Below are 144,179 nucleotides of genomic sequence, written 5' to 3'. Positions count from 1 at the left end.
TTTCCTTCAGTTTTTGTGCTAACATTCCTATCTCTAATACTGGCATTTACTATATACGAAAGCATTACCGAGAGTATAGCAGCTAACTCTTTATTCCTAAATGAAACAACATGGCACATATGATTTACTTCTAACAACTATGCACTGAGTGCAGAGATTTTGCACCTATCTCCTTAATTTCAGGTTTTGTGTTTATATTCGTATCTCTAAAACTAGCATTTAATATATAGGAAAACATAACCGAGGGTATAGCAGCTATCTCTTTAAAACTACTTGAAAGAGGATATCACATGTGCTTTACCTTAGGGAACTAAGAATTGAGTGCAGACATTTTGTGGCTATCTCCTTTACTGCAGTTTTTGTGCTAATATGCCTATCTCTAAACTACCTGTTACACTACAGGAAAGAAAAACAGGGCATATAGCAGCTAACTCTTTAAAGCTAAATGAAACAACATGGCACATATGATTTACTTCTAAGAACTAAACATTGTGTGGAGATAATTTCCAGCTATCTCCTTTCCTTAAGTTTTTGTACTAGCATTCCCATCTCTAAAACTAGCATTTACTATATAGGAAAGCATAACCGAGGTTATTGCAGGTAACTATTTAAACCTAATTGAAAAAACTAGGCATATATGATTTACTTCTGAGAACTAAGCATTGTGTGCAGAGATTTTGTAGCTATCTCCTTTCCGTCAGTTTTTGTGCTAACATTCCTATCCATAAAACTAGCATTTACTATATAGGAAAGGATAACAGAGGGTATGGCAGCTAACTCTTTAAACCTAAATGAAACAACATGGCACATATAATTTACTTCTGAGAAATAAGCATTGCGTGCAGAGATTTTGTAGCTATCTCCTTTCCTTCAGGTTTTGTGCTAACATTGCTATCTCTAAAACTAGCATTTACTATGAAAAAAAGCATAAACGAAGGTAAAGCAGCTAACTCTTTAAACCTAAATGAAACAACATGGCACATATAATCTACTTCTGAGAACTAAGCAGTTTGTGCAGATATTTTGCAGGTATCTCCTTTCCTTCAGTTTTTGTGCTAACATTCCTAACTCTAAAACTAGCATTTACTATATAGGATAGCATATCCGTGGGAAAAGCTGCTAACTATTTAAACCTACTTGCAAGAGGATGTCACATGTGCTTTACTTTAGGGAACTAAGCATTGTGTGCAGAGATTTTGCAGCTTTCCCTTTCTGTCATTTTTTGTGCTAACATTCCTATCTCTAATACTAGCATTTAGTATATTGAAAGCCATAACCGAGGGTATAGCAGGTAACTCTTTAAACCTAAATGAAACAATATCGCACATATGGTTTACTTCTGAAAACTAAGCATGGTGTGCAGAGATTTTGCAGCTATCTCCTTTCCTTCAGTTTTTGTGCTAACATTCCTACCTCAAAAACTAGCATTTACTATATAGGAAAGTATAACCGATGGTATAGCAATTAACTCTTTAAACCTACTTGAAAGAGAATGTCACATGTGCTTTTTTTCAGAGAACTAAACAATGAGTGCTGAGATTTTGCGGCTATCTCCTTTACTTCATATTTTGTGCTAATATGCCTATCTCTAAAAGTCGCATTTACCCTATAGGAAAGCATAACCGGGGGTATAGCAGGTAAAGCTTTAAACCTAAATGAAACAACATGGCACATATGATTTACTTCTGAGAACTAGGCATTGTGTGAAGAGATTTTGCAGCTATCTCCTTTCCTTCATTTTTTGTGCTATCATTCCTATCCCTAAAACTAGCATTAACTATATAGGAGAGAATTACCCAGGGTATAGCAGCGAACTGTTTGAAACTGAATGAAACAACATGGCACATATGACCTACTTCTGACAACTAAGCATTGTGTGCAGACATTTTGCAGCTATCTCCTTTCCTTCAGTTTTCGTGCTAACATTCCTATCTCTAAAATTAACATTTACTGTAAAGGAAAGCGTAACAGAGTGTAAAGCAGCAAACTCTTTAAGCCTACTTGAATGACGATGTCACATGTAATTTACTTTAGGGAAGTAAGCATTGAGTGCAGAGATTTCGTGGCTATGTCCTTTCCTTCAGTTTTTGTGCTAGTATGCATATTTCTAAAACTAGCTTTTACACAGTAGGAAAGCATAACAGCGGATATAGCAGCTAACTCTTTAAACCTGCCTCAAAAAGGATGGTACATATGATTTTCTTGTGAGAACTAAGCATTGTGTGCAGAGATTTTGCACCTATTTCCTTTCCTTCATTTTTTGTGCTAACATTAGTATCTTTAAAACCAGCGTTTCCTATATAGGAAAGCATAAGCGAGGGTATAGCAGCTAACTCTTTAAACCTACTTGTAGGAGGATGTCACATATGCTTTATTTAGGAACTAAGCATTGAGTGCAGAGATTTTGTGACTATCTCCTTTCCTTCAGTTTTTGTGCTAGCATTCCCATCTCTAAAACTAGCATTTACTATATAGGGCTGCATAAACGAGGGTATAGCAGCTAACAATTTAAATCCAATTGAAACCACATGGCACATATGATTTCCATCTGAGAACTAAGCACTCTGTGCAGAGATTTTGCAGATTTCTCCTTTCCGTCAGTTTTTGTGCTAACATTCCTATCTCTAAAGCTAGCATTTACTTTATAGGAATGCATAACCGAGGGTATAGCAGGTAACTTTTTAAACCTAAATGAAACCACATGACACATATGATTTACTCCTGAGAACGAAGCATTGTGTGCAGAGATGTTGTAGCTATCTCCTTTCCTTAATTTTTTGTGCTAATATGCCTAACTCTAAAACTAGCATTTACAGTATAGGAAAGCATAACCGGGGGTATAGCAGCTAACTTTTTACCTAAATGAAACAACATGGCAGATATGATTTACTTCTAAGAACTATGCATTGAGTGCAGAGATTTTGCACCTATCTCTTCAAATTCAGTATTTGTGCTTATATTCGTATCTCTAAAACTAGCATTTACTATATAGGAAAATGTAACTGAGGGTACAACAGCTAACTCTTTAAACCTACTTCAAAGAGGATGTCACATGTACTTTACCTTAGGGAACTAAGCATTTAGTGCAGAGATTTTGTGGCTATCTCCATTCCTTCAGTTTTTGTGCTAATATGCCTATCTCTAAAACTACCTGTTACACTATAGGAAAGCAAAACAGGGGGTATAGCAGCTAACTCTTTAAAGCTAAATGAAACAACATGGCACATATGATTTACTTCTGAGATCTAAACATTGTGTGCAGATATTTTGCAGCTATCTCCTATCCTTCAGTTTTTGTACTAGCATTCCCATCTCTAAAACTAGCATTTACTATATAGGAAAGCATAACCGAGGTTATAGCAGGTAACTATTTAAACCTAATTGAAACAACATGGGACATATGATTTACTTCTGAGAACTAAGCATTGTGTGCAGAGATTTTGCAGCTATCACCTTTCCTTCAGGTTTTGTGCTAACATTGCTATCTCTAAAACTAGCATTTACTATGCAAAAAAGCATAAACCAAGGTAAAGCAGCTAACTCTTTAAACCTAAATGAAACAACATGGCATATATGATCTACTTCTGAGAACTAAGCACTGTGTGCATATATTTTGCAGGTATCTCCTTTCCTTCAGTTTTTGTGCTAACATTCCTAACTCTAAAACTAGCATTTACTATATAGGATAGCATATCCGTGGGAAAAGCTGCTAACTATTTAAACGTACTTGCAAGAGGATGTCACATGTGCTTTACTTTAGGGAACTAAGCATTGTGTGCAGAGATTTTCCAGCTTTCCCTTTCCGTTATTTTTTGTGCTAACATTCCTATCTCTAATACGAGCATTTACTATATTGAAAGCCAAAACCGTGGGTATAGCAGGTAACTCTTTAAACCTACATGAAACAATATGGCAAATATGGTTTACTTTGAAAACTAAGCATGGTGTGCAGAGATTTTTCAGCTCTCTACTTTCCTTCAGTTTTTGTGCTAACATTCCTACCTCAAAAACTAGCATTTACTATATAGGAAAGTATAACCGAGGGTACAGCAGTGCAGCTATCTGCTTTCCTTCAGTATTTGTGCTAACATTCCTATCTCTCTAACTAGCAGTTTCTATATAGGAAAGCATAACCGAGGCTATAGCAGCTAACTGTTTAAACCTACTTGAAAGAGGATGTTACATGTACTTTACTTTAGGGAACTAAGCATTGTGTGTAGAGATTTTATGGCTATCTCCTTTCTTTAAGTTTTTGTGCTAATGTTGCTATCTCTAAAACTAGCATTTACTATATACGAAAGTATAACCGAGGGTATAGCAGCTAACTCTTTAAACCTAAATGAAACAACATGACACATATGATTCACTTCTGAGAACTAAGCATTGTGTGCAAAGATTTTGCAGCTATCTCCTTTCCTTCAGGTTTTTGTGGTAACATACCTATCTCTAAAACTAGCGTTTACTGAAAAGGAAAGCATAACCGAGGGTATAGCAGCTAACTCTTTAAACCAAATGAAACAACATGGCACATATGATTTACTTCTGAGAACTAAGCATTGTGTGCAGAGATCTTGCAGCTATCTCCTTTCCTTCAGTTTTTGTGCTAACATTCCTATCCCTAAAACTAGCATTTACTATATAGGAAAGCATAACTGAGGGTATAGCAGCTAACTCTTTAAACCTAAATGAAACAACACGGCACATATGATTTACTTCTGAGAACTAAGCATTGTGTGCAGAGATTTTGCGGCTATATCCTTTCATTCTGTTTTTGTGCTAACATTTCTTTCTCTGAAACTGGCATTTACTATATACGAAAGCATAACGGAGGGTATAGCAGCTAACTCTTTTAACCTAATATAACAACATGGCGCATATGATTCACTTCTGAGAACTAAGCATTGTGGGCAAAGATTTAGCAGCTATCTCCTTTCCTTCAGTTTTTGTGGTAACATTCCTATCTCTAAAACTAGCGTTTACTAAATCGGAAAGAATAACCGAGGGTGTAGCAGCTAACTCTTTAAACATAAATGAAATAACATGGCACATATGATTTACTCCTGAAAACTAAGCATTGTGGGCAGAGATTTCACAGATATCTCCTTTCCTTCAGTTTTTGTTCTAACATTCCTATCTCTAAAACAAGCAGTTACTATATAGTAAAGCATAACCGATCGTATAGCAGCTAAGTTTTTAAACCTACTTGAAAGAGGATGTCACATGTGCTTTCCTTCACGGAACTAAGCATTGTGTGCAGAGATTTCACAGATATCTCCTTTCCTTCAGTTTTTGTGCTAATATTCCTATTTATAAAACTAGCATTTACTATATACGGAAGCATAACCGAGGGTATATCAGCTAACTCTTTAAACCTAAATGAAACAACATGGCAAATATTATCTACTTCTGAGAACTAAGTATTGTGTGCAGAGATTTTGCAGCTATCTCCTTTCTTCAGTTTTTGTGCTTACATTCCTATCTCTAAAATTAGCAGGTACTATAAAGGAAAGCATACCCAAGGGTATAGCAGCTAACGCTTTAAACGTACTTGAAAGAGGATGTCACATGTGCTTTACTTTAGGGAACTAAGCACTGAGTGCAGATCTTTTGTGGCTATCTCCTTTCCTTCAGTTTTTGTGCTAACATTCCTATCTCAAAAACTAGCTTTTAGTATATAGGAAAGTATAACCGAGGGTATAGCAGCTAACTCTTTAAACCTACGTGAAATAGGATGTCACATATGGTTTACTTTAGGGAAATAAACCTTGAGTGCAGAGATTTTGCACATATCTCCTTTCCTTCAGTTTTTGTGCTAAGATTCCTATCTCTAAAACTAGCATTTACTATATAGGAAAGCATTACAGAGGCTTTAGCAGCTAACACTTTAAACCTAAATGAAACAACATGGCACATAGGATGTACTTCTGAGAAATAAGCATTGTGTGCAGAGATTTTACAGCTATCTCCTTTCCTTCATTTTTAGTACTAACATTGCTATCTCTAAAACTAGCATTTAATATATACTAAAGCATAACTGAGGTTATAGCAGCTAACTCTTTAAACCTAAATGAAACAACATGGCACTTATGATTTATTTATGAGAACTAAGCATTGTGTGCAAAGATTTTGCAGCTACTTCCTTTCCTTCAGTTTCTGTGTTAAAATTCCTATCTCTTCACCTAACATTTAGTGTATAGGAAAGCATAACTGAGGGTATAGCAGCTAACTCTTCAAACCTAAATGAAAGAACATGGCACATATGATTTACATCTAATAACTAAGCATTGTGTGCAGAGATTTTGCAGCGATCTCCTTTCCTTCAGTTTCAGTGCTAACATACCTATCTCTAAACCTAGCATTTACACTATAGGAAAGCATAACTCTGGGTATAGCAGCTAACTCTTTAAACCTACCGGAAAAAGCATGGTACATATGATTTACTTCTGAGAACTACGCATTGTGTGCAGAGATTTTGCAGCTATCTCATTTCCTTCAGTTTTTGTGCTAATATTCCTATCTCTAAAACTAGCATGTACTATATAGGAAAGCATAACAGAGGGTACACCAGCTAACTCTTTAAACCTCAATGAAACAACATGACACATATGATTTCCTACTTACAACTAAGCATTAAGTGCAGAGATTTTGCAGTTACCTCCTTTACTTCAATTTTTTGTGGTTCCATTCCTATCTTTAAAACTATCATTTCCTATATAGAAAGCATAACCGAGGGTATAGCATCTAACTCTTTAAACCTAAGTGAAACAACATGGCACTTATGATTTCTTCCTGAGAACTAAGCATTGTGTGCAGAGATTTTGCAGCTATCTCCTTTCCTTCATTTTTAGTGCTCACATTCCTATCTCTAAACCAGCATTTACTATATACGAAAGCATAACTGAGGGTATAGCAGCTAACTCTTTTACCCTACTTGAAAGAGGATGTCACATGTGGTTTACTCTTGGGAATTAATCATTGAGTGCACAGATTTTGCAGCTATCCCCTATCCTTCAGTTTTTGTGCTAACAATCCTATCTCAAAAACGAGCATTTTCACCATACGAAAGCATAACAGGAGGTATAGCAGCTAACTCTTTAAACATACCTGAAAAAGCATGGTACATATGATTTACTTCTGAGAACTAAGCATTGTGTGCAGAGATTTCGCAGCTATCTCCTTTCCTTCAGTTTTTGTGCTAACATTCCTATCTCTTAAAACTAGCATTTCCTAAATACAATAGCGTAACAGAGGTATAGCAGCTAACTCTTTAAACCAAAATGAAACAACATGGCACATATGATTTACTTCTCAGAACTAAGCATTGTGTGCAGAGATTTTCTGCTATCTACTTTCCTTCCTTTTTTAGTACTAACATTCCTATCTGTATAGCTAGCATTTACTATACACAAAAGCATAACCGAGGGTATACCAGCTAACTCTTAAAACTTAAATGAAACAATATAGCACATTTGATTTACTTCCTAGAACTAAGCAGTCTTTGCAGAGATTTTGCAGCTATCTCCTTTCCTTCCGTTCTTGTGTTAACATTCCTAACCCTAAAGCTAGCTTTTACTATATAGGAAAGGATAACCGAGGGTATAGCAGTAACTCCTTAAGCCTAAATGAAACAACATGGCACATATGATTTGCTCCTGAGAAGTAAGCCTAGTGTGCAGAGATTTTGCAGCTATCTCTTTTCCTTCCGTTTTTATGCAAACATTCCCATCGCTAAAACTAGCATTAACTACATAGGAAAGCATAACAGGGCTATAGCAGCTAACTCTTTAAACCTACTTGAAAGAGGATGTCACATGTGCTTGACTTTAGGGAACTAAGCATTGAGTGCAGAGATTTTGTGGCTATCTCCTTTCCTTCAGTTTTTGTGCTAACATTCCTATCTCTAAACCTAGCATTTACACTCTAGGAAAGCATAACCGTGGGTATAGCAGCTAACTCTTTAAAGCTACCTGAAAAAGTATGGTACGTATGATTTACTTCTGAGAACTAAGCATTGTGTGCAGAGATTTTTCAGCTATGTACTTTACTGCAGCTTTTGTGCTAACACTCCTATATCTAAACCTAGCATTTACACTAAAGGAAAGCATAACCGGGGGTATAGCAGCTCACTCTTTAAACCTACCTGAAAAAGTATGGAACATATGATTTACTTCTGAGAACTAAGCATTGTGTGCAGAGATTATTGTAGCTATCTCCTTTCCTTCAAATTTTGTGCTAACATTCCTATCTCTAAAACTGGAATTTCCTATATAGGAAAGCATAACCGAAGGTATAGCAGCTAACGTTTTAAACCGAAATGAAACAACATGGCACATATGATTTACTTCTGAGAACTAAGCATTTTGAGCAGAGAATTTGCAGCTATCTCCTTTCCTTCAGTTTTTGGGCTAACATTCCTAACTCTAAAGCTGGCATTTACACTATAGGAAAGCATAACAGGGGGTATAGCAGCTAACTGTTTAACCCTACCTGAAAAAGCATGGTACATACGATTTACTTCTGGAACTAAGCATTGTGTGCAGAGATTTTGCAGCTATCTCCTTTCATTCAATTTTTGTGCTAATATTCCTATCTATAAAACTAGCATTTCCTACATACGAAAGCATAACCGGGTGTATAGCCGGTAACTCTTTAAATTTAAATGAAACAATATGGCACATATGATTTACTTCTGAGAAATAAGCATTCTTTGCAGAGATTTTGCAGCTATCTCCTTTCCTTCCGTTTTTGTGCTAACATTCCTAACCCTAAAACTTGCTTTTACTATATGGGAAAGGATAAGCGAGGGTATAGCAGTATCTCCTTAAACCTAAATGAAACAACATGGCACATATGATTTGCTTTTGAGAAGTAAGCCTAGTGTGCAGAGATTTTGCAGCTATCTCTTTTCCTTCCATTTCTATGCCAACATTCCCTTCTCTAAAACTACCATTAACTATATAGGAAAGCATAACAGGGGTTATAGCAGCTAACTCTTTAAACCTACTTGAAAGAGGATGTCAAATGTGCTTGACTTTAGGGAACTAAGCATTGAGTGCAGAGATTTTGTGGCTATCTCCTTTCTTTCAGTATTTTGCTAACATTCCTATCTCTAAAACTAGCTTTTCCTATATAGGAAAGCATAACCGAGGGTATAGCAACTAACTCTTTAAACCTAAATGAAGCAACATGGCACATATGATTTACTTCTGAGAACTAAGCTTTGTGTCCAGACATTTTCCAGCTATCTCCTTCCTTCAGTTTTTTGCTAACATTCCTATCTCTAAAACTAGCATTGACACTATAGGAAAGCATAAACGAGGGTATAGCAGCTAACTCTTTAAACATAAATGAAGCAACATGGCACATATGATTTCCTTCTGAGAACTAAGCTTTGTGTCCAGACATTTTCCAGCTATCTCCTTTCCTTCAGTTTTTGTGCTAACATTCCTATCTCTAATACTAGCATTTCCTATATTGGAAAGTATAACCGAGGTTATAGCAGCTAACTCTTTCAATCTACTTCAAAGAAGATGTCACATGTGCTTTACTTTAGGGAACTAAGTAAAGAGTGCAGAGATTTTGCGGCTATCTCCTTTCCTTCAGTTTTTGTTCTAACATTCCTATCTCTAACACTAGCATTTACACTCTAGGAAAGCATAACCGGAGGTATAGCAGCTAACTCTTTAAACCTACCTGAAAAACCATGGTACATATGATTTACTTCTGAGAACTAAGCATTGTGTGCAGAGATTTTGCAGCTATCTCCTTTCCTTCAGTTTTTGTGCTAACATTCCTATCTCGAAACCTAGTATTTACAATATAGGAAAGCATAACCGGGGTTATAGCAGCACACTCTTTAAACCTATGTGTAAAAGCATGGAACGTATGATTTACTTCTGAGAACTAAGCATTGTGTGCAGAGATTTTGCAGCTACATAGCTACATCCTTTACTTCAGTTTTTGTGCTAACATTCCTATCTCTTAAAACTAGCATTTCCTAAATACGAAAGCGTAACCGAGGGTATAGCAGCTAACACTTTAAATCTAAATGAAACAACATGGCTCATATGATTTACTTCTGAAAACTAAGCCTTGTGTACAGAAATTTTGCATCTATCTTCTTTCCTTCAGTTTAGGCGCTGACATTCCTATCTCTAAAACTAGCATTTCCAAAATAGGAAAGTATAACCATAGTTATAGCAGCTAACAATTTAAACCTAAATGATACATCATGGCACATATGATTTACTTCTGAGAACTAAGCATTGTGTGCAGACATTTTCCAGCTATCTCCTTTCCTTCAGTTTTTGTGCTAACATTCCTATCTCTAAAATTAGCATTAACACTATAGGAAAGCCTAACCGGAGTTATAGCAGCTAACTCTTTAAACCTCAATGAAACAACATGGCACATATGATTTCCTACTGACAACTAAACATTAAGTGCAGAGATATTGCAGTTACCTCCTTTCCTTCAATTTTTTGTGCTACCATTCCTATCTTTAAAACAATCATTTCCTATATAGGAAAGCATAACCCAGGGTATAGCATCTAACTCTTTAAACCTAAGTGAAACAACATGGCACTTATGATTTCTTCCTGAGAACTAAGCACTGTGTGCAGAGATTTTGCAGCTATCTCCTTTCCTTCATTTTTAGTGCTCACATTCCTATCTCTAAAACCAGCATTTACTGTATACGAAAGCATAACTGAGGGTACAGCAGCTAACTCTTTTAATCTACTTGAAAGAGGATGTCACATGTGGTTTACTTTAGGGAATTAATCATTGAGTGCACAGATTTTGCAGCTATCCCCTTTCCTTCAGTTTTTGTGCTAACAATCCTATCTCAAAAACGAGCATTTACACCTTACGAAAGCATAACAGGAGGTATAGCAGCTAACTCTTTAAACATACCTGAAAAAGCATGGTACATATGATTTACTTCTGAGAACTAAGCATTGGTGCAGAGATTTTGCAGCTATCTCCTTTCCTTCAGTTTTTGTGGTAACATTCCTATCTCTAAAACTGGCATTTCCTATATAGGAAAGCATAACCGAATGTATAGCAGCTAACTTTTTAAACCTAAATAAAACAACATGGCACATATGCTTGACTTCTGAGAACTAAGCATTTTGAGCAGAGATTTTACAGCTATCTCCTTTCCTTCAGTTTTTGTGCTAACATTCCTATCTCTAAACCTGGCATTTACACTATAGGAAAGCATAACAGGGCGTATAGCAGCTAACTCTTTAAACCTACCTGAAAAAGCATGGTACTTATGATTTACTTCTGAGAACTAAGCATTGTGTGCAGAGATTTTGCAGCTATCTACTTTCCTTCAATTTTTGTGCTAACATTCCTATCTATAAAACTAGGATTTCCTACATATTAAAGCACAACCGAGGGTATAGCAGCTAACTCTTTCAACTTAAATGAAACAATATCGCACATATGATTTACTTCTGAGAACTAAGCATTCTTTGTAGAGATTTTGCAGCTATCTCCTTTCCTTCCGTTCTTGTGTTAACATTCCTAACCCTAAAACTAGCTTTTACTATATAGGAAAGGATAACAGAGGGGATAGCAGTAACTCCTTAAACCTAAATGAAACAACATGGCACATATGAATTGCTCCTGAGAAGTAAGCCTAGTGTGCAGAGATTTTGCAGCTATCTCTTTCCTTCCGTTTTTATGCCAACATTCCCATCGCTAAAACTAGCATTAACTTTATAGGAAAGCATAACGGGGGTATAGCAACTAAATCTTTAAACCTACTTGAAAGAGAATGTCACATATGCTTGACTTCACGGAACTAAGCATTGAGTGCAGAGATTTTGTAGCTATCTCCTTTCCTTCAGTTTTTGTGCTAACATTCCTATCTCTAAACCTAGCATTTACACAATATGATAGCATAACCGTGGGTATAGCAGCTAACTCTTTAAACCTACCTGAAAAAGTATGGTACATATTGTTGACTTCTGAGAACTAAACATTGTGTGCAGAGATTTTTCAGCTATGTCCTTTTCTTCAGTTTTTTTGCTAACATTCCTATATCTAAACCTAGCATTTACACTGTAGGAAAGCATATCAGGGGGTATAGCAGCTAACTCTTTAAACCTACCTGAAAAAGTATGGAACATATGATTTACTTCTGAGAACTAAGCATTGTGTGCAGAGATTATTGCAGCTATCTCCTTTCCTTCAGCTTTTGTGCTAACATTCCTATCTCTTAAACTGGCATTTCCTATATAGGAAAGCATAATCGAAGGTATAGCAGCTATCGTTTTAAACCTAAATGAAACAACATGGCACATATGATTTACTTCTGAGAACTAAACATTGTGGAGAGAGATTTTGCCGCTATCTCCTTTCCTTCCGTTTTTGTGCTAACATTCATATCTCTAAAACTACCATTTCCTATATAGGAAAGCATAACCGACGGTATAGCAGCTAACTCTTTTAATCTAAATGAAACAACATGGCACATGTGATTTACTTCTCAGAACTAAACATTGTGTTTAGAGATTTTGCTGCTATCTCCTTTCCTTCAGTTTTTGTGCTAACATTCATATCACTAAAACTAGTATTTATTCTAAGGGAAAGCATAACCGAGGGTAAAGCCGCTAACTCTTTAAACCTAAATGAAACAACATGGCACATATGATTTACTTCTGAGAACTAAGCATTGTGTGCAGAGATTTTGCAGGTATCTCCTTTCCTTCAGTTTTTGTGCTAACATTCCTATCTCTAAAACCAACATTTCCTATATAGGAAAGGATAACCGAGGGTATAGGAGGTAATTCTTTAAACCTACTTGAAAGAGGATGTCACATGTGCTTTACTTTAGGGAACTAAGCATTGAATGCAGAGACTTTGTGGCTATCTCTTTTCCTTCAGTTTTTGTGCTAACATTCCTATCTCTAAAACTAACTTTTACACTATAGGAAAGCATTACCGGGGGTATAGCAACTAACTCTTTAAACCTACCTGAAAAAGCATGGTACATACGATTTACTTCTGAGATATAAGCATTGTGTGCAGAGATTTTGGAATTATCCCCTTTTCTTCAGTTTTTGGGCTAACATTCCTATCTCTAATGCTAGCATTTCCTATATAGGAAAGCATAACTGAGGTATAGCAGTTAACTCTTTAATCCTAAATGAAACAACATGGCACATATGATTTACTTCTGAGACGTACGCATTGTGTGCTGAGATTTTGAAGCTATCTCCTTTCCTTCAGTTTTTGTGCTAACATTCCTTTCTCTAAAACTAACATTTCATATACAGGAAAGCATAACGGAGGGTATAGCAGCTAACTCTTTAAACCTACTTGAAACAGGATGTCACACGTGCTTTACATTAGGCAACTAAGCATTGAGTGCAGAGATTTTGTGGCTTTCTCCTTTCCTTCAGGGTTTATGCTAACATTCCTATCTCTAAAGCTAGCATTTACACTTTAGGAAAGCATAACAGGGGTTATAGCACCTAACTCTTTAAACCTACCTGGAAATGCACTGTACATATGATTAACTTCTGGGAAATTAGCATTGTGTGCAGAGATTTTGCAGCTATCTCCTTTCCTTCCGTTTTTGGTCTAACATTCCTATCCCTAAAACTAGCATTTCCCATATAGGAAAGCATAACCGAGGGTATCGCAGCTAACTCTTTAAACATAAATGAAACAACATGGCACATATGATTTCCTTCTGAGAACTAAGCATCGTGTGCAGACATTTTGCAGCTATCTCCTTTCCTTCAGTTTTTCTGTTAACATCACTATCTCTAAAACAATCATTTATTCTATAGGAAAGCATAACCGAAGGTATAGCAGCTAACTCTTTAAACCTAAGTGAAACAATATGGCACATATGATTTACTTCTGAGGACTAAGCACTGAAGGCAGAGATTTTGCAACTGTCTCCTTTCCTTCAGGCTTCTGCTAACATTCCTATCTGTAAAACTAGCATTTCCTATATAGGAAAGCATAACCGTGGGTATAGCAGCTAACTCTTTAAACCTAAATGAAACAACATGGCCCATATGATTTACTTCTGAGAACTAAGCATTGTGTGCAGAGATTTTCCAGCTATCTCCTTTCCTTCAATTTTTTTGCTAACATTCCCATCTCTAAAACAAGCATGTACACTATAGGAAATCATAACCCGGGGTATAGCAGCTAACTCTTTAAACCTAAATGAAACAACATGGCACATATGATTTACTTCCGAGAACGAAGCATTGTGTGCAGAGATTTTGCAGCTATTTCCTTTCCTTCAGTTTTTGTGCTAACATTCCAATTGCTAAAACCAGCATTTCCTATATAAGTAAGCATAACCGAGGGTATAGCAACTAACACTTTAAACTTAAATGAAACAACATGACACATATGATTTACTTCTGAGAACTATGCATTGTGTGCAGAGGTTTTGCAGCTTTCTCCTTGCCTTCAGTTTTTCTGCTAACATTCCTATCTCTAAAACAAGTATTTCCTATATAGGAAAGCATAACAGAGGGTATAGCAGCTAACTCTTTAAACCTACTTGAAAGAGGATGTCACATGTGCTTTGCTTTAAGTAACTAAGCATTGAGTGCAGAGGTTTTACGGCTCTCTCCTTTCCTTCAGTTTTTGTGCTAACATTCCTATCTCTAAAACTAGCATTTATAATATAGGAAAGCATAACCGGGGTATAGCAGCTAACTCTTTAAACATACCTGAAAAAGCATGGTACATATGATTTACCTCTGAGAACTAAGCATTGTGTGGAGAGATTTTGCAGCTATCTCCGTTTCTTCAGTTTTTGTGAAAACATTCATATCTCTAAAACTAGCATTTATGATATACGAAAGCAAAACCGAGGGTATAGAAGCTAACTCTTTAAACCTAAATGAAAGAACATCGCAGATATGATTTACTTCTGAGAACCAAGCAGTGTGTGCAGAGATTTTGCAGAAATTTCCTTTCCTTCAGTTTTTGTGCTAACATTCCTATCTCTAAAACCAGAATTTAATATATAGGAAAGCATAACCGAAGGTATAGCAGCCAACTCTTTAAACCTAAATGAAAGAACATTGCCCATATGATTTACTTCTGAGATGTAAGCATATTGTGCAGAGATTTTGCAGCTATCTCCTTTCCTTCACTTTTGTGCTAACATTCCTATCTCTAAAACTAGCATTTCCTATAGAGGAAAGCATAACCGAGGGTGTAACAGCTCATTCTTTAAACCTACTTGAATAAGGATGTCACATGTGCTTTACTTTAGGGAACTAAGCTTTGAGTGCTGAAATTTTGAGGCTATCTCCTTTCCTTCAGTTTTTGTGCTAACATTCCTATTTATAAAACTACCATTTACACTATAGGAAAGTAAAACCGGGATTATAGCAGCTAACTCTTTAAACCTACCTGAAAAAGCATGGTAAATGTGATTTACTTCTGAGATCTAAGAATTGTGTGCAGAAATTTGGCAGCTATCTCCTTTCCTTCAGTTTTTGTGCTATGATTCCCATCTCTAAACCTAGCATTTACTATATAGGAAAGCATAACCTAGAGTATAGCAGCTAACTCTTTAAAGCTACTTGAAAGTGGTTTTCACATGTGCTGTACTTTAGGGAACTAAGCATTGAGTGCAGAGATTTTGGGGCCATCTCCTCTCCATCAGTCTAAGTGCTAACATTCCTATCTCTAAAACTAGCATTTACAGCATAGGAAAGCATAACCGAGGGTATAGCAGCTAACTCTTTAAACCTAAATGAAACAACATGGCACATATGATTTACTTCTAAGAACTAAGCATTGTGTGAAGAGATTTTGTAGCTATCTCCTTTCCTTCTATTTTTGTTCTAACTTTCCTATCTCTAAAACTAACATTTACTATATATGAAAGCATAACAGAGGGTATAGCAGCTAACTCTTTAAACCTAAATGAAAGAGCATGGCACATATGATTTACTTCTGAGAACTAAGGATTGTTTCCATAGATTTTGCAGCTATCTCCTTTTCTTCAGTTCTTGTGCTAACTTTCCTATCTCGAAAACTTGCATTTCCTATATAGGAAAGCAATACCGAGGGTTTTGCAGTTAACTCTTTAAACCTATTTGAAAGAGGATGTCACATGTGCTTTTCTTTAGGGAACTAAGCACTGAGTGCAGAGATTTTGTGGCTATCTGCTTTCCTACAGTTTTTGTGCTAACCTTCCTATCTCTAAAACTCCCATTTACTATATTAGAAAGCATAACCGAGGGTATAGCAGCTAACTCTTTAAACCTAAATGAAACATTATGGCACTTATGATTATATCTGAGAACTAAGCATTGTGTGCAGATATTTTGCAGCTATCTCCTTTCCTTCAGTTTTTGTGCTAACATTCATATCTCTAAATCTAGCATTTACTATATACGAAAGCATAACCGAGGGTGTAGTCGCTAACTCTTTAAACCTAAATGAAACAACATGCCACATATGATTTTCTTCTGAGGAGTACGCATTGTGTGCAAAGATTTTGCAGCTATCTCCTTTCCTTCAGTTTTTCTGCTAACATTCCTATGTCTAAAACTAGCATTTCCTCGTCGAATAGAGAGAACTGTATCTCTCGTGAGAAAGGACGGCTCCCAGGGTGTAAGATTGGCAGGCGTTGTGGGCCCTAAGGGGAGGGGAAAATGGATGTGGAATGGATGGAACAAAGGTAAATAAGGGGGCAAAAGAGAAGTTATTTGAGAGTACACGAGGATGAATATAAAACAGCTATTATTACACCAAAACATATAGGGGACGACAGACTAATAGTGGAAACCATAAGACAAAAATAGGATAACTAAAAAAATTTATGAAACTGTACAGCCTAAAATGTGGACCACATAGTAAGCACAAATGTCACCTTGTTTGAAAACTATAGTTTTGGAATCTGTCCATCAGTTTCAGGAAATATGATATGAATAAGTTAAAAGATTATTGCTGTGCAAGGGAAAAGGTTTTATGGTGGATCTGGGGAAATACTGTATATTGTACACATGAATTTCGGTGATCTAAGACACTTCTGAAGCTGACATTATGTTGGGATTCACTTTACGGGAAGTTTTGGATCACAGAGTGGTTCAACAATGGCAGCGGAGGAATACTGATATGGGATGTTATTGACAGGATATATATGGTTGACAGGGAGTTATACAGGGCATATGCACAGGGTATATGGTAATGTCTATATATACTCATAGTGGAAACAAAAACAACAGCTGGGGGGGTACTGGGCTCCTGGCCGGGGGGTCGCTGTTGTGGGCCCTGAGAGAGCAGCGGCAATCCTCCAAGTGCAACGGCAAGAACCAGGAAGGAAGGAGGGCCCAACAGTGGGCTCGTGATACTAACGGTTACACTTTTGAGTCTATACACCTGCAATAAGAACAAGGCCTAGAGTAGCATTGTGCCTGGGGGTTTCCTCCTGACAGCCTTCATGTTACTCAAATGTGGCCACTCTCACAGCCAAACTCAGCGTGTAGATGCGATGCATTCCCCCCAGCGTGGGACACGACACCCGGGGATGAGCCTCCCTGGCACCGAGGGATCACTACCACATACCAGCTGAAGAAGCAACTAGAAAATGACCTTGAATTAAAGATTCAATGCGGAACAGCAGAATATACCTGCCTACATATAATAACATGACTTCGGGAAGGTGTTTGACCTAATGTAAGGGGGAAATGGAAAGGAGAAATGAGATTATAAGGCTGTGAGTCTCTAAAAAAGAGTCTGGAGGTTTTCAGAAGGAATACCCCTATGTACAACTGAACAGAGTCTAAGAGACAGATAAGGTAGATACAACCCCAGCTATTGGTTCTTTTGAGGGATAAAGAGACCCACAGGTTCTATGGTCATGGCAGAAGGGGTTCACTGCCATGACAGATAGCCCTTCTTTGGAGCTGGTGTTTCTGCGTGATGGAATTGGACTCAGAGGGGATTTCTTTTCACAAGACTTGCATGCTACATTATTGGAATTGTAGTTGGTGCTGGGTTTAAGATATATGTAGGGGATTTGAATCTCTGGACTGATAATATGACACCCAGGCCCAGAGCCTCAACAGACTTCAGCTCCTACACTTTGATTTATTGGACTTCCTCCACTCAGCTAACATGGAGTTGAAGAAGGTCAACCACCACAACATGGAGCCTAGAGTGTCTACAACTGGAAGCGGGAGGAGTGCATCTAGTACCCATGTGGAATCTAAGCCATCACTTGACATAGATGTGCAATGGACACAACCAATCCATTGTCCACAGAGAAAATGTGGAATGGGTGTGGGAACGGTAGCCATGGTGGCTGCTGGATGTGGGGAACGGGAGGAAGAGATGAGATGTGGAGGCGTTTTCGGGACGTGGAGTTGTCCTGGATAGTGCTTCACAGACAATTACGGGACATTATAGACCCCCCCAGGGCCCACTGGATGGAACGTGAGAGAGTCTGGGCTATGATGGGGACCACTGACTATGGGGTGCAGTGATGCTCAGAGATGAACTTACCAGGAGCAATGGATGTGTCATGATGATGGGAGACAGTGTTCCTGTGGGGGGAGTGGGGGGCGGGGGCGGTCGGGTTGAATGGGACCTTATATTTTTCATAATGTAACTTAAAAAAATAATAAATAATTTTAAAAAAATAAAACTAGCATTTCCTATATAGGAAAGCATAACCGAGGGTATAGCAGCTAACACTTTTAACGTACTTGAAAGAGGATGTCACATGTGCTTTACTTTAGGGAACTAAGCATTCAGTGCACAGATTTTGTGGCTATCTACTTTCTTTCAGTTTTTGTGCTAACATTCCTATCTCTAAAACTACCTTTTACACTACAGGAAAGCATAAACGGGGTATAGCAGCTAACTCTTGAAAGCTAAATGAAACAGCATAGCACATATGATTTACTTCTGAGAACTAAACATTTTGAGCAGAGATTTTGCAGCTATCTCCTTTCCATCAGTTTTTGGGCTAACATTCCTACCTCTAAAACTAGCATTTAGTATATAGGAAAGCATAACCGAGGGTTTCGCAGCTAACTCTTTAAACCTACTTGAAAGAGGATGGCACATGTACTTTACTTTTGGAAACTAAGCATTGAGTACAGAGATTTTGTGGCTAACTCATTTCCTTCACTTTTTTTGCTAATATGCCTATGTCTAAAACTACCTTTTGCACTATATGAAAGCAAAACTGGTGTATAGTAGCTAACTATTTAAACCTCAATGAAACAACATGGCACATATGATTTACTTCTGAGAACTAACCATTGTGTGCATAGATTTTGCAGTTATCTCCTTTCCTTCAGTTTTTGTGCAAACATTCCTATCTCTAAAACAAGCAGTTACTACATAGGAAAACATAAACGAGGGTAAAGCAGCTAACTCTGTAAACCTAAATGAAAGAACATGACACAAATGATCTAGTTCTAAGAACTAAGCGTTGTGTGCAGAGATTTTGCAGCTATCTACTTTCGTTCAGTTTTTGTGCTAACCATCCTATCTCTGAAACTAGCATTTACTAAAAAGGAAAGCATAACCGATGGAATAGCCTGTAACTCTTTAAACCTACTGGAAAGAGGATATCACATGTGCTTTACTTTAGGGAACTAAGCATTGATTGCAGAGATTTTGTGGCTATCTCCTTTCCTTCAGTTTTTGTGCTAATATGCCTATATCTACAACTAGCTTTTACACTATAGGAAAGCAAAACCGGGGGTATGGCAGGTAGCTCTTTAAAACAACCTGAAAAAGCATCGTATATATGATTTACTTCTGAGAACTAAGCATTGTGTGCAGAGATTTTGCACCTATTTCCTTTCCTTCAGTTTTTGTGCTAACATTCCTATCTATAAACAAGCATTTACTCTATATGAAAGCATAACCGAGGGTATAGCAGCTAACTCTTTAAACCTAAATGAAACAACATGGCACATATGATCTACTTCTGAGAACTAAGCATTGTATGCAGAGATTTTGCAGCTATCTCCTTTCCTTCAGGTTTTGTGCCAACATTCCTATCTCTAAAACTAGCATTTACTATATAGGAAAGCATAACCGATGGTATAGCAGCTTTACTCCAGGGAACTAATCATTGAGTGCAGAGATTTTCTGGTTATGTCCTTTCCTTCTGTTTTTTGTGCTAATATGCCTATCTCTAAAATTAGCTTTTACACTATAGGTTAGCATAGCAGCTAACTTTTTAACCCTACCTGAAAAGCATGGTTTATGTGATATACTTCTGAGAACGAAGCATTGTGTCGAGAAATTTTGCATCTATCTCCTTTCCTTCAGTTTTTATGCTAAGATTCCTATCTCTAACACTACCATTTAATATATAGGAAAGAATAACCAAGGGTATAGCAGCTAACTCTTTAAACCTAAATGAAACAATATTTTGCATATGATTCACTTCTGAGAATTAAGCATTGTGTGCAGAGATTTTGCAGCTATCTCCTCTCCTTCAGTTTTTGTGCTAACATTCCTTTCTCTAAAACAGGCATTTACTATGCAGGAAAGCATAACCGACGGTATAGCAGCTAACTCTTTAAACCTACTTGGAAGAGCATGTCACTTGTACTTTACTTAGGGAACGAAGAATTTAGAGCAGAGATTTTGTGGCTATCTCCTTTCCTTCAGTTTTTGTGCTAATATGCCTATCTCTAAAACTAGCATTTACACTATAGGAAATCATAACCGGGGTATAAGAGCTAATTCTTTAAACCTGAATGAAACAATTTGGCACATATGATTTACTCCTGAGAACTAAGCATTGTGTGCAGAGATTTTGCAGCTATCTCCTTTCCTTCAGATTTTGTGCTACCATTCCTATCTCTAAAACTAGCTTTTACTATATACGAAAGCATAACGGAGGGTATAGCAGGAAACTCTTTAAACCTAAATGAAACCACATGGCACATATGATTTACTTCTGAGAACTAAGCATTGTGTGCAGAGATTTTGCAGCTATCTCCTTTCCATCAGTTTTTGTGCTAACATTGCTATCTCTAAAACTCTCATTTACTCTATAGGGAAGAATAACCGAGGATACAGCAGCTAACTCTTTAAACCTTCTTGAAAGAGTATGTCACATGTGCTTTCCTTAGGGAACTAAACATTGAGTGCTGAGATTTTGTGGCTATCTCCTTTCCTTCATTTTTTGTGCTAATATACCTAACTCTAAAATTAGCATTTACAGTGTAGGAAAGCATAACCGGGGGTATAGAAGCTAACTCTTTACTTAATGAAACAACATGGCTCATATGATTTACTTCTGAGATCTAAGCATTGTGTGCAGAGATTTTGCAGCTATCGCCTTTCCTTCAGCTTTTGTGCTAACATTAGTATCTATAAAACTAGCACTTACTATATAGGAAAGCATAACCGAGGGAATTGCAGCTAACTCTTTAAACTAACTTGAAAGAGGATGTCACATGTGCTTTACTTTAGGGAACTAAACATTGAGCGCGTAGATTTTGTGGCTATCTCCTTTCCTTCAGTTTTTCTGCTAATAGGCCTATCTCTAAAACTAGCACTTACACTATGGGAAAGCATACCCCAGGGTATAGCAGGTAACTTTTTAAACCTACTTGAAAGAGGATGTCACATGTGCTTTCCTTTAAGGAACTAAGCGTTGTGTGCTGACAGTTTGCAGATATCTCCTTTCCTTCTGTTTTTGTGCTAATTTCCTATCTCTAAACCTAGCATTTACTGTATAGGAAAGCATAAGCAAGGGTATAGCAGCTAACTCTTTAAACCTAAATGAAACAAAATGGCAATATGATTTACTTCTGAGAACTAAGCATTGTGTACAGAGATTTTGCAGCTATCTCTTTACTTCTGTTTTTATGCTAACATTCATATCTCTGAAACTAGCTTTTACTGTTTCGGAATGCATAACCAAGGATATAGCAGCTAACTCTTTAAACATAAATGAAACAAAATGGCAATATGATTTACTTCTGAGAACTAAGCATTGTGTACAGAGATTTTGCATCTATCTCCTTTACTTCTGTTTTTGTGCTAACATTCCTATCTCTGAACCTTGCATTTACTATATAGGAAAGCATAACCGAGGGTATAGCAGCTAACTCTTTAAACCTATTCGAAAGAGGATGTCACATGTGCTTTACTGTAGATAACTAAGCACTGAGTGCAGAGATTTTGTGGCTATCTCGTTTCCTTCAGTATTTGTGCTAACATTCCTAGCTCTAAACCAAGCTTTACACTATAGGAAAGCATAACCGGGGGTATAGCAGCTACCTCTTTAAACCTGCCAGAAAAACCATGGTACATATGATTTACTTATGAGAACTAAGCATTGTGTGCAAAGATTTTGCAGCTATCTCCTTTCCCTCAGTTTTTGTGCTAACATTCCTATCTCTAAAAATAGCATTTCGTATATATGAAACATCACCAAGGATATAGAAGCTAACTCTTTAACCCTAAATGAAACAACATTGCACATATGATTTACTGCTGAGAACTAAGCATTGTGTGTCGAGATTTTGCAGTTATCTCCTTTCCTTCAGTTTTTGATCTAACATTCCTATCTCTAAAAATAGCATTTCCAATATAGGAAAGCATAACCGAAGGTATAGCAGCTAACAATTTAAACCTAAATGAAACAACATGGCACATATGATTTACTTCTGAGAACTAAGCATTGTGTGCAGAGATTTTGCAGCGATCTCCTTTCTTTCAATTTTTTTGCTAACATTCCTATCTCTAAACCTAGCATTTATTATATAGGAAAGCATAACAATGTGTATAGCAGCTAACTCTTTAAACCTACTTGAAAGTGGATGTCACATTTGCTTCACTTTAGGGAATTAAGCATTGAGTGCAGAGATTTTGTAGCTATCTCATTGCCTTCAGTTTTTGTGCTAACATTCCTGTCTGTAAAACTACCATTTACTCTATAGGAAAGCATAACAGGGGATACAGCAGCTAACTCTATAAACCTACCTGAAAAAGCATGGTACATATACTTTACTTCTGATAACTAAGCATTGGTGCAGAGATTTTTCAGCTATCTCCTTTCCTGCATTTTTTGTGCTAACATTCCTTTCTCTAAAACTAGCATTTCCTATGTACGAAATCATAACTGAGGGTATAGCAGTTAACTCTTTAAACCTAAACGAAGCAACATGGCACATATGATATACTTCTGAGAACTAAGCATTGTGTGCAGAGATTTTGCAGCTATCACCTTTCCATCAGTTTTTGTGCTCACATTCCTATCTCTAAACCCATCATTTACTATATACAAAAGCATAACTGAGGGTATAGCAGCTAACTCTTTAAACCTACTTGAAAGAGGATGTTGCATGTGCTTTCCATTAGGGAATTAAGCATTGAGTGCAGAGATTTTGTAGCTATCTCCTTTCTTCAATATTAGTGCTAACATTCCAATCTCTAAAACTAGCATTTTCATTATAGGAAAGACTAATAGGGGCTATAGCAGAAGTTCATTAAATCTACCTAGAAAAGCATGGTACATATGATTTACTGATGAGAAATAACCATTGTGTGCGGAGATTTTGCAGCCATCTCCTTTCGTTCAGTTTTTGTTCTAACATTCCTATCTCTAAATCTAGCATTCTATATACGAAAGCATTACCGAGGATATAGCAGCTAACTCTTTAAACCTAAATGAAACCTCCTGGCACATATGATTTACTTCTGAGAAGTAAGCATTGTGTGCAGTGATTTTGCAGCTATCTCCTTTCCTTCAGTTTTTGTGCTAACATCACTATCTCTAAAACAATCATTTACTCTATAGGAAAGCATGAGCGAAGGTATAGCTGCTAACTCTTTAAAACTAAATGAAACAACATGGCACATATGATTTACTTCTGAGAACTAAGCATTGCATGCAGAGATTTTGCACCTATTTCCTTTCCTTCAGTTTTTGTGCTAACATTCCTATATCTAAAACTAGCATTTCCTATATAGGAAAGCATAACAGAGGGTATAGCAGCGAACTCTTTAAACCTACTTGAAAGAGTATTTCACATATGCTTTTCTTTAGGGAAATAAGCATGAAGTGCAGTGATTTTTTGGCTATGTCCTTTCCTTCAGTTTTTGTGCTAATATTCCTATTTCTAAAACTAGCTTTTACATGATACGAAAGATTAACAGGGTGTGTAGCAGCTAACTCTTTAAACCTACCCGAAAAAACATGGCACATATGATTTACTTCTTTGAACTAAGCATTGTGTGCAGAGATTTTGCAGGTACCACTATTCCTTCAATATTTGTGCTAACATTCCTTTATCTAAACCTAGCATTTACACTATAGGAAAGCATATCCGGGGGTATAGCAGCTAACTCTTTAAACCTACCTGAAAAAGTATGGAACATATGATTTACTTCTGAGAACTAAGCATTGTGTGCAGAGATTATTGCAGCTATCTCCTTTCCTTCAGTTTTTGTGCTAACATTCCTATCTCTAAAACTGGCATTTCCTATATAGGAAAGCATAACCGAAGGTATAGCAGCTATCGTTTTAAACCTAAATGAAACAACATGGCACATATGATTTACTGCTGAGAACTAAACATTGTGGACAGAGATTTTGCAGCTATCTCCTTTCCTTCAGTTTTTGGGCTAACATTCCTAACTCTAAAGCTGGCATTTAAACTATAGGAAAGCATATCCGGGGGTATAGCAGCTAACTCTTTAAACCTACCTGAAAAAGTATGGAACATATGATTTACTTCTGAGAAGTAAGCATTGTGTGCAGAGATTTTGCAGCCATCTACTTTCCTTCAATATTTGTGCTAATATTCCTATCTATAAAACTAGCATTAACTACATACGAAAGCATAACCGAGTGTATAGCAGCTAACTCTTTAAACTTAAATGAAACAATATGGCACATATTGTTTACGTCTGAGAAATAAGCATTCTTTGCAGAGATTTTGCCTCTATCTCCTTTCCTTCAGTTTTTGTGCTAACATTCATATCTCTAAAACTACCATTTCCTATATAGGAAAGCATAACCGACAGTATAGCAGCTAACTCTTTAAACCTAAATGAAACAACATGGCACATGTGATTTACTTCTCAGAACGAAACATTGTGTGCAGAGATTTTGCCGCTATCTCCTTTCGTTCAGTTTTTGTGCTAACATTCATATCACTAAAACAAGAATTTATTCTAAAGGAAAGAATAACCGAGGGTAAAGCCGCTAACTCTTTAAACCTAAATGAAACAACATGGCACATATGATTTACTTCTGAAAACTAAGCATTGTGTGCAGAGGTTTTGCAGCTATCTCCTTTCCTTCAGTTTTTGTGCTAACAATCCTATCTCTAAAACCAGCATATCCTATATAGGAAAGGATAACCGAGGGTATAGCTGCTAATTCTTTAAACCTACTTGAAAGAGGATGTCACATGTGCTTTACTTTAGGGAGCTAAGCATTGAATGCAGAGATTTTGTGGCTATCTCTTTTCCTTCAGTTTTTGTGCTAACATTCCTATCTCTAAAACTAGCGTTTACACTATAGGAAAGCATAACCGGGGTATAGCAGCTAACTCTTTAAACCTACCTGAAAAAGCATGGTACATATGATTTACTTCTGAGATCTAAGCATTGTGTGCAGAGATTTTGCAATTCTCCCCTTTTCTTCAGTTTTTGGGCTAACATTCCTCTCTCTAAAGCTAGCCTTTCCTATATAGGAAAGCATAACTGAGGTATAGCAGTTAACTCTTTAAACCTAAATGAAACAACATGGCACATATGATTTACTTCTGAGAAGTAAGTATTGTGTGCTGAGATTTTGAAGCTATCTCCTTTTCTTCAGTTTTGGTGCTAACATTCCTTTCTCTAAAACTAACATTTCATATACAGGAAAGCATAACGAATGGTATAGCAGCTAACTTTTTAAACCTACTTGAAACAGTATGTCACACGTCCTTTACTTTAGGGGACTAAGCATTGAGTGCAGAGATTTTGTGGCTTTCTCATTTCCTTCAGGTTTTGTGCTAACATTCCTAACTCTAAAGCTAGCATTTACACTTAAGGAAAGCATAACAGGGGTTTATAGCACCTAACTCTGTAAACTTACCTAGAAATGCACTGTACATATGATTAACTTCTGGGAAATTAGAATTGTGTGCAGAGATTTTGCAGCTATCTCGTTTCCTTCAGTTTTTGGTCTAACATTCCTGTCCCTAAAACTAGCATTTCCCATATAGGAAAGCATAACAGAGGGTATACCAGCTAACTCTTTTAACATAAATGAAACAACATGGCACATATGATTTCCTTCTGAGAACTAAGCATCGAGTGCAGACATTTTGCAGCTATCTCCTTTCCTTCAGTTTTTGTGTTAACATCACTATCTCTAAAACAAGCATTTATTCTATAGGAAAGCATAACCGAAGGTATAGCAGCTAACTCTTTAACCTAAGTGAAACAATATGGCACATATAATTTACTTCTGACGACTAAGCATTGAAGGAAGAGATTTTGAAACTATCTCCTTTCCTTCAAGCTTCTGCTAACATTCCTATCTGTAAAACGAACATTTCCTATATAGGAAAGCATAACCGAGGGTATAGCAGCTAACACTTTAAACCTAAATGAAAGAACATGGCCCATATGAGCAGAGATTTTGCAGCTATCTCCTTTCCTTCAGTTTTTGTGCTAACATTCCTATCTCTAAAACTAGCATGTACACTATAGGAAAGCATAACCCAGGGAATAGCAGCTAACTCTTTAAATCTAAATGAAACATCATGTCACATATGATTTACTTCCGAGAACGAAGCATTGTGTGCAGATTTTCCAGTTACCTCCTTTCCTTCAGATTTTGTGCTAACATTCCTATCTCTAAAAATAGCATTTCCTATATAGAAAAGCATAACCGAGGGTATGGCAGCTAACTCTTTAAACCTAAATGAAACAACATGGCACATATGATCTACTTCTGAGAACTAAGCATTGTGTGCAGAGGTTTTGCACCTATCTCCTTTCCTTCAGGTTTTGTGCTAACATTCGTATCTCTAAAACTAGCACTTACTACAGGGAAAATCATAACCGAGGGTATAGCAGCTAAAGCACATGTAAAAACATGTGCTTTACTTTAGGGAACTAAGCATTGAGCGCAGAGATTTTGTGGCTATCTCCTTTCCTTCAGTTTTTCTGCTAATATGCCTATCTCTAAAACTACCTTTTACACTTCAGGAAAGCATAAACTGGGTATAGCAGCTAACTCTTTAAAGCTAAATGAAACAGCATAGCACATATGATTTACTTCTGAGAACTAAACATTTTGAGCAGAGATTTTGCAGCTATCTCCTTTCCTTCAGTTTTTGGGCTAACATTCCTATCTGTAAAACTAGCATTTAGTATATAGGAAAGCATAACCGAGGGTATCGCAGCTAACTCTTTAAACCTACTTGAAAGAGGATGGCACATGTGCTTTACTTTTGGAAACTAAGCATTGAGTACAGAGATTTTGTGGCTAACTCTTTTCCTTCACTTTTTGTGCTAATATGCCTATGTCTAAAACTACCATTTACACTATATAAAAGCAGAAACGGTGTATAGTAGCTAACTATTTAAACCTCAATGAAACAACAAGGCACATATGATTTCCTTCTGAGAACTAACCATTGTGTGCATAGATTTTGCAGGTATCTCCTTTCCTTCAGTTTTTGTGCAAACATTCCTATCTCTAAAACTAGCAGTTACTACATAGGAAAGCATAAACGAGGGTATAGCAGCTAACTCTTTAAACCTACCTGAAAAAGCATGGCAAATATGATTAACTTCTGAGATCTAAGCATTGTGTGCAGAGATTTGGCAGCTATATCCTTTCCTTCAGTTTTTGTGCTAATATTCCTATCTCTAAAACTAGCTTTTACTATATAGGAAAGCATAACAGAGGGTATAGCAGCTAACTCTTTAAACCTAAATGAAACAACATGGCACATATGATATACATCTGAGAACTAAGCATTGTGTGCAGAGATTTTGCAGCTATCTCCTTTCCTTCAGTTTTTGTGCTAACATTCCTATCTCTAAAACTAGCATTTCCAATATAGGAAAGAATAACCAAAGTTATAGCAGCTATTCTTTAAAGCTAAAGGAAACAACATCGCACATATGATTTACTTCTGAGAACTAAGCTTGTGTGCAGAGATTTTGCAGCTATCTCCTTTCCTTCAGTTTTTGTGATAATATACCTATCTCTAAAACTAACATTTACACTGCAGGAAAGCATAACCTGCAGTATAGCAGCTAACTCTTTAAACCTAAATGAAACAGCATGGCACATATGATTTCCTTCTGAGAACTAAGCATTGTGTGCAGAGATTTTGCAGCTATCTCCTTTCCTTCAGGTTTCTGCTAACATTCCTATCTGTAAAACTAGAATTTCCTATATAGGAAAGCATAACTGAGGGTATAGCATCTAACTCTTTAAACCTAAATGAAACAACATGGCACATATGATTTAATTCTGAGAACTAAGCATTGTGTTCAGAGATTTTGCAGCTATCTCTTTTCCTTGAATTTTTGTGCTAACATTCCTATCTCTAAAACTAGCATGTACACTATAGAAATGCATAACCCGGGGTATTGCAGCTAACTCTTTAAACCTAAATGAAACAACATGGCACATATGATTTACTTCCGAGAACTAAGCATTGTGTGCAGAGATTTTGCAGCTCCCTCCTTTCCTTCAGTTTTTGTGCTATCATTCCCATCTGTAAACCTAGTATTTACTATATAGGAAAGCATAACCGAGGGTGTAGCAGCTAACTCTTTAAACCTACTTGAAAGAGAATGTCACATGTGCTGTACCTTTGGGAACTAAGCTTTGAGTGCCGGAATTTTGTGGCTATCTCCTTTCCTTCAGGTTTTGTGCTAACATTCCAATCTCTAAAACTAGCATTTGCACGATAGGAAAGCATAACCGAGGGTATAGCAGCTAACTCTTTAAACCTAGCAGAATAAGCATGGAACATATCATTTACTTCTGAGAACTAAGCATTGTGTGCAGAGATTTTACAGCTATCTCCTTTCCTTCAGTTTTTGTGCTCACATTCCTATCTCTAAAACTAGCATTACCTTATAGGAAACCATAACCGAGGGTATAGCAGCTTACTTTTTAAACCTACTTGTAACAGGATGTCTGATGTGCTTTACTTTAGGGAACTAAGCATGGTGTGCAGAGATTTTGCAGCCATATCCCTTCATTCTGTTTTTGTGCTAACATTCTTATCTCTAAAACTAGCATTTACTATGTACAAAACCATAACCGAGGGTATAGCAGCTAACACTTTAAACCTAAATGAAACAACATTTCGCATATGATACACTTCTGAGAACTAAGCATTGTGTGCAAAGATTTCGCAGCTCTCTGCTTTTCCTCAGGTTTTGTCGCAACATACCTATCTCTAAACGTGGCGTTTACCAAATAGGGAAGCATAAACGAGGGTGTAGCAGCGAATTCTTTAAACGTAAATGAAACAACATGGCACATATGATTTACTTCTGAGATCTAAACATTGTGTGCAGAGATTTTACACTTATCTCCTTTCCTTCAGCTTTTGTGCTAACATTCGTATCTCTAAAACTAGCACTTACTATATAGGAAAGCATAACCGAGGAAATAGCACCTATTTCTTTAAACCTACTTGAAAGAGGATGTCACATGTGCTTTACTTTAGGGAACTAAGCATTGAGCACAGAGATTTTGTGGCTATCTCCTTTCCTTCAGTTTTTCTGCTAATATGCCTATCTCTAAAAGTACCTTTTACACTATAGTAAAGCATAAACGGGGTATAGCAGCTAACTCTTTAAAACTAAATGAAACAACTTGGCACATATGATTTACTTCTGAGAATTAAGCATTGTGTGCAGAGATTTTGCACTTTTTTCCTTTCCTTCAGTTTCTGTGCTAACATTCCTATCTCTAAATCTAGCATTTACTATATACGAAAGCATAACTGACAGTATAGCAGCTAACTCTTTAAACCTAAATGAAACTACAAGGCACATATGATTTTCTTCTGAGAACTAAGCATTGTGTGCAGAGATTTTGCAGCTATCTCCTTTCCTTCAGTTGTTGTGCTAACATTCCTATCTCTAAAACCAGCCCTTACACTATAGGAAAGCATAACAGGGTATAGCAGTGTAACTCTTTAAACATAAATGAAACAACATGGTACATATGATTTAATTCTCAGAACTAAGCATTGTGTGCAGAGAGTTTGCAGCTATCTCGGTTCATTCAGTTTTTGGGCTAACATTCCTATCTCTAAAACTAGCATTTACTATATAGGAATGCATAACAGAGGGTATAGCGGCTAACTCTTTAAACCTACTTGAAAGAGTTTGTCACATATGCTTCATTTTAGGGAACTAAGCATTGAGTGCAGAGATTTTGTGGCTATCTCCTTTCCTTCAGTTTTTGTTCTAATATGACTATCTCTAAAGGAGCATTTACAGTATAGGAAAGCATTACCGGGGGTATGGCATCTAACTCTTTAAACCTTTCTGAAAATGTATGGTACATATGAGTTACTTCTGAGAACCAAGCATTGTGTGCAGAGATTTTGCAGCTATCTCCTTTCCTTCAGTTTTTGTGCTAACATTCCTATCTCTAAAACTAGCGTTTATTATCTAGGAAAGCTTAACCGAGGGTATAGCAGTTAACTCTTTAAACCTAAATGAAACTACAAGGCACATATGATTTTCTTCTGAGAACTAAGCATTGTGTGCAGAGATTTTGCAGCTATCTCCTTTCCTTCAGTTTTTGTGCTAAAGTTTCTATCCCTAAAACTTGCATTTACTATATAGAAAAGCATAACCGAGGGTATTGCAGATAACTCTTTAAACCTACTTGAAAGAGGATGTAACATGTGCTTTAATTTAGGAAACGTATAATTGTGTGCAGACATTTTGCAGCTATCTCCTTTCCTTCTTTTTTTGTGCTAACATTTCTATCTCTAAAACTTGCGTTTAGTAAAGAGGAAAGCATTACCGAGGGTATAGCCGCTAATTCGTTAAACATACTTGAAAGACGATGTCACATGTGTTTTAATTTAGGGAACTAAGCAATGAGTGCTGAGATTTTGTTCCTATCTCCTTTCCTTCAGTTGTTGTGCTAACATTCCTATCTCTAAAACCAGCCCTTACACTATAGGAAAGCATAACAGGATAGAGCAGTGTAACTCTTTAAACATAAATGAAACAACATGGTACATATGATTTAATTCTCAGAACTAAGCATTGTGTGCAGAGAGTTTGCAGCTATCTCGGTTCATTCAGTTTTTGTGCTAACATTCCTATTTCTAAAACTACCACTTACTATATAGGAAAGCATAACGGAGGGTATAGCGGCTAACTATTTAAACCTACTTGAAAGAGTTTGTCACATATGCTTCATTTTAGGGAACTAAGCATTGAGTGCAGAGATTTTGTGGCTATCTCCTTTCCTTCAGTTTTTGTGGTAATAAGCCTATCTCTAAAACTAGCATTTACAGTATAGGAAAGCATAACCGGGGGTATAGCAGCTAGAGCTTACAACCTAAAAGAAACAACATGGCACATATGATTTACTTCTAAGAACTAAGCATTGTGTGCAGGGATTTTGCAGCTATCTCCTTTCCTTCAGTTTTTGTGTTAACATTCCTATCTCTAAAAGTAGCATTTACTGTGTACGAAAGCATACCCGAGGGTATAGCAGCTAACTCTTTAAACCTACTTGAAAGAGGATGTCACATGTGCTTTACTTTAGGGAACTAATCATTGAGTGCAGATATTTTGTGGTTATGTCCTTTCCTTCTGTTTTTTTTGCTAATATGCCTATCTCTAAAAGTAGCTTTTACACTATAGGTTAGCATAGCAGGGGGTATATCAGCTAACTTTTTAACCCTTCCTGAAAAGCATGATATATATGATATATTTCTGAGAACTAAGCATTGTGTGGAGAAATTTTGCACCTATCTCCTTTCCTTCAGTTTTTATGCTAAGATTCCTCTCTCTAAAACTAGCATTTAATATATAGGAAAGAATAACGGAGGGAATAGCAGCTAACTCTTTAAACCTAAATGACACAACATGGCACATATGATTTACTTCTGAGAACTAAGCATTGAGTGTAGAGATTTTGCAGCTATCTCCTTTCCTTCAGTTTTTGTGCTAACATTCCTTTCTCTAAAATATGCATTTACTATACAGGAAAGCATAACCGATTGTATAGCAGCTAACTGTTTAAACCTATTTGGAAGAGGATGTCACATGTACTTTACTTTAGGGAACTAGGAATTTAGAGCAGAGATTGTTTGGCTTTCAGCTTTCCTTCAGTTTTTGTGCTAATATGCCTATCTCTAAAACTAGCATTTACCCTATAGGAAATCATAACTGGGGTATAGGAGCTAACTCTTTAAACCTGAATGAAACAATTTGGCACATATGATTTACTTCTGAGAACTAAGAATTGTGTGCAGAGATTTGGAAGCTATCTCCTTTCCTTCAGTTTTTGTGGTAACATTCCTATGTCTAAAACTAGCATTTCCTACATAGGAATGGATAACGGAGGGTATAGCAGTTAACTCTTTAAACCTACTTGAAAGAGGATGTCACATGTGCTTCATTTTAGGGAACTAAGCATTGAGTGCAGAGATTTTGTGGCTATCTCCTTTCCTTCAGTTTTTTTTCTAATATGACTATCTATAAAGGAGCATTTACAGTATAGGAAAGCATTACCAGTGGTATAGCAGCTAACTCTTTAAATCTACCTGAAAAAGTATGGTACATATGATTTACTTTTGAGAACCAAGCATTGTGTGCAGAGATTTTGCAGATATCTCCTTTCCTTCCGTTTTTGTGCTAACATTCCTATCTCTAAAACTAGCGTTTACTATCTAGGAAAGCTTAACCGAGGATATAGCAGCTAACTCTTTAAACATAAACGAAATTACAAGGCACATATGATTTTCTTCTGGGAACTAAGCATTGTGTGCAGAGATTTCACAGCTATCTCCTTTCCTTCAGGTTTTCTGCTAACATTCCTATCTCTAAAACTAGCACTTAATATATAGGAAAGCATAACCGAGGGTATAGCAGCTAACTATTTAAACCTACTTGAAAGAGGATGTCACACATGCTTTACTTTAGAGAACGAAACATTGCGTGGTGAGATTTTGCGGCTATCTCCTTTCCTTCAATTTTTGTGGTAATTAGTCTATCTCTAATACTAGCATTTACAGTATAGGAAAGCATAACCGGGGATATAGCAGCTAAAGCTTACAACCTAAAAGAAACAACATGGCATATATGATTTACTTCTGAGAACTAAGCATTTTGTGCAAAGATTTTGCAGTTATCTCCTTTCCTTCAGTTTTTGTGCTAACATTCCTATCTCTAAAACTAGCATTTACTATATACGAAAGCATAACCGAGGGTATAGCAGCTAACTCTTTAAACCTAAATGAAACAACATGGCACATATGATGTACTTCTGAGAACTAAGCATTGTGTGCAGAGATTTTGCACCTATTTCCTTTCCTTCAGTTTTTGTGCTAACATTCGTATCTCTAAAACTAGCACTTACTATAGGGGAAAGCATAACCGAGAGTATAGCAGCTAACTCTTTAAACCTACTTGAAAGAGGATGTCACATGTGCTTTACTTTAGGGAACTAAGCATTGAGCACAGAGATTTTGTGGCTATCTCCTTCCCTTCAGTTTTTCTTTTAATATGCCTATCTCTAAAACTACGTTTTACAATATAGGAAAGCATAAACGGGTTATAGCAGCTAACTCTTTAAAGCTAAATAAAACAACACAGCACATATGATTTACTTCTGAGAACTAAACATTTTGAGCAGAGATTTTGATGGCACATGTGATTTACTTTTGGAAACTAAGCATTGAGTAAAGACATTTTGTGGCTAACTCATTTCCTTCACTTTTTGTGCTAATATGCCTATGTCTAAAACTGCCATTTACACTATATGAAAGCAGAACCGGTGTATAGCAGCTATTTAAACCTCAATGAAACAACATGGCACATATGATACTTCTGAGAACTAACCATTGTGTGCATACATTTTGCAGGTATCTCCTTTCCTTCAGTTTTTGTGCTAACATTCCTATCTCTAATACTGGCTTTTACTATATACAAAAGCATTACCGAGGGTATAGCAGCTAACTCTTTAATCCTAAATGAAACAACATGGCACATATGATTTACTTCTAACAACTATGCATTGAGTGCAGAGATTTTGCACCTATCTCCTTAATTTCATAATATTCGTATGTCTAAAACTAGCATTAACTATATAGGAAAACATAACCGAGGGTATAGCAGCTATCTCTTTAAAACTGCTTGAAAGAGGATGTCACATGTGCTTTACCTTAGGGAACTAATAATTGAGTGCAGAGATTTTGTGGCTATCTCCTTTCCTGCAGTTTTTGTGCTAATATGCCTATCTCTAAAACTACCTGTTACACTATAGGAAAGCAAAACAGGGCATATAGCAGCTAACTCTTTAAAGCTAAATGAAACAACATGGCACATATGATTTACTTCTAAGAACTAAACATTGTGTGGAGATCATTTGCAGCTATCTCCTTTCCTTAAGTTTTTGTACTAGCATTCCCATCTCTAAAACTAGCATTTACAATATAGGAAAGCATAACCGAGGTGTTTGCAGGTAACTATTTAAACATAATTGAAAAAACTAGGCACATATGATTTCCTATTGAGAAGTAAACATTGTGTGCAGAGATTTTGCTGCTATCACTTTTTCTTCAGTTTTTGTGCTAACATTCCTATCTATAAAACTAGCATTTTCACTATAGGAAAGCATAACCGGGGATATAGCAGCTGACTCTTTAAATCTACCTGAAAAACCATGGTAAATATGATTTACTACTGAGAACTAAGAGATTTTGTGCAGAGATTTTGCAGCTATCTCCTTTCCTTCAGTTTGTGGTAAAATTCCTATCTCTAAAACTAGCATTTACACTATAGGAAAGCATAACCATGGGTATAGCAGCTAAGTCTTTAAACCTACGTGATAAACCAAGGTACATATGATTTACTTCTGACAACTAAGCATTGTGTGAAAAGATTTTGCAGCTATCTTCATTCCATCAGTTTTTGTGCTAACTTTCCTATCTTTAACAATAGCATTTCCTATATAGGAAAGGTAATCGAAGGTATGGCCGCTAACTCTTTGAACGTAAATGAAACAACATAGCACATATGATTTACTTCTCAGAACTAAGCATTGTGTGCAGAGATATTGCAGGTATCTTCTTTCCTTCAGTATTTGTGCTAACATTCATATCTATAAAACTAGCATTTCCTATATAGGAAAGCATAACAAAGGATATAGCAGATAACTCTTTAAACCAAAATGAAACAACTTGGCACATATGATTTACTTCTGAGAACTAAACATTGTGTGCAGAGATTTTGCAGCTATCTCCTTTCCTTCAGTTTTTGTGCTAACATTCCTATCTCTAAAACTAGCATTTACACTATAGGAAAGCATAACCGAGGGTATAGCAGCTAACTCTTAAAGTTACCTGATAAACCATGGTACATATGATTTACTTCTGAGAACTAAGAGATTTTGTGCAGAGATTTTGCATCTATCCTTTTTCCTTCAGTTTTGTGCTAACATTCCTATCTCTAAAACCAGCATATACACTACAGGAAAGCATAAACGGGGGTATAGCAGCTACTCTTTAAACCTTCCTGAGAAACCATGGTACATATGATTTACTTCTGAGAACTAAGCATTGTGTGCAGAGATTTTGCAGCTATCTTCTTTCCTTCAGTTTTTGTGCTAACATTCCTATCTGTAAAACTAGCATTTCCTATATAGCAAAGTATAATCGGGGGTATAGCAGGTAACTCTTTAAACCTACCTGAAAAAGTATGGTACATATGATTTCCTTCTGAGAACTAAGCATTGTGTGCAGAGATTTGGCAGCTATCTTCTTTCCTTCAGTTTCTGTGCTAACATTCCAATCTCTAAAACTATCATTTACACTACAGGAAAGCATAACCGGGGGTATAGCAGCTAACTCTTTAAACCTACCTGAAAAAGCATGGTACATAAGATTTACTTCTGAGAACTTAGCATTGTTTGCAGAGATTTTGCAGCTATCATCTTTCCTTCAGTTTTTGTGCTAACATTCCTATCTGTAAAACTAGCATTTCCTACATAGGAAAGCATAACTGAGGGTATGGCCGCTAATTATTTAAACCAAAATGAAACAACATGGAACTTGTGATTTACTTCTGAGAACTAAGCATTGTGTGCAGAGATTTTGCAGCTATCTCCTTTCCTTCAGTTTTTGTGCTAACATTCCTATCTCTAAAACTAGCATTTACACTATAGGAAAGCACAACAGGGCGTAAAGCAGCTAACTCTTTAAACATCAATGAAACAACAATGCACATATGATTTACTTCTGAGAACTAAGCATTGTGTGCAGAGATTTTGCAGCTATCTCCTTTACTTCAGTTTTTGTGCTAACATTCATATTTCTTAAACAAGCATTTCCTATGTAGGAAAGCATATCTGAGGGCATAACCGCTAACTCTTTAAACCTAAATGAAACAAAATGGCACATATGATATACTTCTGAGAACTAAGCATTGTGTGCAGAGATTTTCTAGCTAATTCCTTTCCTTCAGTTTTTATGCTAACATTCATATCTCTAAAACTAGCATTTCCTATATAGGAAAGCATAAGCGAGGGTATAGCACTTAACTCCTTAAAACTAACTGAAACAACATGGCAGATATGATTTACTTTTGAGAACTAAGCATTTTGTGCAGAGATTTTGCAGCTATCTCCTTTCCTTCAGTTTTTGTGCTAACATTCCTATCTCTAATAATAGCATTTCCTATATAGGAAATAATAACCGAGGGTATAGCAGCTAATTCTTTAAACCTGCATGAAAGAGTATGTCACCTGTGCTTTACTTTAGGGAATAAACCGTTTTAGTCCCGAAATTTTGTGGCTATCTCCTTTCCTTCAGTTTTTTTGCTAACATTCCTATCTCTTAAACTGGCGTTTACACTATAGGAAAGCATAACCGGGGGTATAGCAGCTATCTCTTTAAACCTACCTGAAAGCATAGTGCATATGATTTTCTTCTAAAAACTAAGCATTGTGTTCAGAGATTTTGCAGGTATCTCCTTTCCTTCAGATTTTGTCCTTACATTCCTATCTCTACAACTTGCATTTCCTATATAAGAAAGCATAAACGAGGGAATAGCAGCTAAAACTTTAAATCTACTTGAAAGAGGATGTCACATGTGCTTTACTTCAGGGAATTAAGCATTGAGTGCAGAGATTTTGTGGCTATCTCCTTCCTTTCAGTTTTTGTGCTAACATTCCTATCTCTAAAACTAGGATTTCCTAAGTAGGAAAGCATACCCGAGGGTATAGCAGCTAACTCTTTAAACCTACCTGAAAATGCATGGCAAATATGATTTACTTCTCAGAAGTAAGCACGTTGGGCAGAGATTTTGCAGCTATCTCCTTTCCTTCAGTTTTTGTGCTTACATTCCTATCTCTAAAACTATCATTTACACTATAGGGAAGCATAACCGTGGGTATAGCAGCTAACTCTTTAAACCTAAATGAAAAAACATGGCTCATATAATTTACTTCTGAGAACTTTTGAGATGAAAACATTGTGTGCAGAGATTTTGCAGCTATATCCCTTCCTTCATTTTTAGTGATAACATTCCGATCTCTAAAACTTGCATTTACTGCATACGAAACCATAACTGAGGGTATAACAGTTAACCCTATAAACCTAAATGAAACAACATAGCACATATGATTTACATCTGAGAACTAAGCATTGTGTGCAGAGATTTTGCAGCTCTATCCTTTCCTTCAGTTTTCATGCTCACCGTCATATCTTAAAACTAGCATTTACTATATACGAAAGCATAACCGAAGGTATAGCAGCTAACTCTTTCAACCTAAATGAAAGAATATGGCACATATGATTTAATTCTGAGAACTAAGCATTGTGTGCAGAGATTTTGCAGCTATCTCCTTTCCTTCATTTTTCTTGCTAACATTCCTATCTCTAAAACTAGCATTTCCTATATAGGAAAGCATAACCGAGGGTATATCAGCTAACTCTTTAAAGCTAAATGAAACAACATGGCACATATGATTTTATTCTGAGAACTAAGCATTCTGCGCAGAGAGTTTGCAGCTATCTCCTTTCCTTAATTTTTAGTGCTAACATTCCTATCTCTAAAACTAGCATTTGCTATATATGAAAGCATAACTGAGGTTATAGCAGTTAACTCTTTAAACCTAAATTAAACAACATGGCACATATGATATACTTCTGAGAACTAAGCATTGTGTCCACAGATTTTTCAGCTATCACCTTTCCTTCAGTTTTTGTGCTAACATTCCTATCTCTAAAACTAGCATTTCCTATATAGGAGAGCATAAACGAGGGTATAGCAGGTAACTTTTTTTTAATTGACTTTGTAATAATATTATATTAAAAAATATATATATATGAGGTCTCATTGAACCCTATCACCCCCATCCCAACTCTCCACCCTCAGCAACACTCCCTCCCATCATCATGACACATCCATTGCATTTGGCAAGTACATCTCTGGCAACCCCGCCCACCATGGTCAACGGTAAACACCATGGCCCACACTCTCCCCCATTCCATCCAGTGGGACCTGTGAGATTTACAATGTCCGGTGATTGCCCCTGAAGCACCATCCAGGGCAGCTCCATGTCCCAAAGACCCCTCCACCTCTCATCTCTTCCTGCCTTTCCCCATACCCATCAGCCATCATGTTCACGTTTCTCAATCCAATGCCACCTTTTCTATGTGGACATTGGATTCGTTGTGTCTATTGCACCTCTATGTCAAGAGGAGGCTCAGATTCCACATGGATGCTGGATGCAATCCTCCCACTTTCAGTTGTAATCACTCTAGGCTCCATGGTGTGGTGGTTGTCCTTCTTCAACTCCATCTTAGCTGAGTGTGGTGAGCCCAATAAGTCAGATTGTAGGTGCTGGAGTCTGTTGAGGCTCAGGACCTGGCTATCACATTGTCAGTCCAGAGATTCAAATCCCCTAAATATATCTTAAGCCCCGACACTAACTGCACCTCCAGCACATTAGCATGAAAGTCTTATGAAGAGACATCCCATCTGAGTCCAGATTCGTCACACATAAACACCAGTTCCAAAGAGGGGCCATCTGACCTGGTAGTTAACTCCATCGGCCATTACCATAACTCCCATGGGTCTCTTTAACCCTCGAAGGAACCGATATCTGGGGGTTGTATCTGCATTATCTGACTCTCAGACTCTGCTCAGTTGTGCATAAGGTCAATCCTTCTGACAGCCTCCAGACTCTTCTTTAGAGACTCGTAGTCATATAAACTCATTTCTCCTTTCCATTTCCCCCTTACATGAGGTCAAACAGCATTTTAAAGTCATGTTATTTTATGTAGACAGGGATATTCCGATGATCCGCGTTGAACCTTCCGTATGAGGTCATTTTCCAGTTGCATAATCAGTTGGGTCTTTAAACCTTAATAAAACAACATGGCACATATGATTTCCTTCTGAGAACTATGAATTGTGTGCAGAGATTTTGCAGCTATCTCCTTTCCTTCAGTTTTTGTGCTAACATTCCTATCTCTAAAACTAGTATTTCCTATTTAGGAAAGCATAACCGAGGGTATAGCAGCTACCTCCTTAAACCTAAATGAAACAACATGGCACATATGATTTCCTTCTGAGACCTAAGAATTGTGTGCAGAGATTTTGCAGCTATCTCCTTTCCTTCAGTTTTTCTGCTAAAATTTCTATCGCTAAAACTAGCATTTACACTATAGGAAAGCATAACCGGGGTTATAGCAGCTAACTCTTTAAACCTACCTGTAAAAACATGGTACATATGATTTATTTCAGAGAACTAAGCATTGTGTGCAGAGATTTTGTAGCTATCTCCATTCCTTCAGTTTTTGGGCTAACATTCCTATCTCTAAAGCTAGCATTTCCTATATAGGAAAGCATAACTGAGGTATAGCAGTTAACTCTTTAAATCTAAATCAAACAACATGGCACATATGATTTACTTCTGAGAAGTAAGCATTGCGTGCAGAGATTTTGGATGTATCTCCTTTCCTTCAGTTTTTGTGCTACCCTTCCTATCTCTAATACAAGCATTTCGTATATAGGAAAGCATAGCGGAGGGTATAGCAGCTAACTCTTTAAAACTTCTTGAAACAGGATGTCACACGTGCTTTACTTTAGGGAACTAAGCATTGAGTGCAGAGATTTTGTGGCTTTCTCCTTTCCTTCATGTTTTGTGTTAACATTCCTATCTCTAAAGCTAGCATTTACACTTTAGGAAAGCATAACAGGGGGTATATCAGCTAACTCTTTAAACCTGCCTGGAGATGCACTGTACATATGATTTACTTCTGAGAAATAAGCATTTTGTGCAGAGATTTTGCAGCTATCTCCTTTCCTTTAGTTTTTGGTCTAACATTCCTATCCCTAAAACTAGCATTTCCCAGATAGGAAAGCATAACCTAGGGTATAGCAGCTAACTCTTTAAACATAAATGAAACAACATGGCACATATGATTTCCTTCTGAGAACTAAGCATTTTGTGCAGACATTTTGCAGCTATCTCCTTTCCTTCAGTTTTCGTGTTAACATCACTATCTCTAAAACAAGCATTTATTCTATAGGAAAGCATAACCGAGGGTATAGCAGCTAACTCTTTAAACCTAAATGAAACACGGTGGCACATATGATTTACTTCTGAGAACTGAGCATTGTGTGCAGAGATTTTGCAGGTATCTCCTTTCCTGCAGTTTACGTGGTAACATTAATATCGCTAAAACTAGCATTTACTATATATGAAAGCATAACCGAGGGTATAGCAGCCAACTCTTTAAACCTACTTGAAAGAGGATGTCACATGTACATTACTTTATGGAATTAAGCATTGAGTGCAGAGATTTTGTGACTATCTCCATTCATTCAGTTTTTGTGCTAACATTCCAATCTATAAAACTAGCATTTACACTATAGGAAAGCATAACCGGGGGTATAGCAGCTAACTCTTTAAAACTACCTGAAACAGCATGGTACATATGAATTACTTCTGAGAACTAATCATTGTGTGCTGGGAATTTTCAGCTATCTCCTTTCCTTCAGATTTTCTGATAAAATTCCTATCTCTAAAACTAGCTTTTCCTATATAGGAAAGCATGACCGAGTATATAGCAGCTTACTCTTTAAACCTAAATGAAACAACATGGCACATATGATTTACTTTTGAGAACTAAGCATTGTGTTTAGGGATTTTGCAGCTATCTCCTTTCCTTCAGTTTTAGTGCTAAAATTCTTATCTGTAAAACATGCTTTTATTATATAGGAGAACATAACTGAGGGTATAGCAGGTAACTCTTTAAACCTAATTGAAATAACATGGCACATATGATTTACTTCTGAGAACTAAGCATTGTGTGCAGGGATTTTGCAGCTATCTCCATTCCTTCAGTTTTTGTGCTATCATTCCCATCTGTAAACCTAGTATTTACTATATAGGAAAGCATAACCGAGGGTGTAGCAGCTAACTGTTTAAACCTACTTGAAAGAGGATGTCACATGTGCTGTACCTTTGGGATCTAAGCTTTGAGTGCGGGCATTTTGTGGCTATCTCCTTTCCTTCAGGTTTTGTGCTAACATTTCTATCTCTAAAACTAGCACTTACACTATAGGAAAGCATAACCGGGTGTATAGCAGGTAACTCTTTAAACCTACCTGTAAAAGCATGGTACATATGATTTACTTCTGAGATCTAAGCATTGTGTGCAGAGATTTTGCAATTATCCCCTTTTCTTCAGTTTTTGGGCTAACATTCCTATCTCTAAAGCTAGCATTTCCTATATAGGAAAGCAAAACTGGGTATAGGAGTTAACTCTTTAAACTTAAATGAAACAACACGGCACATATGATTTACTTCTGAGAAGTAAGCATTGTGTGCTGAGATTTTGATGCTATCTCCTTTCCTTCCGTTTTTGTGCTAACATTCCTTTCTCTAAAACTAACATTTCGTATACAGGAAAGCATAACGGAGGGTATAGCAGCTAACTTTTTAAACCTACTTGAAACAGGATGTCACACGTGCTTTACTTTAGGGAACTAAGCATAGAGTGCAGAGATTTTGTGGCTTTCTGCTTTCCTTCAGGTATTGTGCTAACATTTCTGTCTCTAAAGCTAGCATTTACACTTTAGGAAAGCATAACAGGGTTTATAGCACCGAACTCTTTAAACCTACCTGGAAATGCACTGTATATATGATTTACGTCTGTGAAATAAGCATTGTGTGCAGAGATTTTGCAGCTATCTCCTTTCCTTCAGTTTTTGGTCTAACAATCCTATCCCTAAAACTAGCCTTTCCCATATAGGAAAGCATAACCGAGGGTATACCAGCTAACTCTTTAAACATAAATGAAACAACATGTCACATATGATTTCCTTCTGAGAACTAAGCGTTGTGTGCAGACAGTTTGCAGCTATCTCCTTTCCTTCAGTTTTTGTGTTAACATCACTATCTCTAAAACAAGCATTTATTCTATAGGAAAGCATAACCGAAGGTAAAGCAGCTAACTCTTTAAACCTAAGTGAAACAATATGGCACTTATGATTTACTTCTGAGAACTAAGCATTGAAGGCAGATATTGCAACTATCTCCTTTCCTTCAGTTTTTGTGGTAAAATTCCTATCTCTAAAATTGGGGTTTACGAAATAGGAAAGCATAACTGAAGGTGTAGCACCTAACTCTTTAAACCTAAATGAAACAACATGGCACATATGATTTATTTCTGAGAACTAAGCATTCAGTGCAGAGATTTTTCAGCTATCTCCTTTCCTTCAGTGTTTGTGCTCACATTCTTATCTCTAAAACTAGCATTTTCTATATAGGAAAACATAACCGAGGGTATAGCAGCTAACTCTTTAAACCTAAATGAAACATCATGGCACTTATGATTTACTCTTGAGAATTAAGCACTGTGTGCAGAGATTTTACAGCTATCCCTTTCCTTCAGTTTTTGTGCTCACATTCCTATCTCTAAAACTAGCATTACATTATAGGAAACCATAACCGAGGTTATAGCAGCTTACTTTTTAACCTGCTTGGAAGAGGATGTCTCCTGTGCTTTACTTTAGGGAACTAAGCATTGTGTTCAGAGATTTTGCAGCTATATCCCTTCATTCTGTTTTTGTGCTAACATTCTTATCTATAAAACTAGCATTTACTATGTATGAAAGCATACCGAGGGTATAGCAGCTAACTCTTTAAACCTAAATGAAAGAACATTTCACATATGATACACTTCTGAGAACTAAGCGTTGTGTGCAAAGATTTTGCAGCTATCTGCTTTCCCTCAGGTTTTGTGGCAACATTCCTATCTCTAAACCGGGCGTTTACTAAATAGGAAAGCATAAACGAGGGTGTAGCAGCTAATTCTTTAAACGTAAATGAAACAACATGGCACATATGATTTACTTCTGAGATCTAAGCATTGTATGCAGAGATTTTACACCTATCTCCTTTCCTTCAGCTTTTGTGCTAACATTCGTATCTCTAAAACTAGCACTTACTATATAGGAAAGCATATCTGAGGGAATAGCACCTAAGCCTTTAAACCTACTTGAAAGAGGATGTCACATGTGCTTTATTTTAGGGAAGTAAGCATTGAGCCCGGAGATTTTGTGGCTATCTCCTTTCCTTCAGTTTTGCTGCTAATATGCCTATCTCTAAAACTACCTTTTACACTATAGTAAAGCATAAACGGGGTATAGCAGCTAACTCTTTAAAACTAAATGAAACAACTTCGCACATATGATTTACTTCTGAGAATTAAGCATTGTGTGCAGAGATTTTGCACCTATTTCCTTTCCTTCAGTTTTTGTGCTAACATTCCTATCTCTAAAACTAGCATTTACTATGTACGAAAGCATAACCGACGGTATAGCAGCTAACTCTTTAAACCTAAATGAAACAACATGGAACATATGATCTACTTCTGAGAACTAAGCATTTTGTGAAGAGATTTTGCAGCTATCTCCTTTCCTTCAGTTTTTATGGTAACATTCTTATTTCTAAAACTAGCATTTACTATATAGGATATCATAACCCAGGCTATAGCAGCTAACTCTTTAAACCTAAATGAAACAACATGGCCCATATGATGTACTTCTGAGAACTAAACATTGTGTGCAGAGATTTTGCAGTTATCTCCTTTCCTTCATTTTTTGTGCTAAATTTCCTATCACTAAAACTTGCATTTACTATATAGGAAAGCATAACCGAGGTTATAGCAGATAACTCTTTAAACCTACTTGAAAGAGGATGTCACATGTGCTTTAATTTAGGGAACTTATAATTGTGTGCAGATATTTTGCAGCTATCTCCTTTCCTTCTGTTTTTGTGCTAACATTCCTATCTCTAAAACTAGCGTTTAGTAAAGAGGAAAGCATTACCGAGGGTATAGCAGGTAACTCGTTAAACATACTTGAAAGAGGATGTCACATGTGCTTTAATTTAGGGAACTAAGCAATGAGTGCTGAGATTTTGTGCCTATCTCCTTTCCTTCAGTTTTTGTGCTTATATGCCTATCTCTAAAACTAGCCCTAACACTATTGGAAAGCATAACCGAGGGTATAGCAGCTAACTCTATAAATCTAAAAATAAACAACATTTCGCATATGATACACTTCTGAGAACTAAGCATTGTGTGCAAAGAATTGCAGCTATCTGCTTTCCCTCAGTTTTTGTGGAAACATTCCTATCTCTAAACCGGGCGTTTACTAAATAGGAAAGCATAAACGAGGGTGTAGCAGCTAATTCTTTAAACGTAAATGAAACAACATGGCACATATGATTTACTTCTGAGATCTAAGCATTGTGTGCAGAGATTTTACACCTATCTCCTTTCCTTCAGATTTTGTGCTAACATTCGTATCTCTAAAACTAGCACTTACTATATAGAAAAGCATATCTGAGGGAATAGCACCTAACTCTTTAAACCTACTTGAAAGAGGATGTCACATGTGCTTTACTTTAGGGAACTAAGCATTGTGCCCGGAGATTTTGTGGCTATCTCCTTTCCTTCAGTTTTGCTGCTAATATGCCTATCTCTAAAACTACCTTTTACACTATAGTAAAGCATAAACGGGGTATAGCAGCTAACTCTTTAAAACTAAATGAAACAACTTGGCACATATGATTTACTTCTGAGAATTAAGCATTGTGTGCAGAGATTTTGCACCTATTTCCTTTCCTTCAGTTTTTGTGCTAACATTCCTATTTCTAAAACTAGCATTTACTATGTACGAAAGCATAACCGACGGTATAGCAGCTAACTCTTTAAACCTAAATGAAACAACATGGAACATATGATCTACTTCTGAGAACTAAGCATTGTGTGCAGAGATTTTGCAGCTATCTCTTTTCCTTCAGTTTTTGTGCTAAATTTCCTATCACTAAAACTTGCATTTACTATATAGGAAAGCATAACCGAGGGTATAGCAGATAACTCTTTAAACCTACTTGAAAGAGGATGTCACATGTGCTTTAATTTAGGGAACTTATAATTGTGTGCAGGGATTTTGCAGCTATCTCCTTTCCTTCTGTTTATGTGCTAACATTCCTATCTCTAAAACTAGCGTTTAGTAAAGAGGAAAGCATTACCGAGGGTATAGCAGCTAACTCGTTAAACATACTTGAAAGAGGATGCCACATGTGCATTAATTTAGGGAACTAAGCAATGAGTGCTGAGATTTTGTGCCTATCTCCTTTCCTTCAGTTGTTGTGCTTATATGCCTATCTCTAAACCTAGCCCTTACACTATAGGAAAGCATAACCAAGGGTATAGCAGGTAACTCTTTAAACATAAATGAAACAACATGACACATATGATTTGCTCCTGAGCATTAAGGATTGCGTGCAGAGAGTTTGCAGCTATCTCCTTTATTCAGTTTTTGTGCTCACATTCATATCTCTAAAACTAGCATTTACTGTATAGGAATTCATAACCGAGGGTATAGCAACTAACCCTTTAAACCTACTTGAAAGAGGATGTCATATGTGCTTTCATTTAGGGAACTAAGCATTGTGTGCAGAGATTATGCAGCTATCTCCTTTCCATCAGTTTTTGTGCTAACATTCCTATCTCTAAATCTAGTGTTTCCTAAATAGGAAAGCATAACCGAGGGTATAGAAGCTAACTCTATAAACCTAAATGAAACACCATGGCACATATGATTTACGTCTGAGAAAAAAGCATTGTGTGCAGAAATTTTGCAGCTTTCAACTTTCCTTCAGTTCTTGTGCTAACATTCCTATCCGTAAAACTAGCATTTACTATATAGGAAAGCATTACTGAGGGTAAAGCAGCTAACTCCTTAAACCTACTTGAAAGAGGATGTCACATGTGTTTTACTTTAGGGAACTAAGCATTGAGTGCAGAGATTTTGTGCCTATCGCCGTTCCTTCAGTTTTTGTGCTAATATGCCTATCTGTAAAACTAGTATTTACACTATAGGAAAGCATAACTAGGGGTATTGCAGCTAACTCTTCAAACTTAAATGAAACAAAATGGCACATATGATTTATTTCTGAGAAATAAGCATTGTGTGCAGAGATTTGGAGCTATCTCCTTTACTTCAGTTTCTGTGCTAACATTCCTATCTCTAAAACTAGAATTTACTATATAGCAAGCATAACCGAGTGTAGATCAGCTAAGTTTTTAAAACTAAATGAAACAACATGGCACATTTGATTTACTTCTGACAACAATGCATTGTGTTCAGAGATTTTGCAGTTATCTCCTTTCCTTCAGTTTTTGTGCTAACATTCCTAAATCCAAAACTAGCATTTACTCGATTGGAAAGCATAACCGAGTGTATAGCAGCTAACTCTTTAAACCTAAATGAAACAACATGGCACATATGATGTAGTTCTGAGAACTAAGCATTGTGTTCAGAGATTTTGCAGCTATCTCCTTTAGTTCAGTTTTTGTGCTAACATACCTATCTCTAAAACTAGCATTTACTACATAGGAAAACATAACCGAGGGTATAGCAGCTAACTTTTTAAACCTAAATGAAACAACATGGCGCATATGATTTACTTCTGAGAAGTAAGCATTGTGGGCAGAGATTTTGCAGCTATCTCATTTCCTTCAGTTTTGTGCTAACATTCCTATCTCTTAAAATAGCATTTACTTTATAGTAAGCATAACCGAGAGTATAGCATCTAACTCTTTAAACCTACTTGAAAGAGGATGTCACATGTGCTTTACTTATGGAACTAAGCATTGAGTGCAGAGATTTTGAGGCTATCTCCTTTCCTTCAGTTTTTGTGCTAATATGCATATCTCTAAAACTAGCATTTACACTATAGGAAAGCATAACAGGGGTTATAGCAGCTCACTCTTTAAACCTTCCACAAAAAGCATGGTATATATGATTTACTTCTGAGAACTATGCATTGTGTGCAGAGATTTTGCAGTTATCTCCTTTCCTTCAGTTTTTGTGCTAACATTACTATCCCTAAAAGAACATTTACTATATAGGAAAGCATAACAGAGGGTATAGCAGCTAACTCTTTAAACCTAAATGAAACAACATGGCACATATGATCTATTTCTGAGAACTATGCATTGTGTGCAGAGATTTTGCAGGTATCTCCATTCCTTCAGTTCTTGTGCTAACATTCCTATCTCTAAAACTAGAATTTACTATATAGGAATGCATAACCGAGGGTATAGCAGCTACCTCCTTAAACCTTCTTAAAAGAGGAGGTCACATGTACTTTACTTTGGGAAACTAAGCATTGTGTGCAGAGATTTTGCAGCTATCTCCTTCCCTTCTGTTTTGTACCAACATTCCTATCTAAAACTAGCATTTACATTATAGAAAACCACAACCGAGTGTATAGGACCTAACTCTTTAAACCTAAATGAAACAACATGGCACATATGATGCAATTCTGAGAACTAAGCATTGTGTGCAGAGATTTTGCAGCTATCTCCTTTCCTTCATTTTTTGTGCTAACATTCCTATCTCTAAAACTAGCATGTACTATATAGGAAAGCATAACCGAGGGTATAGCGGCTAACTCTTTAAACCTACTTGAAAGAGGATGTCACATATGCTTTACTGTAGGGAATTAAGCATTGAGTGCAGAGATTTTGTACCTATATCCTTTCCTTCAGTATTTCTCCTTTCTTTCAGTTTTCTGCTAATATGCCTATCTCTAAAACTAGCTCTTACACTATAGGAAAGCATAACCGAGGATATAAGGGTAACTCTTTAAACCTATTTGAAAGAGGATGTCACCTATGCTTTACTTTAGGGTGCTAAGCATTGTGTCCAAAGATTTTCGCGCTATCTCCATTCCTTCAGTTTTTGTGCTAACATTCCTATCCCTAAAACTAGCATTTACTATATAGGAAAGCATAAACGAGGTATAGCAGCTAACTCTTTATACCTACTTGAAAGAGGGTGTCACATGTCCTTTACTTAGGTAACTAAACATTGTGTGGAGAGATTTTGCGCCTATCTCCTTTCCTTCAGTTTTTGTGCTAATAATCCTATCTCTAAAACATGATTTACACTATAGGAAAACATAACTGCGGTTATAGCAGGTAACTCTTTAAACAAAAATGAAACAACATGGCACATATGACTTCCTTCTGATAAATAAACATTGTGTGCAGAGATTTTGCACCTATCTCCTTTCCTTCATTTTTGTGCTAGCATTCCTCTCTCTAAAACTAGCATTTACTATGTACGAAAGCATAACTGAGGGTATAGCAGCTAACTCCTTAAACCTCAATGAAACAACATGGCATATATGATCTACTTCTGAGAACTAAGCATTGTGTGCAGAGATTTTGCAGCTATTTCCTTTTCTTCTGTTTTTATGGTAACATTCCTCTCTCTGAAACTAGCATTTACTATATAGGAAAACATAACCGAGGGTATAGCAGATAACTCTTTAAAACTACTTGAAAGAGGATTTCACATGTGCTTTACTTTAGGGAACTAAGCATTGAGTGCAGAGATTTTACGGCTATCCCCTTTCCTTCAGTTTTTGTGCTAATAGGCCTATCTCTAAAACTAACACTTACACTATGGGAAAGCATACCGCAGGGTACAGCAGGTAACTTTTTAAATCTACTTGAAAGAGGATGTCACATGTGCTTCCCTTTAAGGAACTAAGCATTGTGTGCAGACATTTTACAGATAACTCCTTTCCTTCTATTTTTGTGCTAACATTCCTATCTCTAAAATTAGCATTTACTGCATAGGAAAGCATAACCAAGGGTATAGCAGCTAACTCTTTAAACCTAAATGAAACAAAATGGCATATATGATTTACTTCTGAGAACTAAGCATTGTGTGCAGAGATTTTGCAGCTATCTCCTTTACTTCAGTTTTTGTGCTAACATTCCTATCTCTGAACCTTGCATTTACTATATAGGAAAGCATAACCGAGTGTATAGCAGCGAACTCTTTATACCTACTTGAAAGAGGGTGTCACATGTCCTTTACTTAGGGAACTAAACATTGTGTGGAGAGATTTTGTCGCTATCTCCTTTCCTTCATTTTTTGTGCTAACATTCCTATCTCTAAAACTAGCATTTATTCTATATGAAAACATAAACGAGTGTATAGCAGCTAACTCTTTAAACCAAAATGAATCAACATGGCACATATGATTTAGTTCTGAGAACAAAGCTTGTGTGCACAGATTTTGCAGCTCTCTCCTTTCTTTCAGTTTTTCTTCTAACATTCCTATACCTAAAGCTAGCATTTAATTTATAGGAAAGCATAACCGAGGGTATAGCAGCTAACTCTTTAAACATACTTGAAAGAGGATGTCACATGTGCTTTACTTTAGGGAACAAGGCTTTGAGATCAGAGATTTTGTGGCTATCTCCTTTCATCCAGTTTTTGTGCTAATATGCCTATCTCTAAAACGAGCATTTACACTATAGGAAAGCATAACAGGGTTTATCGCAGCTAACTCTTTAAACTTTACTGAAAAGCATACTTCACATGATTTACTTCTGAGAAATAAGCATTGTGTGTAGAGATTTTGCTGCTCTCTCCTTTCCTTCAGTTTTTGTGCTAAAATTCCTATCTCTAAAAAAGCTTTTACTATTTTTGAAACCATAACGGAGGATATAGCAGCTAACTCTTTAAACCTAAATGAAACAACATGGCACATATGATTTACTTCTGAGAAGTAAGCATTGTGTCCAGAGATTTTGCAGCTATCTCCTTTCTTTCAGTTTTTGTGCTAACATTCCTATCTCTAATACTAGCCTTTACTATATACCGGAAAGCATAACTGAGGGTATAGCAGCTAACTCTTTAAACCTCTTGAAAGAGGTTTTCACATATGCTTTTCTTTAGGGAACTATGCATTTAGCTCAGAGATTTTGTGGCTATCTCCTTTAATTCAGTTTTTGTGCTAATATAGCTATCTATAAAAGTATCATTTACACTATAGGAAAGCATAACCGGGGGTATGGCAGCTAACTCTTTAAATCTACCTGAAAAAGCATGGTACATATGATTTCCTTCTGAGAACTAAGCATAGTGTGCTGAGATTTTGCAGCTATCTCCTTTCCTTCAGTTTTTGTGCTAACATTCCTATCTCTGAAACTAGCATTTCCTATATAGGAAACCATAACCGAGGATATAGCAGCTAACTCTTTAAACCTAAATGAAACAACATGGCACATATGATTTACTGCTGGGAACTAAGCATTGTGTGCAGAGATTTTGCACCTATCTCCTTTTCTTCAGTATTTCTGCTAACATTCCTATCTCTAAAACTAGCTTTTCCTATATAGGAAAGCATAACCGAAGGTACTGCAGGTAACTCTTTAAACCTAAATGAAACAACATGGCAGATATGATTTACTTCTGAGAACTAAGCATTGTGTGTGGAGATTTTTCAGGTATCTCCTTTCCTACAGTTTTTGTGCTAACATTCCTAGCTATAAACCAAGCATTTACACTCTAAGAAAGCATAACAGGGGGTATAGCAGCTAACTCTTTAAACCTACCTGAAAAAGCATGGTACATATGATTTACTAAAGAGAACTAAGCATTGTGTGCAAAGATTTTGCAGCGCTCTCATTTCCTTCCGTTTTGGTGCTAACATTCCTATTTCTACAACTAGAATTTCGTATATACGAAACATAACCGAGGGTATAGCAGCTAACTCTTTCCACCTAAATGAAGCAACATCGCACACATGATTTACTGCTGAGAAATAAGCATTCTGTACAGAGATTTTGCATCTATCTCCTTTCCTTCAGTTTCTGTGCTAACATACCTATCTCCAAACCTAGCATTTACACTATAGGAAAGCATAACCGCGGGTATAGCAGCTATCTCTTAAAACCTAATTGAAAGAGGATGTCAGATGTGCTTTACTTTAGGGAATTAAACATTGAGTGCAGAGATTTTGCAGCTATTTCCTTTACTTAAGTTTTTGTGATAACATACCTATCTCTGAAATTAGCGTTTCCTATATAGGAAAGCATAACCGAGCGTATAGCAGCCAAGTATTTAAACTTCAATGAAACAACATGGCACATATGATTTCCTTCTGAGAACTAAGTATTTTGTGCAGAGATTTTGCTGCTATCACCTTTCTTTCAGTTTTTGTGCTAACAATCCTATTTCTAAAACTAGCATTTCCTATATAGTAAAGCATAACCGAGGGTATAGCAGCTAACACTTTAAACTTAAATGAAACAGCATAGCACATATGATTTACTTCTGAGAACTATGCATTGTGTGCAGAGGTTTTGCAGCTATCTCCTTGCCTTCAGTTTTTCTGCTAACATTCCTATCTCTAAAGCAAGTATTTCCTATATAGGAAAGAATAACAGAGGGTATAGCAGCTAACTCTTTAAACCTACTTGAATGGGATGTCACATGTGCTTTGCTTTAGGTAACTAAGCATTGAGTGCAGATGTTTTACTCTCTCCTTTCCTTCAGTTTTTGTGCTAACATTCCTATCTCTAAAACTAGCATTTACAACATAGGAAAGCATAACCGGGGTATAGCAGCTAACTCTTTAAACATACCTGAAAAAGCATGGTACATATGATTTACTTCTGAGAACTAAGCATTGTGTAAAGAGATTTTGCAGCTATCTCCGTTTCTTCAGTTTTTGTGAAAACATTCATATCTCTAAAACTAGCATTTTCTATATACGAAAGGAAAACCGAGGGTATAGAAGCTAACTCTTTAAACCTAAATGAAAGAACATCGCAGATATGATTTACTTCTGAGAACAAAGCACTGTTTGCAGAGATTTTGTAGCTATTTCCTTTCCTTCAGTTTTTGTGCTAACATTCCTATCTCTAACACCAGAATTTAATATATAGGGAAGCATAACCGAAGGTATAGCAGCAAACTCTTTAAACCAAAATGAAAGAACATGGCAGATATGATTTACTTCTGAGATCTAAGCATATTGTGCAGAGATTTTGCAGCTATCTCCTTTACGTCACTTTTGTGCTAACATTCCTATCTCTAAAACTAGCATTTCCTATAGAGGAAAGCATAACCGAGGGTGTAATAGCTAATTCTTTAAACCTACTTGAATAAGGATGTCACATGTGCTTTACTTTAGGGAACTAAGCTTTGAGTGCTGAAATTTTGAGGTTATCTCCTTTCCTTCAGTTTTTGTGCTAACATTCCTATTTATAAAACTACCGTTTACACTATAGGAAAGCAAAACCGGGAATATAGCAGCTAACTATTTAAACCTACCTGAAAAAGCATGGTACATATGATTTACTTCGGAGAACTAAGCATTGTGTGCAGAGATTTTGCAGCTGTCTCCTTTCCTTCAGTTTATGTGGTAACATTCCTAACTCCAAAACTAATATTTACACTATAGGAAAGCATAACCGGGGGTTTAGCAGCTAACTCTTTAAACCTACCTGAAAAAGCATGGCAAATGTGATTTACTTCTGAGATCTAAGCATTGTGTGCAGAGATTTGGCAGCTATCTCCTTTTCTTCAGTATTTGTGCTTAAATTCCTATCTCTAAATCTAGACTTTACCCTATAGGAAAGCATAACCGGTGGTAGAGCAGCTAAGTCTTTAAACCTACCTGAAAAAGAATGGTACATATGAATTACTTGTGAGAAATAAGCATTGTGTGCACAGATAGTGCAGCTATCTCCTTTCCTTCATTTTTAGTGCTAACATTCCTATCTCTGAAACTAGTATTTACTATATACGAAAGCATAACTGAGGGTATAGCAGTTAACTCTTTAAAACTAAATGAAACAACATGGCACATATGATTTACTTCTGAGAACTAAGCATTGTGTGCAGAGATTTTGCAGCGATCTCCTTTCCTTCAGTTTCTGTGCTAACATACCTATCTCTAAACCTACCATTTACACTATAAGAAAGCATAACCCTGGGTATAGCAGCTCACTCTTTAAACCTACCGGAAAAAGCATGGTACATATGATTTACTTCTGAGAACTACGCATTGTGTGCAGAGATTTTGCAGCTATCTCCTGTCCTTCAGTTTTTGTGCTAAGATTCCTATCTCTAACACTGGCATTTACTATATAGGAAAGCATAACCGAAGGTATAGCAGCTAACTTTTTAAACCTAAATGAAAGAACATGGCACATATGATTTAGATCTGAGAACTAAGCATTGTGTGCAGAGATTTTGCAGCTATCTCCTTTCCTTCAGTTTTTGTGCTAGCATTCCTATCTCTAAACCTAGCATTTACACTATAGGAAAGTATAACAGAGGATATAGCAGCTAACTCTTTAAACCTACCTTAAAAAGCATCTTACATATGATTTACTTCTGAGAACTAAGCATTGTGTGCAGAGATTTTGCAGCTATCTCCTTTCCTTCAGTTTTTGTGGTAACATTCCTATCTCTAAAACTGGTATTTCCTATATAGGAAAGCATAACCGAATGTATAGCAGCTAACTTTTTAAACCTAAATAAAACAACATGGCACATATGATTGACTTCTGAGAACTAAGCATTTTGAGCAGAGATTTTGCAGGTATCTCCTTTCCTTCAGTTTTTATGCTAACATTCCTTTCTCTAAACCTGGCTTTTACACTATAGGAAAGCATAAGAGTGCGTATAGCAGGTAACTCTTTAAACCTACCTGAAAAATCATGTTATTTATGATTTACTTCTGAGAACTAAGCAGTCTTTGCAGAGATTTTGCAGCTATCTACTTTCCTTCCGTTCTTGTGTTAACATTCCTAACCGTAAAATTAGCTTTTACTATATAGGAAAGGATAACCGAGGGTATAGCAGTAAATCCTTAAACCTAAATGAAACAACATGGCACATATGATTTGCTCCTGAGAAGTAAGCCTAGTGTGCAGAGATTTTGCAGCTATTTCTTTTCCTTCCGTTTTTATGCCAATATTCCCATCGCTAAAACTGGCATTAACTATATAGGAAAGCTTAACAGGGGGTAAAGCAGCTAACTCTTTAAACCTACTTGAAAGAGGATGTCACATGTGCTTGACTTTATGGAACTAAGCATTGAGTGCAGAGATTTTGTGGCTATCTCCTTTGATTCATTTTTTGTGCTAACATTCCTATATCTAAACCTAGCATTTACACTATAGGAAAGCATATCCGGGGGTATAGCAGGTAACTCTTTAAACCTACCTGAAAAAGTATGGAACATATGATTCACTTCTCAGAACTAAGCATTCTGTGCAGAGATTATTGAAGCTATCTCCTTTCCTTCAGTTTTTGTGCTAACATTCCTATCCTTAAAACTGGCATTTCCTATATAGGAAAGCATAACCGAAGGTATAGCAGCTATCGTTTTAAACCTAAATGAAACAACATGGCACATATGATTTAGTTCTGAGAACTAAGCATTGAGTGCAGAGATTTTGCAGCTATCTGCTTTCCTTCAGGTTTTGTGCTAACATTCATATCTCTAAAGCTATTATTTCCTATATAGGAAAGCGTAACCGGGGGTATAGGAGCTAACTCTTTAAACCTACCTGAAAAAGCATGGTAAATACGATTTACATCTGAGAACTAAGGATTGCCTGCTAGATTTTGCAGCTATCTTATTTCCTTTAGTTTTTGTGCTAACGTTCCTATCTGTAAAACTAGCCTTTCTTATATGGGAAAGCCTAACCGGGGTATCGTCGCTAACTCTTTAAACCTAAATGAAACAACAATGCACATATGATTTACTTCTGAGAACTAAGCATTGTGTGCAGAGATTTTGCAGCTATCTGCTTTCCTTCAGTTTTTATGCTAACATTCATATCCCTAAAACTAGCATTTCCTATATAGGAAAGTGTAACCGAGGGTATAGCAGCTAACTCTTTAAACCTAAATGAAACAACATGGCAAATATGATTTACTCCTGAGAACTAAACATTGTGTGCAGAGATTTTGCAGCTATCTCTTTTCCTTCAGTTTTTGTGTTAAAATTCCTATCTCTAAAACTAGCATTTACACTATAGGAAATCATAAGAGGGGGTATAGCAGCTAACTCTTTAAACCTACCTGAAAAAGCATGGTACATATGATTTACTTCTGAGAACTAAGCATTGTGTGCAGAGATTTTCCAGCTATCTTCTTTCGTTCAGTTTTTGTTATAATATTCCTATCTGTAAAATTAGCATTTCCTATATAGGAAAGCATAACTGATGGTATAGCCGCTAACTCTTTAAACCTAAATGAAACAACATGGTACATATATGATTTAGTTCTGAGAGCTAAGCATTGTGTGCAGAGATTTTGCAGCTATCTCCTTTACTTCAGGTTTTATGCAAACATTCATATCTCTAAAACTAACATTTACTATAAGGGAAGCATAACCGACGGTATAGCAGCTAACTATTTAAACCTAAATGAAATAACATGGCACATATCATTTACTTCTGAGAACTAAACATCGTGTGCAGAGATTTTGCAGCTATCTCTATTCCTTCAGTTTTTGTGCTAACATTCCTATCTCTAAAACTAGCATTTATGCTATAGGAAAGCTTAACAGGGGGTATAACAGCTAACTTGTTAAACCAACCTGAAAAAGCAGGGTACATATGATTTACTTCTGAGAACTAAGCATTTTGTGCAGAGATTTTGCAGCTATCTTCTTTCCTTCAGTTTTTGTGCTAACATACCTATCTGTAAAACTAGCATTTCCTATATAGGAAAGCATAACCGGGGGTATAGCAGCTAACTCTTTAAATGTATCTGAAAAACCATGGTACAAATGATAGACTTCTGAGAACTAAACCTTGAGTGCAGAGATTTTGCAGCTATCTCTTTTTCTACAGTTTTTGTGCTAACATTCCTCTCTCTAAAACTAGCATTTATACTATAGGAAAGCCTACCCGGTGGTATAGCAGCTAACTCTTTAAACCTACCTGAAAAAGCATGGTATATATGATTTACTTCTGAGAACTAAGCATTGTGTGCTGAGATTTTGCAGCTATCTTCTTTCCTTCACTTTTTGTGCTAACATTCCTATTTGTAAAACAAGCATTTCCTATGTAGGATAGCATATCCGACGGTATATCCACTAACACTTTAAACCTAAATGAAACAACATGGCACATATGATTTACTTCTGAGGACTAAGCATTGTGTGCAGAGATTTTGCAGCTATCTCCTTTCCTTTACTTTTTGTGTTAACATTAATATCACTAAAACTAGCATTTCATATATAGGAAAGAATATCCGAGGGTATAGCAGCTAACTCTTTAAACCTAAATGAAACTATTTGGCACATATGACTTACTTCTGAGAACTAAGCATTGTGTGCCTACATTTTGCAGCTATCTCCTTTCCTTAAGTTTTGTGCTAACATTCATACCTCTAAAACTAGAATTTCCTATATAGGAATGCATAACCGAGAGTATAGCAGCTAACTGTTTAAACCTACCTGAAAAAGCATTGTACATATGATTGACTTAAGAGAACTAAGCATTGTGTGCAGAGATTTTGCAGTTATCTTCTTTCCTTCAGTTTTTGTGCTAAAATTCCTATCTGTAAAACTGGCATTTCCTATATAGGAAAGCATAACCGAGGGTATAGAAGCTACCTCTTTACACCTCAATGAAACAACTTGGCACATATGATTTACTTCTGAGAACTAATCATTGTGTGCAGAGATTTTGCAGCTCTCTCCTTTCCTTCAGTTTTTGTGCTAGCATTCCTATCTCTAAAACAAGCATTTACAGTATAGGAAAGTATAACCGAGGTTAAAGCAGCTAACTCTTTAAACCTAAATGAAACAACATGGCACAGTATGATTTACTTCTGAGAACTAAGCATTGTGTGCAGAGATTTTACACCTACTCCTTTCCTTCAGTTTTTTTTGCTAACATACATAGCTCTAAGTCTAGCATTTCCTATATAGGAAAACATAATCCGGGTTATAGCAGGTAACTCTTTATTTTATTTTATTTTTTTTTAAAGATTTATTTATTTATTTAATTCCCCCCCTCCCCTGGTTGTCTGTTCTTGGTGTCTATTTGCTGCGTCTTGTTTCTTTGTCCGCTTCTGTTGTCGCCAGCGGCACGGGAAGTGTGGGCGGTGCCATTCCTGGGCAGGCTGCTCTTTCTTTTCACGCTGGGCGGCTTTCCTCACGGGCGCACTCCTTGCGCGTGGGGCTCCCCCACGCGGGGGACACCCTTGCGTGGCACGGCACTCCTTTGCGCGCATCAGCACTGCGCATGGCCAGCTCCACACGGGTCAAGGAGGCCCGGGGTTTGAACCGCGGACCTCCCATATGGTAGACGGACGCCCTAACCACTGGGCCAAAGTCCGTTTCCCTAGCAGCTAACTCTTTAAACCCACCTTAAAAGCATGGTACATATGATTTACTTCTGAAAACTAAACATTGTGTGCAGAGATTTTGCAGCTATCCCCTTTCCTTCAGTTTTGGTGCTAGCATTCCTATCTCTAAACCTAGCATTTCCTATATAGGAAAGCATAACCAGGGGTATAGTAGCTAACTCTTTTATCCTACCTGAGAGAGCATGGTACATATGATTTACTTTTGAGAACTAAGCATTTTCTGTAGAGATTTTGCAGCTAACTTCTTTCCTACAGTTTTTGTACTAACATTCCAATCTGTAAAAGAAGCATTTCCTATGTAGGAGAGCATAACCGAGGGTATAGCCGCTAACTCTTCAAACCTAAGTGAAATAACATGGCACATATGATTTACTTCAGAGAACTAAACATTATGTGCAGAGATTTTGCAGCTATCTCTTTTCCTTCAGTTTTTGTGTTAACATTCCTATCTCTAAAACTAGCATTTCTTATATAGGAAAGCATAACCGAGGGTATAGCCGCTAACTCTTTAAACCTAAATGAAACAACATGGCACATATGATTTACGTCTGAGAACTAAGCATTGGGGACAGAGATTTTGCAGCTATCTTCTTTCCTTCAGTTTTTGTGCTAACATTCCTATCTGTAAAACTAGCATTTCCTATGTAGGAAAACATAACTGAAGGTATCACCGCTAACTCTTTAAACCAAAATGATACAACAGGGCACATATGATTTACTTCTGAGAACTAAGCATTGTGTACAGAGATTTTGCAGCTATCTTCTTTTCTTCAGTTTTTGTGCTAACATTCGTATCTGTAAAACTAGCCTTTCCTATATAGGAAAGCATAACCGGGGTAGAGCAGAAAACTCTTTAAACATACATGAAACAACATGGCACATATGATTTACTTCTGATAATTAAACACGGTGTGCAGAGATTTTGAAGCTATCTCTTTTACTTCAGTTTCTGTGCAAACATTCCTATCGGTAAAACTAGCATTTCCTATATAGGAAAGCTTAAGCGGGGGTATAGCAGGTAACTCTTTAAACCTAAATAGGAATGTTAGCAGAAAAACTGAAGGAAATAAGATAGCTGCAAAATCTCAGTACACAATGTTTAGTTCTCAGAAGTAAATCATATGTACCATGCTTTTCCAGGTAGGTTTAAAGAGTTAGCTGCTTTACCCCCTGTTTTGCTTTCCTATATAGGAAAAGATAGTTTTAGAGATAGAATTGTTAGAACAAAAGTGAAGGAAAGGAGATAGCTGCAAAATCTCTGCACTCATTGCTTACTTCTCAGAAGTAAATCATATGTACCATGGTTTTACAGGTCTATTTAAAGAGCTCGCTGCTATACCCCTGGTTATGATTTCCTATACTGTAAATGCAAGATTTAGAGATAGGAATGTTAGCACAAAAACTGAAGGAAAGAAGATAGCTGCAAAATCTCTGCACACATTGCTTAGTTCTCAGAAGTAAATCATATGCACCATGCTTTTTCGGGTAGGTTTAAAGAGTTAGATTCTATACCCTCGGTTGTGTTTCCTATATAGGAAATGCTAGTTTTACAGATAGGAATGTTACCACAAAAAGTGAAAGAAGAAGATAGCTGCAAAATCTCTGCACACAATGCTTAGTTCTCAGAAGAAAATCATATGTACCATGCTTTTTCAGGTAGGTTTAAAGAGTTAGCTGCCATACCCCCTGTTATGCTTTCCTATATAGGAAATGCTAGTTTTAGAGATAGGAATGTTAGCACAAAAATTGAAGGAAAAGAGATAGCTGCAAAATTTCTGCACACAATGTTTAGTTCTCAGAAGTAAATCATATGTGCCATGTTTTTTCATTTAGGTTTAAAGCATTAGCTACTATAACCTCGGTTATGCTTTCCTATATAGGAAATGCTAGCTTTAGAGATATGATTCTTAGCACAAAAACTGAAGGAAAGGAGAGAGCTGCAAAATCTCTGCACACAATGCTTAGTTCTCAAACGTAAATCACATGTGCCATTTTGTTTCATTTAGGTTTAAAGAGTTAGCGGCGATACCCTCGGTTATGCTTTCCAATATAGGAAATGCTAGTTTTACAGATAGGAATGTTAGCAAAAAAACTGAAGGAAAGAAGATAGCTGCAAAATGTCTGCACACAATGCTTAGTTCTCAGAAGTAAATCATATTTACCATGCTTTTTCAGGTAGGTTTAAAGAGTTACCTGCTATACCCTCGGTTATGCTTTCCTATATAGGAAATGCTAGTTTTAGAGATATGAATGTTAACACAAAAACTGAAGGAAAGGAGATAGCTGCAAAATCTCTGTACACAATGTTTATTTCTCTGAAGTAAATCATATGTGCCACGTTGTTTCATTTAAGTTTAAAGACTTAGCTGGTATACCCTCGATTATGCTTTCCTATATATGAAAAGCTAGTTTTACAGATATGAATGTTAGCACAAAAACTCAAGGGAAGAAGATAGCTGCAAAATCTCAGCACACAATGCTTAGTTCTCATAAGTAAATCATATGTACCATGCTTTATCAGGTAGGTTTAAAGAGTTAGCGTCTATACCCCCGGTTATGCTTTCCTAGAGTGTAAATGCTACTTTTAGAGATAGGAATGTTAGCACAAAAACTGAAGTAAAGGAGATAGCTGCAAAATCTCTGCACGCAATGTTTAGTTCTCAGAAGTAAATCATATATGCCATGTTGTTTCATTTAGGTTTAAAGAGTTAGCTGCTATACCTTCGGTTATGCTTTCCTATATAAGAAATGCTAGTTTTAGAGATATGAATGTTAGCATAAAAACTGAAATAATGGAGATAGCTGCAAAATCTCTGCACACAATGCTTAGTTCTCAGAAGTAAATCATATGTGCCATGTTGTTTCATATAGGTTTAAAGAGTTAGCTGCTATACCCTCGGTTATGCTTTCCTATGTAGGATAAGCTAGTTTTAGAGATATGAATGTTAGCATAAAAACTGAAATAATGGAGATAGCTGCAAAATCTCTGCACAAAATGTTTAGTTCTCAGAAGTAAATCATACGTGCCATGTTGTTTCATTTAGGTTTAAAGAGTTAGCTGCTTTACCCTTGGTTATGCTTTCCTATATAGGAAATGCTAGATTTAGAGATATGGATGTTAGCATAAAAACTGAAGGAAAGGTGTTAGCTGCAACATCTCTGCAAACAATGCTTAGTTCTCAGAAGTAAATCATATGTGCCTTGTTGTTTCATTTAGGTTTAAAGAGTTAGCGGCTATACCCTCGGTTATGCTTTCCTATATAGGAAAAGCTTGTTTTACAAATAGGATTGTTAGCACAAAAACTGAAGGATAGAATCTAGCTGCAAAATCTCTGCACACAATGCTTAATTCTCCGAAGTAAATCATATATGCCATGTAGTTTAATTTAGGTTTAAAGAGTTAGCTGCTATAACCTCGGTTATCCTTTCCTATATAGGAAATGGTAGTTTTAGAGATATGAATGTTAGCATAAAAACGGAAGGAATGTAGATAGCTGCAAAATCTCTGCACACAGTGCTTAGTTCTCAGAAGTAAATCATATGTGCCATATTGTTTCATTTAGGTTTAAAGAGTGAGCGGCTATACCCTCGGTTATGCTTCCCTATATAGGAAATGCTAGTTTTACAGATCGGAATGTTAGGACATAAACTGAAGGAAAGAAGATAGCTGCAAAATCTCTGCACACAATGCTTAGTTTTCAGAAGTACATCATATGGACCATGCTTTTTCAGGTAGGTTTAAAGAGTTAGCTGCTATAGGCTGGTTATGCTTTCCTGTAGTGTAAATGCTAGTGTTAGAGATAGGAATCTTAGCACAAAAACTGAAGGAAAGGAGATAGCTGCAAAATCTCTGCACACAATGCTTAGTTCTCAGATGTAAATCACATGTGCCATGTTGTTTCATTTTGGTTTAAATAGTAAGCGGCGATATCCTGTGTTATGCTTTCCTATATAGGAAATGCTAGTTTTAAAGATAGGAATGTTAGCAGAAAAACAGAAGGAAAGAAGATAGCTGCAAAATCTCTGCACACATTGCTTAGTTCTCAGAAGTGAATCATATGTACTATGCTTTTTCAGGTAGGTTTAACGAGTTAGGTGCTATACCCCCTGTTATGCTTTCATATAGCATAAATGCTAGTTTTAGAGATAGAAATGTTAGCACAAAAACTGAAGGAAAAGAGATAGCTGCAAAATCTCTGCACACAATGTTTAGGTCTCAGAAGTAAATCATATGTGCCATGTTGTTTCATTTAGGTTTAAAAAGTTAGCTGCTATAACTTCGGTTATGCTTTCTTATATAGGAAATGCTAGTTTTGGGAATATGAATGTTAGCATAAAAACTGAAGGAAAGGAGATAGCTGCAAAATCTTTGCACACAATACTTAGTTCTCAGAAGTAAAACCTATGTGCTGTGTTGTTTCATTTAGGTTTAAAGAATTAGCTGCTATACACTCTGTTATGCTTTCCTATATAGGATGTGCTAGTTTTACAGATAGGAATGTTAGCACAAAAACTGAAGGAAAGAAGATAGCTGCAAAATCTCGGCACACAATGCTTAGTGCTCAGAATTAAATCATATGTACCATGCTTTCAGAGGTAGGTTTAAAGAGTTAGCTGCAATACCCCCGGGTATGGTTTCCTATATAGGAAATGCTAGTTTTAGAGATATGAATGATAGCACAAAAACTGAAGGAAAGGAGACAGCTGCAAAATTTCTGCACACAACGTTCAGTTCTCAGATGTAAATCATATGTGCCATGTTGTTTCATTTAGGTATAGAGTTACGGGCTAAACTCTCGGTCATGCTTTCCTATATAAGAAAAGCTTGTTTTACACATAGGAATGTTAGCACAAAAACTGAAGGAAAGAAGATAGCTGCAAAATCTCGGCACACAATGCTTAGTGCTCAGAATTAAATCATATGTACCATGCTTTCAGAGGTAGGTTTAAAGAGTTAGCTGCAATACCCCCGGGTATGGTTTCCTATATAGGAAATGCTAGTTTTAGAGATATGAATGATAGCACAAAAACTGAAGGAAAGGAGACAGCTGCAAAATTTCTGCACACAACATTCAGTTCTCAGATGTAAATCATATGTGCCATGTTGTTTCATTTAGGTATAGAGTTACGGGCTAAACTCTCGGTCATGCTTTCCTATATAAGAAAAGCTTGTTTTACACATAGGAATGTTAGCACAAAAACTGAAGGAAAGAAGATAGCTGCAAAATCTCTGCACACAATGCTTAGTTCTCAGAAGTAAAAAATATGTACCATGTTTCTTCATTTAGGTTTAAAGAGTTAGCTGCTATACCCTTGGTTATGATTTCCTATATAGGAAATGCTTGTTTTACAGGTAAGAATGTAAGCACAAAAACTGAAGGAAAGAAGATAGCTGCAAAATGTCTGCACACAATGCTTAGTTCTCAGAAGTAAATCATACGTACCATGCTTTTTCAGGTAGGTGTAACGAATTAGCTGCTATACCCCCGGTTATGCTTTCCTATAGTGTAAATGCTAGTTTTAGAGATAGGAATGTTAGCACAAAAACTGAAGGAAAGGAGATAGCTGCAAAATCTCTGTTCACAATGCCTATTTCTCAGAAGTAAATCATATGTGCCATGTTGTTTCATTTAGGTGTAAATAGTTAGCTGCTATACCCTTGGTTATGCTTTCCTATATAGGAAATGCTAGTTTTCGAGATATGAATGTTAGTACAAAAACTGAGGGAAAGGAGATAGCTGCAAAATCTCTGCACACAGTGCTTAGTTCTCAGAAGTAAATCATATGTGCCATGTTGTTTCATTTAGTTTTAAAGAGTTAGCGACTATTCCCTCGGTTATGCTTTCCTATATAGGAAATGCTAGTTTTACAGATAGGAGTGTTAGCACAAAAACTGAAGGAAAGAAGATAGCTGCAAAATCTCTGCACACAATGCTTAATTCTCAGAAATAAATCATATGTACCATGCTTTTTCAGGTAGGTTTAAAGAGTTAGCTGCTATATCCCCGGTTATGCTTTCGTATATAGTAAATGCTAGTTTTAGAGATATGAATGTTAGCACAAATCTGAAGGAGGAGAAGGAGGGAAGATGGTCGCTGAGTGAACTTGCCTTTGCGGTAGGTCCCGGGAGAGACAGTTGGGCGTGGCTACAGGCTCTCCAAGGCCGGGCTTTTTTGGGATTTTTGCAGGGCAGAAGTAGCTGGACATCGATTGGGTGGAAAGGTAACGGAGAGGATTGATCTAGTAGATATAATTTGGGTTCTATTGCCTGTAGGTGAGACCCATGCACGGGCTCCTCCCTATTGGGGGTGGGGTGAACCACGGTCCAGCCTGGCGGCACCGCTTTTAGACGGCTCTGAGCTGTTAAGGTGTTCTCGAATTCTGGGCGAGCTGTGCATGGGTTGATGTGATGGGTAGCCTTTGCACAGCGATTTGGGAAGATAGACGGTGTTTTGTTGTGAAGCGGGAGAAACTTGTGATTGAGAACATAAACAATAGCACTTCCGCCTGAAGCCCCACCCCCAAAAGCCCGGCAGCCGGTCTCTGACCCAAATAGGCTGTAGGCAATAAAGAGACGTAATCAGAAATTTGTTTTAGGCTGCAGCAAGGGAGGGGGACACGTCTGGAAGCCGATTAGGGAATATTTTGCGAAGCTTGGGAAATCTGGTTTACGAATCTGTTTTCAGCATCACAGGCCGGGCTTCAGATCTGTACTAGCAAAGTTCCTGCGGTGTAGAGGCGCCCTCTAGTGGCAGTGGTTTGGAATCACAGGACGGGAGCTGTCCAAATGCTGAAGTGAGACATACTAATGAGCCCAGCTAAGTAAATGAATTGCAGGGTTCAGTCATAATATAGAGTTTGCGGATCTGACTTCCCCCTTAAGGCTGGCACCCAGCTGTGGGGATCCCTGAGGTCTGTGTTACACTGTGGGGATCCCAGGCTTCCTGTAGACCAGATTGGAGGTTGCCAGGTCTGAATTCCCTAAAATCTGGTTGCCCACACCACAGAGACTCACATCTCTTGAGACCTCAATATCTCAGACTTTCCATCCCTGAATCCATCACGCGCTGAGGTCCATCTGAGGTCCTTAAATGCCCCAGCCTTCAACGTTTGTGTTCTTTCTTTATCGTTTCATTTTGCTTTGTTTTTATTTTCATTTTGACTTATTCTTTACTTTTTTCAATTTCCTGATTGCTAACACCGCATTATCCCCTCGTCTTCTCTCACAGCGTATCCCCCAAAGTCTTTCTTTTACTCAGTTATTTAAGGCTTTTTTTTGTGGTAGGTGCTGTGTAGTGGGTGTTTTAATTCTGGGTCATGTATATCTGTTTTTTTTTCTTTCCCCTACCAGTTCCCTACCCTTTGCCCATCCCCTTCTACTTTCTTCCTCTCGTCCCTTCCCCCACTTTCTTCTTTTTTCTTTCTTTCTTTTTTTCTGTTGTCTCTCTTCCTCTTGTCCCTCATATTCTAAGTTTATTTTAATTCAATTATACAATAGCTGCGGCAGGAAACACCTCACATTCGCTGGGTTTTCTCATCCTCCACTGCCTCATTTCTGTGTGAACTGATTTAGGCTACCTCCCTATCCTCTTTCCTCTACATCTTGATATCCGCCACCATCTACTGGCTCTCCTATATTCCATCTCCCACCTCCCTTTCTTCGATCCACGAAGGGTCTAAATCTTAATTTCTAATACCTATGTTTTGTTTTCTGTCTGCTATCCACTCTTGAAACTATAACCTTTTTTTTTCTCTTTTCCTCTCTCACGGAATCAATAGCTTTTTAGCTCATACCATATTCTTCCCATATTCAATCATCTACCTCATAATAGGTACTCTACCTACTGCCATAACTCTACACAATTTACATGAATCTAACCTCCATTCTCCCAGATCTCATATTCTTGCTTTGTTAACATATATCACCAATACTACTTTACACTTTTCCATTGCTTACACAATTGCCTTTCCCCAACACTAATACTTTCCTTTAAAGTGAACTTAACCAACAACAAGAAACTAGAATAAGAGGAAAAAAGTGACAAAGAGAAGATATAACACCTATGCAAAAATAACAGCTAATTAACCTCCAAGAGCAGACAGAGAAGCTAAGGAACTGATTAAATCCGTCAAGATAAAGAGATGACCAGAAAGCAACAAAAATCTACAAACCAAACCAGTAATCAGGAAAACATGGCTGAATCCAATCAACAAACCAATAATCACGAAGGGGAGCAAAACTTGGCACAAGCAATGAAAGATCTCAGAATATTTATCACCGACAAATTTGACGAAGTAATGAGAGAGGTTAACAACATGAAGGCATCACTTGGAGGGGAAATTGCAGACATACGAAAAAACATAACAGATATGATGGGAATGAACACCACAGTTCAAGAAATCAAAAATACACTTGCAGCAAATATCAGCAGACTAGAAGAGACAGAGCAGAGAATTAGTGATGTGGAAGACAGTACATCAGAAATCAAACAGATAGTAGAAGGGGTCAATAAGAAGAGAGAAAAAATCCAATTAGGACTTAGGGACCTGAATGACAATGCAAAACGCTCAAACATACGTATTATAGGCATTCCAGAAGGTGAAGAGAAGGGAAAGGGGTCAGAAGGAGTGTTGCAGGAAATAATGGCTGAAAACTTCCCAAATCTACTGAAAGAGACAGATGTACATATCCAGGAAGCACAGTGCAATCCGCTAGTCATAAAACCCAACAGGCCCACCCCAAGATATATACTTGTCAAATTATCCAATGCTCAAGACAAAGAGAAAATCCTAAAAGCAGCAAGAGAAAAGAAAACCATCACATACAAGGGAAGCTCAATTAGATTAAGTGCTGATTTCTCATCTGAAACCATGGAGGCAAGAAGGCAGGGGTATGATATAGTCAAGGTACTAAAGGAAAAAAATTTCCAACCAAGAATACTCTATGCAGCTAAACTAGCATTCAAACATGATGGAGAGTTCAAAATATTCGCAGACAAACAGAAACTGAAAGAGTATACCAAGAAGAAACCTCCCCTTCAAGAAATTCTAAAGGGAGTTCTGCAGGAAGAAAGGAAAAAGCAGGAAAGGCAGAGTTGGAGGAGAGTATAAGACCACCACCAACAACAAAAAAGACAAAAAAATATATGTATAAACAAAATATGACAAACACAAATCCAATCAAAATATGGCTAACACAAATAATTCCTTGATAGTAATAACACTGAATGTCAACGGATAAAACTCACCTATCAAAAGATTCAGACTGGGACATTGGATAAGGAAATATGACCCATCCGTATGCTGTCTACAAGAGACACATCTTAGACCCAGAGACGCATGGAGATTGAAAGTGAATGGCTGGAAAACAATCATACAAGCTAACAATAACCAAAAAAAGGCAGGACTACCTATATTAATATCAGACAAAATAGACTTTAAATGTGAAACAATTGTGAGAGACAAAGAAGGATACTACATTTTAGTGAAAGGGAAAATCTGTCAAGAAGATTGAACAATCATAAATATTTATGCCCCTAACAAGGGTGCCTCTAAATATGTCAGGCAAACTCTGGAAAAACTAAGTGAAACAATAGATACATCTACAATTATAGTGGGGGATTTTAATACACCACTATCAACTCTGGACAGAACATCTCAAAAGAGAATCACTAAAGAAACAAAATATCTGAACAGTATATTAGAGGAGCTGGATCTAATAGACATATATAGATCGCTACATCCAAACACAGCAGGATATACATTTTTCTCAAGCGCACATGGATCATTCTCCAAGATAGATGATATGCTAGGCCACAAAGAAAGGCTGAACGAATTCAGAAAGATTGAAATCATACAAAACATTATATCTGACCACAGTGGAGTCAAGCTGGAGATTTGCAAGGGACAGAAGCCCAGATTTCACACCATGATTTGGAAATTAAACAGCACACTCTTAGAAAAACAGTGGGTTAAAGAGGAAATCTCAAAAGAAATCAATGACTACCTTGAAACAAATGATAATGATAACACAACATACCAAATTTTATGGAATGCAGCAAAAGCAGTATTGAGAGGGAAGTTTATAGCCATAAATTCATATATCAAAAAAGAAGAAAGAGCAAAAATTGAAGAACTAACTGCACATTTGAAGGAATTAGAAAAACAACAACAAAGTAACCCAACAGGAAGAAGAAGGAAGGAAATAACAAATATAAGAGCAGAACTAAATGAAATAGAAAATAAGAAAGCACTTGAACAGATAAACAAGACCAAGAACTGGTTTTTTGAGAAGATTAACAAAATGGACAAACCTTTAGCGATACTAACAAAGAAAAAAAGAGAGAAGATGCAAATACACAAAATAAGAAATGAGAAAGGCGATATCACCACTGACCCCACAGAAATAAAGACTATCATAAGAGGATATTTTGAAAAACTCTATTCCAACAAAAATGACAATCTAGAGGAAATGGATAAATTCCTAGAAACACATAAGCAGCCCATATTGACAAAAGAAGAAATTGATGATCTTAACAAACCAATCCCAAGCAGAGAGATAGAATCAGTTATTAAAAATCTCCCAACTAAGAAGAGCCCAGGGCCAGATGGCTTCACAGGTGAATTCTACAAAACATTCCGGAAAGAACTGACAGCAATCCTGCTGAAACTATTCCAAAAAATCGAAACAGAAAGAACATTACCCAACTCCTTCTATGATGCCACATTACCCTAGTACCAAAGCCAAACAAAGACATCACAAGAAAGGAAAATTACAGACCAATTTCTCTAATGAACCTAGACGCAAAAATACTTAACAAAATACTTGCTAATCGTATTCAACAACACATTAAACGAATTATACACCACGACCAAGTGGGATTCATCCCAGGTATGCAAGGATGGTTCAACATAAGAAAATCAATCAACGTAATACACCATATAAAATACAGATGAAGGAAAAAAATCACATGATTATACCTATTGATGCAGAAAAAGCATTTGACAAAATACAGCACCCTTTCTTGATAAAAACACTCCAAAAGATTGGAATACAAGGAAATTTTTTGAACATGATAAAGAGTATATATGAAAAACCTAAAGCCAATATTGTGTACAATGGAGAAATTCTAGACTCCTTCCCTCTAAACTCAGGAACAAGACAAGGATGCCCACTGTCTCCACTCCTATTTAACATTGTCTTAGAAGTACTTGCTCGAGCACTGAGGCAAGAGCCAGAAATAAAAGGCATTCAAATTGGAAAGGAAGAAGTCAAAATGTCATTATTTGCAGATGACATGATCCTATACATAGAAAACCCTGAGAGATCTACAACAAATATTCTAGAACTCACAAATGAGTTTAGTAAAGTTGCAGGTTATAAGATCAATGCGCAAAAATCAGTAGCATTTCTGTACACCAATAATGAGCAAGATCAGGAGGAAATCAAGAAACAAATACCATTCACAATAGTAAATAAAAAAATCAAATACTTAGGAATAAATTTAACTAAAGAAGTAAAGAACTTATACACCGAGAACTATACAAGATTGTTCAAGGAAATCAAAGAAGACCTAAATAAATGGAAGACTATTCCTTGTTCATGGATAGGAAGACTGAACATTATTAAGATGTCTATCCTACCAAAACTGATCTACACATTCAATGCAATCGCAATAAAAATCAACAAGCCTTCTTTAAGGAACTAGAAAAACTAACTATGAAATTTATTTGGAAAGGAAAGAGACCCCGAATAGCAAAAGACATACTGAAAAAGAAAAACGAAATTGGAGGAATCACACTACCTGACTTCAAAACATACTACAAAGCTACGGTGGTGAAAACAGCATGGTATTGGCATAAGGAGAGACACATAGACCAATGGAATCGAGTTGAAAGCTCTGATATAGAACTTCACATATATAGCTACATAATATTCGATAAAGCCACCAAACCCTCTCAACTGGGAGAGAGTGGCCTATTCAACAAATGGTGTCTGGAGAACTGGATAGCCATATGTAGAAGAGTGAAAGAGGATTACCATCTCACACCTTATACAAAGATCAACTCAAGATGGATCAAAGACCTAAATATAAGAGCCAATACCATAAAAACCTTAGAAAGCAGTGTAAGGAAACATCTACAGGACCTTGTAATAGGTAATGGATTTATGAATATCTCACCAAAAGCACGAGCAGCAAAAGAACTAATAGATAATGGGACTTCCTCAAAATTAAAGCCTTTTGCACCTCAAAGGAGCTTGTCAAGAAAGTAAAAAGGGAGCCCACACAGTGGGAGAAAATATTTGGCAACCATATATCTGATAAGAAACTTATAACTTGCATATATAAAGAACTCCTATATCTTGAAAATAAAAAGATAAACAACCCATTTAAGAAATGGGAAAAAGACTTAAACAGACACTTCTCCAAAGAAGAAGTACAAATGGCAAAAAAGCACATGAAAAAATGTTCCAAATCTCTAGCTATCAGGGAAATGCAAATCAAAACCACAATGAGATACCATCTTACACCCATAAGATTGGCAGCTATGGAAAAAAAAGAAGAATACAAGTGCTGGAGAGGATGTGAAGAAAGGGGAACACTCATCCACTGCTGGTGGGAATGCAGAAGGATCCAACCATTCTGGAGGACAGTATGGCGGTTTCTCAAAAAACTAGCCATAGATTTGCCATATGACCCAGCAATACCACTGCTGGGTATATACCCAGCAGAACTGAAAACAAGGACGCAAACCGATATATGTACACCAATGTTCAGAGCAGCATTGTTCACTATTGCCAAAAGTTGGAATCAACCCAAATGCCCATCAACAGATGAGTGGATCAATAAAATGTGGTATATACACACAATGGAATACTACTCGGCTGTAAGAACAAACACACTACAAACACATGTGATAACATGGATGAATCTTGAGAACCTTATGTTAAGTGAAGCAACCCAGATATTAAAGGACAAATACTACATGACCTCAATGATTTGAAATGACCAAGCTGCCCTAGATAGCAAGAGACTGAACAATAGGCTTACAGGAAATCAGAGGGTGGAGGAAGGATGTGAGCAGATGTCTACAGGGATGGAATTTAAGATGAGATGGTGGTAAGTATGAACACAAAGAAGAGATAAAAGGGGGGCAGGGGTTGCCTTTGGTTGGGGCTTCGCGAGTTTGAGGGAGGCTGGGGATGGGCGGATGGGTAACATTGCCCAAAAGTGGGTGAAGGGAGGGGTAGCATACGAACACAGGAGAGGGTCAGGTGTTGGTGGAGAGTAAAATGCCGAGAAAATCATATCAAAATATAATAAAGAGGGTTACCTGTTTAGAATGCTCGGAGGGGAGGGTCTGATGCAGGACGGGCACCTGGGGAATGTCTAAATGCTCATTCTGCCAGAGTGGGTGACACCATGGGGTAGAAACCCAAGTAGTGAGAGTGGGGGTGGACCCACATCCTGGGGAGGACTAATGCCATCAAATAGAGGGAACTGTATCCCTCGAAAGAAAGGGTGGCTCCCAGGGCATTGGGGCAGTTGAGCAAGTTAGACCCTGAACACTATTCCATCTATATCTGGAAGTGGCTCCTCGGGAAACGGAGGCTGGCTGTCACTGTGGGCACCAAGGTGGAAGGGAAAATGGACGTTAAATGTGTGTAACCAAGGTAAATGGGGGGTAAGAGAGGAGTTTCATGGGAGTACACAAGGATGGATATAAAATATGCAATATTACACCATAACATATAGGAGATGACAGACTGATAATGTAATCCATAATGTAAAACATAGGATAACTAAGAATGTAAAAACTTTGTATCCTAAAGTATGCACCACAATGTAAGCACAAATGTCACCTTGTTTGAAAGCTATTGTCTCAGACTCTGTACATTACGTTAAGTAAATATGATGTCAATAGGGTGTAAGAGTATCGCTGTGGAAGGGAAAGGTTTTGTGGTGGATGTATGGGAGTGCTGTATACTATATATATGCATTGCTGTGGTCTACGGCTCCTGTGAAGAGAAGCTCAATAAATAGGGGGGGGGGGAAGATAGGATGTAGAATTTTTTCCAAGTCAACACGTATTTTTTATAGAACCTTTAAACCCATCGCTATATGCCATTTCCTAGTAAGGGACCCTGACCTTATATTGGGCTTCAAATTTCAGGGAGTTCTGGATCACAGAGTGGTTCAACAAAGGCAATGGAGGAATACTGGTATGGGATACCATTGACAGGGGATATATAGTTGACAGGGAGCTGTACAGAAAATATGTCCAGGCTGCATGGCAATGTTTGGATATACTCATAGTGGTAACAATTAAAAACCACAGCAGGTGGGGTACTGGGTTCCTGGCCAGTGGTGCTCTGTCGTGGTCCCTAGGGGAGCAGCGACAGTCTCCCAGGTGCAGCGGCGGGGACTGGGAGGGAGTGAGGGTTCAACAGTGAGCCCATGACGCTAATGACTATGCTTGTGAGCTGATAAGCCTAAAATAAGAACAAGGCCTAGAGCAGCATTGTGCCTGGGAATGTCCTCCTGTCAGCCTTCATGTTACTCAAATGTGGCCAGGCTCGAAGCCAAACTCAGCATGTAAATGCAATGCCTTCCCCACAGCGTGGGACATGACACCCACGGATGAGCCTCCCTGGCACCGAGGGACCACTATCAACTACCAACTGATGATGCAACTGGAAAATGACCTCATACGGAAGGTTCAACGCGGATCAGCGGAATATCCCTGTCTACATAAAATAACATGACTTTAAAACGCTGTTTGACCTCATGTAAGGGGGAAATGGAAAGGAGAAATGAGTTTATATGGCTACGAGTCTCTAAAAAAGAGTCTGGAGGCTGTCAGAAGGATTGCCCTTAGGCAAAACTGAGCAGAGTCTGAGAGACAGATAAAGCAGATACAACCCCCAGATATCGTTTCCTTCGAGGGCTAAAGAGACCCATGGGAGTTATGATCATGGCCGATGGGGTTAACTACCAGGTCATATGGCCCCTCTTTGGAACTGGTGTTTATGTGAGATGAATATGGACTCAGATGGGCTCTCTCTTCATAAGACATTCATGCTAATATGCTGGAGGTGCAGTTAGTGTCGGGGTTTAAGATATATTTAGGGGATTTGAATCTCTGGACTGACAATGTGATAGCCAGGTGCTGAGCCTCAACAGACTCCAGCACCTACAATCTGACTTATTGGGCTCACCACACTCAGCTAAGATGGAGTTGAAGAAGGACAACCACCACAGCATGGAGCCTAGAGTGATTACAACTGAAAGAGGGAGGATTGCACCCAGCATCCATGTGGAATCTGAGCCTCCTCTTGACATAGAGGTTCAATGGACACAACCAATCCAATGTCCACATAGAAAAGGTGGCATTGGATTGAGAAAAGTGGACATGATGGCTGATGGGTATGGGGAAAGGCAGGAAGAGATGAGAGGTGGAGGCGCCTTTGGGACATGGAGCTGCCCTGGATGGTGCTTCAGGGGCAATCACCGGACATTGTAAATCCTCACAGTGCCCACTGGATGGAATGGGGGAGAGTGTGGGCCATGGTGTGGACCGTTGACCATGGGGTGTGGGGGTGCCCAGAGATGTACTTGCCAAATGAAATGGATGGGTCATGATGATGGGAGGGAGTGTTGCTGGGGGGGAGAGGTGGGGTGGGGGTGGTAGGGATCAATGGGACCTCATAAAAATATATATTTTTAATGTAATATTATTACAAAGTCAATTACAAAATAAAAAATATAAAACTAGCATTTACTGTATACGAAAGCATAACTGAGGGTATAGCAGTTAACTCTTAAACCGAAATGAAACAACAAGGCACATATGATTTACTTCTGAGAACTAAGCATTGTATGCAGAGATTCTGCAGCTATCTCCTTTCCTTCAGTTTTTGTGCTACCATTCCTATCTCTAACATTTCCTTTATAAGAAAGCATAACCGAGTGTATAGCAGCTAATTCTTTAAACCTACTTGAAAGAGGATGTCACGTGTGCTTTACTTTAGGGAACTATGCATGGAGTGCAGAGATTTTGGGGCTATCTACTTTCCTTCAGTTTTTGTGTTATCATTCCCATCTCTAAAACTAGCATTTACACTATAGGAAAGCATAACCGGAGGTAGAGCATCTAATTCTTTAAACCTACCTGAAAAACCATGGTACATATGATTTACTTCGGAGAAGTAAGCATTGTGTGCAGAGATTTTGCAGCTATCTCCTTTCCTTCAGTTTTTGTGCTAACATTCCTATATCTAAAATAGCATTTACCATATAGGAAAGAATAAACGAGGGTATAACAGCTAACTCTTTAAATTTAAAAGAAACGACATGGCAGATATGATTTACTTCTGACAACTAAGCATTTTGTGCAGACTTTGCAACTATCTCACTTCCTTCATTTTTAGTGCTAACATTCCTATCTCTAAAACTAGCATTTACTGTATACGGCAGCATAACTGAGGGTATAGCAGTTAACACTTTAAACCTAAATGAAAAAACATGACACATATGATTTACTTACGAGAACTAAGCATTTTTTGCAGAGGTTTTGCAGCTATTTCCTTTCCTTCAGTTTTTGTGCTACCATTCCTATCTCTAAAACAAGCATTTCCTATACAGGAAAGCATAACGGAGGGTATAGCAACTAACTATTTAAACCTACCTGAAAAAGCATTTTATATATGATTTACTTCTGAGAACCAAGCATTGAGTCCAGAGATTTTGCAGGTATCTCCTCTTCTGCAGTTTTTGTGCTAACATTCCTATCTCTAAAATTAGCATTTCCTATATAGGAAAGCATAACCTTGGGTATAGCAGCTAAATTTTTAAACCTACTTGAAAGAGGATGTCACATGTGCTATACTTTAGGGAACTAAGCATTGAGTGCAGAGATTTTGTGGCTATCTCCTTTCCGTCAGTTTTTGTGCTAACATTACTATCTTTAAAACTAGCATTTACACTATAGGAAAGCACAACAGGGGGTATAACAGCTAAGTGTTTAAACATAAATGAAAACACATGGCACATATGACTTACTTCTGAGAACTAAGCATTGTGAGCAGAGATTTTGCAGCTATCTGATTTCCTTCACTTTTTCTGCTAACATTCCTATCTCTAAAATAGCTTTTAATTTATTGGAAAGCATAAGCGAGGGTATAGCAGCTAACTCTTTAAACCTAAATGAAAAAACATGGCACATATGATTTACTTCTGGCAACTATGCATTGTGTGCAGAGATTTTGCAGCTATCTCCTTTCCTTCAGTTTTTGTGATAACAATCCTATCTATAAAACTTGCATTTCGTATATAGGAAAGCATAACCGGTGGTATAGCAGCTAACTCTTTAAACCTACTTGAAAGAGGCTGTAACATGTGCTTTACTTTAGGGAATTAAGAATTGAGTTCAAAGATTTTGTAGCTATCTCCTTTCCTTCAGTTTTTGCGCTAACATTCCTCTCTCTAAAACAACCATTTACACTGTAGCAAAGCATAACCGGGGGTATAGCAGCTAACTCTTTCAACCTACCTGAAAAAGCATGGTACATATGATTTACTTCTAAGAACTAAGCATTGTGTGCAGAGATTTTGCAGCTATCTAATTTTTTTCAGTTTTTGTGCTAACATTCCTATCATTAAAACTAGCATTTACAATATAGGAAAGCAGAACCGGGGGTATAGCAGCTAACACTTTAAACCTATCTGAAAAAGCATGGTACATATGAATTACTTCTGAGAACAAGCATTGTGTGCAGAGATTTTGCAGCAATCTCCTTTCCTTCAGTTTTTGTGCTAATATTCCTAACTCTAAAACTAGTATTTACTATATAGGAAAGCATAATCGAGGGTATAGCAGACAACTCTTTAAACCTAAATAAAAAACATGGCACATATGATTTACTTCTGAGAACAAAGCATTGTGTGCAGAGATTTGGCAGCTATCACCTTTCCTTCAGTTTTTGTGCTAAAATTCCTATCTATAAAACTTGAATTTCCTATATAGGAAAGCATAACCGGTGGTATAGCAGCTAAATCTTTAAACCTACTTTAAAGAGTCTGTCACATGTGCTTTACTTTAGGGAGTTAAGAATTGAGATCAAAGATTTTGTAGCTATCTCCTTTCCTTCAGTTTTTGTGCTAACATTCCTATCTCCAAAACTACCATTTACACTGTAGAAAAGCATAATCGGGGGATAGCAGCTAACTCTTTAAAGCTACCTGAAAAAGCATGGTACATATGATTTAATTCTGAGAAATAAGCATAGTGTGCAGTTTTTGTGCTAACATTCCTATCTCTAAACCTAGCATTTACTATACAGGAAAGCATAACCGATGGTATTGCAGCTAATACTTTAAATCTCCTTGAAAGAGGATGTCACATGTGCTTTACTTTAGGGATCTAACCATTGAGTGCAGAGGTTTTGCGGCTATCTACTTTCCTTTAGTTTTTCTCGTAACATTCCCATCTCTAAAACTAGCATTTACAATATAGGAAAGCATAATCGGGGAATAGCAGCTAACTCTTTAAACCTATCTGAGAAAGCATGGTACATATGATTTACTTCTGAGAACTAAGCATTGCGTGCAGAGATTTTGCAGCTATCTCCTTTCCTTCAGTTTTTGTGCTAACAAGCCTATGTCTAAAACTAGTTTTACTTCATAGGAAAGCATTACCGAGGGTATAGCAGCTAACTCTTTAAACCTAATTGAAACAACATGACACATATGAGTTACTTCTGAGAACTAAGCATTGTGTGAAGAGATTTTGCAGCAATCTCCATTTCTTCAATTTTGTGATAACATTGCTATCTCTAAAACTAGCATTTCCTATATACGAAAGCATTACCGAGGGTATAGCAGCTAACTCTTTAAACCTAAATGAAACAACATGGCACATATGAAATACTCCTGAGAACGAAGCATTCTGTGCAGAGATTTTGCAGCTATCTCCTTTCCTCCATGTTTAGTGCTAACTTTTCTATCTCTAAAACTAGCTTTTACTATATACGAGGCATAACTGATGGTATAGCAGTTAACTCTTTAAACCTAAATGAAATAACATGGCACATATGATTTTCTACTGAGAACTAAGCATTGTGTGCAGAGATTTTGCAACTATCTCCTTTCCTTCAGTTTATGTGCTAACATTCCTATGCCTAAAATTAGCATTTACTATATAGGAAAGCATAACCAAGCGTATAGCAGCTAACTCTTTAAACCTACTTGAAAGAGGATGTCACATATGGTTTACTTTAGAGAAGTAAGTATTGAGTGCAGGGATTTTGTAGCTATCTCCTTTCTTTCAGGGTTTGTGCTAACATTCCTACCTGTAAAACTAGCATTTGCACTATAGGTAAGCATAACAGGGGGTATAGCAGCTAACTCTTTAAACCTAATTGAAAGAGCATGTCACATGTCCTTTTCTTTAGGGATGTAAGCATTGAGTGCAGAGATTTTGCACCTATCTAGTTTCCTTCAGTATTTGTGCTAATATGCCTATCTCTAAAACTAGCATTTACACTATAGGAAAGCATAACTGGGGTTATAGCAGCTAACTCCTTAAACCTAAATTAAACAACATGGCACATATGATTTACTTCTGTCAAGTCCGCATTGCATGCAGAGATTTAGCAGCTATCTCCTTTCCTTCAGTTTTTGTGCTAACATTCCTATCTCTAAAACTAGCATTTACAATATACGAAAGCATAACTGAGGGTATAGCAGCTAACTCTTTAAACCTACCTTAAAAAGCATGCTATATATGATTTACTTCTTAGAACTAAGCATTGTGTGCAGTGATTTTCCAGCTATCTCTTTTCCATCAATTTTTGTGCTAATATTCCTATCTCTACAATTAGCATTTACTATAGAGGAAAGCATAACCGAGGGTATACCAGCTAACTCTTTAAACCTAAATGAAACAACATGGCACACATTATCTACTTCTGAGAACTAAGCATTGTGTGCAGAGATTTTGCGGCTATCAACTTTCCTTCAGTTTTTGTGCTAACATTCCTATCTCTAAATCTAGCTGTTGCTATATAGGAAAGCATAACCGACGGTATAACAGCTAACACTTTAAACCTACATGAAAGAGGATGTCACATGTACTTTACTTTAGGAAATTAAGCATTGTGTGCAGAGTTTTTGCAGCTCTCTCCTTTCCTTCTGTCTTTGTGCTAACATTCCTATCTCTAAAATTAGCATTTACTATATAGGAAAGCATAACCGAGGTAATAGCAGCTAAGTCTTTAAAACTAAATGAAACAACATGGCACATATGATCGGCTTCAGAGAACTAAGCATTGTGTGCGGAAATTTTGCAGCTATCTCCTTTCCTTCAGTTTTTGTGGTAACGTTCCTATATCTAAAACTAGCATTTACTATATAGGAAAGCATAACCGAAGTTATATCGGCTAACTCTTTAAACCTAAATGAAGCAACATGGCACATATGATCGACTTCCGAGACCTAATCATTGTTTGCAGTGATTTTGCACATATCTCCTTTCCTTCAGGTTTTTGCTAACATTCCTATCTCTGAAACTAGCATTTATTATATAGGAAATCATAACCGAGGGTAGAGCAGCTAACTCTTTAAACCTACTTGAAAGAAGATGTCACACGTGCTTTACTTTAGAGAACTAAGCATTGAGTGTAGAGATTTTGTGGCTATCTCCTTTCCTTCAGTTTTTGTGCTAATATGCCTATCTCTAAAACTAGCTCTTACACTATAGAAAAGCATAACTGAGGGTATAGCAGCTAACACTTTACCTAAATGAAACAGCATGGCACATATGATTTACTTCTGAGAACTAAGTATTGTGTGCAGAGATTTTGCAGCTTTCTCCTATTCTTCAGTTGTTTTCTTAACATTACTATCTCTAAAAGTAGCATTTACAATATAGGAAGGCATAACCAAGCGTATAACATCTAACTCTTTAAAACTAAATGAAACAACATGGTATATATGACTTACTTCTGAGAACTAATCATTGTTTGCAGAGATTTTGCAGCTATCTCCTTTCCTTCAGGTTTGTGCTAACATACCTATATCTCGAACTAGCAGTTACAAAACAGGAAAGCATAACCGAGGTTATACCAGCTAACTCATCAAACCTATATGAAACAACATGACCCATATGATTTACTTCTGAGAACTAAGCATTGTGTGCAGAGAATTTGCAGCTAACTCCTTTCCTTCAGTTTTTTGCTAACATTCCTATCTCTAAAACAAGCATTTACTCTATAGGAAAGCATAACCAAGGGTATAGCAGCTAACGCTTTAAACCTACTAGAAAAGGGATGTCACATGTGTTTTACTTTAGGGAACTAATAATTGAGTGCAGAGATTTTGAGGTTATCTCCTTTCCTTCAGTTTTTGTGCGAACATTCCATTCTCTAAAACTAGCATTTACTATATACGAAAGCATAACCGAGGGTAGAGCAGCTAACTCTTTAAGCCTAAATGAAACAACATTGCACATATGAATTGCTTCTGAGAACTGAGCATTGTGTGCAGAGATTTTGCAGCTATCTCCATTCCTTCAGCTTTTGTGCTAAAATTTCTATCTCTAAAACTAGCATTTACTATATAGGAAAGCATAACAAGGGGTATATCAGCTAAGTATTTAAACCTCCTTGACTTAGGTGCTTTTCTTTAGGGAAGTAAGCAATGAGTGTGGAGATTTTGCGGCTATCTCCTTTCCTTCAGTTTTTGTGCTAACATTCCTATCTCTAAAACCAGCATTTACTATATACGAAATCATAACCGAGGGTATAGCAGCTAAGACTTTAAAATTAAATGAAAAAACATGGCACATATGATTTACTTCTGATACTAATCATTGTGTGCAGAAATTTTACAGCTATCTCCTTTCCTTCTTTTTTTATGCTAACATTCTTATCTCTAAAACTAGCCTTTACTATTTAGGAAAGCCTAACCGAGTGTATAGCAGCTAAATCTTTAAACCTAATTGAAACAACATGGCACATATGATTTATTTCTCAGAACTAATCACTGTTTGCAGAGATTTTGCAGCTAACTTCTTTCCTTCAGTTTTTGTGCTAACATTCCTATCTCTAAAACTAGCTTTCCTACATAGGAAAAAATAACTGAGGGTATAGCAGCTAACTACTTAAACCTAAATGAAACAACTTCGCACATATGATTTCCTTCTGAGTACTAAGCATTCTGTGCAGAGATTTTGCACCTTTCTTCTATCCTGCAGTTTTTGTGCTAACATTCCTATTCTTAAAACTAGCGTTTACTATATAGGAAAGTATAACCGAGAGTATAAGAGCTAACTCTTTAAACCTACTTGAAAGATGATGTCACATATGCATTCGTTTTGGGAACTAAGCATTGTGTGCAGAGATTTTGTGGCTATCTCCTTTCCTTCAATTTTTGTGCTAACATTCCTATCTCTAAAACTGGCCTTTACACTATAGGAAAGCATAATCGAGGGTATAGCAGCTAACTGTTTAAACCTAAATGAAACGACAGGACACATATGATACATTTCTGAGGGGGAAGCATTGTGTGCAGAGATTTTGCAGCTATCTCCTTTCCTTCAGTTTTTGTGCTTGCATTCCTATCCCTAAAACTAGCATTTACTATATAGGATAGTCTAAACGAGGTTATATCAGCTAACTCTTTAAAACTAAAAGAAACAACATTGCACATATGACCTATTTTTGAGAACTAATGATTGTGTGCAGAGATTTTGCAGCTATTTCCTTTCCTTCAGTTTTGTGCTAACATTCATATCTCTAAAGCTAGCCTTTACGATATATGAAAGCATAAGCGGGGGTATAGCAGCTAACTCTTTAAAGCTACCTGAAAAAGCATGGTACATATGATTTACTTCTGAGAACTAAGCATTTTCTGCAGAGATTTTCACCTATCTCCTTTCCTTCTGTTTTTGTGATATCACTCCTATCCATAAAAGATGCATTGACTATATACGATAGCATAACGGAGGGTAAAGCAGCTAAATCTTTAAACCTAAATGAAACAGCATGGCACATATGATTTCCTCCTGAGAACTAACAATTGTGTGCAGAGTTTTTGCAGCTATCTCATTTCCTTCAGTTTTTGTGCTAACATTCCTATGTCTAAAACTAGCATTTACACTATAGGAAAGCATAACCCAGGGTATAGCAGCTAACTCTTTAAACCTACTTGAAAGAGGATGTCACAGGTGCTTTACTTTAGGGAACTAAGCATTGAGTGCAGAGATTTTGTGGCTATCTCCTTTCCTTCATTTTTTGTGCTAACATTCGTATCACTAAAACTTGCATTTCCACAATAGGAAAGCATAACTGGGGGTATAGCAGCTAACTCTTTAAACCTAAATGAAAAAAACATGAGTCATATGATTTACATCTGAGAACTAAGCATTGTGTGCACAGATTTTGTAGCTAACTCATTTCCTTCAGTTTTTGTGCTAATATTCCTATCTCTCAAACTAGAATTTACTATATAGGAAACCATAACCGAGGGTATAGCAGCTAACTCTTTAAACCGAAATGAAACAACATGGCACATATGATCTACTTCTGAGAACAAAGCATTTTGTGCGGAAATTTTGCAGCTATCACCTTTCCTTCAGTTTTTGTGCTAACATTCCTATCTCTAAAACAATCATTTAGTATATAGGAAAGCATAACCGAGGGTATAGTAGCTAACTCTTTAAATCTACTTGAAAGAGGATGTCACATGTGCTTTACTTTAGAGAACTAAGCATTGAGTGCAGAGATTTTGTGGATATCTCCTTTCCTTCATTTTATGTGCTAATATGCCTATCTCTAAAACTACCATTTACAGTATAGGAAAGCATAACCGAGGGTATAGCAGCTAACTCTTTAAACCTACCTGAAAATGCATGGTACATAGGATTTATTTCTGAAAAATAGCATTGTGTGCAGAGATTTCACAGCTATCTCCTTTCCTTAAGTATTTGTGATAACCTTCCTATCTCTGAAACCAGCTTTGACTATATACGATAGCATAACCGAGGGTATAGCAGGTTACTCTTTAAACCTAAATGAAACAAATTGGCACATATGATCTACTTCTGAGAAGTAAGCATTCTGTGTGGAGATTTTGCAGCTATCTCCTTTCCTTCAGTTTATGTGCTAACATTCCTATCTCTAAAACTACCATTTACTATATATGAAGGCATAACCGAGGGTATAGCAGCTAACTCTTTAAACCTACTTAAAAGAGGATGTCACATGTGCTTTATTTTAAGGAACTAATCATTGATAGCAGAAATTTTGTGGCTATCTCCTTTTCTTCAGTTTTTGTTCTAACATTCCTATCCCTAAAACTAGCAATTAATGTATAGGAAAGCATAACCGAGAGTATAGCAGCTAACTCTTTAAACCTAAATGAAGCAATATGCCACATATGATTTACTTCTGAGAACTAAGCATTGTGTGCAGATATTTTGCAGCTATCTCGTTCTCTTCAGTTTTTGTGCAAACATTCCTATCTCTAAAACTAGCATTTACTATACAGGAAAGCATACCCGAGTGTATAGCAGCTAACTCTTCAAGCCTATATCAGACAATATGGCACATATGATATACTTCTGAGAACTAAGCATTGTGTGCAGAGATTTTGCAGCTATCTCTTTTTCTTCAGTTTCTGTGCTAACATTCCAATCTCTAAAACTAGCATTTACTCTACAGGAAAGCATAACCTAGGGTAGAGCAGGTAACCCTTTAAACCTGCTTGGAAGAGGATGTCCCTTGTGATTTACTTTAGGGAACTAAGCATTGAGTGCAGAGTATTTGTGTCTATCTCCTTTAATTCAGTTTTTGTGCTTACATTCCCATTTTTACAACTTGCATTTCCACTATAGGAAAGCATAAGAGGGGGTATAGCAGCTAACATTTTAAACCAACCTGAAAAAGCATGGTACATATAATTTACTTCTGAAAACTAAGCATTGTGTGCAGAGATTTTGCAGGTATCTCCTTTCCTTCAGTTTTTGTGCTAACATTCCTATCTCTAAAACTAGCTTTTACTATATAGGAAACCATAACCGTGGGTATGGCAGCTAACACTTTAGACCTACTTGAAAGACGATGTCATATGTGCTTTACTTTAGGGAAATAACCATTGAGTGCAGAGATCTTGTGGCTATCTCCTTTCCTTCAGATTTTGTGCTAACGTTCCTATCTCTAAACCTTGCATTTCCACTATAGGAAAGCATAATCGGGGGTATAGCAGCTAACTCTTTAAACCTAAGTGAAAAAGCATGGTACATATGATTTACTTCTGAGAGCTAAGCATTGTGTGCAGAGATTTGGCAGCTATCTCCTTTCCTTCAGTTTTTGTGCTAACATACCTATCTCTAAAACTAGCATTTACTATGTAGGGAAGCCTAACCGAGGCCATAGCAGCTAACTCTTTAAACCTACTTGAAAGAGGATGTCACATATGCTTTACTTTATGGAACTAAGCATTGAGTGCAGAGATTTTGTGGCTTTCTCCTTTCCTTCAGTTTTTGAGCTACCATTCCTTTCTCTAAAACTTGCATTTACAATATAGGAGAGGATAACCGGGGTTATAGCAGCTAACTCTTTAAACCTACCTGAAAAAGCATGGTATATATGATTTACTTCTGAGAACTAAGCAATGTGTGAACAGATTTTGCAGCTATCTCCTTTCCTTCATTTATTTTGCAAACATTCCTATCTCTCAAAGTAGCATTTACTATAAAGGAAAGCATAACAGAAGGTATAGCAGCTAACTCTTTAAACGTACCTGAAAAAGCATGGTACATATGATTTACTTCTGAGAACTAAGCATTGTGTGCAGAGATTTTGCAGCTCTCTCCATTCCTTCAGTTTTAGTGCTAACATTCCTATCTCTCAAACTAGTTTTTATTATAAAGGAATGCGGAAACGAGGGTATAGCAGCTAACTCTTTAAAACTACTTGAAAGAGGATGTCACATGTGCTTTACCTTAGGGAACTTAGGAATGAGTGCAGAGATTTTGTGGCTATCTCCTTTCCTTCCTTTTTTTTTCTAACATTCCTATCCCTTAAACTAGCATTTTCTGTGCAGAAAAGCATAACCGAGGGTATAGCAGCTAACTCTTTAAACCTAAATGAACGAACATGCCACATATGATTTACTTCTGAGAAGTAAGCATTGTGTGCAGAGATTTTGCAGCTATCTCCTTTCTCTCAGTTTTTTTAAAGATATTTATTTATTTATTTAATTCCTCCCCTCCCCTGGTTGTCTGTTCTCTGTGTCTATTTGCTGCGTCTTCTTTCTTTGTCTGCTTCTGTTGTCATCAGCGGCAAGCTAAGTGTGGGCGCGCCATTCCTGTACAGGTTGCACTTTCTTTCGCGCTGGGTGGCTCTCCTTACGTGCGCACTCATTTTGTGCGTGGGGCTCCCCTACGTGGGGGACACCCCTGTGTGGCACAGCACTCCTTTCGCGCATCAGCACTGCGCATGGGCCAGCTCCACAAGGTACAAGGAGGCCCGGGGTTTGAACCACGCACCTCCCATGTGGTAGACGGACGCCCTAACCACTGGGCCAAGTCCGTTTCCCCCTTTCCTTCAGTTTTTGTGTAACATTCCTATCTCTGAAACTCGCATTTGCTATATACGGAAGCATAACCGAGGTTATAGCAGCTAACTCTTTAAACCTATATGAAACAACATGGCACATATGATCTACTTCTGATAAATAAGCGCTGTGTGCAGAGATTTTGCAGCTATCTCCTTTCCTTCAGTTTTTGTGCTAACATTCCTTTCTCTAAAACTAGCATTTAATATATAGGAAAGCATAACTAAGTGTATAGCACCTAACTCTTTAAACCTAAATGAAACAACATGGCACATATGATTTACTTCTGAGAACTAAGGATTGTGTGCAGAGATTTTGCAGCTATCTTCTTTCCTTCAGTTTTTGTGCTAACATTCCTACCTCTAAAACTAGCATTTGCTATATAGGAAGGCATAACCGATGGTATAGCAGCTAACTCTTTAAACCTACTTGAAAGAGGATGTCACGTGTGCTTTTTTAGGGAACTAAGCATTTAGTGCAGAGATTTTGTGGCTATTTCCTTTCCTTCAGATATTGTGCTAATATGCCTATCTCTAAAGCCAGCATTTTCACTATAGGAAATTATAACCGGGGGTATAGAAGCTAACTCTTAAACCTACCTGAAAAAGCATGGCACATATGATTTACTTCTGAAAACTAAGCATTGTGTGCAGAGATTTTGCAAGTATCTCCTTTCCTTAAGTTTTTGTTCTAGCATTTCTATCTCTAAAACAAGCATTTCCTATATATGAACGCATAACCGAGGGTAGAGCAGCTAAATCTTTAAATGAAACAACATGGCAGATATGATTTCCTTCAGATACCTAAGCATTGTGTGCAGAGATTTTGCAGCTATCTTCTTTCCTTCAGTTTTTGTGCTAACATTCCTATCTCTAAAACTAGCATTTACACTCTAGGAAAGCACAACCGGGGGTATAGCAGCTAAGTCTTTAAACCTACCAAAAAAGCATGGTACATATGATTTCCTTCTGAGAACTAAGCATTGTATGCAGAGATATTGCAGCTCTCTCATTTCCTTGATTTTTAGTGCTAACATTCCTAACTCTAAAACTAGCATTCACTATGTACGAAAGCATAAATGAGCGTATAGCAGTTAACACTTTAAACCTAAATGAAACAACATGGCACATATGATTTCCTTCTGAGACCTAAGCATTGTGTGCAGAGATTTTCAGCTACCTCCTTCCCGTCAGTTTTTGTGCTAAACTTCCTGTTTCTGAAACTAACATTTCCTATACAGGAAAGCATAACCTAAGGTATAGCAGCTAACTCTTTAAACCAAACTGAAAGAAGATGGCACATATGATTTCCTTCTGAGATCTAAGCATTGTGTGCAGAGATTTTGCCCCTATCTCCTTTCCTTCAGTTTTTGTGCTAACATTCCTATCTCTAAAACTAGCATTTACACTATAGGAAAGCATAACCGTGGGTATAGCAGCTAACTCTTTAAACCTAAATGAAGCAACATGGTACATATGATTTACTTCTGAGAACTAAGCATTGTGTGCAGAGATTTTGCAGGTTTCTCCTTTCCTTCAGGTTTTGGGCTAACATTCCTATCCCTAAAACAAGCTTTTCCTTTATAGGTAGCATAACCGAGGGTATAGCAGCTAACTCTTTAAACCTAAATGAAACAAAATGGCAGATATGATTTACTTCTGAGAACTAAGTATTGTGTGCAGAGATTTTGCAGCTATCTCCTTTCCTTCAGTATTAGTGCTAACATTATTATCTGTAAAACTTGCATTTACTGTATAGGAGAACATAACTGAAGGTATAGCAGCTAACTCTTTCAACCTAAATGAATCAACATGGCACATATGATTTACTTCTAAGAACTAAGAATTGTGTGCAGGGATTTTGCAGCTCTCTCCTTTCCTTCAGTTTTTGTGCCATCATTCCCATCTCTAAACTTAGAATTTACTATATAGGAAAGCATAACCGTGGGTATAGGAGCTAACTCTTTAAACCTACTTTAAAGAGGATGTCACATGTGCTTTACCTTTGGGAACTAAGCTTTGAGTGCCGGAATTTTGTGGCTTTCTCCTTTCCTTCTGGTTTTGTGCTAACATTCCTATCTCGAAAACTAGCATTTACACTATAGGAAAGCATAACCGGGGGTATAGCAGCTAACTCTTTAAACCTACCTGAGAAAGTATGGAACGTATGATTTACTTCTGAGAACTAAGCACTGTGTGCACTGATTTGGCAGCTATCTCCTTTCCTTCAGTTTTTGTGCTAACATTCTTATCTGTAAAACTTGCATTTACTATGTAGGAGAACATAACCGAGGGTATAGGAGCTAACTCTTTAAACCTAAATGAAACAACATGGCATATATGATTTACTTCTGAGAACTACTCAATTGGTGCAGAGATTTTGCAGCTATCTCCTATCCTTCAGTTTTTGTGCTAACATTCCTATCTCTAAAGCCAGAATTTCCTATATAGGAAATGATAAGCGAGGGTATAGCAGCTAACTCTTTAAACCGACTTGAAAGAGTATGTCACATGTGCTTTACTTTAGGGAACAAAGCATTGAATGCAGAGATTTTGTGGCTACCTCTTTTCCTTCAGTTTTTGTGCTAACATTCCTATCTCTAAAACTAGCTTTTACACTATAGGAAACCATAACCGGGGGTATAGCAGCTAACTCTTTAAACCTACCTGAAAAAGCATGGTACATCTGATTTACTTCTGAGATCTAAGCGTTGTCTGCAGAGATTTTGCCATTATCCCCTTTTCTTCAGTTTTTGGGCTAACATTCCTATCTCTAAAGCTAGCATTTCCTATATAGGAAAGCATAACTGAGGTATAGCAGTTAACTTTTTAAATCTAAATCAAACAGCATGGCACATATGATTTACTTCTGAGAAGTAAGCATTGTGTGCAGAGATTTTGAATCTATCACCTTTCCTTCAGTATTTGTGCTACCCTTCCTATCTCTAATACTAGCATTTCGTATATAGGAAAGCATAGCAGAGGGTATAGCAGCTAACTCTTTAAGCCTTCTTGAAACAGGATGTCACACGTGCTTAACTTTAGGGAAGTAAGCATTGAGTGCAGAGATTTTGTGGCTTTCTCCTTTCCTTCAGGTTTTGTGTTAACATTCCTATCCGTAAAACTAGCATTACCCATATAGGAAAGCATAACCGAGGGTATAGCAGCTAACTCTTTAAACATAAATGAAACAACATGGCACATATGATTTCCTTTTGAGAAGTAAGCATTGTGTGCAGACATTTTGCAGCTATCTTCTTTCCTTCAGTTTTTGTGTTAACATCGCTATCTCTAAAACAAGCATTTATTCTATAGGAAAGCATAACCAAAGGTTTATCAGCTAACTCTTTGAACCTAAATGAAACAATATGGCACATATGATTTACTTCTGAGAACTGAGCATTGAAGGCAGAGATTTTGCAGCTATCTCCTTTACTTCAGTTTTTGTGCTAACCTTCTTATCCCTAAAACGAGCATTTATTATATAGGAAAGCTTAACCGAGGGTATAGCAGCTAACTCTTTAAACCTAATTGAAAGTCCATGGCACATATGATTTACTTCTGAGAACTGAGCATTGTGTGCAGAGATTTTGCAAGTATCTCCTTTCCTTCAGTTTACGTGGTAACATTCATATCTCTAAAACTAGCATTTAATATACAAAAGCATAACCGAGGGTATAGCAGCTAACTCTTTAAACCTACTTGAATGAGGATGTCACATGTGCTTTACTTTCGGGAATTAAGCATTGAGTGCAGAGACTTTGTTGCTATCTCCATTCATTCAGTTTTTGTGCTAACATTCCAATCTATAAAACTAGCATTTACACTATAGGAAAACATAACTGGGGGTATAGCAGCTAACTCTTTAAACCTAAATGAAACAACATGGCACATATGATTTACTTCTGAGAACTAAGCATTGTGTGCAGGGATTTTGCATCTATCTCCTTTGCTTCAGTTTTAGTGCTAACATTCTTATCTGTAAAACTTGCATTTACTATGTAGGAGATCATAACTGAGGGTATAGCAGGTAACTCTTTAAACCTAAATGAAACCACATGGCACATATGATTTTCTTCTGAGAACTAAGCATTGTGTGCAGGGATTTTGCAGCTATCTCCTTTCCTTCAGTTTTTGTGCTATCATTCCCATCTGTAAACCTAGTATTTACTATATAGGAAAGCATAACCCAGGGTGTAGCAGCTAACTCTTTAAACCTACTTGAAAGAGGATGTCACATGTCCTGTACCTTTGGGAAGTAAGCTTTGAGTGCTGAAATTTTGTGGCTATCTCCTTTCCTTCAGGTTTTGTGCTAACATTCCTATCTCTAAAACTAGCATTTACACTATAGGAAAGCATAACCGGGGGTATAGCAGCTAACTCTTTAAACCTAAATGAAACAACATGGCTCATATGATTTACTTCTGAGAAATAAGCATTGTGTTCACAGATTTTGCAGCTATATCCTTTCCTTCAGTTTTTGTGCTAACATTCCTATCTCTAAACCTAGCATATACACTATAGGAAAGCATAACCCGGGATAGAGCAGCTAACTCTTTAAACCTACTTGAAAGAGGATGTCACATGTGGTTTACTTTAGAGAACTAAGCAATGATTGCAGAGATTTGCGGTCATCTCTTTTCCTTCAGTTTTTGTGCTAACATTCCTATCTCTAAAACTAGCATTTCCTATATAGGAAAGCGTAACCGAGGGTATAGCAGCTAACTCTTTAAGCCGAATTGAAACAACATGGCACATATGATTTACTTCTGAGAATTAAGCATTGTGTGCCGAGTTTTTACAGTTATATCCTTTCCTTCAGTTTTGAAGCTAACATTCCTATCTCTAAAAATAGCATTTCCTATATAGGAAAGCATAACCGAGGGTATAGCTGGTAACTGTTTAAACCTAAATGAAACAACATGGAACATATGATTTACTTCGGAGAACTAAGCATTGTGTGCAGACAATTTGCAGCTTTCTCCTTTCCTTCAGTTTTTGTGCTAACATTCCTATCTCTACCCCTAGCATTTACACTATATAAAAGCCTAACCGGGGGTATAGAAGCTCACTGTTTAAACCTATTGAAAAAGCATGAATCATATGATTTACTTCTGAGAACTAAGCATTGTGTGCACAGATTTTGCAGCTATCTCCTTTCCTTCAGTTTTTGTGCTAACATTCCTATCTCTAAACCTAGCATATACACTATAGGAATGCATAACTGCGGGTAGAGCAGTTAACTCCTTAACCCTACCTGAAAAAGCATGGTACATATGATTTACGTCTGAGAACTAAGCATTGTGTGCAGAGATTTTGCAGCTATATCCTTTCCTTTATTTTTTGTGCACACATTCCTATCTCTAAAACTAGCATTTCCTAAAATGAAAGCATAACCGATGGTATAGCAGCTAACTCCTTAAACCTAAATGAAACAACATGGCACATATCATTTACTTCTGAAAACTAAGCATTGTGTGCAGAGATTTTTCAGCTATCTCATTTCATTCCGCTTTAGTGCTAACATTCCTATCTCTAAAACTAGCATTTACTATATACGAAAGCATACCTGAGGGTATAGCAGTTAACTCTTTAAACCTAAATGAAACAACATGGCACATATGATATACTTCTGAGAACTAAGCCTTGTGTGCAGAGATTTTGCAGCCTTCTCCTTTCCTTCAGTTTTTGTGCTAACATTCCTATCTCGAAAACTAGCATTTACTCTATAGGAGACATAACAGGGGATATAGCAGCTAAGTCTTTAAACTTACATGAAAAAGCATGGTACATATGATTTGCTTTTGAGAATTAAGCATGGTGTGCAGAGATTTTGCAGCTTTTTCCTTCTTTAATTTTTAGTGCTAACATTTTTATCTCTAAAACTAGCATTTACTATATATGAAAGCATAACTGAGGGAATAGCAGTTAACTCTTTAAACCTAAATTAAACAACATGGCACATACGATATACTTCTGAGAATTAAGCATTGTGTGCACAGATTTTTCAACTATCACCTTTCCTTCAGTTTTTGTACTAACATTCCTATCTCTAAACCTAGCATTTAGTATATACAAAAGGATAACCGAGGGTATAGCAGCTAATTCTTTAAACCTACTGGAAAGAGGATGTCACATATCCTTTACTTTAGCGAATTAAGGATTGAGTGTAGAGATTTTGTAGCTATCTCCTTTCCTTCAGTATTTGGCTAACATTCCTATCTCTAAAACTATCATTTACACTATAGGAAAGCATAACAGGGTGTATAGCCGCTAACACTTTAAACCTACCAGGAAAATCATGGTACATATGATTTACTCCTGAGAAATAAGCATTGTGTGCAGAGATTTTGCAGCTATCTCCTTTCCTTCAGTTTTTTTGCTAACATTCCTATCTCTAAAACTAGCATTTCCTATATAGGAAAGCATAAAAGAGGGTATAGCAGGTAACTCTTTTTTTTTATTGACTTTGTAATAATATTACTTTAAAAAATATATATATATATGAGGTCCCAATGAACCCTACCACCCCCACCCCACCACTCCCCCCCAAGCCACACTCCCTCCCATCATCATGACACATCCATTGCATTTGGCAAGTACATCTCTGGGCACCCCCGCACCCCATGGTCAACGGTCCACACCATGGCCCACACTCTCCCCCATTCCATCCAGTGGGCCCTGTGAGGATTTACAATGTCCGGTGATTGCCCTTGAAGCACCATCCAGGGCAGCTCCATGTCCCAAAGACGCCTCCACCTCTCATCTCTTCCTGCCTTTCCCCATACCCATCAAACATCATGTCCACTTTTCTCAATCCAATGCCACCTTTTCTATGTGGACATTGGATTGATTGTGTCTATTCCACCTCTATGTCAAGAGGAGGCTCAGATTCCACATGGATGCTGGATGCAATCCTCCCACTTTCAGTTGTAAACTCTCTAAGCTCCATGGTGTAGTGGTTGTCCTTCTTCAATTCCAACTTAGCTGAGTGTGGTGAACCAAATAAATCAGATTGTAGGTGCTGGAGTCTGTTGAGGCTCAGGACCTGGCTATCACATTGTCAGTCCAGAGATTCAAATCCCCTAAATATATCTTAAACCCCAACATTAACTGCACCTCCAGCACATTAGCATGAAAGTCTTATGAAGAGAGATCCCATCTGAGCCAGATTCGTCACACATAAACACCAGTTCCAAAGAGGGGCCATCTGACCTGGTAGTTAACCCCATCGGCCATGACCATAACTCCCATGGGTCTCTTTAGCCCTCGAAGGAACCGATATCTGGGGGTTGTATCTGCATTATCTGTCTCTCAGACTCTGCTCAGTTGTGCATAAGGTCAATCATTCTGAGAGCCTCCAAACTCTTTTTTAGAGACTCGTAGCCATATAAACTCATTTCTCCTTTCCATTTCCCCCTTACATGAGGTCAAAGAGCATTTTAAAGTCATGTTATTTTATGTAGACAGGGATATTCCGATGATCCGCGTTGAACCTTCCCTATGAGGTCATTTTCCACTTGCATCATCAATTGGGTCTTTAAACCTTAATAAAACAACATAGCACATATGATTTCCTTCTGAGAACTATGCATTGTGTGCAGATATTTTGCAGCTATCTCCTTTCCTTCAGTTTTTGTGCTAACATTCCTCTCTCTAAAACTAGTATTTCCTATATAGGAAAGCATAACCGAGGGTATAGCAGCTACCTCTTTAAACCTAAATGAAACAACATGGCACATATGATTTCCTTCTGAGACCTAAGCATTGTGTGCAGAGATTATGCAGCTAACTCCTTTCCTTCAGTTTTTTGCTAACATTTCTATCTCTAAAACTGGCATTTACACTATAGGAAAGCATAACCGGGGTTATAGCAGCTAACTCTTTAAACCTACCTGTAAAAGCATGGTACATATGATTTACTTCGGAGAACTAAGCATTGTGTGCAGAGATTTTGCAGCTTTCTCCTTTCCTTCATTTTTTGTGCTAACATTCCTATCTCAAACAAGCATTTCCAATATATGAAAGCATAACCGAGGGTATAGCAGTTAACTGTTTAAACCTAAATGGAACAAAATGGCACATATGATTTACTTCTGAGAACTAAGCATTGTGTGCAGAGATTTTGCAGCTATCTCCTTTCTTTCATTTTTAGTGCTAACATTCCTATCTCTAAAACAAGCATTTACTATACACGAAAGCATAACTGAGGGTATAGCAGTTAACTCTTTAACCCTAAATGAAACAACATGGCACATATCATATACATCTGAGAACTAAGCATTGTGTGCAGAGATTTTGCAGCTATCTCCTTTCCTTGAATTTTTATGCTAACGTTCCTATCTCTAAAACTAGCATGAACACTATAGGAAAGCATAACCCGATGTATAGCAGCTAACTCTTTAAACCTAAATGAAACAACATGGTAGATATGATTTACTTCTGAGAACTAAGCATTGCGTGCAGAGATTTTGCAGCTCCCTCCTTTCCTTCAGTTTTTGTGCTATCATTCCCATCTGTAAACCTAGTATTTACTATATAGGAAAGCATAACCGAGGGTGTAGCAGCTAACTCTTTAAACCTACTTGAAAGAGGATGTCACATGTGCTGTACCTTTGGGAACTAAGCTTTGAGTGCTGGAATTTTGTGGTTATTTCCTTTCCTTCAGGTTTTGTGCTAACATTCCTTTCTCTAAAACTAGCATTTACACTATAGGAAAGCATAACCGGGGGTATAGCAGCTAACTCTTTAAACCTACCAGAATAAGCATGGAACATATGATTTACTTCTGAGAACTAAGCATTGTGTGCAGAGATTTTACAGCTATCTCCTTTCCTTCAGTTTTTGTGCTAACATTCCTATCGCCAAAACTAGCGTTTACTATCTAGGAAAGCTTAACCGAGGGTATAGCAGCTAACTCTTTAAACCTAAACGAAACTACAAGGCACATATGATTTTCTTCTGGGAACTAAGCATTGTGTGCAGAGATTTTACAGCTATCTCCTTTCCTTCAGGTTTTCTGCTAACATTCCTATCTCTAAAACTAGCACTTACTATATAGGAAAGCATAACCGAGGGTATAGCAGCTAACTATTTAAACCTACTTGAAAGAGGATGTCACATGTGCTTTACTTTAGAGAACGAAACATTGAGTGGTGAGATTTTGCGGCTATCTCCTTTCCTTCAGTTTTTGTGGTAATAAGCGTATCTGTAAAACTAGCATTTACAGTATAGGAAAGCATAACCGGGGGTATAGCAGCTAAAGCTTACAACCTAAAAGAAACAACATGGCACATATGATTTACTTCTAAGAACTAAGCATTGTGTGTAGGGGTTTGCAGCTATCTCCTTTCCTTCAGTTTTTGTGTTAACATTCCTATCTCTAAAAGAAGCATTTACTATGTATGAAAGCATAACCGAGGGTATAGCAGCTAACTCTTTAAACCTACTTGAAAGAGGATGTCACATGTGCTTTACTTTAGGGAACTAATCATTGAGTGCAGAGATTTTGTGGTTATGTCCTTTCCTTCTGTTTTTTGTGCTAATATGCCTATCTCTAAAACTAGCTTTTACACTATAGGTTAGCATATCAGGGGGTATATCAGCTAACTTTTTAACCCTTCCTGAAAAGCATGGTATATATGATATATTTCTGAGAACTAAGCATTGTGTCGAGAAATTTTGCACCCATCTCCTTTCCTTCAGTTTTTATGCTAAGATTCCTGTCTCTAAAACTAGCATTTAATATATAGGAAAGAATAACCGAGGGAATAGCAGCTAACTCTTTAAACCTAAATGAGACAACATGGCACATATGATTTACTTCTGAGAACTAAGCATTGAGTGGAGAGATTTTGCAGCTATCTCCTTTCCTTCAGTTTTTGTGCTAACATTCCTTTCTCTAAAACTTGCATTTACTATACAGGAAAGCATAACCGATGGTATAGCAGCTAACTCTTTAAACCTACTTGGAAGAGGATGTCACATGTACTTTACTTTAGGGAACTAAGAATTTAGAGCAGAGATTTTGTGGCTATCTCCTTTCCTTCAGTTTTTGTGCTAATATGCCTATCTCTAAAACTAGCATTTACACTATAGGAAATCATAACCGGGGTATAGGAGCTAACTCTTTAAACCTGAATGAAACAATTTGGCACATATGATTTTCTTCTGAGAACTAAGTATTGTGTGCAGAGATTTTCAAGCTATCTCCTTTCCTTCAGATTTGTGGTAACATTCCTATCTCTAAAACTAGCATTTACTATATACGAATGCATAATGGAGGGTATAGCATTTAACTCTTTAAACCTACTTGAAAGAGGATGTCACATATGCTTCATTTTAGGGAACTAAGCATTGAGTGCAGAGATTTTGTGGCTATCTCCTTTCCTTCAGTTTTTGTGCTAATATGACTATCACTAAAGGAGCATTTACAGTATAGGAAAGCATTACCGGGGGTATAGCTGCTAACTCTTCAAATCTATCTGAAAAAGTATGGTACATATGATTTACTTTTGAGAACCAAGCATTGTGTGCAGAGATTTTGCAGCTATCTCCTTTCCTTCAGTTTTTGTGCTAACATTCCTATCTCTAAAACTAGCGTTTACTATATAGGAAAGCTTAACCGAGGATATAGCAGCTAACTCTTTAAACATAAACAAAACTACAAGGCACATATGATTTTCTTCTGGGACCTAGCATTGTGTGCAGAGATTTTACAGCTATCTCCTTTCCTTCAGGTTTTCTGCTAACATTCCTATCTCTAAAACTAGCACTTACTACATAGGAAAGCATAACTGAGGGTATAGCAGTTAACTATTTAAAGCTACTTGAAAGAGGATGTCACATGTGCTTTACTTTAGAGAACAAAACATTGAGTGGTGAGATTTTGTGGCTATCTCCTTTCCTTCAATTTTTTTGGTAATAAGCCTATCTCTAATACTAGCATTTACAGTATAGGAAAGCATAACCAGGAGTATAGCAGCTAAAGCTTACAACCTAAAAGAAACAACATGGCATATATGATTTACTTCTGAGAACTAAGCATTTTGTGCAAAGATTTTGCAGTTATCTCCTCTCCTTAACTTTTGTGCTAACATTCCTATCTCTAAAACTAGCATTTACTATATATGAAAGCATAACCGAGGGTATAGCATCTAACTCTTTAAACCTAAATGAAACAACATGGCACATATGATCTACTTCTGAGAACTAAGCATTGTGTGCAGAGATTTTGCACCTATTTCCTTTCCTTCAGTTTTTGTGCTATAATTTGTATCTCTAAAACTAGCACTTACTATAGGGGAAAGCATAACCATGGGTATAGCAGCTAACTCTTTAAACCTACTTGAAAGAGGATGTCACATGTGCTTTTCTTTAGGGAACTAAGCATTGAGCACAGAGATTTTGTGGATATCTCCTTCCCTTCAGTTTTTCTGTTAATATGCCTATCTCTAAAACTGCCTTTTACACTATAGGAAAGCATAAACGGGTTATAGCAGCTAACTCTTTAAAGCTAAATGAAACAACATAGCACATATGATTTACTTCTGTGAACTAAACATTTTGAGCAGAGATTTTGATGGCACATGTGATTTACTTTTGGAAACTAAGCATTGAGTAAAGAGATTTTGTGGCTAACTCATTTCCTTCACTTTTTGGGCTAATATGCCTATGTCTAAAACTGCCATTTACACTATATGAAAGCAGAACCGGAGTATAGCAGGTATTTAAACCTCAATGAAACAACATGGCACATATGATACTTCTGAGAACTAACCATTGTGTGCATACATTTTGCAGGTATCTCCTTTCCTTCAGTTTATGTGCTAACATTCCTATCTCTAATACTGGCTTTTACTATATACGAAAGCATTACCGAGGGTATAGCAGCTAACTCTTTAATCCTAAATGAAACAACATGGCACATATGATTTACTTCTAACAACTATGCATTGAGTGCAGAGATTTTGCACCTATCTCCTTAATTTCATAATATTCGTATGTCTAAAACTAGCATTTACTATATAGAAAAACATAACCGAGGGTATAGCAGCTATCTCTTTAAAACTGCTTGAAAGAGGATGTCACATGTGCTTTCCCTTAGGGAACTAAGAATTGAGTGCAGAGATTTTGCGGCTATCTCCTTTCCTGCAGTTTTTGTGCTAATATGCCTATCTCTAAAACTACCTGTTACACTATAGGAAAGCAAAACAGGGCATATAGCAGCTAACTCTTTAAAGCTAAATGAAACAACATGGCATATCTGATTTACTTCTAAGAACTAAACATTGTGTGGAGATAATTTGCAGCTATCTCCTTTCCTTAAGTTTTTGTACTAGCATTCCCATCTCTAAAACTAGCATTTACTATATAGGAAAGCATAACCGAGGTTATTGCAGGTAACTATTTAAACCTAATTGAAACAACTAGGCACATATGATTTACTTCTGAGAACTAAGCATTGTGTGCAGAGGTTTTGTAGCTATCTCGTTTCCTTCAAGTTTTGTGCTAACATTGCTATCTCTAAAACTAGCATTTACTATGCAAAAAAGCATAAATGAAGGTAAAGCAGCTAACTCTTTAAATCTAAATGAAACAACATGGCACATATGATCTACTTCTGAGAACTAAGCACTGTGTGCAGATATTTTGCAGGTATCTCCTTTCCTTCAGTTTTTTTGCTAACATTCCTAAATCTAAAACTAGCATTTACTATATAGGATAGCATATCCGCGGGAAAAGCTGCTAACTATTTAAACCTACTTGCAAGAGGATGTCACATGTGCTTTACTTTAGGGAACTAAGCATTGTGTGAAGGGATTTTCCAGCTTTCCCTTTAAGTCATTTTTTGTGCTAACATTCCTATCTCTAATACTAGCATTTAGTATATTGAAAGCCATAACCGAGGGTATAGCAGGTAACTCTTTAAACCTAAATGAAACAATATGGCACATATGGTTTACTTTGAAAACTAAGCATGGTGTGCAGAGATTTTGCAGCTATCTCCTTTCCTTCAGTTTTTGTGCTAACATTCCTACCTCAAAAACTAGCATTTACTATATAGAAAAGTATAATCGAGGGTAGAGCAGTGCAGCTATCTGCTTTCTTTCAGTTTTTGTGCTAACATTCCTATCTCTAAAACTAGCAGTTTCTATATAGGAAAGCATAACCAAGGCTATAGCAGCTAACTGTTTAAACCTACTTGAAAGAGGATGTCACATGTGCTTTACTTTAGGGAACTAAGCATTGTGTGCAGAGATTTTAGGACTATCTCCTTTCTTTAAGTTTTTGTGCTAATATTGCTATCCTTACAACTAGCATTTACTATATATGAAAATATAACCAAGGGTATAGCAGCTAACTCTTTAAACCTAAATGAAACAACATGACACATATGATTCACTTCTGAGACCTAAGCATTGTGTGTAAAGATTTTGCAGCTATCTCCTTTCCTTCAGTTTTTGTGGTAACATTCCTATCTCTAAAACTAGCGTTTACTGAATAGGAAAGCATAACCGAGTGTATAGAGGCTAACTCTTTAAACCAAATGAAACAACATGGCACATATGATTTACTCTGAGAACTAAGCATTGTGTGCAGTGATTTTGCAGCTATCTCCTCTCCTTCAGTTTTTGTGCTAAAATTCCTATCCCTAAAACTAGCATTTACTATATACGAAAGCATAACTGAGGGTATAGCAGCTAACTCTTTAAACCTAATAAAACAACATGGCGCATATGATTCACCTCTGAGAACTAAGCATTGTGTGCAAAGATTTTGCAGCTATCTCCTTTCCTTCAGTTTTTGTGGTAACATTTCTATCTCTAAAACTTGTGTTTACTAAATCGGAAAGCATAACCGAGGGTGTAGCAGCTAACTCTTTAAATATAAATGAAATAACATGGCACATATTATTTACTCCTGAAAACTAAGCATTGTGTGCAGAGATTTCGCAGATATCTCCTTTCCTTCAGTTTTTGTTCTAACATTCCTATCTCTTAAACTAGCATTTACTATATAGAATAGCATAACAGAGGCTTTAGCAGCTAACACTTTAAACCTAAACGAAACAACATGGCACATAGGATGTACTTCTGAGAAATAAGCATTGTGTGCAGAGATTTTGCAGCTATCTCCTTTCCTTCATTTTTTGTGAAATGTGAAACCTACCGGAAAGAGGATATCACATGTGCTTTACTTTAGAGAACTAAGCATTGATTGCAGAGATTTTGTGGCTATCTCCTTTCCCTCAGTTTTTGTGCTAACATTCTTATCCGTAAAACTAGGATTTACTATATAGGAATGCATAACCGAGGGTATAACAGCTAACGTTTTAAACCTACATGAAAGAGGATGTAACAAGTGCTTTACGTAGGGTACTAACCTTTGAGTGCCGAAATTTTGCGGCTATCTCCTTTCCGTCACATTTTGTGCTAACATTCCTATCTCTAAAACTTGCATTGACCCTATAGGAAAGCATAACCGGGGATATAGCAGCTAACTCTTTAAACCTACCTTAAAAAGCATGGTACATATGATTTACTTCTGAGAACTAAACATTGTGTGCAGAGATTTTGAAGCTATCTCCTTTCCTTCGTATTTAGTGCTAACATTCCTATCTCTAGAACTAGCATTTACTATATACGTATGCATAAGTGAGGGTATACCAGTTAACTCTTTAAACCTAAATGAAACAACATGGCACATATGATATACTTCTGAGAACCAAGCCTCGTGTGCAGAGATTTTGCAGCTATCTCCTTCCTTCATTTTTTGTGCAAACATTCCTATCTCTAAACCTAGTATTTACTATACAGGAAAGCATATCCGAGGGTACAGCAGCTAACTCTTTAAACCTACTTGAAATAGGATGTCACATGTGCTTTACTTTAGGGAATTAAGCATTGAGTGCAGAGATTTTATAGGTATCTCCTTTCCTTCAGTTTTTGTGCTAACATTCCTATATCTAAAACTAACCTTTATACTATAGGAAAGCATAACAGGGGGTATAGCCGCTAACTCTTTAAACCTACCTGAAAAAGAATGGTACATATAATTTACTTCTGAAAACTAAGCATTGTGCACACTGATTTTGCAGCTATCTCCTTTCCTTCAGTTTTTGTGCTAACATTCATATCTCTAAAACTAGCATTTCCTATATAGGAAAGCATAACCGGGGGTATAGCAGCTAACTCTTAAAACCTACATGAAAAAGAATGGTACATATGATTTACTTCTGGGAACTAAGCATTGTGTGCAGAGATTTTGCAGCTATCTCTTTTCCTTCAGTTTTTGTGCTATCTTCCGATTTGTAAAACTAGCATTTCCTATATAGGAAAGCATAACAGAGGGTATAGCAGCTAACTCTTTAAACCTAAGTGAAACAACATATCACATATGATTTACTTCTGAGAACTAAACATTGTGTGCAGAGATTTTGCAGCTATCTTCTTTCCTCTAGGTTTAGTGCTAACATTCCTAACTGTAAAACTAGCATTTCCTCTATAGGAAAGCATAACTGAGGGTATAGCTGCTAACTCTTTAAACCTAAATGAAACAACATGGCACATATGATTTAATTCTGAGAACTAAGGATTGTGTACAGAGATTTTGCCGCTATCACCTTTCCTTCAGTTTTTGTGCTAACATTCATATCTCTAAAAATAGCATATCCTATATAGAAAAGCATGACCGAGGGTGTAGCAGCTAACTCTTTAAACCTAAGTGAAACAACATGGCACATATGATTTACTTTTGAGAACTAAACATTGATTGCAGAGATTTTGCAGCTATCTCCTTTACTTCAGTTTTTGTGCTAACATTCATATCTCTAAAACTAGCATTTCCTATACACGAAAGCATAATCGGGGGTATAGCAGCTAACTCTTTAAACCTACCGGAAAAAGCATGGTACATATGATTTACTTCTGAGAACTAAGCATTGAGTGCAGAGATTTTGCACCTATCTCCTTTCCTTCAGTTTTTGTGCTAAGATTCCTATCTGTACAACTAGCATTTCCTTTATAGGAAACCATAACAGAGGGTATAGCCGCTAACTCTTTATACCTAAATGAAACAACATGGCACATATGATTTACTTCTGAGAACGAAGCATTATGTGCAGATATTTTGCACCTATCTCCATTCCTTCAGTTTTTGTGCTAACATTCGTATCTCTAACACTAGCATTTCCTATATATGAAAGCATAACCGAGGGTATAGCAGTTAACTCTTTAAATCTAAATGAAACAACATGGCACATATTATTTTCTTATGAGAACGAAACATTGTGTGCAGAGATTTTGCAGCTATCTCTTTTCATTCATTTCTTGTGCTAACATTCCTATCTGTAAAACTAGCATTTCCTATATAGGAAAGCATAACCGGGGGTATAGCAGCTAACTCTTAAAACCTACCTGAAAAAGAATGGTACATATGATTTACTTCTGAGAACTAAGCACTGTGTGCAGAGATTTTGCAGCTATCTCTTTTCCTTCAGTTTTTGTGCTATCTTCCGATTTGTAAAACAAGCATTTCCTATATAGGAAAGCATAACAGAGGGTATAGCAGCTAACTCTTTAAACCTAAGTGAAACAACATATCACATATGATTTACTTCTGAGAACTAAAGATTGCGTGCAGAGATTTTGCAGCTATCTTCTTTCCTCTAGTTTTTGTGCTAACATTCCTAACTGTAAAACTAGCATTTCCTTTATAGGAAAGCATAACCGAGGGTATAGCTGCTAACTCTTTGAACCTAAATGAAACAACATGGCACATATGATTTAATTCTGAGAACTAAGGATTGTGTACAGAGATTTTGCCGCTAACACCTTTCCTTCAGTTTTTGTGCTAACATTCATATCTCTAAAACTAGCCTATCTTATATAGAAAAGCATGACCGAGGGTATAGCACCTAACTCTTTAAACCTAAGTGAAACAACATGGCACATATGATTTACTTTTGAGAACTAAACATTGATTGCAGAGATTTTGCAGCTATCTCCTTTACTTCAGTTTTTGTGCTAACATTCCTATCACTAAAACTAGCATTTCCTATATATGAAAGCATAATCGGGGGTATACAGACTAACTCTGTAAACCTACTTGAAAAAGCATGGTACATATGATTTATTTCTGAGAACTAAGCATTGTGTGCAGAGATTTTGCAGCTACCTTCTTTCCTTCTGTTTATCTGCTAACATACCGATCTGTAAAATTAGCATTTCCTATACAGGAAAGCATAACGGAGGGTATAGCCAATAACTCTTTAAAATTAAATGAAACAACATGGCACATATGATTTACCTCTGAGAACTAAGCAATGTGCGCAGAGAGTTTGAAGCTATCTCCTTTCATTCAGTTTTTGTGCTAACATTCATACCTTTAAAACTATAATTTCCTATACAGGAAAGCATAACCGGGTGTATAGCAGCTAACTCTTTAAACCTACCTGAAAAAGCATGGTACATATGATTTCTTCTGAGAATTAAGCATTGTGTGCAGAGATTTTGCAGCTATCTCCTTTCCTTCAGGTTTGTGCTAACATTCATATATTAAAAACAAATATTTCCTATATAGGAAAGCATAACCGAGGGTATAGCAGCTAACTCTTTAAACCTAAACGAAATAATATGGCACATATGATTTACTTCTGAGAACTAAACGCTGTGTGCAGAGATTCTGCAGCTATCTCTTTTCTTCTCTTTTTGTGGTAACATTCCTATCTCTAAAAATAGGATTTATTCTATAGGAAAGCATAACCGGGGGTATAGCAGCTAACTGTTTTAACCTACCTGAAAGAGTATGGTTCATATGATTTACTTCTGAGAATTAAGCATTGTGTGCAGAGATTTTGCAGGAATCTTCATTCCTTCAGTTTTTGTGCTGACATTCCTATCTCTAATACTAGCCTTTACACTACAGGAAAGCATGACCGGCGGTATCGCAGCTAACACTTTAAACCTACCTGAGAAAGCATGGTACATATAATTTACTTCTGAGAACTAAGCATTGTGTGCAGAGATTTTGCAGCTATCTTCTTTCCTTCAGTTTTTGTGCTAACATTCCTATCTGTAAAACTAGAATTTCCTATATAAGAAAGCATAACCGAGGTTATCGCCGCTAACTATTTAAACCAGAATGAAACATCATGGCAGATATGATTTACTTCTGAGAACTAAGCATTGTGTGCAGAGACTTTGCAGCTTTCTCCTTTCCTTCAGTTTTTGTGCTAACATTCCTATCTGTAAAACTAGCATTTCCTATATAGGAAAACATAACCGGGGAATAGCAGCTAACTCTTTAAACCTACCTGAAAAATCATGGTACATATGATTTACTTCTGAGAACTAAGCATTATGTGCAGGGATTTTGCATTTATCTTCTTTCCTTCAGTGTTTGTGCTTACATTCCTATCTGTAAAACAAGCATTTCCTATATAGGAAAGCATAACCGAGGGTATCGCCGCTAACTATTTAAACCAAAATGAAACAACACGGCACATATGATTTACTTCTGAGAAGTAAGCATTGTGTGCAGAGATTTTGCAGCTATCTCCTTTACTTCACTTTTTATGCTAACATTCATATCTCTAAAACTAGCATTTCCTATATAGGAAAGCATAACCGAGGGTATAGCAGCTAACTCTTTAAACCTAAATGAAACAACATGGCACATATGATTTACTTCTGAGAAATAAACATTGTGTGCAGAGATGTTGCAGCTATCTCTTTTCCATTGGTTTTTCTGCTAACATTCCTATCTCTAAAACTGGCATTTATAGTATAGGAAAGCATAACCGGTGGTATAGCAGCTAACTCGTTAAACCTACCTGAAAAAGCATGGTACATATGATTTATTTCTGAGAACTAAGAATTTTGTGCAAGATTTTGAACCTATCTCTTTTCCTTTAGTTTTTGTGCTAACATTCCTATCTGTAAAACTAGCTTTTACACTATAGGAAAGCATAACCGAGGTTATCGCCACTAACTCTTTAAACCTAAATGAAACAACATAGCACATGTGATTTACTTCTGAGAACTAAGCATTGTGTGCAGAGATTTTTCAGCTATCTCCTTTCCTTCAGTTTTTCTGCTAACATTCCTATCTCTAAAACTAGCATTTACACTATAGGAAAGCTTAAGCGAGGGTATAGCAGCTAACTCTTTAAACCTATTTGAAAGAGGGTGTCACATGTGCTTTACTTTAGTGAACTAAGCATTGAGTGCAGAGATTATGTGGCTATCACCTTTTCTTCAGGTTTTGTGCTATCATTCCCATTTCTAAAACTAGCATTTACGCTATAGGAAAATATAAAGTTGGTATAGGAACTAACTCTTTAAATGTACCTGAAAAAGCATGGTACATAAGATTTACTTCTCAGAACTAGGCATTGTGTGCAGAGATTTGCAGCTATCTCCTTTCCTTCAGTTTTTGTGGAAACATTCCTTTCTCTAAAACTAGCATTTACACTAAAGGGAAGCATAACCGGGGGTATAGCATCTAACTGTTTAAACCTACCTGAAAAAGCATGATACCTTTTATTTACTTCTGAGAACTAAGCATTGTGTGCAGAGGTTTTGTAGCTATCTCCTTTCCTTCAGTTTTTGTGCTAACATTCTTATCTCTAAAACTAGCATTTCCTACATAGGAAAGCATAACCAGGTGTATAGCAGCTAATTCTTTAAACCTACCAGAAAAAGTATGGTACATATGATTTACTCCTGAGAACTAAGCATTGTGTGCAGAGATTTTGCAGGTATCTTCTTTCCTTCAGTTTTTGTGCTAACATTCCTATCTCTAAAACTAGCACTTACACTACAGGAAAGCATAACCGGGGGTATAGCAGCTAACTCTTTAAACCTACCTATAAAAGCATGGTACATATGATTTACTTCTGAGAACTAAGCATTGTGTGCAGAGATTTTGCAGCTATCTTCTTTCCTTCAGTTTTTGTGCTAACATTCCTATCTCTAATACTAGCATGTACACTATAGGAAAGCATAACCCGGGGTATAGCAGCTAACTCTTTAAACCTAAATGAAACAACATGGCACATATGATTTACTTCCGAGAAATAAGCATTGTGTGCAGAGATTTTGCAGCTCCATCCTTTACTTCAGTTTTTGTGCTAACATTCCTACCTCTAAAACTAGCATTTCCTATATAGGAAAGCATAACCGAGGGTATGGCAGCTAACTCTTTAAACCTAAATGAAACTACATGGCACATATGATTTACTTCTGAGAACTAAGTATTGTGTGCAGAGATTTTGCAGCTATCTCCTTTCCTTCAGGTTTTGTGCTAAATTTCATATCTCTAAAACTAGCATTTACTCTATACGAAAGCATAACCGAGGGTATAGCCGCTAACTCTTTAAACCTAAATGAAAAAACATGGCACATAGATTTACTTTTGAGAACTAAGCATTGTGTGCAGAGATTTTGCAGCTATCTCCTTTCCTTCAGTTTTTGTGGTAACATTCCTATCTCTAAAACCAGCATTTCCTATATAGGAAAGTATAACGGAGGGTATAGCAGCTAACTCTTTAAACCTACTTGAAAGAGGATGTCACATGTGCTTTACTTAGGGTACTATGCATTGAGTGCAGAGATTTTGTGGCTATCTCCTTTCCTTCAGTGTTCGTGCTAACATTCCTAACTCTAAAACTAGCATTTACTATATAGGAAAGCATTACCGATGGTGTAGCAGCTAACTCTTTAAACATTAATGAAACAACATGGCACATATGATTTACTTCTGAGAGGTAAGCATTGTGTGCAGAGATTTTGCAGCTATCTCCTTTACTTCAGTTTATGTGCTTACATTTCTATATCTAAAACTAGCATTTATTCTATAGGAATGCATAACCGTGGGTATAGCAGCTAACTCTTTAAACCTACATGAAGCAACATGGTACATATGATTTACCTCTGAGAACTAAGCATTGTGTGCAGGGATTTTGCAGCTATCTCCTTTCCTTCAGTTTTTGTGCTATCATTCCCATCTCTAAACCTAGTATTTACTATATAGGAAAGCATAACCGAAAGTATAGCAGCTAACTCTTTAAACCTACTTTAAAAAGGATGTCACATGTGCTTTACCTTTGGGAACTAAGCTTTGAGTGCCAGAATTTTGTGGCTATCTCCTTTCCTTCTAGTTTTGTGCTAACTTTCCTATCTCGAAAACTAGCATTTACACTATAGGAAAGCATAACCGGGGGTATAGCAGCTAACTCTTTAAACCAACCTGAGAAAGCATGGAACATATGACTTACTTCTGAGAACTAAGCATTGTGTGCAGAGATTTTGCAGGTATCTCCTTTCCTTCAGTTTTTGTGCTAACATTCTTATCTGTAAAACTTGCATTTACTATGTACGAGAATATAACCGAGGGTATAGGACCTAATTCTTTAAACCTAAATGAAACAACATGGCATATATGATTTACTTCTATGAACTGCTCAATTGGTGCAGAGATTTTGCAGCTATCTCCTATCCTTCATTTTTTGGACTAACATTCCTATCTCTAAATCCAGCATTTCATATATAGGAAAGGATAAGCGAGGGTATAGCAGCTAACTTTTTAAACCGACTTGAAAGAGGATGTCACATGTGCTTTACTTTAGGGAACTAAGCATTGAATGCAGGGATTTTGTGGCTATCTCTTTTCCTTCAATTTTTGTGCTAACATTCCTATCTCTAAAACTAGCATTTACACTATAGGAAAACATAACCGGGGGTATAGCAGCTAACTCTTTAAATCTACCTGAAAAAGCATGGTACATCTGATTTACTTCTGAGATCTAAGCGTTGTGTGCAGAGATTTTGCAACTATCCCCTTTTCTTCAGTTCTTGGGCTAACATTCCTATATCTAAAGCTAGCATTTCCTATATAGGAAAGCATAACTGAGGTATAGCAGTTAACTCTTTAAATCTAAATCAAACAACATGGCACATATGATTTACTTCTGAGAAGTAAGTATTGTGTGCAGAGATTTTGAATGTATCTCCTTTCCTTCAGTTTTTGTGCTACCCTTCCTATCTCTAATACTAGCATTTCGTATATAGGGAAGCATAGCGGAGGGTATAGCAGCTAACTCTTTAAACCTTCTTGAAACAGGATGGCACACGTGCTTCACTTTAGGGAACTAAGCATTGAGTGCAGAGATTTTGTGGCTTTCTTCTTTCCTTCAGGTTTTTTGTTAACATTCCTATCTCTAAAGGTAGCATTTACACTTTAGGAAAGCATAAGAGGGGGTATATCAGCTAACTCTTTAAACCTACCTGAAAATGCACTGTACATATGATTTACTTCTGAGAAATAAGCATTTTGTGCAGAGATTTTGCATCTATCTCCTTTCCTTCAGTTTTTGGTCTAACCTTCCTATCCCTAAAACTAGCATTTCCCATATAGGAAAGCATAAACGAGGGTATAGCAGCTAACTCTTTAAACATAAATGAAACAACATGGCACATATAATTTCCTTCTAGAACTAAGATTTTGTGCAGACATTTTTCAGCTATCTCTTTTCCTTCAGTTTTTGTGTTAACATCACTATCTCTAAAACAAGCATTTATTCTATAGGAAAGCATAACCGAAGGTTTAGCAGCTAACTCTTTGAACCTAAATGAAACAATATGGCACATATGATTTACTTCTGAGAACTAAGCATTGAAGGCTGAGATTTTGCAGCTATCTCCTTTCCTTCAGTTTTTGTGCTAACATTCTTATCCCTAAAACGAGCATTTACTATATAGGAAAGCATAACCGAGGGTATAGCAGCTAACTCTTTAAACCTAAATGAAACACCATGGCACATATGATTTACTTTTGAGAACTGAGCATTGTGTGCGAGATTTTTCAGGTATCTCCTTTCCTTCAGTTTACGTGGTAACATTCATATCTCTAAAACTAGTATTTACTATATACGAAAGCATAACCAAGGGTATAGCAGCTAACTCTTTAAACCTACTTGAAAGAGGATGTCACATGTGCTTTACTTTAGGGAATTAAGCATTGAGTGCAGAGACTTTGTGGCTATGTCCATTCATTCAGTTTTTGTGCTAACATTCCAATCTATAAAACTAGCATTTACACTATAGGAAAGCATAACCGGGGTATAGCAGCTAACTCTTTAAACCTACCTGAAACAGCATGGTACATATGAATTACTTTTGAGAACTAATCATTGTGTGCAGGGAATTTGCAGCTATCTCCTTTCCTTCATATTTTCTGCTAAAATTCCTATCTCTAAAACTAGCTTTTCCTATATAGGAAAGCATGACTGAGTGTATAGCAGCTAACTCTTTAAACCTAAATGAAACAACATGGCACATATGATTTACTTCTGAGAACTAAGCATTGTGTGCAGGGATTTTTCAGCAATCTCCTTTCCTTCAGTTTTAGTGCTAAAATTCTTATCTTTAAAACTTGCATTTACTATATAGGAGAACATAACTGTGGGTATAGCAGGTATCTCTTTAAACCTAAATGAAACAACATGGAACATATGATTTACTTCTGAGAACTAAGCATTGTGTGCAGGGATTTTGCAGCTATCTCCTTTCCTTCAGTTTTTGCGCTATCATTCCCATCTGTAAACCTAGTATTTACTATACAGGAAAGCATTATCGAGGATATAGCAGCTAACTCTTTAAACTTAAATGAAACAACATGACACATATCATTTACTTCTGAGAACTAAGCATTGAGTGCCGAGATTTTGCAGCTATCTCCTTTCCTTCAGTTTTTGTGCTAACATTCTTATCCCTAAAACTAGCATTTATTATGTAGGAAAGCATAACCAAGGTTATAGCAGCTAACGCTTTAAACCTAAATGAAACAACATGGAACATATTTTTTACTTCTGAGAAGCATTGTGTGCAGAGATTTTGCAGCTATATCATTTCCTTCACTTTTTGTGCTAACATTGTTATCTCTAAAGCTAGATTTTAATATATAGGAAAACGTAACCGAGGGTATTGCAGCTAAGTTTTTAAACTTAAATGAAACAACATGGCACATATGATTTAGTTCTGAGAACTAAGCATTGTGTGCAGTCATTTTGCAGCTGTCTCCTTTCTTTCAGATTTTGTCCTAACATTCCAAATCTAAAACTAGCATTTCCTAAATAAGAGAGCATAACCGAGGGAATAGTAGCTAACTCTTTAAATCTACTTGAAAGAGAATGTCACATGTGATTCACTTCAGGGAATTAAGCATTGAGTGCAGAGATTTTGTGGCTATCTCTTTTCTTTCAGTTTTTGTGCTAGCATTCCTATCTCTAAATCTAGCATTTCCTAAATAGGAAAGCAAAACCGAGGGAATAGCAGCTAACTCTTTAAAGCTACTTGAAAGAGGATGTCAGATATGCTTTACATTAGGGAATTAAGCATTAAGTGCAGAGATTTTGTGGCTATCTCCTTTCTTTAAGTTTTTTTGCTAACATTCCTATCTCTAAAACCAGGATTTCCTAAATAGGAAAGCATAACCGAGGTTATAGGAGCTAACTCTTTAAAGCTACTTGAAAGAGGATGTCAGATGTGCTTTACTTTAGAGAATTAGACATTGAGTGCACAGATTTTGTGGCTATCTCCTTTCGTTCAGTTTTTGAGCTAACATTCCTATATCTAAAATGAAATTTACACTGTAGGAAAGCATAACCGGGGGTATAGCAGCTAACTCTTTAAACCTACCTGAAAAAGCATGGTACATATGATTTACTTCTGAGAACTAAGCATTGTGTGCAAAGATTTTACAGCTATCTCCTTTCCTTCAGTTTTTGTGCCAACATTCCTATCTCTAAAACTAGCATTATCTATATAGGAAAGTATACCTGAGGGTATAGCAGCTAACTCTTTAAACCTAAATGAAACAACATGGCACATATGATTTACTTCTGAGAATTAAGCATTGTGTGCAGGTTTTGCAGCTATCTTCTTTCCTTAATTTTTAGTGCTAACATTTCTATCTCTAAAACTAGCATTTACTGGATGTGAAAGCATAACTGAGGGTATAGCACTTAACTCTTTAAACCTAAATGAAAAAACATGGCACATATGGTTTACTTCTGAGAACTAAGCATTGTGCAGAGATTTTGCAGCTATCTCCTTTCCTCAAGTTTTTGCTAACATTCCTATCTCTAAAACAAGCATTTCCTATATAGGAAAGCATACCCGAGGTTATAGCAGCTAACTCTTTAAACCTGTTTGAAAGAGGATGTCACAGGAATTAAGCATTGAGTGCAGAGATTTTGTGGCTATCTCCTTCCCTTCAGTTTTTGTGCTAACATTCCTATCTCTAAAACCAGCATTTAAACTGTAGGAAGCATAACCGGGGGTTTAGCAGCTAACTCTTTAAGCGTACCTGAAAAAGCATGGTACGTATGATTTTCTTCTGAGAACTAAGCATTGAGTGCAGAGATTTTGCAGCTACCTCCTTTCCTTCAGTTTTGTGCTAACATTCTTATCCCTAAAACTAGCATTTCCTATATAGGAAAGCATAACCGATGGTATAGCAGGTAAATCTTTAAATCTATATGAAACAACATGGCACTTATGTTTTACTTCTGAGAAGTAAGCATTGTGTGCAGAGATTGTGCAGCTATCTCCTTTCCTTCAGTTTTTGTGCTAACATTCCACTCTCGAAACCTAGCATTTAGTGTACGAGAAAGCATAACCGAGGGTATAGCAGCTAACTCTTTAAACCTACTTGAAAGAGGATGCCGCATGTGCTTTACTTTAGGAAATTAAGCATTGAGCGCAGAGATTTTGTGGCTATTTCCTTTCCTTCAGTATTTTTGCTAACTTTCCTATCTCTAAAGCTAGCATGTCATATATAGGAAAGCATAACCAAGGTTTTAGCAGCTACTTTTAAACCTAAATGAAAAAACATGGCACATTTGATTTACTTCTGAGAGCTAAACATTGTGTGCAGAGATTTTGCAGCTATCTCTTTTCCTTCAGTTTTTGTGCTAATATTCCTATCTCTAAAAATAGCATTTACACTATAGGGACGCATAACCGGGGGTATAGCAGCTAACTCTTTAAACCTAAATGAAACAACATGGCACATATGATTTATTTCTGAGAACTAAGCATTGTGTGCAGAGATTTTGCTGCTATCTCCTTTCCTTTAGTTTTTGTGCTAACATTCCTAACTGTAAAACTAGCATTTCCTATATAGGAAAGCATAACCGAGTTTATAGCAGCTAACTCTTTAAACCTAAATAAAACAACATGGCACATATTATTGACTTCTGAGAACTAAACATTGTGTGCAGAGATTTTGCAGCTATCTCCTTTCCTTCAGTTTTTGAGCTAACATTCCTATCTCTAAAACTAGCTTTTACACTATAGGAAAGCATAACCAGGGTTATAGCAGCTAACTCTTTAAACCTACCTGAAAAACCATGGTACATATGATTTACTTCTGTGACCTAAGCATTGTGTGCAGAGATTTTGCAGCTATCTCCTTTCCTTCAGTTTTTGTGCTAACATTCCTACATGTAAAATTTGCATTTCCTATATAGGAAAACATAACCCAGGGTATAGCCACTAACTCTTTAAACCTTAATGAAACAGCAAGGAACATATGATTTCCTTCTGAGAACTAAGCATTGTGTGCAGAGATTTTGCACCTATCTCCTTTCCTTAATTTTTTGTGCTAACATTCATATCTCTAAAACTAGCATTTCCTATATAGGAAAGCATAACTGGGCGTTTAGCAGCTAACTCTTTAAACCTACCTGAAAAAGCATGATACATAAGTTTTACGTCTGAGAACTAAGCATTGTGTGCAGAGATTTTGCAGCTATCTCCTTTCTTTCCGTTTTTGTGCTAACATGCATATTTCTAAAACTAGAATTTCCTATATAGGAAGGCATAACCGGGGGTATAGGAGCTAACTCTTTAAACCTACCTGAAAAAGCATGGTATATATGAATTAGTTTTGAGAACTAAGCATTGTGTGCAGAGATTTTGCAGCTATCTCCTTTACTTCAGTTTTTGTGCTAACATTCCTATCTGTAAAACTAGCATTTCCTATATAGGAAAGCATAACCGAGGGGATAGCCACTAACTCTTTAAACCTAAATGAAACAATATGGCACATATGGTTTCCTTCTGAGAACTAAGAATTGTGTTCAGAAATTTTGCAGCTATCTCCTTTCCTTCTGTTTTTGTGCAGACATTCATATTTATAAAACTAGCATTTCTAATATAGGAAAGCATAACCAAGGGTGTAACAGCTAACTCTTTAAACCTACCTGAAAAAGCATGTTACATAAGATTTACTTCTTAGAACTGAGCACTGTGTGCAGAGATTTTGCAGCTATCTCCTTTCCTTCAGTTTTTGTGCTAACATGCATAGCTTTAAAACTTGCATTTCCTACATAGGAGAGCATAATCGAGGGTATAGCCACTAACTCTTTAAACCTAAATGAAACAACAAGGCACTTATGATTTACTTCAGAGAACTAAGCATTGCGTGCAGAGATTTTGCAGGCATCTCCTTACCTTCAGTTTTTGTGCTAACATTCATATCTCTAAAACTAGCATTTCCTATATAGGAAATCGTAACCGAATTTATAGCAGCTAACACTTTAAACCTAAATGAAACAATAAGGCACATATTATTTACTTATGAGAAATAAACATTGTGTAAAGAGATTTTGCAGCTATCTCCTTTCCTTCAGTTTTTGTGCTAATATTCCATTCTGTAATACTAGCATTTCCTTTATAGGAAAACATAACCGAGGGTATAGCCGCTAATTCTTTAAACCTAAATGAAACAACATGGCACTTATGATTTATTTCTGAGAACTAAAAATTGTGTGCAGAGATTTTCAGCTATCTCCTTTCCTTCAGTTTTTCTGCTAACACTCATAGCTCTAAAACTAGCATTTCCTATATTGGAAAGCATAACCGGGTGTATAGCAGCTAACTCTTTAAACCTACCTGAAAAGGCATGATAAATATGATTTACTTCTGGGAACTAAGCATTGTGTGGAGAGATTTTGCAGCTATCTCCTTTCCTTCATTATTTGTGCTAACGTTCCTATCCCTAAAACTAGGATTTACTATATAGGAAAGCATAACCGAGAGTATAGGAGCTAACTCTTTAAACCTAAATGAAACAGCATGCCACATATGATTTACTTCTGAGAACTAAGCATTGTGTGCAGATATTTTGCTGCTACCCCCTTTCGTTTAGTTTTTGTGCTAGCATTCCTATCTCTAAAACTAGCATTTACTCTATAGGAAAGCATAACTGAGGGTATAGCAGCTAACTCTTTAAACCTTCTTGAAAGAGGATGTCACATGTGCTTTACTTTAGGGAACTAAGCATTGATTGCAGAGATTTTGTGGCTATCTCCTTTCCTTCAGTTTTTGTGCTAACATTCCTATCTCTACAACTTGCATTTACACTATAGGAAATCATAACCGGGGGTATTGCAGCTAACTCTTTAAACCTACTTGAAAGAGTGTCTCACATGGGCTTTACTTTAGGGAACTGAGCATTGAGTGCAGTGAAATGTGGCTCTCTCCTTTCCTTCAGTTTTTGTGCTAATGTTCCTATCTCTAAAACTAGTGTTTACTATATAGGAAAGCATATCCGAGGGTATATCAGCTAAGTTTTTAAATGTAAATGAAACAACAGGGCACATCTGGTTTACTTCTGTGAACCAAGCATTATGTGCAGAGATTTTGTGGCTATCTCCTGTCCTTCAGTTTTTGTGCTAACATTCCTATCTCTAAAACTAGCCATTAATATATAGGAAAGCATAACCGAGGGTAAAGCAGTTAACTCTTTAAACCTACTTGAAAGAGGATGACACATGTGCTTTACTTTAGGGAAGTAAGCATTGAGTGCAGAGATTTTGTGGCTATCTCCTTTCCTTCAGTTTTTGTCCTAATAGGCCTATCTCTAAAACTAGCATTTACACTATAGGAAAGCATAACCAGGTGTATAGCAGCTAACTCTGTAAACCTAAATGAAACAACATTGCACATATGATTTACTACTGAGAACTAATCATTGCGTGCGGAGATTTTGCAGCTATCTCCTTTCCTTGAGTTTTCCTGCTAACATTCCTATCTCTAAAGCTAGCATTAACTATAGGAAAGCATATCAGGGGTTATTGCAGCTAAATCTTTAAAAGTAGCTGAAAAAGCATGGTACATATGATTTATTTCTGAGAACTGAACATTGTGTGTAGTGATTTTCTAGCTATCTCCTTTCCTTCAGTTTTTGGGCTACCATTCCTATTTCTAAACCTAGCATTTCCTATATAGGTAAGCAAAACAGAGGGTATAGTAGCTAACTCTTTAAACCATAATGAAACAACATGGCACATATGATTTACTTCTGAGAACTAAGCATTGTGTGCAGAGATTTTGCAGCTAACAACTTTTCTTCAGTTTTTGTTTTAACATTCCTTTCTGTAAAACTGGCATTAACTATATAGGAAAGAATAAACAAAGGTATAGTTGCTAACTCTTTAAACCTACTTAAAAGAGAATGACACATGTGCTTTACTTTAGGGAACAAAGCATTGAGTGCAGAGATTTTGTGCCTATCTCCTTTCATTCATTTTTTGTGCTAATATGCCTATCTCAACCCTAGAATTCATACGATAGGAAAGAATAACCAAGGATATAGCAGCTAACACTTTAAACCTAGCTGAAAAAGCATGGTACATATGATTTTCTTTTGAGAGCTAAGCATTGTTTGGAGAGATTTTGCAGCTATCTCCTTTGCTTCAGTTTTTGTGCTAACATTCCTTTTCTAAAACTAGCATTTCCTATATAGGAAGGCATAACCGGGGTATACCAGCTAACTCTTTAAACCTATTTGAAAGAGGATGTCACATGTGCTTTATTTAGGGAAGTAAGCATTGAGTGTAGAGATTTTGTGGCTATCTCCTTTCCTTCAGTTTTGTGCTAATATGCCTATCCCTAAAACTAGCATTTACACTATAGGAAAGCATAACCGGGGGTATAGCAGCTAACTCTTTACCTACCTGAAAAAGCATGGTACATATGATTTCTGAGAACTAAGCATTTTCTGCAGAGATTTTCAGCTATCTCCTTTCCTTCTGTTTTTGTGATATCACTCCTATCCATAAAAGATGCATTGACTATATACGATAGCATAACGGAGGGTATAGCAGCTAAATCTTTAAACCTAAATGAAACAACATGGCACATATGATTTACTTCTGAGAACTAACATTTGTGCACAGAGATTTTGCAGCTATCTCATTTCCTTCCGTTTTTGTGCTAACATTCCTATCTCTAAAACTAGCATTTACTATATAGGATAGCATATCCGAGGGTATAGCAGCTAACTTTTTAAACCTACTTGAAAGAGGATGTCACAGGTGCTTTACTTTAGGGAACTAAGCATTGAGTGCAGAGATTTTGTGGGTATCTCCTTTCCTTCATTTTTTGTGCTAACATTCGTATCACTACAACTTGCATTTCCACCATAGGAAAGCATAACCGGGGGTATAGCAGCTAACTCTTTAAACCTAAATGAAAAAACATTGCTCATATGATTTACATCTGAGAACTAAGCATTGTGTGCACAGATTTTCTGGCTATCTCATTTCCTTCAGTTTTTGTGCTAATATTCCTATCTCTCAAACTAGAATTTACTATATAGGAAACCATAACGGGGGGTAGAGAAGCTAACTCTTTAAACCTAAATGAAACAACATGACACATATGATCTACTTCTGAGAACAAAGAATTTTGTGTGGAAATTTGCAGCTATCACCTTTCCTTCAGTTTTTGTGCTAACATTCCTATCACTAAAACAATCATTTAGTATATAGGAAAGCATAACAGAGGGTATAGCAGCTAACTATTTAAATCTAGTTGAAAGAGGATGTCACATGTGCTTTACTTTAGGGAACTAAGCATTGAGTGCAGAGATTTTGTGGATATCTCCTTTCCTTCATTTTATTTGCTAATATGCCTACCTCTAAAACTACCATTTACAGTGTAGGAAAGCAAAACCGAGGGTATAGCAGCTAACTCTTTAATCCTACCTGAAAATGCATGGTACATAGGATTTATTTCTGAAAAATAAGCATTGTGTGCAGAGATTTCGCAGCTATCTCCTTTCCTTCAGTATTTGTGCTAACATTCCTATCTCTGAAACTAGCTTTTACTATATACGATAGCATAACCGAGGGTATAGCAGGTAACTCTTTAAACCTAAATGAAACAAATTGGCACATATGATCTACTTCTGAGAAGTAAGCATTGTGTGTGGAGATTTTACAGCTATCTCCTTTCCTTCAGTTTTTGTGCTAACATTCCTATCTCTAAAACTACCATTTGCTATATATGAAGGCATGACCGAGGGTATAGCAGCTAACTCTTTAAACCTACTTTAAAGAGATTGTCACATGTGCTTTATTTTAGGGAACTAAGCATTGATAGCAGAAATTTTGTGGCTATCTCCTTTTCCTCAGCTTTTGTTCTAACATTCCTATCCCTAAAACTAGCATTTAATGTATAGGAAAGCATAACCGAGAGTATAGCAGCTAACTCTTTAAACCTAAATGAAGCAAAATGCCACATATGATTTACTTCTGAGAACTAAGCATTGTGTGCAGAGATTTTGCAGCTATCTCCTTCTCTTCAGTTTTTGTGCAAACATTCCTATCTCTAAAACAAGCATTTACTATACAGGAAAGCATAACCGAGGGTATAGCAGCTAACTCTTCAAGACTAAATTAAACAATATGGCACATATGATATACTTCTGAGAACTTATCATTGTGTGCAGAGATTTTGCAGCTATATCTTTTTCTTCGGTTTCTGTGCTAACATTCCAATCTCTAAAACTAGCATTTACTGTACAGGAAAGCATAACCGAGGGTATAGCAGCTAAGTCTTCAAGCCTAAATCAGACAACATGGCACATATGATATAATTCTGAGAACTAAGCATTGTGTACAGAGATTTTGCAGCTATCTCTTTTTCTTCAGTTTCTGCGCTAACATTCCAATCTCTAAAACTAGCATTTCCTCTACAGGAAAGCATAACCGAGGGTATAGCAGGTAACCCTTTAAACCTACTTGGAAGAGGATGTCCCATGTGATTTACTTTAGGGAACTAAGCATTGAGTACAGATTATTTGTGTCTATCTCCTTTACTTCAGTTTTTGTGCTTACATTCCCATTTTTAAAACTTGCATTTCCACTATAGGAAAGCATAAGAGGGGGTATAGCAGCTAACATTTTAAACCAACCTGAAAAAGCATGGTACATATGATTTACTTCTGTAAACTAAGCATTGTGTGCAGAGATTTTGCAGGTATCTCCTTTCCTTCAGTTTTTGTGCTAACATTCCTATCTCTAAAACTAGCATTTACTATATAGGAAACCATAAGGGAGGGTATGGCGGCTAACACTTTAGACCTACTTGAAAGACAATGTCATATGTGCTTTACTTTAGGGAAATAACCATTGAGTGCAGCGATCTTGTGGCTATCTCCTTTCCTTCAGATTTTGTGCTAACGTTCCTATCTATAAACCTTGCATTTCCACTATAGGAGAGCATAACCGGGTGTATAGCAGCTACCTCTTTAAACATAAGTGAAAAAGCATGGTACATATGATTTACTTTGAGAACTAAGCATTGTGTGCAGAGATTTGGCAGCTATCTCCTTTCCTACAGTTTTTGTGCTAACAATCCTATCTCTGAAACAAGCTTTTATTAAATAGGAAAGCCTAACCGAGGGTATAGCAGCTAACTCTTTAAACCTACATGAAACAACATGGCACTTATGATTTACTTCTGAGAACTAAGCATTCTGTGCAGATATTTTGCATCTATCTCCTTTCCTTCAGTTTTTGTGCTAACATTCCTATCTCTAAAACTAGCATTTACTATATAGGGAAGCCTAACCGAGGCCATAGCAGCTAACTCTTTAAACCTACTTGAAAGAGGATTTCACATATGCTTTACTTTATGGAACTAAGCATTGAGTGCAGAGATTTTGTTGCTTTCTCCTTTCCTTCAGTTTTTGTGCTAACATTCCTATCTCTAAATCTAGCATTTACTATACACGAAAGCATAACCTAGGGTATAGGAGCTAACTCTTTAAACCTACTTAAACGAGGATGTCACATATGCTTTACTTTATGGAACTAAGCTTTGAGTGCAGAGATTTTGTGGCTTTCTCATTTCCTTCAGTTTTTGTGCTACCATTCCTTTCTCTAAAACTTGCATTTACAATATAGGAGAGCATAACCGGGGGTATAGCAGCTAACTCTTTAAACCTATCTGAAAAAGCATGGTACATACGATTTACTTCTGAGAACTAAGCAATGTGTGAAGAGACTTTGCAGCTATCTCCTTTCCTTCATTTATTGTGCAAACATTCCTATCTCTCAAAGTAGCATTTACTATAAAGGAAAGCATAACAGAAGGTGTAGCAGCTAACTCTTTAAACGTACCTGAAAAAGCATGGTACATATGATTTACTTCTGAGAACTAAGCATTGTGTGCAGAGATTTTGCAGCTCTCTCCATTCCTTCAGTTTTAGTGCTAACATTCCTATCTCTCAAACTAGCTTTTATTATAAAGGAATGCGTAACCGAGGGTATAGCAGCTAACTCTTTAAAACTACTTGAAAGAGGATGTCACATGTGCTTTACTTTAGGGAACTAAGGAATGAGTGCAGAGATTTTGTGGCTATCTCCTTTCCTTCCGTTTTTTTTCTAACATTCCTATCCCTAAATCTAGCACTTACTGTACAGGAACGCATAACCGAGAGTATAGCAGTTAACTCTTTAAACCTAAATGAACGAACATGCCACATATGATTTACTTCTGAGAAGTAAGCATTGTGTGCAGAGATTTTGCAGCTATCTCCTTTCTCTCAGTTTTTTAAAAAGATATTTATTTATTTATTTAATTCCTCCCCTCTGCTGGTTGTCTGTTCTCTGTGTCTATTTGCTGCTCCTTGTTTCTTTGTCTGCTTCTGTTGTCATCAGCGGCACGCTAAGTGTGGGCGGCGCCATTCCTGGACACGCTGCACTTTCTTTTGCGCAGGGTGGCTCTCCTTACGTGTGCACTCATTTTGCGCGTGGGGCTCCCCTACGTGGGGGACACCCCTGTGTGGCACAGCATTCCTTTCGCGCATCAGCACTGCACATGGGCCAGCGCCACAAGGTTCAAGAAGGCCCGGGGTTTGAACCACGCACCTCCCATGTTGTAGGTGGACGACCTAACCACGGGGCCAAGTCCGTTTCCCTCTTTCCTTCAGTGTTTGTGATAACATTACTATCTCTGAAACTCGCATTTGCTATATACGGAAGCATAACCGAGGTTATAGCAGCTAACTCTTTAAACCTATATGAAACAACATGGCACATATGATCTACTTCTGATAAATAAGCGCTGTGTGCAGAGATTTTGCAGGTATCTCCTTTACTTCAGTTTTTGTGCTAACATTCCTTTCTCTCAAACTAGCATTTATTATATAGGAAAGCATAACTGAGTGTATAGCACCTAACTCTTTAAACCTAAATGAAACAACATGGCACATATGATTTACTTCTGAGAACTAAGGATTGTGTGCAGAGATTTTGCAGCTATCTTCTTTCCTTCAGTTTTTGTGCTAACATTCCTATCTCTAAAACTAGCATTTGCTATATAGGAAGGCATAACCGACAGTATAGCAGCTAACTCTGTAAACCTACTTGAAAGAGGATGTCACGTGTGCTTTTTTTAGGGAACTAAGCATTTAGTGCAGAGATCTTCTGGCTATCTCCTTTCCTTCAGATATTGTGCTAATCTGCCTATCTCTAAAACCAGCATTTTCACTATAGGAAATTATAATCGGGGGTATAGCAGCTAACTCTTTAAACCTACCTGAAAAAGCATGGCACATATGATTTACTTCTGAGAACTAAGCATTGTGTGCAGAGATTTTGCAGGTATGTCCTTTCCTTCAGTTTTTGTGCTAACATTCCTTTCTCTCAAACTAGCATTTATTATGTAGGAAAGCATAACCGAGGGTATGGCAGCGAACTCTTTAAACCTACTTTTAAGAGGATGTCACAGGTGCTTTACTTTAGGGAAGTAAGCATTGAGTGCAGATATTTTGTGCCTATCTCCTTTACTTCAGTTTTTGTCCTTATATGCCTATCTCTAAAACTAGGTTTTACACTATAGGAAAATATAACCGGGGGTATAGCAGCTAACTCTTTGAACCTAAATGAAACAACATGGCACATATGATTTACTTCTGAGAAATAAGCATCGTGTACAGAGATTTTGCAGCTATCTCCTTTCCTTCACATTTTGTGCTAGCATTCCTATCTCTGAAACTAGAATTTACACTATAGGAAAGCATAACAGCGGGTATATCAGCTATCTCTTTATACCTACCTGAAAAAGCATGGTAAATATGATTTACTTCTGAGAACTAAGCATTGAGTGCAGAGATTTTGCAGCAATTTCCTTTCCTTCAGGTTTTGTGCTAACCTAACTATCTCTGAAAGTAGAATTTAATACATACAAAACCATACCAAGGGTAAAGCAGCTAACTCTTTAAACCTATATGAAACAACATGGCACATATGATGTACTTTGGAGAACTAAGCATTGTGTGCAGAGATTTTGCAGCTATATCCTTTCCTTCAGTTTTTGTGCTGACATTCCTATCTCAAAAACTAGCATTTACTATAGAGGAAAGCATAACCGAGGGTATAGCAGCTGACAATTTAAACCTAAATGAAACAACATGGCACATATGATGTACTTTGGAGTACTAAGCACTGTGTGCAGAGATTTTGCAGCTATCGCCTTTCCTTCAGTTTTTGTGCTAACATTCCTATCTCTAAAATTAGCATTTAATATATAGGAAAGCATAACTGTGGGTATAGCAGCTAACTTTGTAAACCTACCTGAAAGGGGATGTCACATGTGCTTTACTTTATGGAACTAAGCATTGAGTAGCGAGATTATCTGGCTATCTCCCTTCCTTCAGTTTTTGTGCTAATATGCCTATCTCTAAAACTAGCATTTACACTAAAAGAAAACATAACCAAGGGTATAGCAGCTAACTCTTTAAACCTACCTGAAAAAGCATGGAACATATGATTTACTTCTGAGAACTAAGCATTGTGTGCAGAGATTTTGCCACAATTTCCTCTCCCTCAGTTTTTGTGCTAACATTCATATATCTAAAAACTACCATTTATTATATAGAAAAGCATAACGAGGGTATAGGAGGTAACTCTTTAAACCTAAATGAAACAACATGGCACATATGATTTACTGCTGAGAACTAAGCATTTTGTGCAGAGATTTTGCCACTATCTCCTTTCCTTCCGTTTATGTACTAAAATTCCTATCTATAAAGCTAGTATGTAATATAATGGAAAACATAACCGAGGGTATAACAGCTAACTCTTTAAACCTACTTGAAAGAGGATGTGACATGTTATTTAATTTAGGGAACAAAGCTTTGAGTGCAGAGATTGTGTGGCTATCTCCTTTCCTTCAGTTTTTGTGCTAATATGGATATCTCTAACTCTAGCATTTACACGTTAGGAAAGCATAACCGCGGGTATAGCAGCTAACTCTTTAATCCGAAATGAACCAACAGAGCACATATGATTTACTTCTGAGAAATAAACATTCTGTGCAGAGATATTGCAGCAAACTACTTTCCTTCAGTTTTTGTGCTAACATTCCTATCTCTAAAGCTAGCATTTACTATATAGGAAAGCATAACCGAGGGTATAGCAGCTAACTCTTTAAACCGAAATGAAACAACATGGCACATATGATTTACTTCTGAGAACTAAGCATTGTGTGCACAGATTTTTAAACTATATCATTTACTTCAGTTTTGTGCTAACCTTACTATCTCTGAAACTAGCATTTCCTATATAGGAAGGCATAACCGAAGGTATAGCAGCTAACTCTTTAAACCTAACTGAAACAACATGGCACATATGATTTATTTCTGAGAACAAAGCATTGCGTGCAGAGATGTTCAGCTATCTGCTGCCCTTCAGTTTTTGTGCTAACATTCCTATCACTGAAACTAGCATTTCCTATATAGGAAAGCATACCCGAGGGTATAGGAGCCAACTCTTTAAAACTAAGTGAAACAACATGGCACTTATGATTTCCTTTTCAGACTTAAGCATTGTGTGCAGAAATTTTGCAGCTATCTCCTTTCCTTCAGTTTTTGTGCTAACATTCCTGTCTCTAAAACTAGCATTTACTATATAGGAAAGCATAACCGAGGGTATAGCAGCCAACTCTTTATTTTTTTTTTTATTTTTTTATTTTTAAAAAGATTTATTTATTTATTTAACTTCCCCCCTCCCCTGGTTGTCTGTTCTTGGTGTCTATTTGCTGCGTCTTGTTTCTTTGTCCGCTTCTGTTGTCGTCAGCGGCATGGGAAGTGTGGGCGGCGCCATTCCTGGGCAGGCTGCTCTTTCTTTTCACGCTGGGTGGCTTTCCTCACGGGCGCACTCCTTGCACGTGGGGCTCCCCCACACGGGTGACACCCTTGCGTGGCACGGCACTCCTTGCGCGCATCAGCACTGCGCGTGGCCAGCAGCTAACTCTTTAAACCAACTTGAAAGAGGATGACACATGTGCTTTACTTTAGCGAACTCAGCATTGATAGCAGAGATTTTGCGGCTATCTACTTTCCTTCAGTTTTTATGCTAACATTCCAATCTCGAAAACTAGCATTTACACTATAGGAAATCATAACACAGGGTATAGCAGCTAATCTTTAAACCTAAGTGAAAAAACATCGCTCATGTGATTTCCTATTGAGAACTAAGCATTGTGTGCAGAGATTTTGCAGCTATCTCCTTTCCTTCAGTTTTTGTGCTAACATTCCTATCTCAAATTTGCATTTACACTATAGGGAAGCGTAACCGGGGTTATAGCAGCTAACTCTTTAAACCTACTTAAAAGAGGATGGCACATGTGCTCTCCTTTAGGGAACTAAGCTTTGAGTGCAGATATTTTGCGGGTATCTCCGTTCCTTCATTTTTTGTGCTATCATTCCTATCTCGAAAACTAGCATTTACACTATAGGAAAGCATCATAAGGGGTATAGCAGCTAATTCTTTAAACCTACCAAAACAAGCATGGAACATATGATTTACTTCTGAGAAATAAAATTGTGTGCAAAGATTTAGCAGCTATCTCCTTTCCTTCACTTTTTGTGCTAACATTCCTATCTGTAAAGCAAGCATTTCCTATATAGTAAACCCTAACTGAGGGTATAGTAGCTAACTATTTAAACCTAAATGAAAAAAACATGGAACATATGATTTCCTTCTGAGAACTAAGCATTGTGTGCAGAGATTTTGCAGCTATCTCCTTTCCTTCATTTTTTGTGCTAACATTCCTATCTCTAAACCTAGCATTTACTACATAGGAAAGCTGAACCGAGGGTATAGCAGCTACCACTTTAAACCTACTTGAAAGAGGATGTCACATATGCTTTACTTTAGGGAATTAAACATTGAGTGCAGAGATTTTGCGGCTATCTCCTTTCCTTCAGTTTTTGTGCTAACATTCCTATCTCTAAAACAAGCATTTCCTATACAGGAAAGCATAACCGAGGTTATTGTAGGTAACTCTTTAGACCTATTTGAAAGAGGATGTCACATGTCCTTTACTTTAGGGAACTAAGCATTGAGTGCAGAGATTTTGTGGTCATCTCCTTTCCTTCAGTTTTTGTGCTAACATTCGAATCTCTAAAGCTAGCCTTTATGCTATAGGAAAGCATAACCGGGGGTATAGGAGCTAACTCTTTAAACCTACCTGGAAAGCATGGCACATATGATTTACTTCTGAGAACAAAGCATTGTGTGCAGAGATTTTGCAGCTATCTCCTTTCCTTCAGTTTTTGTGCTAACATACCTATCCCTAAACTAGCATTTATTATATTGTAAAGAATGACCGAGGGCAGAGCAGCTAATTCATTAACCTATAGGAATCAACATATCACATATGATTTATTTCTGCTAAGTAAGCATTGGGTGCAGATATTTTGCAGCCATCTCCTTTACTTCAGTTTTTTTGCTAACATTACTATCTCTAAAACAAGCATTTACTATATACGAAAGCAAACCGAGGGTATAGCAGCTAACTCTTAAAACTAAAATGTACAACATGGCACATAGGCTTGACTTTGAGAACTAAGCATTGTGTGCAGAGATTTTGAAGCTATCTGCTTTCCTTCAGGTTTTGTGCTAACATTCCTATCTCTAAAACTAGTATTTACTATATATGAAATCATAACAAAGGGTATAGCAAATAAATCTTTAAACCTAAATGAAACAACATGGCACATATGATCTACTTCTGAGAACTAAGGATTGTGTACAGAGATTTTGCAGCTATCTCCTTTCATTCAGTTTTTGTGCTAACATTCTTATCTCTAAAACTAGCATTTAATATATAGGAAAGCATAAACGAGGGTATAGCTGCTAACTCTTTAAACCTTCTTTAAAGAGGATGTCATATATTCTTTGCTCTAGGGAACTAATCATTGAGTGCAGAGATTTTGTGGCTATGTCCTTTCGTTCAGTTTTTGTGCTAATATACCTATCTCTAAAAGTAGCTTTTACACTATAGTAAAGCATAACAGGTGTTATAGCAGCTAACTCTTTAACCCTACCTGAAAAAGCATGGTACATATGATTTTTTTCTGAGAAATAAGCATTGAGTGCAGAGATTTTGCAGCTATCTCCTTTCCTTCAGTTTTTGTGCTATCATTCCTATCCCTAAAACTAGCATTTATTATATAGGAAAGCATAACCGAGGGTATAGCAGCTAACTCTTAAAACCTCCCTAAAAAATTATGGTATATATGATTTACTTCTGAGAACTAAGCATTGAGTGCAGAGATTTTGCACCTATCTCCTTTCCTTCAGTTTTTGTGCTAACAATCCTATCCCTAAAACTAGCATTTACTATATAGGAAAGTATAACGAGGTTATAGCAGCTAACTATTTAAACCTAAATGAAACAACATGGTGCATATGATTTACTTCTGAGAATTAAGCATTGTGTGCAGAGATTTTGCAGCTATCTCCATTCCTTCAGTATTTTTGCTAACATTCCTATCTCTAAAACTAGCATTTACTATATAGGAAAACATAACCGCGGGTATAGCAGGTAAATCTTTAAACATAAATGAAACAACATGACATATTTAATTTACTTCTGAGAAATAAGCATTGTGTGCAGAGATTTTGCAGCTATCTCCTTTCGTTCCGTTTCTGTGCTAACAATCCTATCTCTAAAACTAGCATTTACTCCGTAGGAAATCATAACGGAGGGTATAGAAGTTAACTCCTTAAACTTAAATGAAACAACATGACACATATGATTTACTTCTGAGAAATAAGCATTTTTTGCAGAGATTTTGCTGCTATCTCCTTTCCTTCAGTTTTTCTCCTAAAATTCCTATATCTAAAGCTAGCATTTCCTATATAGGAAAGCTTAGGCGAGGGTATAGCAGCTAACTCTTTAAACCTAAATGAAACAACATGGCACATATGATTTCCTTCTGAGAACTAAGCATTGTGTGCAGAGATTTTGCAGCTATCTCCTTTCCTTCAGTTTTTGTGCTAACATTCCTATCTCTAAAATTAGCATTTCCTATGTACGAAAGACTAACCGATGATATAGCAGCTAACTCTTTAAACCTAAATGAAACAACACGGCACATATGATTTATTTCTGAGAACTAAACATTGTGCATCGAGATTTTGTTGCTATCTCCTTTCCTTCACTTTTTGTGCTGACATTCCTATCTCTAAACCTAGCATTTACACTATAGGAAAACATAACCGGGGGTATAGCAGCTAACTCTTTAAACCTAAATGAAACAACATGGCTCATATGATTTACTTCTGAGAAATAATCATTTTGTGTAGAGATTTTGCAGCTATCTCCTTTCCTTCAGTTTTTGGGCTAACATACCTATCGCAAAAACTAATATTTCCTATATTGGAAAGCATAACCGAGGGTATAGCAGCTAACTCTTTAAACCTAAATGAAACAACATGGCACATATAATTTACTTCGGAGAACTAAGCATTGTGTGCAGACATTTTGCAGCTATCTCCTTTCCTTCAGTTTTTGTGCTAACATTCCTATCTCTAAACCTAGCTTTTACACTAAATGAAAGCATAACTGGGGTTATAGCAGCTCACTCTTTAAACCTACTGAAAAAGTATGAAACATATGATTTTCTTCTGAGAACTAAGCATTGTGTGCATAGATTTTGCAGCTATCTCCTTTCTTTCAGTTTTTTTGCTAGCATTCCTATCTCTAAACCTGGCATAAACACTATAGAAAAGCATAACCGGGGATAGAGCAGCTAACTCTATAAACCTACTTGAAAGAGGATGTCACATGTGGTTTACTTTAGAGAAATACGCATTGATTACAGAGATTTGCGGTCATCTCTTTTCCTTCAGTTTTTGTGCTAACATTCCTATCTCTAAAACTAGCTTTTACACTATAGGAAAGCATTACCGGGTGTATAGCAGCTAACTCTTTAAACCTACCTGAAAATGCATGGTACATATGATTTACATCTGAGAACTAAGCAATGTGTGAAGAGATTTTGCAGCTATCTCCTTTCCTTCAGTTTTTGTGCTAACATTCCTATCTCTAAAACTTAATTTACACTGTAGGAAAGCATTACTGGGATTATAGCACCTAGCTCTGTAAACGTACCTGAAAATGCATGGTACATATGATTTACTTCTGAGAACTAAGCAATGTGTGAAGAGATTTTGCAGCTATCTCCTTTCCTTCAGTTTTTCTGCTATCATTCCTATCTCTAAAACTTAATTTACACTGTAGGAAAGCATTACTAGGGGTATAGCACCTAGCTCTTTAAACGTACCTGAAAAAGCATGGTACATATGATTTATTTCTGAGAACTAAGCATTGTGTGCAGAGATTTTGTACTTATCTACTTTCCTTCAGTCAGTTTTTGTGCTAACATTCCTATCTGTAAAACTAGCATTTCTATATAGGAAAGCATAACCGATGGTTTTGGCAGCTAACTCTTTAAACCTAAATGAATCAACATGGCACATATGATTTACTTCTGAGAACTAAGCATTGTGTGCAGAGATTTTGCAGCTATCTCCTTTCCTTCAGTTTTTGTGCTAACATTCTTATCCTTATTCTAGCATTTACTATATAGGAAAGCATAACCGAGGGTATAGCAGCTAACTCTTTAAACCTAAATGAAACAACATGGCACATATGTTTTACTTCTGAGAAGTAAGCATTGTGTGCAGAGATTTAGCCAGGTATATCCTTTGCTTCAGTTTTTGTGCTAACATACTTATCTCTAAAACTAGCATTTACTATATAGGAAAACATAACGGAGGGTATAGCAGCTAACTCTTTAAACCTAAATGAAACAACATGGCACATATGATTTACTTCTGAGAACTAGCATTGTGTGCACAGATTTTTCAGTTATCACCTTTCCTTTAGTTTTTGTGCTAACATTCCTATCACTAAACCTAGCATTTACTATATACGAAAGCATAACCGAGGGTATAGCAGCTAATTCTTTAAACCTACTGGAAAGAGGATGTCACATGTGCTTTACTTAGGGAATTAAGCATTGAGTGTAGAGATTTTGTAGCTATCTCCTTTCCTTCAGTTTTTGTGCTAACATTCCTATCTGTAAAACTAGCATTTACACTATAGGAAAGCATAACAGGGGGTATAGCCGTTAACGCTTTAAAGCTACCTGGAAAATCATGGTACATATGATTTACTTCTGAGAAATAAGCATTGTGTGCAGAGATTTTGCAGCTATCTCCTTTCCTTCAGTTTTTGTGCTAACATTCCTATCTCTAAAACTAGCATTTCCTATATAGGAAAGCATAAACGAGGGTATAGCAGGTAACTTTTATTTATTGACTTTGTAATAATATTACATTAAAAAAATATATATATATGAGGTCCCATTGAACCCTATCACCCGCACCCCAACTCTCTCCCCCAGCAATACTCCCTCCCATCATCTTGACACATCCATTTCATTAGGCAATACATCTCTGGGCAACCCCACACCCCATGGTCAATGGTAAAGACCTTGGCCCACACTGTCCCCCATTCCATCCAGTGGGCCCTGTGAGGATTTACAATGTCCAGTGATTGCTCCTGAAGCACCATCCAGGGCAGCTCCATGTCCCAAAGGCGCCTCCACCTCTCATCTCTTCCTGCCTTTCCCCATACCCATCAGCCATCATGTCCACTTTTCTCAATCCAATGCCACCTTTTTTATGTGGTCATTGGATTGGTTGTGTCTATTGCACCTCTATGTCAAGAGGAGGCTCAGATTCCACATGGATGCTGGATGCAATCCTCCCACTTTCAGTTGTAATCACCCTAGGCTCCATGGTTTGGTGGTTGTCCTTCTTCAACTCCATCTTTGCTGAGTGTGGTGAGCCCAATAAGTCAGATTGTAGGTGCTGGAGTCTGTTGAGGCTCAGGACCTGGCTATCACATTGTCAGTCCAGAGATTCAAATCCCCTAAATATATCTTAAACCCCGACACTAACTGCACCTCCAGCACATTAGCATGAAAGTCTTATGAAGAGACATCCCATCTGAGTCCAGATTCGTCACACATAAGCACTAGTTCCAAAGAGGGGCCATCTGACCTGGTAGTTAACCCCATCGGCCATGACCATAACTCCCATGGGTCTCTTTAGCCCTCGAAGGAACCGATATCTGGGGGTTGTATCTGCATTATCTGTCTCTCAGACTCTGCTCAGTTGTGCATAAGGTCAATTCTCAATCCTTCTGACATCCTCCAGACTCTTTTTTAGAGACTCGTAGCCATATAAACTCATTTCTCCTTTCCATTTCCCCCTGACATGAGGTCAAACAGCATTTTAAAGTCATGTTATTTTATGTAGACAGGTATATTCCAATGATCCGCGTTGAACCTTATGTATGAGGTCATTTTTCAGTTGCATCATCAGTTGGGTCTTTAAAACTTAATAAAACAACATGGCACATATGATTTCCTTCTGAGAACTAAGCATTGTGTGCAGAGATTTTGCAGCTATCTCCTTTCCTTGAGTTTTTGTGCTAACATTTCTATCTCTAAAACTAGCATTTACACTATGGGAAAGCATAACTGGGGTTATAGCAGCTAACTCTTTAAACCTAACTATAAAAGCATGGTACATATGATTTACTTCAGAGAACTAAGCATTGTGTGCAGAGATTTTGCAGCTATCTCCTTTCCTTCATTTTTTGTGCTAACATTCCTATCTCAAACTAGCATTTCCTATATATGAAAGCATAACCGAGGGTATAGCAGTTAACTCTTTAAACCTAAATGGAACAAAATGGCACATATGATTTACTTCTGAGAACTAAGCATTGTGCGCAGAGATTTTGCAGCTGTATCCTCTCCTTCATTTTTAGTGCTAAGATTCCTATCTCTAAAATAAGCATTTACTATATACGAAAGCATAACTGAGGGTATAGCAGTTAACTCTTTAAACCTAAATGAAACAAAATGGCACATATGATATACTTCTGAGAACTTAGTCTTTTGTGCAGAGATTTTACAGCTATCTCCTTTCCTTCAGTTTTTGTGCTAACATTCCTATCTCTAAAACTAGCATTTCCTATATAGGAAAGCATAACTGAGGGTATAGCAGCTAACTCTTTGAACCTACCTGAAAAACCATGGTACTTATGATTTAGTTCTGAGAAGTAAGCATTGTGTACAGAGATTTTGCAGCTATCTCCTTTCCTTCAGTTTTTGTGCTAAAATTCCTATCTCGAAAATAGCATTTACACTGCAGGAAAGCATAACAGTGGGTATAACAGCTAACTCTTTAAACCTACCTGAAAAACCATGGTACATATGATTTAATTCTGAGAATCAAGCATTGTGTGCAGAGATTTTGCAGCTATCTCCTTTCCTTCAGTTTTTGTGCTAACATTCCTATCTCTAAAACAAGCATTTCCCATTAGGAAAGCATAACAGGAGAATAGCAGCTAACTCTTTAAACCTAAGTGAAACAACATGGCACATATGATTTCCTTCAGAGAAGTAAGGACTGTGTGCAGAGATTTTGCAGCTCTTTCCTTTCCTTCAGTTTTTGTGCTAACATTCCTATGTCTAAAACTAGCATTTCCTATATTGGAAAACATGACCGAGGGTATAGCAGCTAACTCTTTAAACCTACTTGAAAGAGGATGTCACATGTGCTTTACTTTAGGGAATTAAGCATTGAATGCAGAGATTTTGCGGTTATCTCCTTTCCTTCAGTTTTGGTGCTAAAATTCCTATCTCGAAAACTAGCATTTACACTATAGGAAAGCATAACACGGGGTATAGCAGCTAATATTTAAACCTAAGTGAAACTACATCGCTCATGTGATTTCCTTCTGAGAACTAAGCATTGTGTGCAGAGTTTTTCAGCATTCTCCTTTTCTTCAGTTTTTGTGCTAACATTCCTATCTCAAATTTAGCATTTACACTATAGGAAAGCATAACCAGATTTATAGCAGCTAACTCTTTAAACCTACTTGAAAGAGGATGTCACATGTGCTTTACTTTATGGACTTAGCATTGAGTGCAGATATTTTGTGGCTGTCTTATTTCCTTCAGTATTTTTGCTAATATGCCTACCTCTAAAACTAGCATTTACACTATAGGAGAGCATAACCGGGGGAATAGCAGCTAACTCTTTAAACCAACCTGAAGAAGTATTGTACATATGACTTCCTTCTGAGAACTAAGTATTGTGTGCAGACATTTTCAGCTATCTCCTTTCCTTCAATTTTATGCTAACATTCCTATCTCTAAACCTAGCATTTACTATATAGGAAAGCATAACCGAGAGTATAGCAACTAACTGTTAAACCTAAATGAAACAATATGCCACATGTGATTTACTTCTGAGAACTAAGCATTGTGTGCAGAGATTTTGCAGCAATCTCCTTTCCTTCAGTTTTTGTGCTAACATTCCTATCCTTAAAACTAGCATTTACTATATATTAAAGCATAACTGAGAATATAGCAGCTAACTCTGTAAACCTAAATGAAACAACATGGCACATATGATTTTTCTGAGAACTAAGCATTATGTGCAGAAATTTTGCAGCTATCTCCTCTCCTTCAGTTTTTGTTCTAACATTCCTGTCTCCAAAACAAGCATTTACTATATAGGAAAGCATAACCGAGGGTATAGCAGCTAAGTCCTTAAACCTACTTGAAAGAGGATGTCACATGTGCTTTACTTTAGGGAACTAAGCATTGAGTGCAGAGATTTTGTGGCTATCTCCTTTTCTTCAGTTTTGTGCTAACATTCCTATCTCTATAAGTAGCATTTACAGCATAGGAAAGCATAGTCAGGCGTATAGCAGCCAACTCTTTAACCCTACCTATAAAAGCATGGTACATATGATATACTTCTTAGAACTAAGCATTGTGTGCAGAGATTTTCCAGCTATCTCCTTTCCTTCAGTTTTTGCGCTAACATTCCTATCTCTAAAACTAGCCTTTACTATATAGGAAAGCATAACTGAGGGTATAGCAGCTAACACTTTAAACTTAAGTGAAACAACATGGCACATATGATTTACTTCTGAGAAATAAGCATTGTGTGCAGAAATTTTGCTGCTATCTCTTTTCGTTCAGTTTTTGTGCTAACATACCTATCCATAAAACTAGCATTTAATATATAGGAAAGCATAACTGAGAGAATAGCAGCTAAATCTTTAAACCTAATTGAAACAACATGCCTCATATGATTTACTTCTGAGAACTAAGCATTTTGTGCAGAGAATTTCAGCTATCTCCTTTCCCTCAGTTTTTGTGCTAACATTCCTATATCTAAAAATAGCATTTACTATATAGGAAAGCATAACCGAGAGTATAGTAGGTAACTCTTTAAACCTAAAAGAAACAAGATGGCACACATGATTTACTTCTGACAACTAACCATTGTCTGCAGAGATTTTGCAGCTATCTCCTTTCCTTCAGTATTTGTGCTAACAACCCGATCTCTAAAACTAGCATTTATTGTATAGGAATGCATAACCGAGGGTACAGTAGCTAAGTCCTCAAACCTACTTGAAAGAGGATTTCACATGAGCTTTACTTTATGGAACAAAGCATTGAGTGCAGAGTTGTTGTGGTTATCTCCTTTCCTTCAGTTTTTGCGCTAACATTCCTATCTCAGAAACTAGCATTAACTCTGTAGGAAAGAATAACCGGGGATATAGCAGTTAACTCTTTAAACTTACTGAAAAACCATGGTACATATGACTTACTTCTGAGAAATAATCATTGTGTGCAGAGATTTTGCAGCTCTCTCCTTACCTTCAGTTTTTGTGCTAACATTCCTATGTCTAAAACTAGCATTTGCTATATAGGAAAGCATAACCGAGGGTATAGCATCTAACTATTTAAACCTAAATGAAACAACATGGCACATATGATTTACTTCCAAGAACTAAGGATTGTGTGCAGAGATTTGCAGCTATATTCTTTCCTTCAGTTTGTGTGCTAACATTCCTCTCTCTAAAACTAGCATTTACTCTATAGGAAAACATAACCGGGGGTATAGCAGCTAACTCTTTAAAACTAAATGAAACAACATGGCACATATGATATACTTCTAAGAACTAAGCATTCTGTGCAGAGATTTTGCATCTATCTCCCTTCCTTCAGTTTTTGTGCTAACATTCCTATTTCTAGAACTAGCATTTAATACATAGGAAAGCATAACCGAGGGTATAGCAACTAACTCTTTAAATCTACTTGAAAGAGGGTGTCACATGTGCTTTACTTTAGGGAACTAAGTATTGGGTGCAGAGATTTTGTGACTATCTACTTTCTTTCAGAGTTTGTGCTGACATTCCTATCCTTAAAACTAGCATTTACTATTTAGGAAGGCATAACTGAGAGTGTAGCAGCTAACTCTTTAAACCTAAATGAATCAACATGGCACATATGATGTACTTCTGAGACCTAAACCTTGTGTGCAGAGATTTTGCAGCCATCTCCTTTCATTCAGTTATTGGGCTAACATTTCTATCTCTAAAACTAGCAATTACTATACAGGAAAGCATAACCAAGGGTATAGTAGCTAATTCTTTAAGCTTAAATGAAACAACATGGCACAAATGATTTACTTCTGAGAACTAAGCATTTTGTGCAGAAATTTTGCAGCTATCTCCTTTCGTTCAGTTTTTGTGTTAACATTCCTATACTTAAAATAGCAATTACTATATAGTTAAGCATAACCGAGAGTATAGCAGCTAACTCTATAAAACTAAATGAAACAACATGGCACATATGATTTACTTCTGAGAACTAAGCATTGTGTGCAGAGATTTTGCCGCTATCTCCTTTCCTTCAGTTTTTGTGCTAACATTCCTATCTCTAGGCTAGCATTTACTATATAGGAAAGCATAACCGAGGGAATAGAAGCTAACTCTTTAAACTCAATGAAACAACATGGCTAATATGCCTATCTATAAAACTAGCATTTACACTATAGAAGGCAAAACCAGGAGTATAGCAGTGAACTCTTTAACCCTACCTGAAAAAACATGGCACATATGATTTACTTCTGTGAACTAAGCAGTGTGTGCAGAGATTTTGCAGGTACCACTATTCCTTCAGTTTTTGTGCTAACATTCCTATCTCTACAACTTGCATTTACACTATAGGAAAGCATTACGGGGGTATTGCAGCTAACTCTTTAAACCTACTTGAAAGAGTGTCTCACATGGGCTTTACTTTAGGGAACTGAGCATTGAGTGCAGTGATTTTGTGGCTCTCTCCTTTCCTTCAGTTTTTGTGCTAATGTTCCTATCTCTAAAACTAGTGTTTACTATATAGGAAAGCATATCCGAGGGTATATCAGCTAAGTCTTTAAATGTAAATGAAACAACATGGCACATATGATTTCCTTCTGAGAACTTAGCATTGTGTGCAGAGATTTTGCAGCTATCTCCTTTCCTTCATTTGTTGTGCTAACATTCCTATCTCTAAAATTAGCATTTCCTATGTACGAAAGACTAAGCGATGATATAGCAGCTAACTCTTTAAACCTAAATGAAACAACATGGCACATATGATTTATTTCTGAGAACAAAACATTGTGCGTCGAGATTTTTTGGCTATCTCCTTTCCTTCATTTTTTGTGCTGACATTCCTATCTCTAAACCTAGCATTTACACTATAGGAAAACATAACCGGGGGTATAGCAGCTAACTCTTTAAACCTAAATGAAACAACATGGCTCATATGATTTACTTCTGAGAAATAAGCATTTTGTGCAGAGATTTTGCAGCTATCTCCTTTCCTTCAGTTTTTGGGCTAAAATACCTATCTCAAAAACTAATATTTCCTATATTGGAAAGCATAACCGAGGGTATAGCAGCTAACTCTTTAAATCTAAATGAAACAACATGGCACATATAATTTACTTCGGAGAACTAAGCATTGTGTGCAGACATTTTGCAGCTATCTCCTTTCCTTCAGTTTTTGTGCTAACATTCCTATCTCTAAACCTAGCTTTTACACTATATGAAAGCATAACTGGGGTTATAGCAGCTCACTCTTTAAATCTACTGAAAAAGTATGAAACATATGATTTACTTCTGAGAACTAAGCATTGTGTGCATAGATTTTGCAGCTATCTCCTTTCTTCAGTTTTTTTGCTAACATTCCTATCTCTAAACCTAGCATATACACTATAGGAAAGCATAACCGGGGATAGAGCAGCTAACTCTATAAACCTACTTAAAAGAGGATGTCACATGTGGTTTACTTTAGAGAACTACGCATTGATTGCAGAGCTTTGCATTCATCTCTTTTCCTTCAGTTTTTGTGCTAACATTCCTATCTCTAAAACTAGCCTTTACACTATAGGAAAGCATTACCGGGTGTATAGCAGCTAACTCTTTAAACCTACCTGAAACTGCATGGTACATATGATTTACTTCTGAGAACTAAGCAATGTGTGAAGAGAGTTTGCATCTATCTCCTTACCTTCAGTTTTTCTGCTATCATTCCTATCTCTAAAACTTAATTTACACTGTAGGAAAGCATTACCGTGGGTATAGCACCTAGCTCTTTAAACGTACGTGAAAAAGCATGGTACATATGATTTATTTCTGAGAACTAAGCATTGTGTGCAGAGATTTTGTACTTATCTACTTTCCTTCAGTTTTTGTGCTAACATTCCTATCTGTAAAACTAGCATTTCTATATAGGAGAGCATAACAGATGGTTTGGCAGCTAACTCTTTAAACCTAAATGAATCAACATGGCACATATGATTTACTTCTGAGAACTAAGCATTCTGTGCAGAGATTTTGCAGCTATCTCCTTTCCTTCAGTTTTTGTGCTAACATTCTTATACTTATTCTAGCATTTACTATGTAGGAAAGCATAACTGAGGGTATAGCAGCTAACTCTTTAAACCTAAATGAAACAACATGGCACATATGATTTTCTTCTGAGAACTACGCATTGTGCGCAGAGTCTTTGCAGCTATCTCCTTTCCTTCATTTTTAGTGCTAACATTGCTATCTCTAAAACTAGCATTTATTATATACGAAAGCATAACTGAGGGTATAGCAGTTAACTCTTTAAACCTAAATGAAACAAAAGGGCACATATGGTATACTTCTGAGAACTTAGTCTTGTGTGCAGAGATTTTGCAGCTATATCCTTTCCTTCAGTTTTTGTGCTAACATTCCTATCTCTAAACCAAGCATTTACTATATAGGAAAGCATAACCGAGGGTATAGGAGCTAACTCTTTAAACCTACTTGAAAGAGGATGTCACATTTGCTTTACTTCAGGGAATTAAGCATTGTGTGCAGAGATTTTGAAGCTATCTCCTTTCCTTCAGTTTTTGTGCTAACATTCCTATCTGTAAAACTAGATTTACACTATAGGAAAGCATAACAGGGGGTGTAGCAGCTAACTCTTTAATCCTATGTGAAAAAGCATGGTACATAGGATCTACTTCTGAGTACTAAGCATTGTGTGCAGAGATTTTGCAGCTATCTCCTTTCCTTCATTTTTAGTGCTAACATTCCTATCAGTAAAAGTAGAATTTACTATGTACAAAAGCATAAGTGAGGGTATACCAGTTAACTCTTTAACCCTAAATGAAACAACATGGCACATATGATATACATCTGAGAACTAAGCATTGTGTGCAGAGATTTTGCAGTTATCTCCTTTCCTTCAGTTTTTGTGCTAACATTCCTATCTCTAAAATAAGCATTTCCAATATAGGAAAGAATAACCAAAGTTATAGCAGCTATTCTTTAAACCTAAATGAAACAACATGGCACATATGATTTACTTCTAAAACTAAGCATTGTGTTCAGAGATTTTGCAGCTATCTCCTTTCCTTAGTTTTTGGTAACATTCCTATCTCTAAAACTAGCATGTACACTATAGGAAAGCATAACCCGGGGGTATAGCAGCTAACTCTTTAAACCTAAATGAAACAACATGGCACATATGATTTACTTCCAAGAACTGAGCATTGTGTGCAGAGATTTTGCAGCTCCCTCCTTTCCTTCAGTTTTTGTGCTAACATTCCTACCTCTAAAAATAGCATTTCCTATATAGGAAAGCATAACCGAGGGTATGGCAGCTAACTCTTTAAACCTAAATGGAACAACATGGCACCTATGATTTACTTCTGAGAACTAAGCATTGTGTGCAGAGATTTTGCAGCTATCTCCTTTCCTTCAGTTTTAGTGCTAACATTCTTATATGTAAAACTTGCATTTACTATATAGAAGAACATAACTGAGGGTATAGCAGCTAACTCTTTGAACCTAAATGAAACAACATGGCACTTATGATTTATTCTAAGAAATAAGCACTGTATGCAGGGATTTTGCAGCTATCTCCTTTCCTTCAGTTTTTGTGCTATCATTCCCATCTCTGAACCTAGTATTTACTATATAGGAAAGCATAACCGAGGGTATAGCAGCTAACTCTTTAAACCTATCTGAAAAAGCATGGTACATATGATTTACTTCTGAGAACTAAGCAATGTGTGAAGAGACTTTGCAGCGATCTCCTTTCCTTCATTTATTGTGCAAACATTCCTATCTCTCAAAGTAGCATTTACTATAAAGGAAAGCATAACAGAAGGTATAGCAGCTAACTCTTTAAACGTACCTGAAAAAGTATAGTACATGTGATTTACATCTGAGAAATAAGCATTGTGTGCAGAGATTTTGCAGCTATCTCCTTTCCTTCAGTTTTTGTGCTAACATTCCTATGTCTCAAACCAGCATTTACCATATAGGAAACCATAACCAGGAGTATAGCAGCAAACTCTTTAAACCTACTTGAAAGAGGATGTCACATGTGATTAACTTTAGGGAACTCTGCATTGATTGCATAGATTTTGTCGCTATCTCCTTTCCTTCAGTTTTTGTGGTAACATTCCTATCTCGAAAACTAGCATTTACACTATAGGAAATCATAACACAGGGTATAGCAGCTAATCTTTAAACCTAAGTGAAAAAACATCGCTCATGTGATTTCCTATTGGGAACTAAGCATTGTGTGCAGAGATTTTGCAGCTATCTCCTTTCCTTCAGTTTTTGTGCTAACATTCCTTTCTCTAATAATAGCATATCCTATATAGGAAAGAATAACCGAGGGTATAGCAGCTAACTCTTTAAACCTGCTTGAAAGAGGATGTCACCTGTGCTTTACTTTAGGGAATAAACTGTTTTAGTCCCGAAATTTTGTGGCTATCTCCTTTCCTTCAGTTTTTTTGCTAACATTCCTATCTCTTAAACTGGCATTTACACTATAGGAAAGCATAACCGTGGGTATAGCAGCTATCTCTTTAAACCTACCTGAAAGCATAGTACATATGATTTTCTTCTAAGAACTAAGCATTGTGTGCAGAGATTTTGCAACTATCCCCTTTCCTTCATTTTTAGTGCTAACATACCTATCTCTAAAACTAGCATTTACTATGTACGAAAGCATAACTGAGTGTATAGCAGTTAACTCTTTAAACCTAAATGAAACAACATGGCACATATGATATACTACTGAGAACTAAGGATTGTGTGAAGAGATTTTGCAGCTATCTCCTCGCCTTCAGTTTTTGTGCAAACTTTCCTCTCTCTAAAACTAAGATTTACTATATACGAAAGCGTAACCGAGGGTATAGCAGCTAACTCTATAAATCTAAATGAAACAACATGGCACATAAGATTTTCTTCTGAGAACTAAGCATTGTGTGCAGAGATTTTGCAGCTATCTCCTTTCCTTCATTTTTTGTGCTAACATTCCTATCTCTAAACTAGCATTTACACTATAGGAAAGCATAACATGCGGTATAGCACCTAACTCATTAAATCTACTGAAAAAGCATGGTACATATGATTTACTTCGGAGAAATAAGCATTGTGTGCAGATATTTTCCAGCAATTTCTTCTCCTTCAGTTTTTGTGCTAACATTCCTATGTCTAAACCTAGCATTTCCTATATAGGAAAGCATAACCGTGGTTATAGCAGCTAACGCTTCAAACCTAAATGAGACAACATGGTACATATGATTTCCTTCTGAGAACTGTGCATTGAGTGCAGAGATTTTGCAGCTATCTCCTTTCCTTCAATTTTTGTGCTAACAATCTGATGTCTAAAACTAGCATTTACTATAGGAAAGCATAACCGAGCGTATAGCAGCTATCTCTTTAAACGTACCTGAAAAAGCATGGTAAATGTGATTTACTTCTTCGAACTAAGCAATGTGTGCAGATATTTTGCAGCTATCTCCTTTCCTTAATTTTTAGGGCTAACATTCCTATCTCTAAATCCAGCATTTACTGTATAAGAAAGCATAACTGCGGTTATAGCAGTTAACTCAGTAAACCGAAATGAAACAACAAGGCACATATGATATAATTCGGAGAACTAAGCATTGTGTGCAGAGATTTTGCAGCTATAACCTTTCCTTCAGTTTTTTTGCTAACATTCCTATCTCTAAACCTAGGATTCACTATAGATGAAAGCATAAACGAGGGTATAGAACCTAACTCTTTAAACCAACTTGAAATAGGATGTCACATGGGCTTTACTTTCGGGAATTAAACATTGAGTGCAGAGTTTTTGAAGCTATCTCCTTTTCTTCAGTTTTTGTGCTAACATGCCTATCCGTAAAACTAGAATTTCCTATATAGGAAAGCATAACCTAGAGTAGAGCAGCTAACTGTTTAAACATAAAAGAAACAACATTGCACAGATGATTTACTTCTGAGAACTAAACATTGTGTGCAGAGATTTTCCACCTATCTCCTTTCCTTCAGTTTTTGTGCTAACAATCCTATCTCTAAAACTAGCTTTTACACTATAGGAAAGCAAAACAGAGTGTATAGCAGCTAACTCTTTAAACCTACCTGAAAATGCATGGAATATATGATTTACTTCTGAGAACTAAGCATTGTAAGCAGAGATTTTGCAGCTATCTCTTTTCCTTCAATTTTTGTGCTAACATTCCTATCTCTAAAACTGGAATTTCCTATATAGGAAAGCATAACCGAAGGTATAGCAGCTAACTTTTTAAACCTAAATGAAACAACATGGAACATATCATTTTCTTCTGAGAACTAAGCATTTTGAGTAGAGATTTTGCAGCTATCTGCTTTCCTTCAGATTCCTATCTCTAAACCTAGCATTTGCACTACAGGAAAGCATAACTGAGGGTAAAGCAGCTCACTCTTTAAACCTACATGAAAATGCATGGTACATATGACATACTTCTGAGAACTAAGCATTGTGTGCAGAGATTTTGCAGCTAGCTCCTTTCCTTCAGTTTTTGTGCCAACATTCCTATCTCTAAAACTGACATTACCTAAATAGGAAAGCATAACCGAAGGTATAGCAGCTAACATTTTAAAGTTAAATGAAATAACATGGCAGATATGATTTACTTCTGAGAACTAAGCATTGTGTGCGCCGATTTTTCAGCTTTCTTCTTTACTTCAGTTTTTGTTTTAACATTCCTATCTCTAAACCAAGCATTTACACTATAGGAAAGCATAACCGGGGGTATAGCAGCTAACTCTTTAAACCTACCTGAAAAAGCATGGTACATAGGATTTACTTCTGAGAACTAAGCATTGTGTGCAGAGATTTTGCAGCTATATCCTTTCCTTCAGTTTTTGTGCAAACATTCCTATCTCTAAACCTAGCATTTACACTATAGGAATGTATAACCGGGGGTATAGCAGATAACTCTTTAAAACTACATGAAAATCATGGTACATATGATTTACTTCTGAGAACTAAGCACTGTGTGCAGAGATTTTGCAGCTATCTCTTCTTCAGTTTTTGTGATAAAATTCCTATCTCTAAACCTAGCATTTACACTAAAGGAAAGCATAACCGGTGTATATCAGATAACTCTTTAAACCTACCTGAAAATCATGGTACATATGATTTACTTCTGAGAACTAAGCATTGTGTGCAGAGATTTTGCAGCTATCTCCTTTCCTTCATGTTTTCTTCTAGCATTCCTTTCTCTAAAACAAGCATTTCCTATATAGGAAAGCATAATCGAGGATATAGAAGCTATCTCTTTAAACCTCAATGAAACAACATGGCATATATGATTTCCTTCTGAGACCTAAGCATTGTGTGCAGTGATTTTGCAGCTATCTTGTTTCCTTCAGTTTTTGTGCTAACATTCCTATCTCTAAAACTAGCATTTCCTATATAGGAAAGCATAACGTGTGTATAGCAGCTAACTCTTTAAACCTAAGTGAAACAACATGGCACATATGTTTTACTCCTGTGAAGTAAGCATTGTGTGCAGAGATTTTGCACCTAACTCCTTTCCTTCAGTTTTTGTGCTAACATTCCTATCTTTAAAACTAGCATTTGTACTATAGGAAAGCATAACCGGGGGTATAGCAGCTAACATTTTAAAACTACCCAGAAAAGCATGGTACATATGAATTACTGCTGAGAACTAAGCATTGTGTGCAGAGATTTTGCCGCTCACTCCTTTCCTTCATTTTTAGTACTAAAATTCCTATCTCTAAAACTAGCATTTAGTATGTACGAAAGCATAACTGAGCGTAAAGCAGTTAACTCTTTAAACCTAAATTAAACAACATGACACATATGATTTCCTTCTGAGACCTAAGCATTGTGTGCAGAGATTTTCAGCTATCTCCTTTCCTCCAGGTTTGTGCTAACCTTCCTATCTCTGAAACTAGCATTTCATATATAGGAAGGCATAACCGAAGGTATAGCAGCTAACTCTTTAAACCTAACTGAAACTATATGGCACATATGATTTACTTCTGAGAACTAAGCATTGTGTGCAGAGATTTTCAGCTATCTGCTGTCCTTCAGTTTTTGTGCTAACATTCATATCTCTGAAACTAGCATTTCCTATCTACGTAAGCGTACCTGAGGATATAGGAGCTAACTCATTAAAACTACGTGAAACAACATGGCACTTATGATTTCCTTTTCATACCTAAGCATTATGTGCAGAGATTTTGCAGCTATCTCCATTACTTCAGTTTTTGTGCTAACATTCCTATCTCTAAAACTAGCATTTCCTTTATAGGAAAGCATTACCGAGGGTATAGCAGTTAACTCTTTAAACCTACATGAAAGAGATGTCACATGTGCTTTACTTTAGGGAATTAAGCATTGAGTGCACAGATTTTTAACCTATCTCCTTTCCTTCAGTTTTTGTGCTAACATTCCTATCTCTAAAACTAGCATTTACACTATATGAAAGCATAACCGGTGCTATAGCAGCTAACTCTTTAAACCTCCCTGAAAAAGCATGGTACGTATGATTCACTTCTGAGACCTGAGCATTGTGTGCAGAGATTTGCAGCTATCTCCTTTCCTTCAGATTTGGTGCTCACATTCCTATCTCTAAAACTAGCATTTACTATAAACAACAGCAAAACTGAGGGTATAGCACTTAACTCTTTAAACCTAAATGAAACAGCATGGCACATATGATTTACTTCTGAAAACTAAGCATTGTGTGCAGACATTCTGCAGCTATCTCCTTTCCTTCAGTTTTTGTGCTAACATTCCTCTCTCTAAACCTAGCATTTACACTACAGGAAAGCATAACCGGGGCTATAGCAGCTAACTCTTTAAACCTACCTGAAAATCATGGTACATATGATTTACGTCTGATAACTAAGCATGGTGTGCGGAGATTTTGAAGTTATCTCCTTTCCTTCAGTTTTTGTGCTAACATTCCTAACGATGAAACAAGCCATTCCTATATAGGAAAGCATAACCGAGGGTATAGCAGCTAACTCTTTAAACCTAAATGAAACAACATGGCACATATGATTTCCTTGTGAGACCTAAGAATGGTGTGCAGAGATTTTGCAGCTATCTCGTTTCCTGCATTTTTTGTGCTATCATTCCTATCTCTAAAACTAACATTTCTGATATAGGAAAGCATAACCGAGGGTAAAGCAGCTAACTCTTTAAACCTAAATGAAACAACATGGCACTTATGTTTTTCTCCTGGGAAGTAAGCAATATCTGCAGAGATTTTGCAACTATCTCCTTTCCTTCAGTTTTCGCGCTAACATTCCTTTCTCTAAAACTGGCATTTCCTATTAAGGAAAGCATAACCAACGGTATAGCAGCTTACTTTTTAAACCTCATTGAAACAACATGGCACATATGTTTTACTCCTGTGAAGTAAGCATTGTGTGCATAGATTTTGGAGCTATCTCCTTTCCTTCATTTTTTGTGCTAACATTCCTATCTCTAAAACTTGCATTTACACTATAGGAAAGCATAACCGGTAGTATAGCAGCTAACTCTTTAAACCTACCTAAAATAGCATGCTAGATATGATTTACTTCTGAGAAATAAGCATTGTGTGCAGAGATTTTGCAGCTCTCGCCTTTCTTTCATTTTTAGTGGTAACATTCCTATCTCTAAAACTAGCATTTACTGTGTACGAAAGCATAACGGAGCGTATAGCAGTTAACTCTTTAAACCTAAAAGAAACAATATGGCGCATATGCTTTACTTCTGAGAACTAAGCATTTTGTGCAGAGATTTTGCAGCTATCTGCTTTCCTTCAGTTTTTGTGCTAACATTCCTATCTCTAAAACTAGCTTTTACACTATAGGAACGCATAACCGAGGATATAGCAGCTACGTCTTTAAATCTACTTGAAACAGGATGTCACATGTGCTTTACTTTAGGGAACTAAGCATTGAGTGCTGAGATTTTGCGGCTATATCCTCTCCATCAGTTTTCGTGCTAACATTCCTATCTCTAAAACTAGCTTTTACAGTATAGGAAAGCATAACAGGGGGAATAGCAGCTAACTCTTTAAACCTTCCTGAAAAAGCATGGTACATGTGATTTACTTCTGAGAAATAAGCATTGTGTGCAGAGATTTTGCAGCTATCTCCTTTCCTTCAGTTTTTGTGCTAACATTCCTATCTCTAAAACAAGCATTTCCCATTAGGAAATCATAACCAGGAGAATAGCAGCTAACTCTTTAAACCTAAGTGAAACAACATGGCACATATGATTTCCTTCAGAGAAGTAAGGATTGTGTGCAGAGATTTTGCAGCTCTTTCCTTTCCTTCAGTTTTTGTGCTAACATTCCTATGTCTAAAACTAGCATTTCCTATATTGGAAAACATGACCGAGGGTATAGCAACTAACTCTTTAAACCTCCTTGAAAGAGGATGTCACATGTGTTTTACCCTAGGGAATTAAGCATTGAGTGCAGAGATTTTGCGGCTATCTCCTTTCCTTCAGTTTTGGTGCTAAAATTCCTATCTCGAAAACTAGCATTTAAACTATAGGAAAGCATAACACGGGGTATAGCAGCTAATCTTTAAACCTAAGTGAAACTACATCGCTCATGTGATTTCCTATTGAGAACTAAGCATTGTGTGCAGAGATTTTGCAGCATTCTCCTTTCCTTCAGTTTTTGTGCTAACATTCCTATCTCAAATTTAGCATTTACACTTTAGGAAAGCATAATCGGATATATAGCAGCTAACTCTTTAAACCTACTTTAAAGAGGATGTCACATGTGCTTTCCTTTAGGGAACTTAGCTTTGAGTGCAGAGATTTGGCGGGTATCTCCTTTCCTTCACTTTTTGTGCTAACATTCCTATCTCAAAAACCAGCATTTACATTATAGGAAAGCATCATAGGGGATATAGCACATAAGTCTTTAAGCCTACCTGGAAAAGCATGGTACATATGATTTACTTCTGAGAAATAAAATTCTGTGCAGAGATTTTGCAGCTATCTCCTTTCCTTCAGTTTTTGTGCTAACATTCCTATCTCTAAAACAAGCATTTCCTATATAATAAGCCATAACCGAGGGTATAGCAGCTAACTATTTAAACCTAAATGAAAAAACATGGCACATATGATTTCCTTCTGAGACCTAAGTATTGTGTGCAGAGATTTTGCAGCTATCTCCTTTTCTTCATTTTTTGTGCTAACATTCCTATGT

The sequence above is a fragment of the Dasypus novemcinctus genome, chromosome 30 (genome assembly GCF_030445035.2).
Source record: "Dasypus novemcinctus isolate mDasNov1 chromosome 30, mDasNov1.1.hap2, whole genome shotgun sequence".
NCBI classification, from domain to species: domain Eukaryota; kingdom Metazoa; phylum Chordata; class Mammalia; order Cingulata; family Dasypodidae; genus Dasypus; species Dasypus novemcinctus.
This window is presented reverse-complemented; position numbering follows the sequence as displayed.